The following is a 144179-nucleotide window of genomic DNA, read 5'->3' on the forward strand; positions in this document are numbered from 1 at the left end:
ATATTTGAAATCTCAGTGCCTGGAGGAAAATGGCATTCATTTTGCTGCACAGTCCTGAACATGATTTAGTTGTTGATCTAAAAAGTAAGAGAAAAAATGGAAAATAAAAATTGAGAGAGGGAGATGCAAAGATAGAGAAAGAGATAGAAAGCTATTCTACAGATAAAATACAAAACTCGGGAGGCAGGGAGATGGACAGAAAAGCTCCCCAGAGCATTTTTGGCTATTAGGAAAGCATTGCTGAAGCCATCCCTGACTTCACAGAGGGAAGTCTAGTACCTAGTAGAGGACACCAGACTGGCATCAACAGCCTGATGCTTGTTCCTGCTCTGCCACTTGTTAGCTCTGTGACTGCAGACTAGTCACTACCTCTCTCTGAACCTCAGTGGCCTTAATTCAAAAATGAGGACAATAAACATTCTCATCCCATAGAACTGTTGTAAGGATCAAATTAACTAATGGTGGTGAAAATGCTTTGAAAAGTGTGAGGGTAGACAAGAGAGTGCTGCATGGAAAAATGTGTGAAACACAGAGATCCAAAGATATGCTCTTTCTCAACACCCCCCTGAGCCCCGCACAGACTGCCCCATATCTTACCCTTCCTTTACCCAGTGAAATCTTTTCTTTCAGATCTCAGCTTAAGGTTGGGTCCTTGGGGAAGCCTTTTCTAACTCCTAGGTTGGTCTGAGCCCATTTGGCCCCTTCTATTTCTCCTACAGAGTGCTTACCTCTATTGTGTGATTACTTTCCTCACTAGAGTTTAAACTCTATAGTCAGGAGCTCTTCCTTCTGTGCTGTTGAATACCTAGCATCAAGTTAGGGGTCTGGCATAGAGCTGGTACTTAATGAATAATGAATGAATGAATGAATGAATGAATGGCTCTGCTATCCTCAGCTAATCAACTTCCTTGAAGTGCATTTTCTTTTTCTGCTAAGTGAGAATGAAGATATTGATGGTACTACAAGTAATAATGACGGCTCATTTGGAGCCTTTTGTGTGGATGATCTCATGTAGTTCTTGCAACCGTCTTTTTCTCACCCTCACTTTACAAATTTGGAAACAAATGCTTAGCAAAGTCAGGTAAACCTTGTCTAGGTCACATAGCCTGTAAGGGATAGATCCAGTAATTGAACCCAGATCAACCGTACACTAGAAACATGGTCTCACTATACATTCACATTGCCAGTTGTGGTACAATAATGTGCTCAGAACACTTTTTAGAGTTTTATAGAAAGTGGTAGAGGAAATTGTAAGGTGTGGGAAAGGTAGTGGTGATTGTGGTGATAGTGGTGATGGAGATGCAGGTGGAGGAGGTAAATGTGGTGATGGTGGAGGTCCAAGTTCTGATAGGAGATGAAAGTGGTGGCATTGGTAGTGGTGGAGGTAAGGGACATGATAGAGGTGGTAGTAATGGTAGTGGATGTGTTAGAGTTGATAGTGGTTGTGTTAATAATGGAGGTGATGGAAATGGTGGTGGTAATGGAGGAGATAGTAGTGGTGATGAAGACAGAAATAGAGACATATATGACATTGGAGGTGGTAGAGGTGGTAGTGGTAGAGGTGGTGGAGATGATGAAGATGATGGTGGTAATGGTGGAAGTGAAAGTGGAGATGGTGATGCAAGAGGAGGTAGTAGAATTTTTGATGATGATAAAAATGTTCTTTCCCAGCCTCTGAGTAATCTCTGTCCCTCAAGGTCAAAGGGCTGAGGTTACTCAGGGAGAAGGCAGGAGGAAGGAAAAAATTAGTGAGAGGAAAGGAAAGAGAATGAATTTTGAGTCACACTGTATAAATCTTAGATAGAATACGGGTGATATTTGGCACTGGTGATCACCCTGGGCTGAGGAATACATGCTAACATAAGGGTTCAAGCTATACCATGGTTCTCATCTTCCACTGGCCTGTTTCTCCTAAAAATCTATCCTGGACAGACAGAAGAAGTTGGGGCAGTAGAGGGCTAAGCCCAAACACTTCTCTGAGCCCAGCTAATTGGTGTGTCAACACAGAAGTTATCAAGGTATAGTAGCTGTGGTCCTTCAAGAAGCAGAGGCAAGATAGGATTACTATGTTAGGATTTTTTTAGTGGAAACATTTGTTAGAGAAAATGGGGTGGGGGCTGGAGAACTCTGAAGATCTGTTAGATAACAATGCAAGTCTAACCCCATGTGAAGGAGAGAGGGAAGGAAGGTTCTGTGGGAACATATAGCAGGGGTGTCAAACTCATTTTCACCAGGGGCCACATTAGCTTTGCAGTTGCCTTTGAGGGGCCAAAGTAATTTTAGGACTGCATAAATGTAACTACTCCTTAGCTGATAAAGAGTTGAAATTACATTAGGCCCTTTGAAGGCAACTTCAAGGTTGATGTGGCCCCTGGTGAAAATGAGTTTGACACCCCTGATCTAGACTATCACGCAGTCTTAGGAAGTCTTGGCAAGGCCATCAGGGAGCCCTCAAGCAGGAATTGAGCAGAAGAGGAGATCAGTGTCCCCCCAAAATGGTCCTAACAATGTCAGCTCAGTCATTGCTGAGAACAGCCCATGGCCTTGGCACAAACACAGCAATGGATTTCAGAGGGCAGAACCAGGGCCACAGGTCAAGGATGCCCTTACAGTGGGGGCTTGTGAGGTGCAATCTCATGGCTGCCTCATATTCCCTGTTTGCTCACCTCTCTCCCTGAACTTTCAGGTGGCTCTAGCCTAGTAAAGTCACTATGTGAGAATTTACCTTCTGGGTTGACTGAGAATTCTATGTCTTAGCCTAGTGTTTGGCTTGATTCCTTGCAAAACCAGCTCAGAGGTGTGACTTGTGTCAGGGTTTGCTTTCTGTTTCAGCATATTGAACAGAGAAGCCTTTTGCAAGATACAAACTATCCCAACTCCACAGAAATGTCTATTTTTCATGTGCTATTAGAGATCCTTTTTCAACATGGTCCTCTAGTAAAGAAACCTCCCACTTTCTTACAAGGGCAAGGATAGAGGAGAAGATCACTACCTTTACTTGCATATCAGTACCAAGGTCCTAACCATTTTTGCCTTGTTACTGGAATGAAGGGCACCTCCAATGCTTCTTCTCCAATCTGACTCCTTTTCACATCTTTAGACTTACTCTGGTACCAGTCTTTTTTGGACCATTTCCACAGCACTGAGAGATGATAGAGATATAGAGATAGAGATAGAGATAGAGATAGAGATGATAGAGATAGAGATAGATAGAGAGAAATTATGAGAGACAGAGCATGCCTGTGTAAAGGTGAGTCTCATATGAGTTGGTAAGAGCATGTCTTAGTGTGAAAAAATGTGGTGATAGAAAGAAGTGAGAAAGAGAAAAGAAAAATGTGTGTTTGGTTGTGGTGGGGAGAACAGATGGGGAGAACAATAAAGTTGTTATTCATACCCCCCCAGAGGGAAGCTACACTCTCAGGAGAAAGGAATGGAGGACAAAGGAAATGCAGGAAGATGCAGGAGGGACCTAGGTCAGGGTAGAACTGAGCCTATATGTTTCCTTTGTGATAGAAGGCCAGTTAGGCTAGGTTAATGCATTTGTGATTACTATATGTCCACTGCAAGCTTGGGCCCAACATCAGGCTCTCATACTTACCAGAAGCACCAGAGTCCTAAGGCCTCAGTCTATAAACCACATCTATGCTTTGCCTTTTACTCTGGGCACTGCCCAGTATAGAATACCCTTCTAGAACCCTTCCTGTAATTATAGTGACTCACCTAAGTCCTTTATAAACCCTACAGGTTAATCTCACTGGGTAACGCCATCCTTGTCTTCTACTTTCTCATCTTTGTGATTTTACTCACACTACTTTTCCCACTTTGGAATGTCCTCTTTAGCCCTCTCCACCCCATTCATCCTTATGTGGCAAATTGAGTGCCACCTCTTCCAGCAAGTCCTCCTAAATTCCCCCAAGGACAATAAATCACTCATCTCTCTATTCTCCAGGAACAATTTGCTTTTATCTTATTTAATTCTTCATTGATCTGCTGTGTGCATTCACTTTTTCTGATTATCAAGGCATGCTTATGCAGACAATTCAGGCACAAACAGAAAATCATCAACAACAACAACAACAACAACAAAAAAAAACAAGAGGGAAAGTGACCCATAATTCCCTTTCCTAGAAACAACTGCTGTTAAGATTTTGCCCTATTTCTTTCCAGTTGTGTGTCTAACATGGTTTCCTTGATGCATTTTTATCCTGCCTTTTTTCAGTTACCATTTGTTTGGTTACCCTAAAGCAGAACCTAAGATAGCACTTGGGTGAAGTTAGTTTATTTGGGAAGTGTGATGGCTGATTTTATGTGTCAACTTGACTGGGTCACAGTGCCCAGATATTTATTTGTTCAAACATTATTCAGATGTTTTTATGAGAGTGTTTTTTGTATGAAAAATTGTTTATATCAGTGGACTTTAAGTAAAAAAGATTATCCCTATAACATAGGTGGGTATCACCCAATTGGTTGAAGGCTTGAATAGAACAAACTGACCTCCTCTGAACAAGAATGCATTCTGCCAGCAAACAGCCTTTCAACTTGAACAACAAACATCAACTCTTCCCTAGAGTCTCCAGACTGACAGCCCACCCTGATGATTTTGGATGTGCCAGCATCCAAAATTGCATGAGCCAGTTCCTTAAAATAAATCACTCATATTTATATGTACAATACCTATTGGTTCTGTTTTTCTGGAGAACTGTGACTAATACAGGAGGCAATCCCAAGAAGCAGGTGTGAATGGGCAGGGAGCATGAGACAGGAAAGGAGGGAAGGTCAATATCAGAAAGAATTATGAGGGGCTTGCTGTGGGCAATGGCACCTTGATTCTACTAGGATATCTGGGAAATGCCTTGAAAACTTCCCACAGTTGTCTGTTCACATGAAGGGTGGGAGGTAAAATATTTATTCATCAGTTCTTGGACCCATCACCTAAGGGGTGCTCCTAAAGTCAATTAACAATCCTGTACTTCTGGGTTTCGCTTTCAGGCTGGTTGGGAGGATCCCCACTGCTTTGATAAAGGTTTTGGGGCTAACAATGGAAATACATGAAGCCCAATATCCCGGTGGAGATATTGTCAGAACTTCTACGAAAGTGTCCACTGCATTGTGGCTGAAACCAGAGAGGAAACAATGTAAAGTATCACATGAGTTTACTATTGTATCACATATATTGTCCTACATCATTAAAAATTATTTTAAATGATTACTTTTTATGGATGCATGATGCACCATTGTATGGATATGTCAGTTAGATTGTTTCTATTATTTTCATTTTATAAGGAATGCTTTGATGAACACTCTTTATATTAGTCTGCTAAGGCTGCCATAACAAAATACCATAGACTTTTTGGATTAAACACAGAAATGTATTGTCACAGTTCTGGAGGTCAAAAGTTCAAAATCAAGGTGCTGTCAGGTTTGTTTTTTTCTGAGGTCTCTCTCCTTGCCTTACAGATGGCCACCTCCTTCCTGTGTCCTCACATGGTCTTTTCTCTGTGTGTGCATGCTCCTGGTGTCTGTCTCTCTTTTATCATAAAGACACTAGTCATATTGAATTGGGGCATACCCTAAGGGTCTCATTTCATCTCCAAATACAGTCACATTCTGAGGTACTGAGGGTTAGGACTTCAACACAGGATTTGTGGGGGGGAGGACATAATGTGTTCATTAAACAACTGATCACACATTGTTGTATATTAGAATATTTCCCCATCAGACTTCAACCAGTTGTTTCTGTTTCTCCCACTGGATTGTAATCTATCTCAGAGCAGGAACTAGTGTGATTTAATCTAGTCTCCTCAGGCCCCAGCAATGAGCTGGTGTTGCATATCTTTATGGACATTAGCAATATTACCACTGACTGCTACTGATGTTGATTGAACAATTGCCACATAAAGACTCTTCATGTATTTTTTCTTTATGTCTAAAAAAGTGAACTTTATCTACCCATAATTAGTTGGTAGACTGCTGGCATTGACAATGTTTCTTCTTTACCCTCCTTCATTTTTAACAATTATCCTAACTATTTTTCCACATACACTGAGAACATCAAGGAGTGTTGTGATTTTTACAGAAACCACCAACATAATTCAAAAAATTCAAAAGGAGGTAAGTCTGTTATATTTACCTGCATTTTTACACTTCTTTTTATCCTTTTTTTTCCAATATTCCTTCTTTTTATTATTTTCTTCCTATTTATAGAACCTCTTTTCATCATTCTTTCAAGGTAGGTCTGCCGGTGATAAATTCTCTTAACTTTCCTTCAGAAAAATATTTATTCTGGATTTAAAATTCTGAATTGACAGTTCTTAAAAAATGTTGTGTCACCTTTCTGGCCTCCATGATTTCTGATAAGAAACCTGCTACCATTCAAATTGTTTTGTTTCTATAAGGAAGGTATCATTTTTCCTCACTCCATTCAAGATTCTCGCTTTGTCTTTTTCAGGATTGTGATGTGTCTTGGTATGTATTTATTTGAATTATCCTGCTTGGGGTTCACTCAGCTTCTTGAATATATAAATTTATACCTTTTGACAGATTTGGAAATTTTCAGTCATTATTTCTTTGAATCCTTTTTAGACTCACTCCTTTTTATTCCTCTTGGGGTATTAATAACAAATTTTTTAAAAAGATTTTATTTTTAGACAGAGGGAAAGGGAAGGAGAAAGAGGGAGAGAAACAGCAATGTGTGGTTGCCTCTCACATGCCCCCTACTGGGGGCCTGTCCCACAACCCAGGCATGTGCCTTGACTGGGAATTGAACCTGCAACCCTTTGATTCGCAGGCTGGTGCTCCATCCACTGAGCTATACCAACCAGGGCAATGACAAATTTTTAATAATCTTTCATTATAGTGATCTTTCTTTATAGTCTCACAGGTCCTTGAGGCTCTATTCATTTTTTTCCAGTCAATCTTCTGTTGTTCAGACTGAGTCAATTCTATTGTTCCGTCTTAAAGTTCTCTGATAATCTCCTATCATCTCCAATCTACCATTGAGTCCATCCAGAGAAATGTTCACCTCAGTTACTGCATTTTTCAGATAAAGTTTTTATTTAGTTTTTAAATATCTTTTATTTATTTACTAAGATTTTTATATTTTTGTTTCAAGCACGCTTACAATTAATTGCCAAAGCATTTTTATGACAGCTGCTTCAAAATTCTTGTCAGATAATTCCAACATATGATTTTCCCCAGTGTATGTATCTATGGTCTTTTCTCATTCAAATTAGGATTTTCCTGGTTCTTGGTATGACAAGTGATTTTTATTATGTTCTGGACATTTTAGGTATTGTATTAGGAGGCTCTGTATTTTATTTAAATCCTCTGTTATAGCAGGCCTTATCTGACACTCCTTGGTGGGTGAAGGGGATGCTGCCATATTATTGGCAGGTGGGATTGTAAGTCCAAGTTCTCCACTGAATTTCCTTTGACATTCTGGATGAGGGTGGAGAAAGGGACACCTTGTTGTTACAGAGCAACAAGGGGGGCCTCAAAGGGCAATATACTATTCCCCGAAAGAAAACCCCCAGGTTCATTATGTCCACCGCCAAAGGAAAGATATCTCTCAATGCCCAAGATTCAGTGAAAAGGAAAGGAATTTATTATTCATTCAAAATAACACAAACTAAAGTTCCCCACAAATGCACACAGTCCTCCCTGCACCCCCCCCATGGCAAAAGGGAACACTTCCAAAGCCTCATGGTCCTGACTCTCACCCAAGCCCAATGGTCCCAACCAAGACACCAAAGCTGCATGGTCCTAAACAGATGCGTGGTCCCCAAAAGAGAGACATCTGGTCCCAAAAGAGAGATGTTGAATGGCTGCATCACTGGGTTTAAATCCCAGCGCCATTCTTCTTCTGCAGCCCCATTTCCAGCTCCTCCCACAATTGGCTACAGCTGCCAGCATTCTGGGCAGGTGTGCCCTGTGGTGTGGAGTCAATTATCTCCAAGCTCTTCTGGATCCTATTACAAATCCCTATTTGGGGCTTCCCTCTTGGCTGCATCCTGTTACAAATCCCTCCTTTCAGATTTACACCCACTTTACAATCTTATAAAGGACAATGGATGAAAGTCTTTTCTTGTAACTACACCCTGCTGGACATGGATGTTGTCCTACTTACCCTTGGGTCAGGGGTACCCTGAAAAGGGGGGGGTGTGCCACATGGAGGGAGTCCTTCCTGTAAGGGGAAGGACCTTACAGAATCCTGGTCAGTTGGCTGTCACCAGGAAGTCGCAGGCTTGGTGTCCAAAGGCTGGCATTACTATACCATTGGCATCCTGGTCATACTCTGGAGGTGACAGATTTGGAAAGAGCTGGAAGGCACAATTAAATCATAACCACTAAATGACAAAGGCAGGGACTTAAGTAAAGAATGGCTTATCTAGAGGAAGGTGTGAAAGGCATGCTACACCTATCCAAAACCTTTGTGGCCCACTATACTTCACTTGGGCTGAGGGGTGTATATATAAATATATTAAGATTCCCCTCCTTTCAGATTACTGGGCCCTTTCTGTCCAAGCCATCAAGACAGAAAAGGGAAAATCAGTTCAAAGTGAAACTCACAGATTGTTCGAACCCTTCACCAACCCAACCACTTAGTTCAGCCAAACTGTTGAGTCTCAAAGGGCGATGCTGAAAATGGGATCCTTAAGTGAGGCCTGTATTACGAATAATCACTCAAGTAATGAGGTTCTAGGCATATGCCCTACAAAAACAGAAGAACATACAGGTTAATTTACACAAAAATTCCCAAGCCAGTCTCTGTGCCTGTGAGACTGTCTTTTGGGAAGATGTCTTGTTACATCTTGTTACAAGGCCCTTGCTACAATGACATTTAACAGTGGCAATTGGACAGGTCCTTTGTGCATGTAAATTGAAAAGCAAACTTTCAAGACAGTTGCGCCATTTCTGATGTTCAATACTGAGTATTGTGATTTTCCTCAAACCATAATGTTTCTTCCCAAGATCACCCTCACTGTTATTAAAGGGACTACTTTGAGTCCTGCTTTTAATTTTGACTGTTCATTTGCATAAACACACCAAGAGCAGCCTGGATCACTTATGATCTTTAAGTCCACTTTGCTGCAACTCACAGGGAACCTTTAGATTGACTTCTCGGTCCGCCCCTCAGGGCACAGAAGTAGAGCCACACATATGCCATCTGGCTTTGCCTGTACCAGTTTGTTTCACTCAAATCCTTGAGGGCTACAGGTTCCTTTTTGGCTATCTTTCAGGAAAGCAACCTTCATTCCTTCCCTGGAAAGACTGCCATGAACTGCACAACCAGCTAAAGCACCAGGCTTTTCTTGTGGGCTTACACTAGCTTCGCAAATCAATCCCAGTTCCCCAGGGCTTTCTGGTAACGACCAGAACCCATACATGCCTGCTTCAGGCGTGACATTCCAGTCAAAGTCCTGGTTAACAAAACCACTCTTAATGACTGGTCTTGTTGGTTTTATGCAAAGAAACCTTATGTCTTTACTCACTCCTTTAGAATGCCAAATTCTGGAGGGATCAGTTAGGGAGAAAAATACAAAGTGTGAATGAAGATCCTTTTCTTTCTGATATCCACCAGGCTTCTCAAAACTTTCCTACAGAGTATGAAGTTTCAACTTCCCTGGAATTCTCAATTTCCTTTTCAGAGCAGATACAGAGCAAAATCCAAAACACAGAGTTCTAGGACAATGCACAGGTATAGGCATTCTCTTGCACCAATGTCTCCATCAGTGCCTCACAGAGACATGCTCCTTCAGGCCTGGTCTTTTGGCAGAGGCATGCCCCTTTTGTCTCTGGCTGAAGCACTCATCAGCCCCAAATGACCCTTCCTGGGTCCCAAGTGGCAAAGGCATGCTCTCCAACTGGTTATAGTGACCTTTCCTAGGTCTTACAGGTGACCTTAAACAGGTCTTCAGATACAGGTTTCTGATCAAAAACAGAATCAGTGTTAGAAATTTGCTCCTTTCCTATGAAACCAGAAAACAAGTAGTTGAGGTTTCCTTTACTCCAGGTTTCACATCCTTTATACTAATTTTACTCATTCAGATTTAACCATCATTTTCTTTTAATCCTGGTTCCTTTCCCACACTGGGAAGGATCTATACTTAAACTCAGTACTTAAACTTAGTATGTGGCAGCCAAAAGTCCTTAGCTTTACAAACACTTTCATGACATGACAAACACTGTCACCCTGTACAAGGATTCATTGTCTCTTTCTGGAAGAGGAATTTCAAACCTTCCTCCGGAGTGCAGGTCCAACTTTCCCTTTCTGCCTCAGCAGCAGCAGTAGGGTCTTTGTCTCCCTTCAGCGGTGCCCGTTTTACCTGTGTGTGGTGAATCGAAGGCTTAATTCCCATCAGCTTCAGGGAGGAATGTGTTGTCATCAGGACATCGTAGGGGCCAGTCCATTGTTCTGACAACTGCTGTTCAGGGCCTTGGCTCTTCCAGGTCTTTAGTAGGATCTGGTCCCCTGGCTGGAATGGGTGCAGGGGCTCATCAGAGGGGTAGACAGACCTGCAATGAGCAAACTTGTGCAAAATGGTTAGTGTTTGCCCTAAATACTGTATATATTGCTTAATTTGTGCCTCATGTCCCAAATCCAGAGGGGGTGTACCTAAAACAGAAATATGGAGGGGTTTCCCATAAAGTATTTCAAAAGGGCTCAGCTTAAGCCCACTTCTGGGTGCCACCCTGATTTGGGGCAAAGCAATGGGGAGTGCCTGGTCCCATTTTAAATGTGTTTCCTGGCATATTTTTTGTCAAGGTCTTCTTTATGGTGTAATTCATTTTCTCAGCCTTTCCTGTGGACTGAGGTCTCCACAATGCATGCAATTTACATTGTTTCTGCAATGACTGTCCAACCTTCTGGGCCTATATGAGGGATTGGCATTCCTCCAGTTTAGTAAGTCTGAAGTAGAGAACAGAGTATGGGCCCAATAATAACCAGCTGGCTGGCCTTCCTCATTTATTCCGCCTATCAGGGATTGCCTCAAAGGGTATTGGCTGGCTATACCTTTGAAGGCTCCCTGGTTATAGGAGGTACCCTGGTGAGTTTTGGAGGGTGAGACACATTCCTCAGCAGGTAGAAGTAGAACAGTTGGCTTTAAAATCCCTGCTTCAGGGGAGGTCACAAAAGGAGATGGTACTGAGGTGTCTCCCACTGCCTGTGGAGGAGGAGGTACCATGGCAGTGGCAGTTCTCATCACCTGCGAGGCTGGAAGTGTAGAAACCTTCATCACCTGTGAGGGCAGCAGCCCCATGGAGGCCCCTCCCACCTGCGGAGGGTGGTGCCCCAAGGCTTCTCCCTGCAGAGGGGACCAGGCCCCTCCCACCTGCTGGTGGGGCTGTGGAGCAAAGCTGCCACCTGCCCACTGGGGGGGTGGGGTGCCCCAGGTGTTGGCAATGTGCTGGCCCATCCCACCTGTGAAGGTGGCGGGGCGACTCCAGCTTGGGGAGCCAGGGAGGCCTCAAAGGTGCTTCCCACCTGCTAGTGTGGCAGCAGGACTCCAGAGCTGACCCCAACCCACTGGGGGTAGGGTGCCATCAGTGCAGGGAATTCGAAGGCCCCACCCACCTGTGAAGGTGGCAGCAGAACACAAGCTGTGTCCACCTGTATAGATGGTGACGGCGCTTTGGCTCTGGTTTCAGGAGCCAAGGACACCCCTCCCACCTGTTGGTGGGGCTGATGAGCAGAGCCAATTTGCAGAGGGTATGAATCTGTGGTGGAAGTCTCCACCACAAAGAGCGGGGAGTCATGGTGGGCCTCACCTCTTGAGGAGGCAGCTGCACCACTGGAGTTCCCCCTGCCTGCGAGCCCCCATTCCCTGGGTTTAGAGCATTAATGAGGTGTATTTCCTCATTCTCTCTCTCTTCCTGTGTTATACTATCTGGGAGGGGTTCTGAGACCACTTTTCCCTTCTGGACCATTACAGTTGTCTCTGTCTCTGGCACAAAGCTATTGTGCAATATTATAAATGCATTAAGATAGTGTAACTCTTCCGATAGTTCACACAGCTGGCAATACTGTTTCAGTCTAGCAATGATGCAGTAACTCAAAGAACCACTCATGGGCCATTTCAGCTCATCACCCAAAACATAAGTAGGCCACACTGTACTACAATAGTAAATCATTAACTGCTCAATCAAGGGATCCTCGTGTGTCGACTTAGCACGGTAATTCTCCCAATCCCTTAAGGATCCTACCCAATGGGCTCCACTTAGGAACCAGCTCAGAACTACTCTTACAGTTCCAACAAAGCAAGCAAAAGTTCAGAGCAAAAAGAATACAGATGCCGTAAAGACCAGGTATTTCCAGATTCATTATCCAAAATTCCCACTCCATTATTCAAAAAAAAAAGCACTCAGAAACCAAGTTTTCAACCAAAACACTCTCACGTCTCTGCTCCCTCCCCGTTTCGTTTCCTTTTCACCTTTCCAGGCGTGATAGGCAGCCGATGCCCTCAGGAGGAGTGCAGAGAAATTCTCAAGACTGGGAAAACTCCAAAGCCTCACTCTCTCACACCTGAGGGGGTTGGTCTGCCACAGACAATTATGGTCCCTTCATGGTCGCCAAAAACTGTTATAGTACAAAAAGGGGGAGTCTCAAAGGGCAATATACTATTCCCCAAAAGGAACCCCAGGTTCATTATGTCCACCACCAAAGGAAAGATATCTCTCAATGCCCAAGATTCAGTAAAAAGGAAAGGAATTTATTATTCATTCAAAATAACACAAACTAAAGTTCCCCACAAATGCACACAGTCCTCCCTGCACCCTCCACATGGCAAAAGGGAACACTTCCAAAGCCTCGTGGTCCTGACTCTCACCCAAGCCCAATGGTCCCAACCAAGACACCAAAGCTGCATGGTCCTAAACAGACACATGGTCCCCCCAAAAGAGACATCCACTCCCAAAAGAGAAACATCCGGTCTCAAAAGAGACATGCCAAATGGCTGCCTCACTGGGTTTAAATCTCAGTGCCATTCTTCTTCTGCAGCCCCATTTCCAGCTCCTCCCACAATTGGCTACAGCTGCCAGCATTCTGGGCAGGTGTGCCCTGTGGTGTGGAGCCAATTATCTCCAAGCTCTCTGGATCCTATTACAAATCCCTATTTGGGGCTCCCCTCTTGGCTGCACCCTGTTATATTACTGTTGAGTGGGAGTATGAGTTCAGGCTCTCCATTGGGCCTCCCTGGCTGAATGGGGGAGGGATACCTCCTTCTGCTCTCCATGTGGCCTCCATGACATGGGTAGAAGTCTCCTTAGTGCTGGGAAGAATGAAGATACCAATTCCTTACATGAAGGGAGGTAACAAGTGACTTGTTATAGGCATTCGACTCAGGCCTTGATGATCAGGAGGGCATGAGGGTTACAGATTTTTTTCTCTGCTGTTTGTTTGGAGTGGGGCAGTTATTTTCTGTTGGGGCTTTTTAAAAAAACATACACCCAGGTACTAATGTTATCTCCACTTTATCTAGAACCCAGGCTTCTTAACTCCTGATGCACAGTAGACTCAATGATATCAGACACATCTCCATATGTTTCACATTTTCTTGATTGCCAATTAAACTCTGGCAAGACATAGCAACAAGATTTCAGCTTGTTATCAGATAGCTGAGAAGAGAGGTGGGAAATAACTAGTGGACTTCTTGTAAAAAAATGGGTTCAGGGTGGGCAGCAGGTGTTGTTTCAAATCAGGGAGGTTTTCCCCAGGTTTCTGGTACTAGTTTGGAGTTAGTAATTGCTCTGCTTTCCCATTCCCTCTCAAGGAGGGAATTAGAACCTCTCTCCTGTCCACCTTTTTGGACAATGTGGCTCTTATCTGCATTTCTCAGGAGAGAATTCTGGGTCACAACCTAGAAGGACAGAGATGGGCAGGCCATGACAGTATCAAGTCGAAACCAAACCAAAGCACCATAGGGATTACCAAGGACCGTATGTGTGGCAACAATTCTGGGCCCTTCTCTTGCTCCTTGTTCACACTGGTGGGCATGGTGGGAAATGGACAGGGCTCACCTATAACATTCACTGCCTCTTTAAGTTCTTGGAAGCACTTGCCCATGTCTTATCTCATTAAAAACTCAACATCTGTTACTCTTATTAGTCCCAATTTAGGCAGTTATAGGTCCAGAGAAGTGAAGTGGCTGGCTAAAAGTTTACAGCTCCTAAATGATTGTGAATTTTGCTCCCCATGATTGAGAAGTCCCTCAGGTGAAGGGCACTCTGTCTGATTCAGCTGAATCACCAGCATCTAGTTCAGTTCCTGGTACACAGGTGAAGGAGAATTTTCTTAACTGTTTCCCTCCTACCCTGGCTCAATTGTGGATGAGGTTAATGTTAGGGCTGGTACCCACTAGGCAGTCTCAATCTCACTCATGTGCACAAAACCAGGCCTGGGGTGTGGGTAGAAGGAAAATATGAGGGAGTGCCCACTATAATCAGCCCATTTGACTTTGGGGCCAGTTGACATCTGGCTTTCTATTGCAGAGGGCCCAGGGGATGGAGAGTCCAAGGCTTAGTATCAGACAAAAGGGACATGGTGGCATAGCAGTGCAGGTCCAAGGACAATGAGGGTAGTCTTTCTTCCTCCTTCCTAGTGTTTAGGAAATGTGCTTGTCCATGGAGCCTCAGTGGCAACCCCCCCTTCATACTCTACCCGATGTCCTTCCAGTGGGGCCGAACTGGTGACTTAATGCTATTTACAAGGGTTCAAGTACAGAGCTGAGTAGACATACCACATGGTACATTTTTTCAAACAAGCCAAGATTCTACATGTGCTGTTAAATAGAAATATTGCTATTGGATAAGATTCATAGTAAATTACTGCTTAGCCTGCTCAGGAAGCTGCTCAGGAGACTGGAGGAAGAGGATTCATCTGGCTCTTCCACAATGAGGCTCTTGGTAGCATCTAATGAGCCCAGCAAATTGTGCATGGCCGCATACACATGTGTATGTGGGTGCACGCACACTCACATGAAGCAATTCTCAGATATTTTTGCTTGTGACAAGGCAGAGGGGATCTATTTTGCAGCATTGAATAATGGCTCTGTAGTGATGGGGCTCATGGTGGCTTTGGTATGATGAGTGCTATAGTGCTGAGAGAATGGGCCACCTTCATTGAGTGGCCATTGAGGGTTGTTTTGAATGGAGCAGGCCCTGGAAGTGTTTTTCCTGATGACCAAAGCCTGCTAATCTGGTCTGAAGCCCCAGAGAAGACAGAGCCCTCATTCTCTCTTTGTGTTCCAGCTATTTGGGCCTGGACTCTAGAAACAGGGCCCAGGAGATTCTGGGGGCTAACCAGGCCATCAGGTCAGCATACAAGACTGAGACTATCCTCACACCTGGCTTACTCTGAAGCTCTGAGTTTGTCACTTTACAGGTTGGGATAAACTGGCCAGACCTACAGGCTTGTGGGTTCAGGGAGCCCCTAACTCTGAGAGCCTGTGTGATGAGAAGCCTAGGGTGGAGGGGAGCTGACTCTGTGATGACAGTAGGACTCTAGTGACCCAAGCCTGTGTCATTTCCATGTCTGTTTGCCTTTTCAATGTAGTGCCACTGTGTCCTGGGAGAGGTCTCCCCAGAGACATTATATGTGACCAAAATTCAGAACTGTTACTTTCTAAACCCTTAGACATTTTTAGATTTGGTGGCAAGGTATATTTACAAAAAAGAAAGTCTTCTACTTTATGAATCAAGTCATCTTTATGTTTCTTAATTCTCCTCAGAGAACAATGAGGATTTCTGTTTACCCAGGCCTGTGGAAGCTGGAGATTTTGCAATTCTTGCCTGGACTTTGAATACATAACCCCTTGGCCTGCCACGTTCTTTCAATGCTCAGTGAAGTCACCATTCACTGAGCACATACCATGTGCCAGAGCCTGCATGTAAATACAGGCACTCCTTGAACCTTTACAATAAATCTGCCAGGGTTTATTTGTTTCCTATAACACATAACAACAAACTAGGTGGCTTAAAATAACAGAAATCCATTCTCTCACAGTTTGGAGGCCAGGAGTTCAAAATCAGTATCACTGGGCTAAATCAAGGTGTTGACAGGGTTACACTCCCTCTAGAAGCTCCAGGGGAGAAATCTGTTCCTTGTGCCCCTTACAGCTTCTGGTGGCCCCAGGCATCCCTTGACTTGTGACCACATCACCCCCATATCTGCGTCCATGGACACATCATCTTATCTTCTCTGTGTGTCAAATCTCTCTCATAAAAACACTTGTGATTACATTTATGGCCCATCTGGATAATCCAGGATCATCTCTCCATCTCAAGATTCTAAAATTAATTGCATTTTGAGGCCATATAAAGAAACATTCAGAAGTTCTGAGGAATTGGGCCTGATACTACGGGCAACATCTTTTCACCTACTACATAGGACCTATTATTGCCTGTTTTCTAGGGGGATGAGTTAGGAAATGACTTATGGGAATGGCTTCTGAGAAGAGGCACAATGAAACTGGGAAAAGTTGGGCATTGCTGGGATGGAGGGACCCAGGTCAGGACAGGGGTACAGGGAGAGAATGCCCTGCTCTGGAATGAGGGTCCACATCAGATTCATCCCTGTGCCTCCCATCAAAGACCCCTGCCCAGGGCCTGACCCAGAACCAGATTTCAAAGTGACTTCGAAGAAGGCATGAAATGGAGGATGAACAGTGGATGCATGGATGGACCAAAGGATGACTACATGAACAAATAGAGAATAGATGAGTTCCACTGACATGCTTTGAGCCCCTCATCCTGTCTGTATGCATTTCCCTAGAATCAAGACTATTGCATTTCTCCCTGAAGTATCTTCTTTCCCCAAGCCAAGGTCACTCTTCCCCTCCGAGTCTCTTCAGCTTCTCTCACCTGCCTGGCAAAGGTGGACTTCAGATGCCAGTTGGGTAGTTGCCCTCCTCTCTTCATGTAGCCCCCAGATCAGCTTCACGGGCACTCTTGTCCCCTCCCCAGCAAGGCCTCTGTGATTTTTTGTGCAGAGAAGGCTGAAGACTTGGTGGGGAAGCCTCACTGAGCCTCTCTTGAATTTCCTACAGTATGGCTGCTATCCTGGCTGCAGATGAAGTCAGCCTTTTCTTCCCCCAGAGAGCATGTCCCAATCTCCACAGAGCCTTCATCACCTCCACTGAAATCCAAGCTCAATGACAACACTGTTATTGGAAGAAAGTCACTTTCTTTTTCTCAGATGCTCCATTCTATTTAGGCTCCTCCCCAAGTTAGCCAAATGAGCAGTGCTAATTTGTCACTTGTGAGAACAGAATCCAGTTCTGAAGTGATTTCTGTGTTTCAAGAGCCTCAAGCTCATGACAGTTACATCCTTCAGCCACACATAGGTAACCACTGCTGATCCCTCGGTGTTTGAGCCCGAGCACCTGTTGACTTCTGAAGGCAGACAGGTTTCTGGAGCAGCCCCTCTTAGTCTGTGCTTTATTTTTAAGCCATGTCTACAGAGAATAGCAATCTTGGGTGGTTGGTATAGTAGAAAGAACACAGGCTCCAGAGCAGGGGTATGAAACTCATTTTCACCGGAGACCACATAAGCCTCAAGGTTGTCTTCAAAGGGCCAAATGTAATTTTAGACAGTATAAATGTAACTAGTTCTTAACTAGGGGCAAGGATCTTGGCACTGCCTCTGGGTAGAAACAACGTTCCAGGCCAGATAAAACAAGGTGGAGGGCTGGATTTGGCTCACGGGCTTTGTGTTTGCCATCTGTGCTCTAGAGTCACACAGATAGGCACTTGACTCTCAGCTACCTCATGCTAGCTGTGTTTCTTTAAGAAATTTAGCCCCATAACCTCTCTGAGGCCCCATACCACACACATCTAAAAATGCGGGTATATAGACTATATTTTTAGGGATTATTTCTACAGTTTGAAAATGAAGGTGTAATCATCCTTACCTCGTAGGGTTACTGTGAAAACTGAATAAGTTAATGACTATTCTGGAATGCAGGGCCCTCCTCAGTCCTCCTCTGTGGGAGGTGATGTGGACAAGGCCAGAACTTGAACTCCAGGTCTTCCAAATGAGGAAGCAATGAGCTCTCCATGGCTTGGCCCATTAGGGAGAGCTTCAGAGATGGCTGTAGAGGACAAGCCCCAACACGTGTGAGCAGGCATGGGGAGGGAAGGTTTGGAGGGTGGGACAGGTGTATTCACAAGATGGGGCTGGGTCAGGGAGCAAATAGGCTGTTGAGAGGGACAAGGGCCCTCTCACCAAGGGAACCTCCTTTCCCTACAATCTGGTGAACTCTGCAGGTTGTAGCCAGGGACTACTCATTCCCTTCTCAGAACTCAGAAACCCCTCAAGACCACATAGGCATTGCATTAGTCAGGGATCTCCAGCGAAACAACTAATAGGAGTTTGTCTACCTCTCTATCTATCTATCTATTATCTATCTATCTATCTATCTATCTACCTACCTATCTAAAGAAATTAGCTCATGTGATTGTGAGGGCAGGTAAGCCTGAAATTTTAGGGCAGGCCAGCAGGCTGGACAACTCTCTCTCAGGAAAGAGTTGATGTTGCAGTCTTGGGAAAGGCTGGAAACTCAGGCAGAGTTTCTATATTACAGTCTGGAGGCCAAATTCCTTTCTCTTCATCATAACTCAGTCTTTGCTCTTAAGTCCTTCAACTCATTGGTTGAGGCCCACACAATATGGAGGAAACCCCTTTTTATTGAAATTCAATTAATTTAAAAGTTAATTGCATCTACAAAATGTTGGGCCAGACAAAAGTCCGTATTTTTTTTCTGTAAAATAAGAGACATACTTTTCATTTTCATCAGTAACTTTATTGATTTGGATATTTTAATATGTCAGCTATCCCCTGGATGGTTTAATATTGATCATTCTCAATTAATGTCTTGATTTGATTGTTATCAACTTCAACTGGTCTACCCAACTGTGGAGCATTGTCCAGCCAAGAAATCTCCAGCATGAATCTTCACAAACCACTTTTGACATATTTGATCAGTCACAGTACCTTCTCCGTACATGTACAAATCTTTTTTGTGTTTTAGTTGTGTTTTTATCTTTCTTGAAATAATAAAGCATAATATGCCAAAAATGTTTTCTTCCATCTTTAATATTAAAATGGCTATACAAAAATTCACTAATTTTGATGTTCTTTTTAACCCACACTGATATGACAGCTGTCACAATACAATGTAACAAAATTGTTTTGAATGACGTTAAAGGCAAGGAAGTGCTACTGTTACAGAACAAACAAGGGGGGCCTGGGACAATATACTATTACTGAAAGAAGCCCCCAGGTCCGTTATGTCCGCCGCCAGAAGAAAGATGTCTCTCAATGCCAGAGATTCATGAAAAGGAAAGGAAATGTTTATTTAATGCTATACTAACTTAAAGTAGTGACCTAATGTCTTTATCAAAAATCCTAAAGTCCCTTAAAGCACCCACAAACAGACACAGTCCTTCCTTCCTTCCCCCTTTGCCCAGTCCAGAGTACCGTATCTCAGGAAAGGAAATAGAAGTCCATGGCTCAGGCAGTCCTCTGGTTATTCCCAGTTAGTACTCCATCTCGACTGGGAGACCTCCCTGGGTTCCTGGCACCCTCAGTTGAGTCGCTGGGATCTCTGCTAAAACCAGGCGGTGGTTCCCCCTTCTAAAGCTGCGGGGTCCCCACTCTGGCAAAGGCACATGGTCCTCTCCCCCTGGGCCACGGGAGTCCCCATTCTGCCAGAGCCGCATGGTACTCCCTCTCAGAGCTGCTGGAGTCTCCAGTCTGTCAAGGCCGCATGGTTCTCTCCCTCAGGGCCGCGGGAGTCTTCACTCTGCTAAAGCTGTGTGGTTCTCTCTCTCAGGGCTGCGGAAGTCTATACTCTGTCAAGGCCGTGTGGTTCTCCCTCCTCAATAGCTGTGATCTTCTCTGCACTTTCACAGCCACATGGTTCTCCCCCTCAGGGCTGCCGTGTCTGGGTTTAAATCCCCACTCCAATCTTCCTCTGCAGTCCCATTTCCGACTCCTCCCATACTCGGCTTCACATGCCAGAACTCATATCCTTCTGGCTTTACTGGACTGCCATCATGAGTCTGGGCAGGTGTGACCCCATGTCCTGGAACCAATCTTCTGCGAGCTCCCACGCAGGCGCTGTAACTCGGGGGACCTGCCCCACAGTTACACCTTGGTGGGGTAGTTACTTCCATTCCCCTGGCTCAGAGGCAGGCCACAGCTATTTAACATATCTAAGCGACCAGCCAAAGGCTATAGATATGTTAAATTACCACACCAGAGGTTAGCTACAAGGCTGTTGCTATGCGAAACAGCTCTCCTAGGCCCTGCTCCATCTGTCCCTTCCCCCAACCCACACCTTGGGGGCGGGGGGTTTAGGACATCCTAAAATCTCCTGGACACCTTGAGTTCTGGACTCCATTTTAAATGCCCATTTGGGGTCCCCCCTCTTGGCTGCACCCTGTAACACTACTAGAACCATCTTATTGACAATATCAAACGAACTTTTAGGCCAAGCCAATACCTTCATGGCAACATCTATATTGGTGTTTGACTTAACATCTGAGCAGCCTGGCCTGGCCAAATTGATACATATTATTAACCATTATAGTCATTTTGACTTTGGCCACTCTGCAATATTCCCAGCTGCCCTCAACCTTTGTTGAGGGCCTGCTTTATAATCATAGAAGCAAATCCCAGGAGCCTGGGTGCTGTTCTGCTGAAGTGAGATTGTGAGAGTATCTTTGTTGCCTGCAAGTCACATCATCACAAGGTGGGTAGAATCTGAAGGCTGAATTCCTGTTCACACTATAAACTCCATCTTCTTGAGCATGCTCTTTCTAAATAGTGGAAGGTGGACACAGGGCAGTGAGCAAGGGAGTCAGGTTCTCACAGGCTCTCTAAATTTTTCCTCCTGGTGCTCTCCTTTCCCCTCTTAATCTGGTAGGCATTCTCCAATATTTCTTGGTCTCCTGCCCTTTTGTAGGTGTATGGTAGGATGTCAGATTCATCCATTCATTTTGATGCAGCTTATTATTGTAGACTGACTGTCAGTGTTTCAGCCATGTGATGTGACATTGCTTGGCTTCAAAATGTGTCAGCCTTAGGTCCCAGACCTAAGATATGAAGGGTTCCTTGTAAGAGGAGGCCAACTGGCATCCAGAACCTCCAGATTTTTAAAACTTTCTCTGCAGGTGCATGCCCCCTATGCAGTCCATATACACATACCACACACACAGACAACCTCACCAAATTCTGTAAAGAGTGTTTTGAGACCTTCAGAGTGTTTGGATTCAGATTCTGTGACAGGTAAAGATGGGTCCCACCTGAGTTCCAGCTGAAGGGTACATTCCATGGGGTGAGGGCTGAAATCCACCACAGAGGATCGTTGTCTTAATATACCAGGGCATGGCTAAATATTGAGTGTAAACAAAGAGTTATGGGTGTTTTTCACTGACTTGACAGCTGAGAATAGGTGAATCTTGTGTAAACTTTTATTTAACAAGGAAAGACTATAGAAATAACCAGGAAAGGCCCAAATGATGGTACAGTAGGCTACAAAATGTACCCCAAAGATATCCAAGTCATGTCATGATCCTGTAAGTATTACCTTATTGGCATAAAAGGTCTTTGTAGATAGATTTAAAAATCATGAGAGATTACCTGGATTATCCCAGTGGGCCCAAAATGCAGTCACAAATGTCCTTAGAAGAAGGAAGTAGAGGGAGATTTGCCACAGATGCATGGAGAAGGCAAAATAAAGATGGTGGTAGGGATTGGAGGGATGAAGCCACAATCCAAGGAACACCAGTAGCCACCAGAACCTGGAAGAGGCAAGGCACAGAATCTCCCCTAGAGCAGTAGTCCCCAGCCTTTTTGGTACCAGGGACCAGTTTTGTGGAAGAACATTTTTCCATGGACTGGGGGGTGGAGGATGGTTTTAGGATGATTCAAATGCATTACATTCAAGCTCACCTACTGCTGTGCAGCCTGGTTCCTAACAGGACCGGACTGGCACCGGTCTGTGGCCTGGAGGTTGGGAAACCATGCCCTAGAGCCTCTGGAGGTAGTGTGACCTTGACAACGTATGACATTGATTTCAGCCCAGTCATACTGATTTTGGACTTCTGGCCACTAGAATTGTAAGAGAATCAATTTCTGTGGTTTTAAGTCCCCCAGTTAATGATACTGTCTTAATGGTTGCCATAGAAAACTAACACAGGTGGGTTGAGGTGAGTGCCCTTTTCTGAAAAAAGGAGGAAAGATCGTGAACTGGCCATCTTGGAAGAGTCTGGAACCATCTTGATTAAGCTGCTCGATGATGGGATACTGAGGCCCAGAGAGGGGAAGGTCCTCAGAGAAGGTCTAACAGTGAGGCGGTGTCCAGCTGAGACCAACAACAGTCTGCTCTTTCCTGGATGGGTGGCAGTGTAATCTGCCCACTGCTTCTTCTAAAAAGACCTGACTTTCCACCTTCTCCACATTTTATCCTTTCCTCTCCCCAAGAACCTCCCTTTGCCTGTGGCTTCTACACCAACAGTCTTTATATAGCCTTGGTCCTCCTGGTCGCAGAGCCCCAGGGTCTTCTGGCCTCTGGTACAGATCTCCAGCTGCCCACGGGCAGGCCCACTTCCTCCCTCAGTTTCCAGACTCTGCATGACTCCAGGCTTCTGGGGTCCTCTGCCCAGCACTCATTGATCCCAAATTTGTTTTCTAGTGACTGTTGCTGTCTCACAGGCAATCTCATTTGCCACAAGAACACACTTAAATAACATTGTCATTGACACCAAATGTTTAAAAAATGGTTTCTGTCTCCAGCTTCAAGGAGTATGTGCTCCTTCTCCAGCCAGTGCTGGGACCAGCACCCCATTTTGTGGGCTGTAGTCTTTCTAGTAATGCTCAGCCCACATACTAAGTGAACAGACTGTAGGCTGGTTGGCTGGCTGGCACTCTCTATACCCCCTCACCACATGGCAGCCTACCTGGCTCACATACAGTTTGTCATGTACTGGGTGTTCAGCAGACAGTAGCCATTGAGGACCCTGGGATAGACCCAGTCAGCACGCTGCTTTACCTACATAGTGGGCTGGAGTGCCCCTGTGGCTGTCAACACACCGTCACTGTGCCAATCAGTCTTTCTATATCTATACCTTGGAAGAAATGGAAAGGGTGCTGCTACTCATTTAAAAATAAATGCCATTTCCTAAGAAAGATGCCAACTGTCCTGTTAAGGATCAGCATTCTGCCTCTCTGGATTTTAACCAGTAAATCTATAGAAAAATGAAGCTCAGACTCTGAATAATGAAAGTGACCCCCACCTTGCAAATGACTCTCACCAACCTACCCTGAAATCTTCAGATGAGGTTTCTAAATGTTCTGAAGACACACTGTCATCTGCTGCCAAGTGTCCTGAAGGAGGGCTCTGTGGGTGACAGAGCATCTGTCAGGAGATATACTCATTCATGTCTCCAGAGGATGATATTGGTCTCCTGAGGTGTTGCTTTCTGCCCTTTAGAATGTTAAGTTATGATTAAACCTCATGCTTAACTTTGCCTTGAAAATGAGTCAAAAGATGGAAGAACTTTACACCTTTTGGTAGCTCTGCAGCCATCAAGTGTTTCCTTGTGAAGAGTGCCCATCTGCTTCCAGATACTTCCACAGCACTTCTCACTGCTGAGGACTCATGGTACAACATTGCCTTGTCCAGGAAGCCTTTCTTGATTGCTTTAGAATTTGTTCAAATTCATTTTGATCCTTTAACAAATTATCCCTGCATGGAGTGTGTGTGTGTGTGTGTGTGTGTGTGTGTGTGTGTGTGTTGATTCTCCAGCATGCTTGAAGGGCAGAGACCAAAACCTGCTCCTCACTGCACCAGCCTGGGGTCTGGATTGCAGCAGGTATTCAGTAAGTGTTGGGAAAATGGACTTGACTGAGTGATAGAGTCACCTTTCTTAAGTTTAATCATGCCCAAATTAGACACAACTGCAACTCTCTTGGAATGTGGATGGTTTTGAGGTTAGGCCCTGTCTGGCTCCTAGCCTCTGCTTCCCCACTCTCACCACTTATAGGGCTCTGAAGGAGGGCCAGGTGGAGCTGGGCTGAAAAGGAAAAGCAGCATCTTCACATATGTCATTGCCAGCAGAGGAACCAAAGGTTAGCAAAAGCCCAGAAGCATGATGGGGCCAAAGTTCTTAAAGAGCCTTGGGTCATTGAGGGTAGCTGTCTCTGTACTGGGGGTGGGAACAGCAGGAAAGGAGGCTGGAGAAGGAAGTTGAGCTTGGCTGGATACCATTAGGAGATTTGACTTGATCTTGGGGGCAATGGGGAGCTGTGGAAGCATTATAAGCAGGGCTATGCCAAGGTCAGACTCAAGGGTTTAGACACTGTAGTTGAAGGATGGGAAGCACATTGGAAGGAGTAAGTGTGGGAGCAGGAAACTGGTAGGAAGCATTGTCTAGGCAAATAGTGGTGAAGACTAGACCAGGAACCATGGCATGGAGGTGGAGCCAAGGGGCCAGTCAAAGGTCTTCAGACTGCCACACATGGTTGTGTTCTGAATCATTGCTACTCCACAGTTGTATTGTGAGCTAAGGAGCTGAAGAGCTGGATCTCATTCTCATGAAATGTCCCATGTAGGAGAGTATGGGGGCCCAGGGCTCCAGGTTACACTGTGTTAGTACTTTGTTTAAAGACATTGCATCTCCAGGATTTCTTTTTCTCTTTGGCATTATAGGAAAACATTTAAAAATGTATTTCTTTATAAGCAATGTTCAGAGAGAATTTGTCCTATTTGTTTTCAAATTTTATTTTTCAATTATAGTTTATAGCCAATATTATTTTGTTTTAGTTTCAAGTGCACAGCATAGTGGTTAGACAATTATATACTTTACAAAGTGTTCCACCCAATATTTTAAGTACCAACCTGGCACCATACATAGTTATTACAATATTATTGACTTTACATCCCTGTGACTATTTTGTAACTACTAATTTGTAGTTAATCCCTTCACCTTTTTCACACCATCTGCCAAACCCCATACCCTTCTGGCAACCATCATCTGTTCTCTGTATCTATGAGTCTGTTTCTATTTGGTTTGTTCCTTTATTTTGTTCTTGAGATTACATATATAAATGAAATTATGTGGTAGTTGTCTTTTTTTGATTGACTTATTTCACTTAGCATAATACCCTCAAGGTCCATCCATGCTGTTGCAAATGGTAAAGTTTCATTCCTTTTTATGGCTGAGTAATACTCCATTGTATAAATGCACCACAGCATTTTTATCTACTCATCTATATTTCTAATTTTTATGTAAAGTGTGGTTTGAAGATGCCTGACTTACAACACTTTTGTTTGACTGCAAGCACCTTTTCAAAGCAAACTCCACAAAACTATTTCTAAATTCCACATGTTTATCTGCATAAAGTCTGCACAAGTGAATATCTTTACCTTTTTAAATAAGAAAGCTTTGACCCTGGCTGGTGTGGCTTGGTGGATTGAGTGCCCGCCTGCAAACCAAAGGGTGGCAGGTTTGATTCCCAGTCAGGGCACATGCCTGGGTTGTGGGCCAGGTCCCAAGTACGGGGCATGTGAGAGGCAGCCACACATTGATGTTTTTCTCCCTCTCTTTCTCCCCTCATTCCCCTTTGACTAAAAAGGAATTTAAAATCTTTTTAAAAAAGTTTTGATTTTCAAAAAGAAAATCAGACAATTCATTCATAAGGTGACCTTGTTTCCTTTGAAAGTTAAAAAAAATTCCAGGACCCCAACTCTGCATCTACTTTGGACTCTGTCTCATCAGAACAAGGCAACCAGTCTTATCTGTGCATGTGCACAGAACTCCCCAGAGAGGTGCAGCCAGTGATCAGAGGATGGGTGTCAGTCATGTCCTGCACTGCTTCTTAACCAGTCTACACCAGGCCAGGGCCAGGATCTAAAGGATTGGGACTTTTTGTAATCCATAAGGTCATCATTCTGGAGAATGTCAGAACTATAACCGGCCTTGGAGATAATCTAGACCAGGTCCCTCACAGTACCACTGGTACATTTAGGCCAAGAGTGGATGTGGACTTGACCATAGTTACAGTGTTCTGACAGTAGCAGAACATGACCTGGAAGTCAGCCTCCTCTTCCCAGCCCCAGAACTTGCTCTGCATCCTTGTTAGCCCCTGTCTCATCCCTCAAGGGTCATGTCTACTTGATATGGAGTCACTGTTGAAACTCTCTCTTCCAGAAGACTTTCTAGAACATTCATGATCCAAAGCAAATAGTCCATCTCTGTCTCAGCTCAAGCCCTGCCTGGCTGTGATGGCTGAAAGCAAAAGCTCTGTGCAGGACTGGCACTAGGGTGAGGTTAGTGAGGTATACTGGGTGCCAAATCTCTTAAGGCACCCACTCTTGGATGCTGACTCTGCACTTGTGCGACCCAGAGAAAAGGCCTCCTTAGATGTCTCATTCTCCTCACCCTACTTCTTATCATAGACACAAATTCCAGTGGTTTCTAGGTTTGTCTTGAGAGTTCCTCCAATGGACCTGGGGCCTCCTGATCCCATGGTTACATTTGGATGTGTTGTCTACTCTCCCACAGTTACATTTTCGCATCAAACACATTGACACCCATGATCTAATGAAGTACTACAGCCTTCTTTTAATGGTGGCAAGGCAGAGAATATTAGCAGCTTATTAGGGCAGCTGAAGTGTAAGCACCTTGTCTAAGGCCACACAGCCCAAACAGCTGTGAATTAAACCCCACTTTGACTCTGTCCTATTTCCTTGTCCTCTACCCCTCTTCTTTCCACATCTGCTGTTTGTACACATTGCCCACGGTCATTAGGCAAAGCCTCTTGAGCTTGATTCATGAATTTAAGTGGACTTAGACCACTGTTTCTCCTGCCTTGTAGGTCCCACACCAGCACCAGATAATTTTAAGCAAACAAAAAAGGTTATAAGGCTGAAATAATTGCTCTCATTTTGACTATCAGAGTCTTTTCAGATAACCGTGTGTAACCCAAGGAGGCTTCTGCCTGCTTCTATTGATTGGAATGGAATGAGCCCAGGTAATTGCCTCTTTTGTGTAAAGACCAATTTGTCCTGGGGAATGAGCATAGTTGATGTAATCAATTAAAACACTGAAAGCAATACAAAATATGCAGGAAATGGAAAAGAAATTGGAACCCTCTGCCCCACCTCACTTTTGAGATGCCTGAGTCCTGCCTGACCAGCTGACAACTTCTTTCATCTTTGGGCCTGACTCCAATTTGTCTAAAGGAAGCTAAAATGACAGGGTTCTTGTAGGCACAGAGCCCTAGCTCCCTAGCCAGCCCAGTCTCTCTTGCCAGGCCTGTTCAGGCCACAGGTGCAAGGGCTACTCTGGACAGGGAGCCTCAAGGAACATGGTGTATCTCCTGTGTCCAGCTCTGTGCTAGGTACAGGCTTAGAAAAGGGGTGGGGGATATGAGCCACAGAGCCACCAGGGGCCTCTTCTCAATTGGTTCCTTAGGGCAGAGGTGGATGCTTGTCAAGAGCTGAGGACCAGAACCCGAGAGGAGTACTGCTATGAAGCCATTCCACCAGCAAAACCTTGGGGGTCTAACTCTTGAGTTCTGTGCAGTATTTTGGTCCTTATTTGCCAGCCCTGTGCTCTTTCAAGCTGTGTGTCCTGGAAGCTTTGGTGTCCTGGCTGGCCAGAATGGTAATGATCCCTGCTGTGGGGCCGACTCACTGGCTTGCAGTTTTGTGTTTCTGGCTTGGTGCCTGCAGCTATGACATAGGCCAGGCTGCCTGGCCCCTGAGGTTCCTGCCTGCTGTAGCCCACTGTCTGTGGGGAGGCAGGTGCAGGCACAACACTGCAGGGAATGAGGCCCCCAACTGCCCAACTGAATAGCTCAGTACTCCTCTAAGCACCTGCTTTCAGGGAGGTCCAGGAAGTGGATGGGAGGGCATGACAGAGAATTTGAGAAGCAAGATGCAGCTCTTTCCACTTATTTCTAGCCCTGACCTCCAGCTAGGAGTCCTTTCTAATCCTTGTCAGGTGGGTCTTTGCTCAACTAGCAGAAGTGGAACAACAAACGCCCACCAGGCAGGAATACTGCCTGGGACTCAGGAATCAGAATTCACCACACCAGCCTGTGGAATTGCTGGTGATCTTCTTGAGACCACAAACTGACATGAAGTCTTAGCCATACTCTTGACAAGGTATGGCATCCAGAGATTGACAAAGCCTGGCCAGGAGATGGATGACCCCATCACTCTGTTAAGAGTGGAGGAGACTTAAATTCACCTGGGAGTTCGAGCTTTTTATCTAGGAGGCCAAGATTTCTAAATATGGTGTGTATTCCCAATTTACTTCTTAGTTTCTTGAGGGTATGGAGCCAGTCTTATTCTTGGCTTGGGTCTCAGAGTGTTCTGTCACTCTATCCCACCCAAATTTGGAAGTTCAGGGTCCAGGATGTCCAGGAGGATGAGATGGTAAGGGGATTCCAATCCCATTTGATCTCTGTAGTGATCTGGCTCTAGTATGGCTCACTCTTGAAAGAGTGTGGGGCAGACAGACCATATGGCAGACACCTATACCCCCTACATACTTTGGAGGCACTTCTGCCTGCCAATGGGAGCAAGTCATTTCAACAACTAAGACTTTTAGACTCCAGGACAAAGATGGCACATGGGTTTCTGTTTGTGTTCCAACATTGACAGACTGAAGTGGCTGAGTCCAGGCTCAGTGGGATGAACACTATGATTGATTAGCAACGTCTGCCAGCTATCAGGAAGGGGGTTATGGCATATGTTTAAAAGCTTTGCCATCCCTGTTCAGAGCAGGGGTGAGAGGGTGGTAACAGGGATGTGCAGGGAATGTCAAGGAGGGAAAGGAGGGAATGGCACATGTTTTACTTAAAAATTTCATTGGCTTTCTCAAGCCAGGTAACCTTGGCCCCCACTGCCATACTCAAGCCATATTCTTTCTGTGGTGAAGACAAATGGGAGACAGGTGTTTACCATCAATCTCTGCTTCCAAAAGTGCTAGATGGCTCTGTGTTTTCATCACTATGGTAGTATCAGCTCTGGGCCCCAAAGGCACAGTGACCCAAGCAAGAGGGCTGGCATTTTTCTCCAGGGAAGAAAACAATTACCACAAAAAGATTCCTCTTCCTGTATCCTCTTGTAGCCACTGTCTTCCATAGCATCTGAGGTCAAAATTATTTCTTAGAATTGAAAGAGGATCAATATCCCTTGAGAGTAACCAATGTTCTTCCTGATTAAAAGCTACTTTGTGGCTGCCACTGCTGGTCTCTAGCAGATTCTGCTGTGATCAGTCATGCTTGTGGCCTAGAAAACCCCAAAGGCCCTGGATCCCTTTAACTGACCAACCTGGCCTGAATGTATTGCATTCAATCAAGAGGGGATGTCTACAATGGGTGAAGGGGTGCTCTGGGAGCGGGGGCAAAGGAGTAATTGTTGAGACCAAAAGATATAAATTTTTTCCTTTTCTAACCAAACTCTTGGCCTCAAGAGTCTATTGAGGATTGCTAGTTAAACACAGTGGATTGAATACCTGCCTGCTCCCTCCCCAAACCTCACTCAAATGACCATAAAGGACTATTAAAAAGACCTATATCTATAGAGGCAAACAAGGGAAAGGAGGCAACTTTTAAGCGAGGAATATATCTGGGAATTGAGTGATGAGTGGTAGGTGAATTTACAGAGTGAAGAGAGTGGAAACTTAAACTTATGAGTGGGTGTCTGCCAGGAAGAAGTGAAGCAAATCAGAGGACAGAACTGGGAAGACTCAGGAATTGCAGGAACCCAGAGTATCAGTACTTTTTTCCTTTGTATTACTGAGTAGTATTCCATGGGGTAGATGTACCACAGTTTGTATGCATTTGCCTATTGACCAGATATGTGAATCACCATTGCCCCTCAGTGCTTCAGCTTCCCACTCTGTGGATCTAGATAATAATAGTGCTTGCCTCATAGGATTGTTGCAAGGATTGAATGAGTTAATATTTGGAAAGGTTTTAGAAGAGTACTATGCACACACTAAATGGTATATAGTGTTGGTTAAGTAGAATATAAATAAATGAGTTGAGGATTTTACCTTGGATTTGTAGAAGCAGCAAAAAATACTGGGTGTCCTAAGTAGCAGAAAAATGCCCAAGTTCTGTCTGAAAATCAGAAAGCTATATAAGCCCTTTCAAAAGAGCTGTGTTTTCTATTTAAGACAAATGGAGAGACACTTATAAACAGTACTTGGTTTTCAGTTATCCTTTGGTTTAGAAGCAGGAATGTTGTTGCCAGCTCTTGTCTTGCCTCCTAAGCATGGGATCCCTTTCTATGCTCTTGTGCCCAAAGCTACTCCTAACAGTGCAACATTAAAAGTCCACTGCTACTAGGGCTGACATTTCAAGCCCATCAGAACATCAACTTTAATTATATCAGGCCTTACAAAATGTCCAGAGCAAATGCTTACCTCAAGGGAAGTGGAGTGAGCTCATTGCTGAGCTATGCTGCAGCCCGTCCTTTGGGGTCCAAATTCCTTGATAAAATCTTCGTGTCTTATCAAGATACCAGAGGTGAAAATCTTGGCTCACTTGGATCCATAGTGTGAAGTGAAATGCAAGACTTGTTCAGTGTAACATCTGCAAATTCTAAACCAGTGTGACAGTGTATAAATCTCCAGGGAAGTCCAAGCAACCCAGGTGGTTACGTGAGGGTAGCACTTAAACCCACTCCTGCCAAGCAAGGAGGGTCAGCTTGTGCAGAGCGCTACTCCTTTTCCTGCCCAAACCCCTCCCTCAGACTGGAATTTAAACTGGGTATTAGCAAACTGATTTACACAGGAGAAAAACTGGGGCCAAATCTGGGCCAAAAGGTTTGTAGTGCAAATTGCATTTCTCTGTTAATTGTAGTCTGTTAATTACATTTGAAAAAAGGTAGAAAGAGAAAAGGTTCCCCAACCCCCACATTCTGAGGAAGCCCAATGCTCTGTGTGCAATGGCTCAGCAAGGCATATACAATTTCAAGATGTCAAGGCACACATTGAAACAGGCCTCTATATTTAGAGATAATGGAGTTTTTCTTTTTTAAGGCTTGATATAAACTTTGATTACATAGTATTTCTTTAATGTGTTGCTATTCAAGAAAACCCCGGAACAACAAGGCTTTCAACGCTTAGCTTTTCATTTGCATTTTTATTTGCATATTTTAATTTCCTTGACTAAAATTCCACACCTATAAGAGCTGTCACTGTGGGAGGGTAAATTTTCAGATAGATAATACCTTTTGGGGGAGGGTACCAGTTTAATTTAGTAATTCAAGACATTGGAGAAAGCATGTGGGTTTTGAGGAGTTTAGAGAGGTTCTATCCCTATGCCAGGCTGCCCAAGCCCTACATAGGTAAAGAATGGGGAACTTGCTGAAAAAAAACTTCAGTAGCCTTCAACTTCTCTCACTTGAAGTTTCTATTGTTAAACAGGTCATCACACAGGCTTCAGCTTATCAGACCTGGAAAGACAGGAATGCCCTGGCCCTCTATGGGGCATAAATAGATTGGACCACTGAACCAGGGACAGGCCAGAACCCAGGGCTTCTGGCTACCAATCCTTAACTTTTCCAACTGGACTGAACCACACTGCTTATATCCCTGGAAAAGAATCAGAGCCTTGGATCCTTGCTCCTGCTAAGGGAGGCCTATTTTTTTTTTCGGGTGTGAAACAAAGTGAGTCTAAAATCCACAGAACTAGAAAATCAAGATAGCCTTAATTTAATCTCCCAATGTAATGCTGTGCATCAGTATGGAAAACTTGTGGGACAAGATTTATCCTTTTCTAGAATATGTTCTCTATAGAAACATAGAAAATTTTTTACTGATTCTAGAGAGAGGGGAAAGGAGGAAGAAAGAGAGGGAGAGAAATATCAATGTGAGAGAAACATTGATCTGTTGCCTCTTGTATATACCCCGACTGGGGACTGAATCTGAAACCCAGACATGTGCTCTGACTGGGAATTGAACCGACAACCTTTAGGTTTGCAGGATGATGCCCAACCAACAGAGCCATACCAGACAGGGTAAAACAGAAATTTTGAGTGATTATGTTTTAGCTATATGTTTACAGTGGGGAGACCAATTTCAATGTAATTGCATTCCTGAGAATTCTGGAGTGTCAGATTTACTAAGAGTCCTATTTTTAAGGGCCTCTAGCTCTTCTGAGAAGAACCTCAAAACTGAGAGTTGTTACACTGGCATTTAGAAGTCTTGAGAACATGGCCAAGAGATGAGAGGATTAGGTAGAGTGGGCAGAAATGCTCTCTCAGCTAAGAGAGGGCTGAGGGCTCTGTGCTTGGTCTTGGGAAGTAGTAAGGAGGCCTAAGATGGTGTGACTATAATGATCTCTACTCTAAATCCTGGGGCACTCTGTTTATTCAATCAGTGAATATTTACTGAGCACTGCTTTATGTGCTAAGTTTAATGTAAGGTAGTAGAGTACAAAGGTGGCCAAAAATCCTGTTGCTCCTTACACATGGAGCTGACATCCTAGTAGGGAAGACTGGTAAGTTAACAAGCAATTATAATCAATCAAAAAGGCTTCATTACATGATTGTGGCTGTCATCACAAGCAGACCAAACTCCTGACACTGACTTTGGAGCCAAGTCTTTTAAATAATTATAAAATAAATTTAAATACATGAAAAGCAATTCCTAAAGACAAAAAGGAAAATGAAAGACAGACAGCAAAAGTAACATGAAACTGAATAGAAGAACTATTCCAAATGACTTTTAAAACAGTAATTAGACTGAGCATTCCTAATTGGATTTATCCTTGAGGAAAAAAAGAACTATAAAAGATTCTTAAACTGTTTTTAGAAATCACATTGTTATTGTTGGTGGTAGTGTTAGTTTTATTATTCTGAAACTGTCAGGCATTCATTGTAAGATAAATCACTTAAATGAGTGTGCTGGTTTCACTGGATGGAAAATATTAAATAAAAACCCTGTAGTCCTGAAGTTGAATTAGAAGTGTTAGAAAGAGTTTATAACTTACTTTATCTAAAAAAATATTTCCTACCTGTACATGTCTCTGAAAAGGCTTAGAAATATGTGGCAAACCCCCTTATGATGATACCACAGGTTCCCAGATCTCAATTCCTAAATACCAATTTGCCATGAAAAGGAGTCAGAACTGCTTGGAGAAAAACAAAGGAAGCTGTCAAGGACTACTAAGGTCATAGCAGAAGGACCCAGGAACCAACCTGTATAAAGCTTCCCACTGGCCAAAGATAAGAAAATTTGAGCCTCAACAAGGAGTACATCAAGTATGTTTAAATCTATGAGACCCTACTGATACCAAAAAGTTTTTTTTAACAGAAATTGGTCCCATTGATCCTGAGCTGTGGAGGATAGTAGGGGATCAATTATTTTTTTAATTAATTTTTTTTTATTGTTGTTCAAGTACAGTTGTCTCCATTTTCACCCCACCACAGGTCCCCGTCCTACCCATCCCTGGCCCCCACCCTCGTGAACCTACCTCTTTTGGCTTTGTCCATGTGTCCTTTATACATGTTCCTTGATGACCTTTCCCCTATTTTCCCCCGTTACCCCTCTCCCCCCTCACCTGTGGTTACTGTCAGTGTGTTCTCTATTTCAATGTTTCTGGTTATATTTTACTTGCTTTTTTGTTTTGTTGATTAGGTTCCACCTAAAGGTGAAATCATATGGTATTTGTCTTTCACCATTCAGCTTATTTCACTTAGCATAATGCACTCCAGTTCCATCCATGCTGTTGTGAAGGGTAGAAACTCTTTCTTTCTTTCTGCTGTGTACTGTTCCATCATGTAAATGCACTGCAGTTTTTTTTTTCTTTTGATCCACTCACTTACTGATGGGCATTTAGGTTGCTTCCAGCTCTTGGCCATTGTAAATTGTGCTGCTATGAACATTGAGGTGCATAGGTTCTTTTCAATTGGTGTTTCAGGATTCTTAGGGTATAATCCCTGCACTGGTATTGAAGGGTCAAAAGGCAGTTCCATTTTTACTTTTCTGAGGAAACTCCATACTGTTTTCCACAGCAGCTGTACCAGTCTGCATTCCCATCAACAGTACACTAGAGTTCCCTTGTCTCCACAGCCTCCCCAGGATTTGGTTTATGTTGATCAGTTTATGATGGCTATTCTGATTGGTGTGAAATGGCATTTCATTGTGGTTTTAATTTGCATCTCTCTGATGGCTAGTGATGCTGAGTATCCTTCCAGATGCATGTGGGCCCTCTGTATATCCTCCTTGGATAAGTGTCTGTTCAAGTCCTTTGCCCATTTTTTAATTGGTTTTTTTATCTTCCTGGAGTGGAGTTGTATGGGTTCTTTATATATGTTGGAGATCAAACCCTTGTCCGAGGTATCGTTGGCAAGTATATTTTCCCATATGGTTGGCTCCCTTTTCATTTTCCTGATGTTTTCTTTACCCATGCAGATGCTTTTTAATTTGGTGTAGTCCCATTTGTTTATTCTTTCCTTTATGCCCCTTGTGCTAGGGGACATATTGGTGAAAATTTTGCTGTGTGGAATATCTAAGATTTTCTTCCCCATGTCCTCCTCTAGGACTTTTATGGTGTCACAGACTTAACTTATAGTTAAGTCTTTTATCCACCTTGAATTTATTTTTGTGTATGGGGTAAGTTGGTGATTGAGTTTCATTTTTTTGCATGTTGCTGTCCAAATCTCCCAGCACCATTTATTGTAGAGGCTGTTTTTACTCCATTTTATGCTTCTGCCTCCTTTGCCAAATATTAATAGACTGTATTGACATGGGTAAGCTGTGTAGGATACTAGGTAATCATCTCTTTATTTTGAAAAACTTGTAAATAAAGGGAGAGAATGAAATATTTCTCCTGCCTTTCCTAGATGAACTGTACTTCAAAATAAACAAATAGTTGTTGAGGGGAAATTATTTTTATGGAAGTATTGCAGCTAATAAATGAAGAAGGAAGGGGAGAAGTAGAATATCACCATTCGGAAACCCCTGGTAAAATGATGGACACTGATACAATTCATTGGTCTTATTCCTATTTGTCTACATTTATTTGTATTCATTTGTGAGTATATGTGTGTATGTAGTTCTATACAATTCAAGTATATCACATTTATAGGTTAGTGTTTCCACCCTCACAGTTAAGATACTGAGCAATTCTGTCACAAGGATTCCTCATATCAGCACTCTCAATTCCCCCAACCACCAGTTCTCCCTCCTTCCCTGACCACTGTCCCCAACTTCTGGCAATCACCAATCTGTTTTCCATTTCTAAAATTTTGGCACTTCAGAAATGTTATATAAATGGAATCATACAATATATAACCTTTAGAGATTGACCTTTGCACTAAGCATAATGCTCCACTGTTGTGTTCAAATTATTGTATGTGTCAGTGGTTTATTTCTTTTTTTTTTAAGTCCTCAACTGAAGACATGCTTGTTGATTTTAGAGAGAGGGGAAGGGAGAGAGAAAGAGAGGGAGAGAAACATCAATGTGTGAGAGAGAAACATCCATTAGTTGCCTCTTGTATGTGCTCCCACTGAGGACCAAGCAAAAACCCACAAGGCATGTGCATTGACTGGGAATTGAACCTGCAGCCTTTCAGTTTATGGGTCGACACTCCAACCAACTGAGTAACCCAGTCAGGGTGAATGATTTGTTTGTTCTGATTTCTTAGTATTCCATGATATGGATGGAAGTAGCACAACTTGTTTAACCATTTGCATAGAAAGATATCTACTCTGATTTTAGTTTTGACTATTACAAATAAAGCTACTACGACCATTCAGAAACAGGTTTTCATTTTTCTGGAATAAATGCCCAGGGGTACAACTGTTCAGTCATATGATACCTGTATATGCAAACTATATATGGTTCCTAAAAAGTCTTTATCAGTTAGAGCTGCACACTAAATCTATATCTTTGGATTCCAGTGTGCTTTCCCTGCCTGCTGCTTCTCAGCCCATAGCAGCCAAACAGAATATCTACGAGTATGCCTGAAGGTTAAAGGGGTGTGGTTGAGGTAGATCTTTGGCCACAACAACTCACGGGAAACTTCTTGTGGCATTTAGTGTATCAACTGGCTTCACAAGCACCCAGCCCAGATGTGTCAGGCCTATGGACACAGATTCCATTTATGAGACTTGTTCAATGGCTGTCTGTGAGCCCAGGGTTACCAAGCTTCATTCTGGCCAGGGACATGCTGGGTAAATGCCAAGACAATGACAGAGTTCACACTCTCTGGTCTTTGCTCCCCTTTCATGTTAACTGGAAAGCCTCCACCATCTATAACGTAAGTGGGGACACTGCAAGCACAGTTGCTGGCTGGCTACTCTTCATTGTATGCAAGCTGTGGGCACTGAGAACTCATTCCTCAAACATTTCCTAAGAAGCCACTAGGTGCTTAGGAGTTCACCAGCTGAGGGCAGGGCTGAGGGAAACTGGGGGTTGCATAAGCACAACTTGGTTGGCTGGGGACACTCAGGGAAGGTACTGACCCTGGCCAGATGTTGAAGGAGGGGAGAAAAGTTGGCAGGGTTCAGGTATGTGCAGAGCATAGTGGGAGTGGGGAAAGCAAAGTAGAGCAAGGGGACAGCCCTTTCAAAGGCTTGGAGGACTAAATTGTGGCAGAAGAAGCAGTTGTTTTTGCCCAGAGTAGACAGTAGGTATATGAGAAAGGGAATGATGGCAGATGGAGAGAGGTAGGCGGGAGCCTAAATGGGGAAGACCTGCAGGGTTGGGTGAAGGGCTTTTAAGGGAAAAGTGACAGTTTGGAGTGAAAGTGGGGTTGGGGACAGCAATATCACCGGAGTAATCAAACAGTAGGATTATTTTCTACTCCAACCATCTTTCCTGATTACACTTTGATAACATCTGTTATCACTGTGCATTTCCAGACAAGCAATTTGAAACCCTGCCATGATTAATGAGTCCAACCAAGCCATGGGGTACAGAGTCCCAGTCACCTTGTCAAAGCGGATATTTCATACAAGATTGTGCCCAGATCTCAGAGCATATCATGCCTCCCTGGTATAGAGCTTCTCACTCATGGACAGAGGGACTGTGCCATTTTGGGCAGTTCCTGCAGTCCAGGTTACTGTTAGGTATTCCACATGAGGGCCTGGGCAAGAGCCCAGGGGTGGTGTACAAAGCCAAATGGTACACAATTAACTGTTAAGGTTCTTTTTGTCTGGTGATGACAAGTGGCACAGCCATCCAATCTCTTTCATACTAGGGCAACTGAAACAACTGACAAGTCACAATATTAAATCAGGCCAACTTTAGGTAGCTCATTTTATTGAGCATTTATTATAGGCCAGAACCTGAGCCAAAAGTTTATCTGTTGAAGTCTTCCCTCAAATCTTGTGGAGTAGTATTTATTATTGACCCCATTTTTCAGAACAGGAAACAAAGGCTCAGAGAAACAAAGTAATTTGCTCAAGTTCACACCTTGCTAGTAAAAAGTCAGGATAGGCTTCAAATCTAGAACTGGCTAACTTCAAAATCTATGACATCCCCAGTATAGCACACCATGGAGCCTACTTTTTCCTTCTTAACTTTGAATTTTGAAATAGTTATAGATTCATAGGAAATTACAAAGATACTAAAGATAAGTCATGTGGACCCTTCACTCAGTTTCCCTAAATCACTAAATTTGTTGAAACTACAGGACAATAACAAAACCAGAAAAGTGATACTGATACAACTCGTGTATAATTCTGTGTCACTGAACCAATGTGTAGACTCTAGTAACTACCACTGTAATCCAGATTCAGAACTATTTCATCTGACAAAGATCTTCTTTGTGTTACTCCTTTAGACACACACACACACACACAACCTGCCACCATCCCTAACTCCTGGCAATCACTAATCTGTTCTCCATCCCATAATTTATTAATTTTGAAAATTTTGTGTAAATAGATTTTTTTCACTCAATATATAATGCCCTTGAGATCCATCCAACTTGTTGCATGTATCATCACTTCATCTCTAGTTATGGTTGAACAGCATTCCATCATGTGGATGGGTTGCTGTTTGTTTAAATGTTTGCCCACTGAAGGATGGCTGGATTGTTTCCAGTTTGGGACTATTACAAATAAACCTGCTGTACATACCCATGTACAGATTTCTGTGTGTGTGTTAAATTGGCTTTCATTTTTCTGGGATAAATGTCCCTGAAGAACAATTGTTGAGTAATGTGGTAGTTGCATGCTTAGTTTTTTTACATATTGTTATTCCATTACAGTTGTCCCAATTTTTCCACCTTTGAACTCTTCTGCTCATCCCATACCCCTGCTCATACAGTAAATTCCCACACTGTGGTCAGTCCATATCAATGGGTCATTCATACATGGTTTTTTGAATAGCCCCGTCCTCTTCTTTCTACCATTACCCACCTCCACCCTCCCTTTTGATCTCTGTTAGTCTATTCCATGTTTCCATGCCTATGGTCCCATTTTGTTTGTTAGTTTATTTTGTCCATTAGATCCTTCTTATGAGTGAGATTATATGGTATTTGTCTTTCATTGACTGGCTTATTTCACTTAGCACAATGTTCTCAAGTTCCATCCATATTATTGCAAAAGGTAGGAGTTTCTCTTTTCTTTCTATTGCATAGTATTCCACTGTGTAAATGTACCACAGTTTTTTAATACACTCATTTACTGATGGACACTTAGGCTCTTTCCAGCTCTTGGCTATTGTAAATAGCACTGCTATGAACATAGGGGTGTGTAAGCTCTTTGAATTGATGATTCGGGATTATTCAGGTATATTCCTAACAGTGGAATTGCTGGGTCAAAAGGCAGTTTTATTCTTAGCTTTTTGAGGAAATTCCATACTGTTTTCCACAGTGGCTGCACCAGTCTACATTCCCACCAACAGTGCACTAGAATTCCCTTTTCTCCATATTCTTTCCAGCACTAATAAATCTGTTGATTTACTAATGATGGCCATTCTGACCAATGTGAAGTGATATCTCATTGTTGTTTTAATTTGCCTCTCTCTGATGACTAGTGATGTTGAGCATTTTTTCGTATGTCTCTGGCCCTCTGTATGTCCTCCTTAGAAAAGTATCTATTTAGGTCCTTTGCCTGTTTTTTAATTGGATTGTTTGTCTTCAAGGTGTTGAGTCGTGTGAGTTCTTTATATATTTTGGGGATCAAACACTTGTACAATATATCATTGGTAAATATGTTTTCCCATATGGTTGTGCAGAAGCTTTTTAATTTGATGTAGCCCCATTTGTTTATTTTTTTCCTTTATTTCCCTTGCCCTAGGAGATATATCAGCAAAAATATTGCTACATGGGATATCTGAAATTTTACTGCCTGTATTTTCTGCTAAGACTTTTATGATATTATGACTTATATTTAAGTATTTTATTCATCTTGAGTTTATTCTGGTGTATGCTATAAATTGGATGTCTAGTTTTATTTTTTTGCATGTACTGCTCCAGTTTTCCCAACACTGTTTATTGAAGAGGCAATTTTTACTCCATTGTATGCTTGTGCCACCTTTATCAAAAATTAATTGACCATAGAGACATGAGTTCATTTCTGGGCTATTCTGTGCTATTGAGCTATGTGTCTGTTCTTATGCCAGTACTAGACTGTTTTGATTATTGTGGCCTTGTAATATAGTTTGATATCAGATATTGTGATCCCTACTACTTTGTTCTTCTTTTTCACAGTTGCTGAGGTTGTTTGGGGTCTTCTTCTATTCCATAAAAATTTTTGAAATATTTGTTCTAGATCTGTGAAATATGCCATTGGTATTTTAATAGAAATTGCATTGAATCTATAGATTACTTTGGGTAATATGGTCATTTTAATGATGTTAATTATTCCAATCCATAAACAGGGTATATACTTCCATTTATTTATATTTCTCTTAATCTCTTTCTTCAACGTTCTATAATTTTTTTAAAGATTTTATTTATTTATTTTTAGATAGAGGGGATGGGAGAGAGAAAGAGAAGGAGAGAAACATCAATGTGTGGTTGTCTCTTGCACACCCCAGGCATGTGCCCTGACTGGGAATCGAACCCGTGACCCTTTGGTTCACAGGCCAGTGCTCAATCCACTGAGCACCATACTAGCCAGGGCCAATGTTCTATAATTTTTCAAGTACAAAGCTTTTACCTCCTTGGTTAAATTTATTCCTAGGTACATTATATTTCTTGTTGTTATAGTAAATGGAATTTTTTCCCTAGATTCTGTTTCTGATATTTTGTTGGTGGTGTACAACATTGCCATCAATTTCTGAATATTAACTTTGTATCCTGCTATTTTGCCAAATTCATTTATTAGGTCAAGTAGGTTTTTTTTTTTTTTTGGTGGAGACTATAGGATTTTTTATGCACACTATCATGTTACTGCAAATAATGACAGTTTTACCAATTTGGATGCCTTTTATTTATTTCTTTTTTTGTGTGTGTGTCTGATGGCTGTGGCTAAGATTTCCAGTACTATGTTGAGTAAGAGTGGTGAAAGTGGACATGCTTGCTTGTTCCTGATCTTAAGAGGACAGATTTTAGTTTTTGCTCATTGAGTATAATGTTGGCAGTAGGTTTCCTGTATATGGCTTTTGTTATTAGAAGTGTGCTCCCTCTACTCTCACTTTGCTGAGTGTTTTTTTTTTAATTATAAATGGGTGCTGGATTGTATCAAATGCTTTTTAAGCATCTGTTAATATGATCACATGATTTTTGCCCTTCATTTTGTTTCTGTAATGTATTACATTTATTGATTTGCAAATATTGTACCATATTGTATCCCTGGGGTGAATCCCACTTGATCATGATGTATTATCATTTTAATGTATCGCTGAAACCAGATTGCCAATATTTTGTTGAGTATTTTAGCATCTATGCTCATCAGAAATATTGGCCTGTAGTTTTCTTTTTTTTGTTGTGTCTTTATCTGGTTTTGGAATTAGGATAATACTGGTCTCATATAAAAAGTTTGGCAGTCTTCCTTCTTCTTGATTTTTTTTGGAATAGTTTAAGAAGGATAGGAGTTAGTTCTTCTTTAAATGTTTGGTAAAATTCACCTGTGAAGCCATCCAGTCTTGGGCTTTGTGTGCCAGGAATTTTTTGATTACTGCTTCAATTTCACTAGATGTTATTGGTGTATTCAGGTTTTCTTCTTCTTCTTGATTCAGCTTTGGAAGATTTGTATGCTTCTAGAAATTTATACATTCACCCAGGTAGTCAAATTTCTTGGCAGATAATGGTTCATAGTAATTTCTTACAATCTTTTGTATTTCTATGGTATGGATTGTAACTTCTCCTCTTTCATTTCTGATTTTATTTATTGCATCCTCTCTTTTTTTCTGGATAACTCTAGTTAAAGGTTTGTAAATTTTTTTTTTTATCTTTTCAGAAAAAAAAAAGGTCCTGGATTTATTGATCCTTTGGATTGTTCTTTTGGTCTCTATGTCATTTAATTCTGCTCTGATCTTGATTATTTCCTTCTGTCTACTTGCTCTGGGCTTTGTTTGTTGTTCTTCTAGTTCTTTTAGATGTAGGGTAAGGTTGTTTATTTGAGACTTTTCTATCTTCTTTTCATAGTTCTGTATTGCTATGAACTTCCCTCTTAGGACTGCTTTGACTGTGTCTCATAAGTTTTGTATGTTGTTTGTTTATTTCCATGTATTTCCAGATACTTTTTGATTTCTTCCTGAGTCTTGTTGTTAACCCATTCATTGTTTAATAATGTGTTATTCAGTCTCCATGAATGAATGTTTCTTATTTTTTTCTTTGAGGTTGATTTCTAGTTTTAAGCCATTGTAATACAAGAAGTTGCTTGATATGATTTCAATTCTCTTGAGTTTGTTGAGGCTTGTTTTGTGTCCTATCATGTGGTCTATCTTTGAGAATATTCCGTGTGCATTTCAAAAGAATGTATATTTTGCTTCTTGGGGGGGGTACTGTATATGTCAATTAAGTCTGTTTGATCCAGAGTGTCATTCAATGCCACTATAACCTTGCTGATTCTTTGTTTGGAAGATCTATCCATTGTTGACAGTTGGGTGTTAAAATCCCCTACCATGACTGTGTTGTGGTCAACATCTTTCTTGAACTTCTCCAGAATTTTCCTTATAGATTTAGATGCTCCTATATTGGGTGCATATATGTTTTCAAGGGTTATAGCTCCTTGTTGAACAACTCCCTTAAGTATTACATAGTGACCTTCTTTGTCTCTTGTTATAGTCTTTTTTGAAGTCTATTTGGTCTGATACAAGTATTGCTAACCCAGCTTTCTTTTTTTTTTCATGTTCATTTGGTTGGAATATTTTTTTCCATCCTTTCACTTTCAGCCTGTGTAGATCTTTTGTTTTGAGGTAGATCTCTTGTAGGGAGCTTATATGTGGGTAATGTTTTCACATCCATTCAGCTACCCTATGTCTTTTGATTGGAGAATTGAATCCATTTACTTTCAAGGTTATTTTTAAATATATTTTATTAATTTAGTTATTATAGTTGTCCCAGTTTTTCCCCTTTTGCCCACCTCTACCCAGTACCCCCATTCCCTCCAACATTCCCTTCCCTTACTTTATGTCCATGGTCCAGACATATAAGTTCTTTGACTACTCCATTTCCTATATCGTTCTCAGCATCATCCCTGTCTATTTTGTACCTACCAATTTGTACTTCTTAATCCCCATAACTTTCTCCCCATCCTCCCCCTTCTCACTCCCAACTGATAACTCTCAAAATGCTGTCCATATCTATGATTCTGTTCCTGTTCTGCTTGTTCGCTTAGTTTGTTTTTTAGATTCAGTTGTTGATACTTGTGCATTTTTTGCCATTTTAATGTTCATAGTTTTGATCTTCTTTTTCTTATATAATTCCCTTTAACATTTCATATAATAATGGCTTCATGATGATGAACCCCTTTAGTCTTACCTTGTTTGGGAAGTACTTTATTTGTCCTTCCATTCTAAATGATAGCTTTGCTGGATAGAGTGTTCTAAGTTTAGGTCCTTGCTTTCATCACTTTGAATACTTCTTGCCAGTCCATTTTCAGAAACCCACTGACACTCTTATAGGAACTCCTTTGTAGGTAACTCTCAGTTTTTGACATGGACACCAGCCCGCAGTGTCCATGGCATCATGGATGAGACATGAGACATTCACATGGACTACCTAATCCTGTGTGGAGGAAAAAGGACAGCATGGTTACCCTTTCAAGGGGAGGGTGCCTCAGAGCAGTCTGGCTACTCTCTCAAAGGAGAGTGCCCCAACCCTTCCTTCACAGGGTTTTTACTGGCTTTTCATTTGCACAGGAATACAGGTAAAGTTCATTAAATCATTGTCAGGCAGTAAGGATCTAATAGATAACATAAAGAACTTTGAGGAGCTATTCTGAGTCAGGGTCTGTTAGCTAAAGAGCTACAAAACTTTGGGAAGCAAACTCATTTCCTGCTTGGACCCTTATCATTTAATTAAGAGCATTCTTAGCAAAGCAGGTTTCACAGGGGTTTATGTATTCTTTCTCAGGCCTGATTACCCGGGGAACCTGCCCTTTCTAGCACAGGGCTTGCACTGCCCTCTGTCATTGTTTTAAGATTAAGTCAGGCAGGGGAAGTAAGGCAGCCAAGAGATAGGAGACTTCTCACAGGCAGAATGAGGACTCAGGCTTTGTCAAAGCTGAGGGGTGAGGGTCCATCACCCCCTTTCTCCATAGCCCCCAAGTCCTTCCCTGGGGCCTCCACATGATCATGCCTGCCTTAGGTCATTCCCCCCTTGGGGAATCTTACCCATCATTGGCTAACTGATCAAGCACTGGGGGCCACTTATGGAAAAAGGAGCAGAAGCGGCACTCCTGCTAGGGAGATAAGCTTTGTCTCCTTAGTGGCTTCTGGTCTGGAGGTTGCTCACTCAGCCTTAGCCATGGCGGTGGCGGGGGGGGGGGGCGGGCGGGCGGGGGTGTTATAGCTCCTGAAACCAAGCAGGGCAGCTCCCAACAAGTTTTTTTTCTTCCCACTTTTCAAGATTCTCTCTCTTTCTCTTTAACCTTTGGCATTTTAATCATGATGTGTCTTGGTGTGGTCCTCTTTGGGTCCAACTTGTTTGGGACTCTCTGTGCTCCCTGGACTTGTATGTCTATTTCCTTCATCAAATTAGGAAAGTTTTCATTCATTATCTTTTCAAATAAGTTTTAAACTTCTTGCTCATTCTTTTCTCCTGCTGGCACCCCTATGATTTGTATGTTGGTACATTTGGAGATATCCCAGAGGCTTCTTATTCTCTCCTCATATTTTTGAATTCTTTTTTCTTCTTGCTGTTCTGATTGAATGTTTTTTTTCTTCTTTTTGTTCCAAATTGTTGATTTGAATCTTGACTTCATCCCCACCACTGTTGGTCCCCTGTGGATTTTTCTTTATTTCACTTAATGCAACCATCATTTATGCCTGGGTCTTCTTAATGTTTTTTCAGTACCCAATGATTTCTTTGAGCATTCTGAAAACCAGTGTTTTAAACTCTACATTTCATAGGTTGCTTATCTCTATTTCATTTAGTTCTTTTCCTGCAGTTGTGTTCTGTTCTTTCATTTGGACCACATTTTTTGTCTCCTCAATTTGGCATCCTCCATGTGTTTGTTTCTGTGTATTAGGTAGACCTGCTTTGACTCCCTGTCTTAGTAGTATGGCCTATAGTAGAAAAGGTACTCATCTTTATGAACATGACTCTTTTAAATCCTTGAGTTTTGGACTTCCATACAGCTCAATTTTCTGATGGATCGGGCGATGTTTGTTTTGTAGTTTATTTGTAATTTTTGCAGTAGCTGTGTGTGGAGGGGAAGTGTGTCTACCTATGCCTCCATCTTTGCCAGAAGTCTCTTAATCTGCCCATAGCTAGCTGGGTAGTCTGGGCAGCGGCCCATCACATGCACCATGACACCAAGGCATTATTATTAATAGGTTCTTATTCATTGCTAATTTTTCCATACCTGTGTTTCTCTCTCTCTCTTTCTCCTCCTCCCCCTTCTCCTCCTCCTCCTCCTTCTTCTTCTCCTCCTCCTCCCCCTCCTCCTCCTCCTTTCTTCCATTCCTTCTAGCATCTCTTGCAGTGCTGGTTTTGTGGAGATGTACTCTTTTAGCCTTCTTTTGTGTTGAAAATTCCTTATTTCACCTTCCATTTTAATTGAGAGCCTTGCTGTGTTTGTTGCAGGCTTTTGCTTTTCATTACTTGGGATATTTCTTGCCATTCCCTTCTGGCTTGTAGTGTTTCTGTTGAGAAATCATCTGATAGCCTTATTGCAGCTCCCTTACATGTTATTAGCTGTTACTCCCTTCCTGCCTTTAAGATTCTCTCTTTGTCTTTAAATTTTACCATTTTAATTATGATATGTTATGGAGTGGGCCTCTTTGGGTTCATCTTGATTGGGACCCTTTGTGCTTCCTGAATTTGCATGACTTTTCCCCTCACCCAGTTATTGAAGTTTTCTCTCATTATTTTTTCAAACATGTTTTCTATCCCTTGCTAGTTTTCTTCTACTGCTGATATTCCTATGATGCAAGTGTTGTTACTTTTCATGTTGTCCTGAAGCTCCCTTAAACCATCTTCATTCTACTTGAGTCTTTTTTTGTTTTATTTCTCTGACTGGGTATTTTTTTCTACCTTGCCTTCCAGCTTGCTGATTCAGTCCTCTGATTCATCTAGCCTGCTTTTAATTCCTTATAGAGCATTCTTCATTTCAGATATTGTATTCTTCATTTCTTCCTCATTCTTATTCATAATTTCTATGTCCTTTTTCATGCTTCTGTAGTTACTTCTATGTTCCTTGTAGCTCCCATAAAGTCCCTTGTATTTCTCACTGAGTTCCTTGATCATCTTTATAACCATTATTTAGAATTCTATGTCTGATAGATTGGTTACCTCACTTTCAATTTGCTATTTTTTCCCTGGGGATTCCTCCTTTCCTTTTGATTAGGGGTTTCATGTCCCTATTTTAGATGAATCTGTTTGTTTGTTTCTGCATCTTGGATTGCTCTGCTTTGGCTGCCTGTCTTTGTTGGGTGGCCTTCTGTGGTAGGAGTTCTGTGGGTCTCAGTAGTGCAGTCTTTTTGATCTCCTTATCTGGATGCTTTAGGGATGCCCTTTATTCAGTTCATGTGGACTGTCTTATTGTACTTGGGCTTTGATTATTGATGGCTCATTTGTTGGTGGGTTCTCCCATCCATCTGGCTGATTAAGAGTCACAACTCCTGACACATCTTATATGCTGTTGTCAGGTGCTGATTTACAAAGCAGTACTACCCAAAAAACCAAACCCTCACCAGAAAAAAATATCCCTGTACCACATCAGCAATATCAACAGGAAATGAGCAAAGATTAACAAAAGTGGAAAGAGTTTAAGAATACCATAAGATTGGAAGAAAGAATGTGAGATGGCTAAAGGAGAGAAAAATGATTTTGAGAGGGAAGAGGGAGGAGAAATCGAGTAGAGAATAGAAACAAGGAGAAGAAAGGGAGAAAATAAAATTTAAAATATAATTAAAAAAGGGAAGGGCAATAAAAAATGGAGTAAGAAATGGGAAGAGTATAATATGAAGTTTGAAATAAAATTAAAAAATAGTGAACCAATAGGAACAGAATTAAAGAAACACCACAACAAGGTCAATAACAATGAGAGATGAGCAAAGATTCATAAAAGTAGAAAGAGAATAAGAATATTATAAGAAAGTGAAAAGAGAATATGAGATGTCTACAGTAAACAAAAATGATTTTGAGAGGATAGAGAGAAGAGAAATAATAAGAGTAAGGAATAGAATCCAGGCTAAGAAAGGGAAAACATAAAATTCCAAACTCAAATAAACAAAGGCAAGATGAAGGCAAAATGGAGTAAAACAGGGGGAGTAACTTATGAGATCTGAAATGAAAAAAAATGAACAAAAATACAATTGAAGAAAAACAGCAATAATTATAATAATATCTGTGCCAAACAAGCCACAATTAATAAAGGTAAAAAGAAAATATGAATATGATTAGAAAGGGAAAAATAATGTGAGCTGACTAAAGGGAGGACTAATGATTTTGAGAGGTTAGAGGGAGGAGAAATAGTAAGAGTAAGAAATAGGAACAAGGTGTAGAGAAGGGAAAATAAAATTTACAATGAAAATAAGAAAGGGCAGGAAGAAGGCAGAATGGAGTAAGACAAGGGAAGGGTACAATGTGAGATTTGAAATGAAAATAAAATTAAAAATATATAAATCTAAATAAAAAGAATGAAAAATAAAAGACAAAATACAGTGAACTGGTTGGAATACAATCGAGGAAAATGAAGAAATGTTAAAAGGCTATGCGAGAGAAAAAATATAATGCAAATTCTGAAGAAGAACAAGGTGGAATTTGCCTCAGCAGAGGTTGATGTTTGCCTTCTGTCTTCTCCTTCTGGATCCCCCTCTGGCTTTTTATCAGTTCAATGTCCAGGGGTGAGTCATCCAACACTTGCAGCACTGTATGTACCACCTTTGCCTGACTTTAGAGGGGGCTTCTATTGTGAGTGAGAGGGTGGGACACCTTTGTCTCCCCTGGGAGGCACTGTTCAGTCTTCTGGGAAAATTGTGGTTGTGTTCCCCTGCCCCTGTGCCACCTGTCTTGTTCTGTCCCAGCTTATTTCCAATAACGTATAGTTTCTGATGAACTAGCTGTCCACTTCAAGGAAGGGGCCAATCTGTGTAAGAGGGTCAGCAGTTTCCTACTTAGTACTGATGGCAGCTCTGTATGAGAGCCAAGTATGGGCAGGGTCCTGATTCTTCCTTGCTGCACTGATTTCTGATCTCCCTGCCTTGCTGGCCTTGGTGGAATTGTGCCGTAGGAACCAGTGTATTTTTGTTTCCCTGAGATAAGTTCAAAATGGGTCTTTCTGGAGATTCTGTTCCCTTTTTTTCCTGCAGATATGAATCCTACAGGGAGTTCTTGAGCCTGTCCTGACTGTTCTGCAGAACTTCTCCATTGGATATGGTGCTTGCAATTCTGCAGGATGTAGGGGCTGGGTATGCCCTTCCCTTTCCAGAGATTTGAATTCTGCCTGGCTGTAAATAATCTCAGGTGCTCAACTCTTGCCTGTCTAATTCTCAGCCCACTGCCCTCATAGTAAGCACAGTGCTGAACTCTCCATTTTGCATAGCCCTTGGCTTGCTAGCTGCGCTGGGCTGGGGCCAGAAATCCCTTTGCTGTGCAATTTTCTGATCTTCCTGCCTAGCTGTATTCAGTAGGATCAAACAGTGCTTTCAGTCTTGTCCTTTTGTTGTCAGGGCATCTATGCACGAGGTCCCTGCCCATCATGTTTCAGCTCCCCTTTTAAAAAGTCCCTCTGTGGCACACCCACTGCAGCACCAAGTCACTGTCTGGCTTTTTGTGCACACCACCTTTTCAAAAAGCCAGATGTCTCTCATGGTTACGGCTGGCTGCAGCCTGCCTCCACCCAACTCAGGTGCAGAAAAAGTCCCTTTCTCTTTCTGGCACTGTCCTGGTTGGTGTGTGGTGCTGCAGCTATGGACACGCTACTCACTGTGTGTATGTAGACTGGATCTCCCCAACATCACCCATCCTCCCCAGTCAGAGATCCTAAGGGTCTCTGGTCTTCCTGCTTGGGACTGGGGCTCCCTGCCCTGAGAGGGGAGGCAGCCACAAATCTGCAATTTCTGATTAGTCTGTCTGCAGCTACAGGCACCATACATGGGATATTTCCCCTTCAACTTATAAAATCTCCTTATCACCCATTGTGAAGCATCTTCTGTACTCCTTGGTTCAAAACTTCGTACCAGCTAAGATTCTGCTGATTGTTCAGGTTATTTGGTGGAAGATCAGCTGAGAATTTGAGTTGGGGGCAAGAACAAGTGGATGCAGCTTCTATCTACTTGGCTGTCATTTTTGAGATCCTGCATGTTTAGTTTTATAAGAAACTGCCAAACAGTTTTTTTTCTCCCAGAGGGGTTGTAGCATTTTGCATTCTCACCAATGTGTGAGTAATGTAGTTTCTCCATAGCCTCTCCAGCATTTGATGTTGTCACTATTTTTTATTCTATCCATTCATTAGGATGACTACACTATCAAGGTCTGCAGTAATATCTTATGGTGTTTTATAAAAAATATTTTATTTAGCCCTGGCTGGCATAGCTCAGTGGATTGAGCGCGGGCTGGGAACCAGTGTCCCAGGTTCGATTCCCAGCCAGGGTACATGCCTGGGTTGCGGGCCATAACCCCCAGCAACCGCACATGATGTTTCTCTCTTTCTCTCTCCCTCCCTCCCTCCCCTCTCTAGAAATAAATGGATAAAATCTTTTAAAAATTTATTTATTGAGAGAGGGAGAGAGAGGGAGAGAGGGAGAGAGGGAGAGAGAGAGAGAGAGAGAGAGAGAGAGAGAGAGAGAGAGAGAGAGAGAGAGAGAGAGAGACATGAATTTGTTGTTGCACTTATTTATGCATTTATTGTTTGATTCTTGTATGGGCCCTGACTGGAGATTGAACCCACAACTTTAGCATATCAAGATGACATTCTAACCAACTGAGCTACCTGGACAGGGCCTCTTATGGTGGTTTTAATTTTGCATTCCCTGATAGATAATGATACTGAGAATCTTTTCATGCACTTACTTATCATCTGTGGGTTATCTTCTGTGAAATGTCTTTTCATACCTTTTGACAATTTTCTTATGGAAGTGAGCTTTTTTTTACTGTTTGTATTTGAGAGATCTTTATGTATTCTAGATACAAGTTCTTTGTTAGATATATGGTTTGCAAATATTTTCTCCCAGTTTTTAATTTCTGTTCTTATCCTCTTAACAGGACCTTCAACAAAGGATTTCATTTTGATGCAGTTCAATTAATCTTTTTTTATTGTGGTTTTGGTATGAAAGCTAAGAATTCTTCAAGCCTTAGATTCCAAGAAATTTTTTTGTTCTCTTCAAAATTTTTTATATTTATATGCTTTACATTTACATCTGTGATCCATTTTGAGTTAATTTTTATATTATATGGTATGGAGATTAAATCTCGATTTATTTATTCTCCCTCCCTTCCTCTCCGCCCTCCCTCCCTCCCTCCTTCCCCCCTTCTTCCCCCCTCCCTCCCTCCCTCCCTCCCTTCCTTCCTTCCTTCCTTCCTTCCTTCCTTCCTTCCTTCCTTCCTTTCGATGGGTATCCACTTGCTCCAACACATTTTTTGAACAGACTGTCCTTCCTCCATTGAACTGCTTCTGCAACTTTGTCAAAAACTTGTTGGATGTATTTGTATGGGTCTATTTCTGGGTTCCCTGTTCTTTCCATTAATTTATGTCTATCCCTCTGCCTAAACCACACTGCCCTGATTACTGCAGTTTATACAATAGACCTTAATATTGAGCAGAGTGATTCCTTCTACTTTGTTTTTCTTTTTCAAAATTGCTTTAACTCTTTTAGTTCCTTTAGGTTTTCATGTAAATTTAAAGATGATATAATGTAGAGTTACAAAAAAAATCCTGTGGGGATTTTGATAATAATTGCATTTAACCTGTATATCTGTGGAGAGTACAAACAACTTTACCATTAATCTCTGAGCACTGTATGTCTTTCCATTTATTTAGAACTTGTGTTTCTGTCATCATCATTATGTAGTTTTTAGTATAAAAGCATTATACTTGTGTCATTAAACTTATAGAACTATTTCTTTTTTGGATTGTAAATTGTATTGTGTTTTTTGTTATAGTTCTTACATGCATGTTGCTATTATATAAAAATAAGATTGATTTTTGTGTGTTGAACTGGTATCCTGAAACACTGCTGAACTCGTTCACTACTAATTTTATAGATACCTTAGGATTTTTTTACATACTCATACAATCTGCAATAGAGGTAGTTTTATTTCTTCCTTTCTTATATATACATATGTTCGTGGTACCTCCTTTTCTTGCCTTATTGAGCTGGCTAGGACTTTGAGCACTATCTTGAATGAATTTGATTTGTTCTTGATCTTAAAGAGAAAATATTCACTCTTTTACTATTAAGTGTGATATTAGCAGTAGGTGTTTTGTATATGCTCTTTACTGAGTTGATAAAATTCCCCTCTGTCTTAGTCTGCTTGGGCTGCCATAACAGAATACCACAGGCTAGGAGGCTTAAACAGCAGACTTATTTTCTCACAGTCCTGCAGGCTATAAATCCAAGATTAAGGTGCCAACAAGGTTGGTGACTGGTGAGGGCTTTCTCTTTGGCTTGCAGATATCACCTTCTTATTGTGTCCTCACATAGACTTTCCTCTGGGCACATGCCAAATAGAGAAGGAGAGAGAGAGAGAGAGAGAGAGAGAGAGAGAGAGAGAGAGGAAGGGAAGGGGAGGGGAGGGGAGGGGAGGGGAGGGGAGGGGAGGGGAGGGGAGGGGAGGGGAGGGAAGGGAAGGGAAGGGAAGGGAAGGGAAGGGAAGGGAAGGGAAGGGAAGGGAAGGGAAGGGAAGGGAAGGGAAGAATCTGGTGTCACTGTTTTTATAAGGACACTAATCACACTATTAGATAAGGGTCCCACCCTTATGACCTTATTTAACCTTAATTATCTCTTTACAATCCCTTTCTCCAAATGTAGTAACATTGAGGGTTAGACCCTCAACATATCAATTTTAGGGGGACATAATTCAGTCCATAACACCCTGTGTTCCTAAGTTGCTGACAGTTATTTTTTTAATCATGAATGGCTGCTGGATTTTGCCACATGATTTTTTGTACTGATCATTGTCATTTTTTTCATTGTTTAGCCTGTTGATAAGATGGTTTACATTGATCACAAATATTGAACCAGCTTTGCATAGAGAATAAACCCAACTTAGTGATGGTATATATTTTTATGTATTGCAGAATTCTTTTGCTAATATATTTTTAGAGAATATTTGTATCCACATTCATGAGGGATATTGGTGTGTAGTTTTCTTGTTTGTACTGTCTCTGGCTGTGATACCAATGTAAGACTGGCTTCATAAAATGAGTTTGAAGTTTCTCTCCTCTTTTATTTTCTGGAAGACACTGTGTAAAATTGGTGTTAATACTTGAATCCTTTGGTAGAATGCACCAATTAAACCATCTGGGTTTGGAGATTTATTTCTTAGGGTTTTCTTTAAATTATGGATTTAATTTCTTTAATGGTCATATGGCTATTCATATTATCTTTTTCATGTTGGGTAACATTTGTTAGTTTGGTTTTTCAAAAACTTGATCCAATATATCTAAGTTGACAAATTTATGTATGAAGAATTATTATTCTTTTGGGTGAATGTGGCATCTGTAGTTATATCCCCTATTTCTTTTCTGATATTGGTAAATTGTGTCCTCTCTTTTTCTATATTAGTATTGCTGGATGTTTGTCAACCTCAGCAGTCTTTTCAGAAAACTGACTTTTTATTTCACTGATTTTGTCTTATTTTCTCTTTTCAATTTCATTAATTGCTATTATTTCTCCCTTATGATTTTTAGGTTTATTTTGCTCTTCTCTTTTAGGTTCCTTTTTGAAAATTATTTTATTTTATTTTTAGAGAGAGGAAAACATAAGGAGAAAGACAGGGAGAGAACCATAGATGTGAGAGAGAAACATCAATCAGTTGCCTCTCACATATCCTTGTCTGGGACCTGGTCTGCAACCCATGCATGTGTGCCGACCAGAATCAAACTGGCAACCCTTGGTTCCATGGGATGATGCTCAACCAACTGAGCCATGCCTGTCTGGGTTCTCCTAGGTTCTTAAAGTAGAAATTTAGACTATTTGTTTTAGACTATTCTTTTTCTCTAATATATACATTTGATGCCATAAATTTCCCTCTGAGTGCTGCTATAACTGTCTCACAAATTTTGATATGTTGTATTTGCTTTCTACTTTAATACCATTGTGGTCGCAGGATGCATTTCATATATTTTCAATTCTTTTAAATTTGTTTAATTTTGTTTTATAGCTCAGAATATAGTCTATCTTGGTGAACATAATGAAGACACTTGAAAAGGATGCATATTCTGCTGCTGTGATATGAAGTGTTCTATAACTGTCAAGTACTTCATGGTGAATGATGGTGTTGTTGAGTTCTTCTACATCCTCATTGATTTTCTGTCTAGTTTTTCCATCAATTATTGAGAGATGGCTGTTAAAATTTTCAACTATAATTATGGATTTGTCTATTTCTCTGATTCTATCAGTTTTTTTTTTCCACATATTTTGGAGTGCTATTGTTTGGTGTGTAAACATTTAATATTATAATGTCTTTTTGGTGGATTGACCCTTTTAATATTATATAATATTCCTCTTTCTCTCTCTCTCTCTCTCTCTCTCTTTCTCTGGTAAATTTCTTTGTCCTGAAGTCTACTTTATCTGATATTAATATAGTCATTCTTGGTTTTCTTTGATAAATGTTTATATGATGTTTTGCCGTCCTTTTATTTTTCAACATGCCTATATTGTTATATTAAAATAAATTTCTTGTAGACAACATATAGTTGGGTCATGTTTTTCAACCTACTCTGTTACTATCTGTCTTTTGAGAATTCCATTTTGGCCCTGACTGGCATGGCTCAGTGGGTTGGGACATCATCCTGCAAACTGAAAGGTCACTAGTTCAACTCTCAGCCAGGGCACATACCTGGGTTGCAGGCCAGATCCCCTGTTGGGGGTGTGCAAGAGGCAACCAACCAATGTTTCTCTCTTTCTCTTTCTCCCTCCCTTCCTTCTCTCTAAAGAGAAATAAATAAAAGCTTTAGAATTCTATTTTGATTTATCTATAATGGTCTTGAGAATATCTATTTGTATAGCTTTCTTAGTGGTTGTATTGCATTCTACTGGGGTTAACACTTTACCAGTTAAAGTAAAATGGAGAAGACTTACCTCCATTTATGTGTCTTTGCTTTCCCTCACTTTATAGTGTAATAGTCTTAAATATTTTATCTGTATATGTTTAGAATGTCATCAGACAATGTCATAACTTTTGCTTCAATCATCTAACATACTTTAGAAAATTTAAAAAATAATTTATTATTTTACTTTTATTGTTATTCTTTCTGCTGTTCTTCATTGCTGGCCTTCTAAGTTTTCTTTTTCTATCATTTATTTCTCATTTAGAGAACTTCCTTTAGCCATTTTTTAGGGTATTTGTGCTAGTGATATATTCTCTTAGTTTTCTTTCAACTGAGAATTTATTCATTTCACTTTCATTCCTTAATATTATTTTCTTTGAGTATGGGATTCTAGGTTGACATTTTTTTTATTTTAGCACTTGAAAAAATGTGCCACCTCCTTCTCACCTCCATAATTTCTGAAGACAAATACACTGTAATTCAAATCATTATCCTTTTCTGTGGACTGAATGTTTGTGTTCCCCCCACCCCATTTATCTGCTGAAATCATAATCCCCAATGTGATGGTATTTGGAGGTGCAGCCTTTGGAAGGCAATTGTGTCATGAGGTTAGAACCCTCATGAATAAGATTAGTGCCTTTATAAGAAGAGACATGATATAGATGATGTCTCCCTTCACCATGTGAGAACACAGCAAGAAGATAGCCATATGCAAAATGGGAACAGTGCTCTTACTAGAACCCAACCATGTTAGCACCCTGATCTCAGATTTCCTACCCACTAGAACTGTGAGAAATAAATTTCTGTTGTTTAAGCCACCCTGCCTTTAGTATTCTACTATAGTAACTTATGCATACAAAGACATAACTTTATAGGTAATTATTTATCTTTAGTTATTTTTTTAAAGATTTTTTAAATTTATTTTTAGAGGGAAAGGGAGGGAGAAAGAGAGGGAGAGAAACATCAATGTGTGGTTGCTCCTTGTGCACCCCCTACTGGGGACTTGGCCCACAATCCAGGCATGTGCCCTGACTGGGAATCGAACCGGTGACTCCTCGCTTCTCAGGTCCACACTGAATCCACTGAGCCACACCAGTCAGGGCAATCTTTAGTTATTTTTAAGATCCTTTTTTTTTTGCTTAGTTTTCTGAAATTTGACTTTAATATGTTGGCATGGATTTCTTTGAGTTCATCATGCTTACATTATGCTTAATTCCTTAAATCTATAGGTTTATGTGTTTCACCAAATTTGTTTTTTATGCATTATTCCTTCCAATACTTTCAGTTTCTCTCTCTCACTCTCCTTCCCCTTCTGAGACTTTGATTATATGAATGTTAGTTATTTTTATAGTTGCACATGTTTCTGAGTCTGTTCATTTGTTTAAACAAACAAAATTTGTTTCTATTGTTCAAATTAGGTAAATTTCTACTGCTCTATCTTCAAATTTACTGATATCTGTCCTCTGTCTCCTCCATTCTTCTGTTGAGCACATCTACTGAGGTTTTTATATCTGTTATTGTATTTAGCGGTTCTAAAAATTCATTCGTTTTTCTTTGGTCTTCTATTTCTTTACCGAGACTTCCTATTTTTAATTTGTTTCAAGAATTTCGTATTTGCTCATTGAAACATTTTTTACTATGGCTACCCTAAAATCTTTGTCATATAATTCCAACATCTTTGTTGTCTAAGTGTTGACATTTGTTAATTATATTTCCTCATTTAACTTATTATATATCTGATTTTAGGTATGATAAGTGATCTTTGACTATATCTCAGGCATTTTGGGTGTCATGTTGAGAAAGTTGGGATCTTATTTACTCTTCATCTCTGGAGGCAGTCACCATATTGAGGCATACTATGCAGGTCCAATGGTGGTGGATGCTCTGCTCCCCAATGGACCCTGATAATACCATACTTGACAAAGCAGAATGCCATGTTATACCAGCTTGCACTGGCTTGTTTCCAACAGGTAGGAGTGGAAGTTCATCTTCCTACTGGATCCCACAGACCCTACCATGTCTGGGACACTGTAGTGCCAACCAACACCACCATTCACTGTCTCATTCCACCTCTTTTTATTGGGTGAAGACATAAATTCTGCTCCCCACTTGATGTTGCTGACACAGCATGGAGGGAATTGTTTATCCTTTCTTTTGTGGCTGAAGGAGGGCAGGTAACATCAGAAATGTTTCTGTTCTGCTAGGTCATCTTTTCCAGAGTTTTTTGGCTAGAGGGAAAAGATTTCCCTTGGGTTGTTTTGTCTGTGCCTATTTAGAGTTCCAGGTTGAAAGTATCTAAAGCACCCTTTCTGATTATATGGGATGCAGTAAGGAAACCCAACAAACTTTGCCTTCATGTTATCCTTCAAATTCCAAGTTCCCTACATAGTTTCCTTTTTTTCTTTTCACATTTTGGAGCCTTCCTATGTTTGTTGTGTTATGTCAAGGGTCCATTGCTTGTCAGAGATAGGATCTTAGAGAAATAAGGCCATTCCCTCTTGGCCAGACTTTGAAGTCCTTACCTTTATTAAAGTAATGACAACAATAATAAGAACAACAAACTCATATTAAATGTTTATTATAGACCACATACTCTATCTTCTATAAGCTTTCTGTATATCATCTCATTCCATCTATAGAACAATGTTATGAAGAAGATATTAGCATTCCCATTTGACAGATGATAAAACTGAGTCTCAGGGTTGAAATGACTTGCCCTGGTCACAGAGCTAGTATATGACCCAGAGCTATCTGGCTTCAGACCTCTGTCAGTAACCTCAGTGATGACAGGTTTCTTAGATCTAAGAACAAGCAAAGTACAATTGGAACAGAGAAAAAGGTGAGATTAATAATTCTTAAGAGCAGCAGTCAGCAAAGGGAATGGGCACAAAAATTTATTTAGCATGTACTCCAGCTCAAACATTGTACTAATCAGTTTACATATCATGCCATCAAGGAAGGATTCGTAAAGAAGTTGGCCTTACAAGATAAGTGAGATTTATATGGGCATAAAAAGAAATGAAAGATATTACAGGTAGAAGGAACAACATAAGCCAAGTCAGATAGGCTGGAAAGCACATGGAGAACTGAGGGAATGGAGACCACCCTGGCTGGGGTAACTGAAACATGGGGAGGTGTAGTTGGAGAAGTGGGCAGGGTCACATTACAGATGGCCTTGATTGCAAGACATAGGTGCTTGAGTTGGGTACATCTGGACAATGGGAAGTAAGGATGAGTCCTGGTCAGATGCCAGGTCAAGACAGTCCGGTGGGCAGCCTCATGCCTATATTCTTGCCTGTTTCTTCTATGAAGTGCATTTTTGTTTAAACTGAAGAATTTATTTCTGAATATTAAGGCTTTGACTAAATCTGATAATTTCAGATTACTGAAAGAGAAAGCCCAAACATTGGGAAAGGCATGATTCCTAGAGACAGGAGTAGAGTAGAGAAAGGGACAGCAAGGCCATCTGGCAGGGAGGTGAGGGGGGGCTGGATATCCAGGTTAGTCAACTCAGAACCCAACCAAGAGTGAGCCAAGATCTGCACCACCTCATCCCCCGATCTTTCACATGCTGTTACTCCAAGGGAGAAGCAGAAGTTGCTTTCAAAGAACCTGAAGTTCCTGTCCCAGACAAAGGTTTTAGTTCAATCCAGAAAGAGTAACTCAGCTGCTCTCACCTCTGCCCAGAATCCTCTACCTTTATGGCTATGGGGCATATCTTCTCTCACAGAAATAATGGAGGTCTAGGAGCTGGATGGATTCAGCTGGGAAGTGTCCCCAGAGCCCAGCCAGTGTATGTAGAAGGGGCTCAAAAGATATTCCTTGAGTGACTTATTGGCTAATTGCCAATCCCATGCACAGCACATTTCTCCATCTTTTAAATTCTCCCCACAGCATGTCACACAGTGTTTCTAGTCCCACTTCACAGATAAGAAAGTCAAAGCTTCTCATCTGCAGGAAGGGGCTGGACTTGATGCAGCAGAGTCTCTCTGATTTTTGGCTTATGTTTCTACCTAACAAGACCTCCTGCCCATTTCAGTCTCTCCATTGGACACTTTACCTTTCCTGACCACAAAGCCCCTAGCCTCTGCTTTCTTGCCCTCCAACCCACCTTGGGAGAGATAGCCAGTTTTCATTGGTTCCTTACTTGGCAAAATTATATCCTCTTGGCTTCTCTATACCCAACATCTTTGCTGCTGCCTGAGCTGCTTGGTGCTATACTTGCTGGTGTCTTGGTTGATTCCTGTATTTCATCCATGGGAGGACCTCAACTGTAGCTCCTTACTGTTCCTCAGTATTAGGATGTTCTCATGCTGAGGTTTCTGTAGGCCTGCCCAGTCTGCAAACAGCCCCTGGAACCCATCCTATAGTTACCAGTGACCAGCTATGGTGTAGTGGAACAAGCCTTGTTTTTGGTACCAGACAGACTTGGGTATGAATTACAGCTTGGCATCTTGGTTAATCATTGTACTCAATTTCTCTGAGTGTGATTTTCAGAGAGGACCACAAACTGCGAAGCATTTAGGTACCTCTTGCTCTGAACCTCATTTCTTCCTGGAGCCATTAAGTAAAGAGAGCAGCTAATGGAAGAATCAGCTGTGGCCAGTGGGGCCTTGTATCACCACCACCTCCAGAAGTCACCTGAGAGACAAGATATGTGTCCAGCTAGTGTGATATTCCAGTGTGTGCTCATGACACAATGGAGTAAGTTGCTCAAATGATTAGACAGCAGCATGCATTATGTCCATTCATTTTCTATTTCAGGCACTGTGGGTGGTTTGCCCAGCAGAGTTCCTGATTACCCCTCAGATTCCCAGGGCAAAGGCACTGAGACACCTGGAGGGTTTGATAAGGGTAGGCAGGGGTAGAGAGAGAACAGGAGGAAGGGACTGCTGCCAGAAATCCTTTCTGGGAAGCAGAGCAAACTAAGAGAGGAGGTGGACAACAAGATGGGCTCTAGCAGCTCAGAGATGAGGTCTGCTATGGCCCCAGGCCTGGAGGGCAAGGTGAGTCCTGCTGTTGCCCCTCACCACCCCCAGCACAGAGCCTCACCAGACCTTCTGTGTAAGAAGAACCATCTTCTTCAGGAATCAAACAGGGAAAAAAAATCCCTCATTCTAAAAGAACAGCAGAGCACTGGCTGGTGTGGCTCAGTGGATTGAGTGCCGGCCCACGAACCAAAGGGTTGCCAGTTGATTCCCAGTCAGAGCACATGCCTGAGTTGCAGGCCAGGTTCCTGGTGGGTGGCGTGCAAGAGACAACCACACAATGATTTTTTGTCTCCCTCTCTTTCTCTCTCCCTTCCGCCTCTCTCTAAAAATAAATAAATAAAATCTTTTAAAAAAATAAAAGAACAGTAGAAATAAAATCTGAAAAGGAAAATATTTTAGCAGATCTGATATGGGTTGTTTGATCTGCTAGCTGATACCTCTAAACTAATTTCCAAACAAAGAGAACAAAGAACCAGCTGGGCCTCCAGGAGCACACATATTTTCTAACTAAAAAGTGCATGAGGTTGGATGAAAGTGAACAGATGCACAATCACAACATGATCCTCCATGAGCAAGGCAGAAGAGGCATAGGCTGACAGGGGTTGTGGGCAAGGAGGGAGGTCATTGTCAGTAATGCGTGTACCTGGCTCTTTGCCTCTAAGAACTGGTTATTTTCTAAATACTTCCTTCCCAATGTTTCTGGGTTCACACACACAAGCACCCCAATGAGGAGGGGCTGACACATAATGGCAGGGCAAATTGGGCAAGAGACCTGGCTGAAACATTTGAATACTTGGAAGTGAACTCTGGCTCTGCCATCCCTTCCCCTGTCCTGACTAGCTTTGTGTGACTTTGGTAGGACTATGGACCTCTGCACTGAACTCCCCACTTTCAATCTTTCAGGGCTTTGGTAAGGAGCAGAGGAATAGAAGCCAGTGACATACTGGAAGCTGAAAGGGCTGTGCCCCTGATATACAGGAGCTTCATGAATATTTATGGTTGCATAAGGTCAACCAGCAAAGTACTGCACAAGTCTACACAAAGCCAGTGCTGCTGTCTCTTTTCCTGTCCATTCAACCAACAGAAGAGCCATGTTACCTGCAGCATCTCCAGAGTTCCACTCCAACACTTCTGGTTTGGAAAGGCTTGCTCCTCCAGCTTGTCCTGCGCATTGCAGCCAAGGTGTGCCCCACCCACAGTACTGACCATCTTACTTCTCTGCTCTAAACCTTACCATGGGTTCCAATTGTCCTCAGAATAAATTTCAAGTCCCCTAGAATAACGTGCAAGGCCCTGCAGAATCTGGCCCTGCAACAACTTGTCCCCCATGGCCTGCCACCTGCTTCCCAAGCTACCCTAGTCATCTTTCTTTAGGATTTTTCTCATCTTTCCTACCACACTATTGGGATAATCTGTTCCTGTGGTCATCTCCCCCATTAGACTTTGAAGTTTGGTTACAGTGACTGACTTCATTTCTGCCTGGATCCCTCTTTGCTAGCATGGAGATAAAGTATTTAGAACAGCTTTGTGGAATGAATCTCAGGGACCATGTTTCTTGATGGACACAAATTGGACACAAAGCCCATTATAGCCCATGCCACCAAGAGCCTGCCATTTATACCACCTCCTCAAACTAAGGGACTCAGGACCTCATTGAGACACATGAAATTCGGATCCCTGAAACCTGGATTCTCTGGGCCTCTGAATGTCCCATAAGAGGCCTGCTATCATGTCCTGCAAGAAAGAGAAAACCTTGAATGCACCATAAGTGACTCCTTGTGGATATCCAGTTGTTATCCACACTGGGGTAGGAACCTCTACTAAGTGTTTGTTCACCAACACACTGGGTAGAGTGCTGTGTGCTGTTAACATTTCTGCCATCCTTCCCTTTCCCCTCTGGCTTTGGTCAGCATTGGTTAGTGAAAAATAGGTCCTTCTCCCAAGAGGGCTGGCACCTTTGGGCCACCATGGGACAGCCTCTGAGAGAAATCTCTCTTGCCTTGAGCATAAACCTCTTAAGGCTTGATTCCTGTCTGTATCCTCTTAGCCTGTAGGACCTAGCAGGTGCTGACCCTTTCAAATGCAGACTGACTCCAGTCGTTGAAACAAATTGCTATTAGTTACCCACCCAAAGTGAAGGAGATGCATTTGTCCAGGTGAAATACTTACCCTATTTGGGGGTACCATACAAAGACAGCCATATGGCAGCACATTCGACTCTGAGCCAAAAAGGCCAGGGAGACCGTCAGTCCAGCCTAGGCAGAACTATGCCTCTGTAGCTCTGCTTGAACACTGAGCCCTAGGCTTGGTTACAAATTGCTCTTAGACAAAGTCTTATGAAAAATCTTCTGAATTTGCTTTGAAATTCTTGGCAAGTGATCCACTGAGTATCTTAACTCTAAATATCCAGGTTAAAAAAAAATGCCTTTCTGTCTGAATTTGGGACCATTAAGGGGAAAAAAAAAAAAGTCCCTCTGAAGATAATTTTTTTCCGATGATGAAAACTCTGGAGTTCTACACATTTTGTTTTGTTTTATTTTTTTCTTTTTCAGTCTGGCTGCCAGTAAGCTCCTGGCTAAATTTTACATTTAGTCCCCAAATTTGTTTAATACTTAGAAGTATCGAATTTGTTTCTTCCCTTTTCCTCCATTTTTAAATTTTTCTCAGAGTTCCTATTTTAACATAGGACAATGCCCACCCTACCCTCCAAACCTTTATAGAGTCAGGATAAGATTATATAAATAATACTAAAACGTCTTTCTAAAACAATAATCATAATTCAGGTGTGCATTCACGGAGTGGGATTCTAGGGGGTCCCTTTAGAAGAGGTGGCTGGCTGAGCCACTGTGGAAGCCTGAAGCATTGGCAAAAAGACCAATATGCTCCCTCTTCCTTCTCACAATACAGTTGGGGAAACTGACCCCAAGAAAAAAGAGAAGACTTGTCCAAGGTCATGGCCCAAGGTGATGTCAGAATTAGAATGAATTTCTTCTGATTCAGTTGCCACTCTCATCACAGCCCACTTGCCTTCCAGTTTTCCAAATAGTAAAAAGGAGGCTTAGAAAAAGTAAGTAGCTGATTGTAACTTTCCTTAGCCACAGAGTCCTTGAGACCACAAATAATGTGCAAATTTTTGATAGAACCCTGTTATGGCACTGATGTGTGTGTTGCAAGTGGGAAAGGAAAGGATGTTTTCTATTCTATAGTGAACCATGCAATGGTGTAGGTGGGCACATGGTTTAAACTATGAAATAGCCAATGTAGCCTAGTGAAGTGTTTACAGAAGCCAAATATAAGCAGGACATTCTGGGAAACCATTAACAATAGATTTAGGGCCTTTAGCTTCAACCACTTGGGAGCCACTGCCTGAATCAGCCCTCCAGCATGGCTTGGTGCTAAATATAAGACATTCTAGGTTGTCCTATTCACTTCTGACTCGACAGCATCCCATATTTATCTCATCAGATAAAGTCAGCTATGCCAACACCCATCTATCCCAGGCAACAGACCTCAGCAATGTATCTAAACACTTCCTGGGATTCTAGCTGGGGCCCTGGCAAATGGAATTCATTTTCTCCCCACATTGTCCTTGTTCTAATACTCAGTTGGAAGAGTATTTATATCTCCTGAAGGATCCTGAGCAGAGGGAAAGATACCACCAAAACTGGGAGTGGACTTTGGCACTGGAAAATGGAGACTCTGTAGTTTACTCCATTATAATCTAGGAAAGAATATATTTCCAGTGATTAGCTGGGTCTATTTGTAGACTATGAGATCGGGACTGTGATATTTATAGAATACCATTGCATTTAACAGTAATAGTACAATTACATGTTTATGAAGTAATGGTTTTTGCATTTTTCCCTAGAATTCTCTGACAGGTCTGGACATTTTATATTTTAACAAGCAAGAACAGCAGCTATTTACTTAAGGGTGAACAGTAAAAATCATCTTCTCTGTAACTCCTTTTACTCCAAGAACCTGCAAATCCCCCAATTCATTCTGCTTTTACATATGAAATAAGATGATGTATAGAGAATAATATATCTATTTTTTTGTGGAACTTTGATTTCCTTCTTAAACAGTGCCTTTCATTGCTTGAGATTCTTACATCCCTGAATCTTCCTCCTTGTAATTTGACGTTGCCATGTTTCTCCTTTTTTCCATTATGATCTAAGCCCAGCTAAAAGGCCCACAGATGTGTTTGTTCACCATCCAAAATACTATAGTGGAAGTGTAAAGAGATCTTATGCACTGGAAAAGTTCCCCTTTGCCTAACTCATAATTTAAAACTTGGTGTGGCAATTGGGGGAAGTGGAAATTCTCTCTGGGTTATTGACCTCAGCAATGAACAGCATGATCAGTTGGGTGTCCCTGGAGCAGGTGCTAGAAATACTTTCTAAGGCCCAGTACTGAGTACTGACCCTCAAATCCCTTTATCATCTAATTCCAAGGTGGAAATTCTGCACACACAGATGACCATAACTTATAGCATCCTGGTAGTGAACACAGCCTTAGGTGCTGAAAGATGATAGGGTCAGTGATGTGCTGGTAGCATTTGTGAGTTTTTCTGGTATAAATACTCACATCATGGTTGATTTCAATCTACTAATATGATTTCAACTGTCAGCTGGCTCCATAATTTTTGAAAATCCCACGATCATCTTTGAGACCCAGTACAGACCAGCCCCAGCACACCACTGCCTGAGGCTAACGGATGAAATGAAAAATGCCCCAGGCTATGAAGCAGGAGTTCTGGGTCCAGGGCCAGTTCTATGGAACTGGATTCATTACATCATCCTTGTGAACTCACATTTCCTACCCTGAACCTTAATTTCCAGCTGTCAAATGGTGAAAATAAGCCTTGCCCTGCCTGCCTATAAAGCACTAGGATATCAGGAACCAATGGCAAAGGTAGTGCTAGAAAATGTGGGTACTCAGCACATGGGAGAGGCTCCTTTCCTTCTCCCATCTTCACTCTGGGTGCCCTCAACAGCACCCTGTGTCCTTTATTAAACTTGCCCACATCTACAGATGGCAAATTGTATCACTCTCTTGTCAGCCAAACACTTTTTTGGCATTTTCTGGGTGCCCTGACATTTAAAACATGGGTATTCTGAGAGATAACTGAAAGATGCTTGACCATGGAGGACTCAGACCTGACTGGAAGTTTGAAAGAGTTGTTTTGGATCATAGATGATGCTTCTGGAGGTGGAGGCAGGACTCAGGTGTTCAGCTTCCTTGGTCTTCTACCATGTCACCTTGAGCAGGGCACTATGCATCCCACATTCTCTCTTCTGGTAATTCACCAAATGATTCACTTGACATTTGCCCAGGAACTGATGTGAACATTTCAACAAATTACCCCCTCCTCACAGGAGAAGTAGGGGTTCAAAATGGCAAAGTCTTCTGAGTCAATGGAAGGGTCCTCTGACCCACAGGCCAAATGTTGTAAACACTTTCCATGAGTAGGCCTCTCTCTTTGTGGTACCTCATTGTTCGGTCCCCAAGTGAGAGCTGATGCAGATGTTGCAGGCTGCTTTGTACCCTACCACCTGCCTGTTCTCCTGGGCATGGGATATTGGCTATGAACATTTTTTCCCACAGGAGTTCCCATAGGCCCCTTACAGTTAGCAATGTCCCCTGATGCCTGCTTCTTCTCCAGTGCTCACCATCTCAGTAAATGGTTCCTGCTTCACCCTGTCACTCAAGTTAAATACCTGGGAGTCATCCTTGACTTCTCCTTTGCCCTCATTTCCCACAGTCAACCAGTCATCAAGTCTAGTCCATTCTACTCCTGCATGTCTGGGAGCTGTTTCTTTCTTCCCGGCCCCAATGCCACCACCATCTATGTAAACTCCTGACTGGTCTCCTGCAGTATCTCTCCCTCTGATTCATCCTCCACACTTCATGACATGACCTTTCTAAATTATGCATACAATCATGTTGCTCACTGGTCTGAAACTCTTCTACTCCCTGCTGCTTTTACTGCACCTGAGCAGTTTCATCCAGTCCCATGATTTCAATTAATATTTCCTCTGCTTATTGATGACCTCCCCCATTTTCTCTCCAGCTCTAAAGTTCTGCTCTAAGCCACTTCCCTGATGCTCTTTCCAGGGGAGTAATGGGTGCTTCCAGCCCTGTAACCTGACTGCTCTTGGGCAGATGCCCCTCTGGACCCCAAAATGGGGATCAAACTTACTTGAGGTCTAATCACAGCTCTTTCTCTTACCATCTGTACAACCTGGACTCATTAGCCACTCATAGCCTCAGCTTTATCCATAAAATAAACAGTTATTATTTTGGCACAGGATGAGTTTTGGTTTCAGAATAAATAATTAAAATTTCATAAAATTATATTAATATGCAATGATTAGACACCTACTCTGCTAGCCACTCTGTGGGCAATAATAATCATTAATACTGGTTGGGTGGCAGCTACTTTATGTGTTCTCATCAGTGCTAGGAGGGATATACTGTTTTTGTCTCATGTTATGTATGGAAAAGGAAAGCAACGCACCAAGAAGTGAGGTGACTTGCCCAAAATTAAACAGCAGGTAGAGGGTAGAGCCTCCATGCCACAGAAACTGTCTTTGCTTCCCATTAACCCCTTGTGGCTGGAGGAGGACCCAACTGGCTGCAGGTCACAAATAGTGTAACTACCCTGCCAGCTTAGGGAGGAAGGGCACATGGGCAGCATCTTTTTGACAAACACATCTGTAGCCCAATGGACTGAGCTATGCAATCCTTTTCAACACCCGGGAGAACTGAGGGCAAAGGACCAGACACATCTCAGGATGGCTCCTGGTCACTTCCTTCTCCTTTGGTCCCACATGTAGGATCAAATGGTGACCACCTTAGTCATATCTAAAAAGGCTGTCCACTCTTCCACATCCTCCTCCTGGCTGCTGCCTGGTAGATCCTATGTTCAATGTGGTGTTAATGATTAACATGCAGTGGTAGGATCTCAGAATTGCCGAGAGTCCTTTGTCCAAGAATGAACTGCATTGCAAAATCAGTGAAGACAGTTGCCAAGGTAACCCCCAAGTAATGTATCTAACCAGCTCTCTAAACACCAACCAAGGTCAGATAAAGCACTTGAATGCCACATGAACACACTCAGATAGCATCAAGCTTTGTAGCAAGACAGCAGAGAAGGAAGAAACCTTATTAGGAAGAAAAAAAAAGCACCCTATGTTTCATTTTGAAAAGTGTTAATTGGGAATACAGTAGGCTTGAATATGGGCCAAGTCTACCACTTGAGACATCTTCTGGCCAAAGAGGAAATCACTGTGGGCCATGTTAGGAGCTGCCAGTCTACTCACTTAGGATCAAAACAAAATGTATGCTTAGACTAAATTACCTGTGTAAATGAATGTTTTATTAATGCAAAGCTTTCATGTACATTTGAGCCTAACGGTGATTTTTTACTCCTTTTAGCGGTCCCTTATCTGTCTTTCCCATTGAAGTAATTACTCCTTCTCCAGCATTTCTGAATAGGTCTTTTAAATTTCTCAAAAGACCCTGAGAAGCCACTGAAATTGCGTTTTCTATTCCCTTACCCCATCGACCTTCATAGAGAATGACCAGGGTAAAAAGTCTACTTTGCAGACTTGATGTATAATGTCATTTTATTTCCTCCAGCTCCTATTTAAAAAAAGGTCCTGGGCAGGAGGTAAGGAGAGATAAGGTGAGACATGCAGTGGGTGTACACTCCCCTGTCTCCAGAGGATTTCAATAACAAGCCACAGTCATGTTACCCATCCCTGTCCTGGGCTAGCACTGGGAAAGAAAGAATAAAAGTGTTTGGCCTCAAAGACCATGCCTGAATCAAATCTCCAAGGCACTAGTCTCCACCTTTACTCTGACTGGGGCCCTCTCCAGAGTCCCTGGCCTGTTACAGCATTGGAGTGCCTGCCACACTCATTCATCTTGCTGTCTATTTCCCTATGTTCACCCAACCCATCATGGTGACCTCATGTCCCACAATTTTATCATGGCACTAGGCCCGCAATAGGATCTCAAGAAATGTTCCTGGGTTAAATGGCAACCTCCTTACAGAGCATATCCTAAGACCTGGTTCCCTTCTCTCTTGCCCTTAACACATCTCCTTCCGTTTGGCCCATCCCAGGAGACTGAGCCATCTGAACCACTAGCCATGGGAACAGTTGATGGGTATGATGATCAAACATTTTCTCTACAGAAGAGAAGCATTTTTCTTTTTTCACCCAAAGGTTCAACCAGCCTAGATTTGCCAAATTTATGTCTTGAATCCTTTTTTCCAAACATGGTTAACTTGAGGAACTTCATATGGGGGCTCTGAGAGATAAGCTCTCAACATTGATGGTTTCATCAAAAACTTATCAGCTCATGTCTGGATTTGAATCAGGCAAAATACTCATGCCACTCACAGTCCATGTTAGAAAGTCTTCCCAAATAAACTGAAATACACTAAGGAGGGAAAATTGTGCTTTATGAAAATATGAGCTGTAACTCTCGGACCTTTGAGCTACAACTTTCCATCTGTCTTGAATATGAGAAAGAAGGCCATAGGACACAGGAGAGACTCACTGAGGGTATACACCTTTAGTTTAAGAATTATCAGTAAATGCTTTAGAAGAAACCATCAGTTGTGTATATGGATGTTGGCACCAGGATTCTGTGCTGGAAAGGGACAGGAGTATAAGAATGAATGGGAAGTTTTGTGACTCCAAAAATATGTGCACATTCAAGGTACTGGGCAAATAATTTTAGAGGAGGCTGCCCTTTAACAAAGGTGGATATAATCAGATATTCAGATTTGGCCAGTGGGTTATATAATAGATGTGATGTATTTAACATGCACTGATCTAGGAACCATTGTTCTTACTTTTTTAGCCTCAGCATCAGTCTGACAGATTGCTAAGTGCTCGAAACTTTTGTAAAGGCAGATGCAGATGGAAGCCTTTCTGTCCTCCCAAGTTGCTCTCTGACAGGCAGGCAGTCTATTCTCCTAGAAGCTTCCAGATCAAGGGTTGAAAGGGTGGGTTTTTATGGAATCATTTTCAGAACAGGGAGAATCACAGTAGCCTTCTTTCAGAAAGGCTCCCAGAGGGAGGTTCACCTTAGTCACTGTGGCATGGCTGGGGATAGATGTGATAAGTCCCCCTACCTCTTAGCTCAGTGTCATTCTCTTCCAAGGGCTCCACAGCTTTTTTTCCTCCTCATCCAAAACCAAGCTTTGCAAGGGGACTGAGAGGCAGGAGAGAGGGGGTGAGCCCTGGGATGGGCTGATGTCATATTTCTTCTTTTATTTAAAAAATATTTTATTTCTTTATTTTTAGAGAGTGGAGAAAAGAGGGAAAAAGAAAGGTAGAGAAACATCAATGTAGGGGAGAAACTTCAATTGGTTGCCTCTTGCATGCCCCCAACTGGGGACCTGACCCACAACCCAGGCATGTGCCAAGACTGGCAATCCAACCAGAGACCTTTCAGTCTGTGGGAAAATGCCCAACCCACTGAGCCACACAAGTCAAGGCTGACACCTTACTTCTTAACCTTTCCTTTGCTGGTATCTGCCTCTTTCTCCTCCCATTATTGGACTTTATATATTAAAGGGCTCCACTTGGGAAACAACGTAAATGTCCATAGACAGATGGATACATAAACAAAATGTGGTCTATCTGTACAATGGAATGTTACTCAACGTTTAAAAAGAAGGAAATTCTGCAATAAGTTGCAACATGGATGAACATTGAAGACACTATGCTAAGTGAAATAAGCCAGCCACAAAAAGACAAATACTATATCAACACACTTGAATGAGGTATCTAGAATAGTCAAATTCATAAAATCAGAAAGTAGACATTCATATATGGAATATAAAACTGAAACTCATAGACACAGACAACAGTATGGTTGTTGCCAGAGGGAAAGGGACAGCAAGTCAAAGAGGGCAAAGGGAACCAAATATATGGTGACAAAAGATTTGACTTTGGGTGGTGGGTACACAATGCAATATACAAATCATGTATCATAGAAATGTATACTTGAGTTCCAGTGAAGATGGAGGCATTGGGAGAAATGCTGCACTTCCTTGCACAATCAATGGAAGGATAACAACCGATCTGAAAACAATAAACAACCAGAAGCGCCAGAAAATCAAACTCCATGGAACTCAGACAACCAAGAAGTTAAAGAAACATTCACCCAGATCAGTAGGAGAGGGAGAGATGGAAGATGGGCAGCCCAGTGGAGAGCACATGCAGCAAGGCGGCCAACTGGGCAGGTGAGGCAGGGCTGGCTGAATGAGAAACTAAAGACTCAAAGCCAGCTATAAACTATTGCATGGGTTGCCATGGTGAGAGAAACTCCCAGTGTCACATGTGAGAGTTCTTTGGAAAGTGGGGCTAGACTGGAGTGAGCAAGCAGTATTGTTCCCTCTCTGACACCTCCTCCACTGACAGCAAAACAATGCAGCAAAGAGGGTTGCTTTGCCCTGCCAAATACCTAAGGCTCTACCTTCTTACAACACACACAACAGGTATACCAAGACAAATAAATATGGCCCAATGAAAGAACAGATCAAAACTCCAGAAAAAGAGCTAAGCAATGAGGAGATAGTCAACCTATCTGATGCAGGGTTCAAAACACTGCTAGTTGGGATACTCACAGAACTGATTGAGCTCAGCCACAAAATGAAGAAAGAAATGAAGGCTACCCAAAGTGAAATAAATGAACATACACAGGGAATCAACAGTGAAGGGAAGGAACATAGGACTCAAGTCATGATTTGGAACAAAAGGAAGAAATAAACATCCAACTGGAAGAGAATGAAGAAACAATAATTCAAAAAGTGAGAGGCTTAGAAACCTCTGGGACCACTGTAAGCACTCTAACATCAGAACCATAGGGCTGCTAGAAGGAGAAAAGGAAGAGCAAGAAGTCAAAAACTTACTTGAACAAATAATTAAGGAAAACTTCCCCAATCTGGCTAAGGAAATCAACTTCCAGGAAGTCTAGGAAGCCCAGAATGTCCCAAAGAAACTGGACCCAAGGAGGAAAACACCAAGGCTCATCATCATTAAGTTACCCAAGATTAAAGATAAGGAAAAAATCTTAAAAGCAGCAGGAAGAAAGGAGAGAGTTAGCTACAAAGGAGTTCTCATAAAGCTATCAGCTGATTTCTCAAAAGAAATCTTACAGGCAATAAGGGGCTGGAAAGAAGTATTGCAAGTCATGAAAGTCAAGGACCTACATTCAGGATTACTCTATCCTGCAAAGCTTTCATTCAGAATGGAAGGGCAGACAAAGTGCTTCCCAGATAAGGTCAAATTAAAGGAACTCATCATCACCAAGCTCTTATTATATGAAATGTTAAAGGAAATTATCTAAGAAATGGAAGAAGATCAAAAACTATGAACAGTAAAATGACAACAAACTCACAACTATTAGCAAGTGAACCTAAAAAACAAAAACAAAAACAGAAACTAAGCAAACAACTAGAACAGGAATAGAACCAGAGAAATGGAGATCACATTGAGGGTTTTCAGTGGGAAGGCAGAGGGGAAGAATGGAGGGAAAGGTACAGGGAATAAGGAGCATAATTTGTAGGCACAAAATAGACAGAGGGAGGTTAAGAATAGTATAGGAAATGGAGAAGTGAAAGAACTTATATGCACAACCCATGGACATGAACTAAGGCATTGGGAATGCTGGAGCATGGAGGGATGGTGCAGGGAGGAGGTGGATTAAGGGAGTAAAAAATTGGGACAACTGTAATAGCATAATCAATAAAATATACTGAAAAAAAATAGAAATCTCCAGTACAAAACTTTGCAAACCACTCCTGACACATTTGATCAGTCACAGCACCTTCTCTATACACTGCACAAATCTATTTTTCCGTTTCAGTTGCATTTTTACCTTTCATGAAATAATAAAGTATAAGATGCTGAAAATGTTGTGTATTTTCTTCCATCTTCAATATTAAAATGGCTATACAAAATTCGCCTATTTTGATGTTTTTTCAAATGCATGCTGATACGACAGCTGTTAGAATACAATCTAACAATATTGTTCATTTTTAATATATTTTATTGATTATGCTATTACAGTTGTCCCATTTCCCCCCTTCATTCTCCTCTACCCTGCACACCACCTACCACCCACATTACCCCCTTTAGTTCCTGTCCATGTGTCATACATATAAGTTCTTTGGCTTCTACATTTCCCATACTATTCTTACCCTCCCTCTGTCAATTTCTACCTACCATCTATTCTACTTATTCTCTATACCTTTTTCCCCTCTCTCCCCTTCCCTGTTGATAACCCCCCGTGTGATCTCCATTTCTGTGGTTCTGTTCCTGTTCTAGTTGTTTGCTTAGTTTTTGTTTTGGGTGTGGTTGCTAATAATTGTGAATTTGCTGTCATTTTACTGTTCATAGTTTTTGATCTTCTTCCATTTTGTAGATAAGTCCCTTTAACATTTCATATAATAAGGGCTTGGTGATGATGAACTCCTTTCACTTGACCTCATCTGAGAAGCACTTTATCTGCCCTTCCATTCTAAGTGAAAGCTTTGCTGGATAGAACAATCTTGGATGTAGGTCCTTGCCTTTCATGACTTGGAATACTTTCCAGCCCCTTCTTGCCTATAAGGTCTCATTTGAGAACTCAGCTGACAGTCTTATGTGAACTCCTTTGTAGGTAATTTTCTCCTTTTTTTCTTGCTGCTTCTAGGATTCTCTCCTTCATTTTAATCTTTGGTAATGTAATTATGATGTGCCTTGGTGTGTTCCTCCTTGGGTCCAACTTCTTTGGGACTTTCTGAGCTTTCTGGACTTCCTGGAAGTCTACTTCCTTTGCCAGATTGAGGAAGCCCTCCTTTATTATTTGTTCAAGTAACTTTTCTAGTTGTTGCTCTTCCTCTTCTCCTTTTGGTACCCCCATAATTCAGAAGTTGGAATGTTTAAAGATGTCCCGAAGGCTCCTAAGACCCTCCTCATTTTTTTGAATTCTTGTTTCTTCATTCTTTTCTGGTTGGATGTTTCTTTCTTCCTTCTGGTCCACACTGTTGATTTGAGTCTCAGTTTCCTTCCCGTCACTATTGGTTCCCTGTACATTTTCCTTTATTTCACTTAGCGTAGCCTTCATTTTTTCATTTACTTTGTGATGAAATTCAACCAATTCTGTGAGCATCCTGATTACCAGTGTTTTGAACTGTGCATCTGATAGGTTGGCTACCTCTTTGTCGCTTAGTTGTATTTGCTGTGGAGCTTTGATCTGTTCTTTCATTTGGGCCATTTTTTTTGTCTTGATGCACTTGTTATGTAGTGAGAGGCAGAGCCTTAGTTATTCACCCAGGAGGGGTAACCGTGTCTCTGGGTTGTGACACTGTTTGTGGGGGAGGGGCCTGAGAAGGAACAATGGCACTTGTTCTGCTCTCTGCTGGCTTTCAATCACTTCCCCCACTTCCCACAAGCAAATTGGGCCTTTCTGGTGCTGATTCCCAGGTGGGCTGGCTTGTATACATTCTAGGACCTTGTGGGTCTCTCCAACGAACTCTCCTGTGAGGCTGGGAATTTCTCCTGCTGTCACCTCAATCCCCATGGGTTTATTTAATCAGTGGTTTGAGACTTTATTTCCCCACTCTGGAGCTCTGGGTTGCATGGTCTGTCTTGCTTCCCAGTTGTTCCTCCCAGTTTATCTGTGTGTGAATGTGGGACCGTTTGCTCCACCAGCCATCACAGTAGCCTTGCAGGTCAGCTGCAGCCTTGCCCACCCTGGTCCTCCATGGCCACTTTGCTGTGAGTCTTCTCCACACACCTATCTCCACCCCTTCTACTGGTCTGGATGAGTGTGTCTTCTTTAACTCCTTGGTTGCCAGACTTCCATACAGTTCCATTTTATGTCAGTTCTGGTTGTTTTTTATTTTTAAATTGTTGTCCTTTTGGTTGTGTGAAGAGGTTCAGTGTGTCTACCTACTCCATCTTGGCCAGAAGTCCACAATATTGTTTCAAATGAACTCAAAGACAGCTAAGCACTGCTAGAGCCATCTTACAGAAAAAAACGAACTAACTTTTTGGCCCACCCAATAAGTGAAAAATAAATCCCTGAGCCTCAGTAATTACTGAACCAAATACTCCAAGAAGAAGAAAAGGCAATGCTTTCTGTAGGTTAGTATTGTTATTGTATTTTGATTTTACAAATGAGGAAACAGAGACACAAGCAAGGGAATTAACTTGACAAGTTTTCCCACCCAAACAGACTCCTCAGAAGTTACTTGTAGAGTAAGGACTAGAATCCAGGACTTCATATCTGGGCTCTTTTTTCTATACCCACTGTTTCAGGACCATTAAACACTTCTGAACAAAATTGCAATGGCACCCTGACTAGTGTGGATCAGTGGACTGAGTGCTGGCCTACAACCCAACAGATTGCTTGTTTGATTCCCAGTCAGGACACATGCCTGGGTTGCAGGCCAAGTCCCCAGTTGAGGGCACATGAGAGGCAACCACACACTGATGGTTTTCTCCCTCTCTTTCTACCTCCCTTGCCCTCTCTCTAAAAATAAATGAGTAAAATCTTTTTTAAAAATTGCAATGACAAATAGAGGGGCTATTCCAAAAAAGCTGAAAGGAGCAATCCTGCTTCTTTCATGGTTTGTTGTGATCTAATCAGGTCTACTCCCTAGAGGATGGGATGGGAAAAGGTCATGATCCCAGTGCTCCTGTGGGGTGCATGGTGACAGGCTGTGCTCAGTTGGGCCATCCTTATATGTGGCTGTGTCCAAGGCACCTGAAGACTCACCGCTGCTATGATTAACAGGGGGAAGCAAAAAGATGTGGCCAGACTGGTTGGCTGGAATTGAGAGAACTTTCTATGTCTAGCTTGGCCTTTATTCCATACACACCAGAAATACGAGATGATCCATATGTGACATCACTCTGGCTGCCGACTATGAGGTTCTCATGCATATAAGTTCCACAACCTTTACCAACAGAACACAAGAAAATGCAGGGGACCTTGGGGATGAACATCCAAAGAGGACTCTTTAGAATAAGGCAATCTTGCTGTTGACTAAGCATGCTAGTTACTCACATGTTTCATAACCCCTTTGGTATTTTAAAACAGAAGGAAATAAGACAAGGAAATTGCAGTGTTTATGTCTCTTTTTGCCACATTTAACACCAGAATTAGCTGGGCCCCTTTGCCTCACCTTTGACTGCTTCTACAGAAGCCATTTCTCTCCTCCTTTCAATGCCCCCAATGCCTCTGGCACCCAGGAAACTCAGCTTCTCCTCTGACCTCAATCTTAAGTTCTCCTGGTTGGCCCTGGCATCTGGACATGTAGGTGGTGATCCCACCTACTGCAGCCTGCCCCAGTTTGGGCTGATTTTGGTTCCACCCTGATATCTCTGCTTCTCCCTTCCTGGGACTTCCACAGCAAAGAGTACCCTAAGCCTTCTTACCTTTTTGCCAGGACATGCATAGACATCCCAAAGGAATGGGTGGTTGCAGTCCAATTGGACCTCCCTATCCAGCCCAGAGTGAGAGGGGATCCCCAAGGTACCCGCCATCACCATTTAACCAAGGCAAATAAAGATCACTGATTTGCTATGTGAAGCAACTCAGGGACAGTCAAAAAAGGCAACAATTGAGTTTTGTATAAGTGATTTCACTGACCTTCAAAGTGAAAAATATTTGGCATCTCATCAGTTCATGAGGCTGAGACCTTCAGCCTCAAGGCATGTAGCCTTTCAGCTCAGTGTCCACACTGCAGGGTTGTCACACATGACGTGTACAAATCAGAGATGGTAAAAGCAAACTTTGAATTATTATCAGCAGGTACCACTGAACTGCAAACAAACCCATGAGATGTGTAGAGTCAACCCCTTATTTACAGCAACCCCAAACAGGAAGTGGAAGATTCTGATCTTCCAATTCAGTACACATCCTTAAATTAACATTGGTCACTTTAGAGTAGTGTCCCCTTGTTGGGGGCTGGGATAAGCCTGAAACAGGCTGATTCAATCAGACCTGAAGGCTGTGCCTGAATGCTGCGGTCAGGAGCCATAGAACTCCCCCCTCCTGGACATACAGGTGGCACACCAATCAGTGCCTCGATCACGCGCCTGCCATGCACCCCCCGGCCAATCGCAGGCTAGAGCATGCTTTGAAGCCACCTATCCACTGCACTTCCTTCACTGCCCTCCATTTTGAAATAAATTTGCAGCTTGATCAGAATCCTTTGTCTTGCTGCCGTTCTTTCGCGCCTCCTGTCCCATCCCTTTTCATCCGTTACAGGTATATCGGCGGACCCCGTTGACTGCCTCACGGGCCGAGGCATCCCCTTAATTGAGTAAAGTAAGGATGGCAAACAAGTGCTTTGCCTTGCTTGGAGAGGTACCCATTCGTCCACACTGTGGACCTTCTGGGATGAGACACGAAGCACTAGAAATGACCCAATGGCTGAATTCCTCTACAAAGACACTAATTATTCCAAAGTCAGAAGGAAGAAGACTTGTGGAAGTATGATGTGTCAGACACCTTTCAAAAAATGGCCCCTTGCTTGGTGGCACTGGACTACAAGCAACTCATTCTAACCCCTGCCCCCCGCAGTCAGACCAAGACCCCAAGCCAGTGGTCTCTAGTAGCTTCAATTTATCTAGTGTGCCCTGCTCCCTGCATTCTCACCAATCTCAACTCAACATCAAGTTCCATAAAAGAAACATTTACAATACAAATAAAATGAGTGCCTGAAAAGCCACATTACCCCAACACCTGACAAAAAGAACAACATTTGATTTTGGTCAAGGTTTTGCCTCATTATAGAGGAAGCACCATGAAAGCTGAGGATGAGACAGCAGTGTTGGGGGTAGAGACTGGCCCTCACAACAGAGCCCCCAGTGTTCTTCATACATACTGTAAGGCAGGAAAAATAATGTTCTCTCTATCCTTCTAGGTTCTTGGTGGAGAACTGCCCCCATAATAAAAGACAGATTAACACAAGAAAAACAAACAGGAATTATGAACATGAATACCTCCTATATACACAGGAGAGACCAGGGAAAATTAAGTAATTCCCCCAAATGGCCCAGGCCATCACCTTAAGTACCATCTCCAGTGAAAGACAAAAAAGATGTTGGTGGTGGGGAAAGCCAATACTGGGAGATTACCAGGAAAAGAGCAGTAAACAAGGGAATGGCTAATATGCAGATTTAGGTCCTGTGTTTTGCCTCAGTAAAAGCTTCTGGAGATAGTGACATCTTCACAAATGGTGATTTCCCTTGTAAATGTAAATGTCCCATGAAAAGGTAACTTCTCCTCAGTTTTCAGAGCCTCTCCTAAATCTGCTGTTTCTTAAAATTAACCAGTCTAAACTAATTCTTATACCAAAAAGGAATATTTCAGGATGGCAGATTTGGTTCTCCTTCAATGTCCTGTGCATTCTCAGGCTTTGGAGCCTAGGTGTCCCTGAGGAGGGGAAAAGACTCCTTCCCCAGGAGATGCTGTCCCAGAGCATCCTGATTCTAGATAACTGCAGCTGCCCAGGACATTGTGTTTCATGGCTGGACTGCCTCTGTCCTAGGGCCCTACCTTAGAGACACCAAAGCAGCCAGGCCTTCACCACAGACCTGGTAACTAATGGTGGGTTTGGACAAGGGTGGTGAGTGGGCAAGTTTTTTTCTAGATGTGGAGTTTCAAGTCAACAAGACTCAAACAACTGTCCCAGTTGGCAGAGGCCATCCACAGCCCTCCCCGTGCCTTTGTCTGAAACATGATCTAGCTTCTAATCTTAAAGGACCTAAGAACTTATAAAACAATCCCATCATTCTCAAGGGAGCAGCAATCATGGGAAAAACTGAGGCTAGGAATATTCCAAAACAGAGAACAGTTTGCCCAAGATCACACCAGTAGGAGGAAGAGAAGCCAGAGTTATACCCCAGCTTTCTGTCTCCCAAAGATATGGTCTTCCCTGCTCTCCTTAATGTATGACTTAGAGATGTTTAGCTTCATATTGGTCCTTGCAGTCCAAGGTGTCACATATCCTCACTCTTCAGAAAGAGAGAAGAGGCACTGGGTTATTTGGCCTTCTTATCTGAAGAAGTGACTGGAAGGTTAATGCTGATGACCAGTAAGAAGGAGTGGGCGCTAGGCTCCCTAGGTCCTTTCCACCCACCTCACTGCTCTGCACTTAGCCAAGCATTGGTTGAAATCCCAGCCCCTTATTTTCTAGTTATGTGACCAGATCTGAGGCTCAGTTCCCTCATGGGAAAAGCAGGTTTAATAGCTTATGCCTGGTTAGAATGGCTATGAGGCTCCGGAAGAAAGCATGTGAAATGATAGAAGAATGGTGAAGTCCTGTAGGTGTGTCTTATGGCATCCTGACTGTTAGGTGTGTCCTGAGCCCACAGCTGTGTGTGTGTTTCTGTGTGTGTGGCTTTTAGTGGAGTCCCTTCAGCTGAATTTGGAAGAGGGGTGTGGTAAAGTTTGCATGGGGTGCTGGGCAGGGAGCGGGCTGGAGAGCTCGAGAAAGGCTGAGAATGACCTCTTTTAATCTTCACCTTGTCAGAGCCTTGCTTCTTGGTCTTTGAGGTACAATTTGTTTGGGATTTTGCCTGCCTTTGCAAGTGTTTACTGAGTTCCTACTTTGCACTGGAATCCAGTGGGAAGTAAAGCAGACCTAGACTCTTCCTTCCCAGGACTTCCAGGCTTGGGGTTTCTGTGCTCTGCCTGCTACACACCATGCTGAGATTTGGGGGCCTCCCTGCTAGTCTAAAAATCATCAGGTCAGCCAGCAACTGTGCCCTCCCTTCAGTAGGCCCTCCATGCCTTGCTCTACATGCAACACATGCTTTACACAAGTCTCTGTAAGAGGTAAAGCACCCAGCCCTCCTTTTTAGGAGATGAGTGGCTAAGGAAAGTTTGTTATCAGCAACTGAATGCCTGCTCTTGGCAGTGTCCAGGCTGGGCACCAAATGTGGGCACCAAGATAGAAAACACAGAAAGCATGTATGCTTTGTTCACACCCATGTCTTGAACTAGTGGAGCAGATGGAGAGCAGACAGAAGTATGGATACAACAGAGGGCCCACCAGCAGTAGCACCAGTGGAGTGCCAGCAGAGCAGTGGCAGGGCTGAGGTGCAAGGTGTTCTGAAGTATGCAGGGTGGGAAGGGAACACAAGACAGTTTGGCCATGAGTTCCTACAAAATGCAAACAATTTGTTTTCTTTAACTCACTGACATTGAAGCCTGCTTTCCAATTTTTTTTTTTGCATGGGTTTTTCTACCACAGCCTGACTTTTCCCCTACCCAGCCTGACTTTTGAGGGTCCAGAACTGAGTCACCCTAAGATGTACCTCTGTAGTATGCAAATTGTTTTGAGCTAAAAGCAATTTTAGCTTCAGGCTCAGGAGAAAGTTCTGCTGCCTGCTCTTACCTGCCCAGAAGAATTTGAATTAGAAGCCCTTGCCCATAAGAGATTATCAGAAATAACCCTTTCCCCCACCTGTGTGGCAGGGCAAACTTTTATTTACTAAACATGTTATTATCACCCTGCAAAGACTCTTTGAATCTCCCAAAGTGAATTATCACATCCTTAGTTCAGGATGTCTTATATACCTCAATCCCTCTTTTTATCTCTAAACCTCTCCTGCATGTGGGGTATCTTATTCTCTCATGTATGTGGAGTTCACATACATATGTATATATTAAATTTGGTTATTTTCTCTTGCCTATCTGTCTCCAGTCTATTTGATTATTAGACCAGCCAGAAGAGCCTTGAAGATAGAGGAAATTTTGTTCCTTCCCCACACCAGAGTGCTTTGTCACTGCTCTCTCTCCAGCAGATTGGAAATGCAAACTTAAATAACAATAAGAATGTCCCACCACCTAGTTCACTGCCTTCCCTTCCCTTGAAAGGGCAACCCCTGGTCAAGGCAGGAAGACCTCACAGAGGTACAGGAGCAGCCCTCAGAGTCTCGGGGACTAACCTGGGCTGTACCCCAAAGTCACAAGGCAATTTCCTGGGCTGAACACTGTACCCATAAGAAAAGCTGAAAAATTTTCCCCTAGAAATCCAACTGCTTAGAGTGAAAGTAAGGAGTATCCACTCAAATTTACCTCCTGCCCATGCCTACTCCACACAGAAGCAGGGAGGAGCTGGCCCCTCACTTTGCTCTACACTGTGTTTGGAGATTGGGTGAAGGGGACAAATGCCAGGCACTTCACACACTCAGGCAAGTTTAGGCCAGAAAAATAGCCACATTCCTCTCCATTTCATTTACATTCCTTTGGGGGCCCATCTCCTCTGTGTCTCAATCTTGTGCTTTGAAGCACCGAATGTGCATTTCCCTGTTTTTGTTAATGGCCTGCAGGTTAATGGCCTTGCAGGTTTATGGCCTGGGGGATGAGGCAAAAGGCAAAAACTGCAGTCACAAGTAACAAAATGGACTTGGGGGAGGGGAAGGCCTATGGACTTTTGAGCCACTTTAGTGTGCCCTGCATTCAGTTCTCAGCCACTCTGCAATTGTCATTAACTCTGCTTCCCCAGTGGGACATCCGAAGCTCATGGAAATTCAGCACCTTGCCCACAGTTGCAGAGCTAGTAAGTGGCCAGAGATTGGAGTCTAACCCAGACTATTTCACTTCAAAAGCCCATGTTTCTTACACTGCTCTACCATATATCCCTAGGTGGATAATTCAAATATTCCCCATCAAACCTCCCCTGGGAGTCAGCACATATTTATCTCAAACCAAGTACACTAAGCAGCTACACTAGCCAGGTCAGGGACCAGGAGCAATATTAGACCAGGACTTCTTCATTGTTATCTTCCTGCACTAAAATATGAGCCACATGATAACAGGCATTTTTGCCAGATTTGTTCATTTTCACTCTCTACTGGTTAAAACTGTGCTGCCCCATCTGACAGGTGCTAGTCACATGTATCTATCTAAATCTAAATTAATTAAAATAAGTGAAATTAAATATTTAGTTCCCCAGTTTTAATAGCCACATTTCAAATGCTCAAGAGCCACATGGTGGTTACCCTAGAGGACAGTGCAGATATGGGACATACCCATCATCACAGAAGGTTCTATTAGACAGCACAACTCCAGAACAATGCTTGGTGCATAGTAGGCACTCAATAGAGCTCTTCTGAATGTGGACTGAATAAAAAGACTTTGAAAAATATGGCTTTGAAAAATAGTAACTGGGGGAAGCACCATTCCAGGTCAGAGGAACAGCATAATGAAAGCTTTATTGATTTCTACTTCTGATAATTCAGATCATTCTTGTCAATGAAAACAACTAGAAAAGCTGGATAAAAGGGTAAATTTATAGGTAAACATAAATGAGCACAGGTTTTATAAAACAATAAGAATGCTATTTATGGGAGCTGTAATGTATATATAGAATTAAAATGCACTTGTATATAGCATATAAATTGGAAAAGGAAAAGTAGAATTAAAGTATTTCAAGGTCCTTGCATTGTGTGGGAAAAGAGTAAAGGTACAAATTAACATTAGACTGTGTTATAATTCCTGGAGAAGTGCTTCTCTGTATGTAGTGTGGGGACACCCAGAGTCTCCAAGAACCTTTCAGACTCTGAGAGATTAAAATTATTTTCTTAATAATAATGAAATGTTAGCTGCCTTTTCTACTCTCCTCTTAAAAGGCTACGTGATGTGTGATACCACAACAGATTGAGTGCAGGAGAAGCTTTCTTCTATTAAGCTAGAAATTAAGGACTTTGCAAAATTGTAAAACAATATCACTTCTCATTACAATTGTTTAGAAAAATATAGTCCTTTTTATTAAACAAATGTTACTTGTGTTGACATGTAATGGCATGTTAGGGTTCTGCAGAGAAACAAACCAATAGGATCTATATCTATATCTATATCGATATCTATATCTATACCTATATCTATCTGTATCTGTCTGTGTATGCATATATGTACATAAACATGAGAGAGAGAGAGAGAGAGATTGATTGATTGATTTACTATAAGGAATTGGCTCACATGATTATGGAGGCCAGCAAATCCCAAGATCTTCAGTGTGAGTTGGCAATCTGGGGACACAAATGTAGTTCCAGTCTGAGTCTGAAGGTTTGAGAACCAGGAAAAATGATGGTGTGATTCTGTTACAGAACAAACAAGGGGGGGGGCCTGGGATGATATACTATTATTGAAAGAAGGCCCCGGGTCCGTTATGTCCGCCGCCTTAGGAAAGACGTCTCTTAATGCCAGAGATTCGTGAAAAGGAAAGGAAATGTTTATTTAATGCTATACTAACTTAAAGTAGTGACCTAATGTCTTTATCAAAAAATCCTAAAGTCCCTAAAAACACCCACAAACACACAGTCCTTCCTTTCTTCCCCCTTTGCCCAGTCCAGAGTACTGTATCTCAGGAAAGGAAATAGAAGCCCATGGCTCAGGCAGTCCTCTGGTTCTTCTCAGTTAGTAATCCCTCTTGACTGGAAGACCTCCCTGGGTTCCCGGCACCCTTGGCTGAGTCGCCAGGATCTCTGCTAAAACCAGGTGGTGGTTCCCCCTTCTAAAGCTGTAGGGGTCCCCACTCTGGCACAGGCACGTGGTCCTCTCTCCCAGGGCCACGGCAGTCTCCACTCTGTCAAGGCCGCGTGGTTCTCCCTCTCTCAGGGCTGCCGCATGGTTCTCCCTCTCTCAGGGCTGCGGGAGTCTCCACTCTGTCAAGGCCACGTGGTTCTCCCCCAATGGCTGCCGTGTCTGGGTTTAAATCCCCCATGCCAATCTTCTTCTGCAGCCCCATTTCGGACTCCTCCTACACTTGGGCACACTTGCCCTCAATCTGCTGTCTTCTCCAGCTTTTCTGGTCGCCATTGTGGGTCTGGGCAGGTGTCACCCCATGTCATGGAGCCAATCTTCTCCCAGCTCCCACGCAGGCACTGTAACTCAGGGGACCTGCCTCCCAGGTCCCATCTTGCGGGGGAGGTCCCTTTCCATCCCCCTGGCCTTGAGCATGGCCATAGTTATTTAGCATATCTAAGTGACCAGCCAAAGGCTATAGGTATGCTAAATGACCATGCCATGGATTAGCTGCAAAGCTGCCCTGCATGTTCTTGCTCTGTGTGCCCCTTCCCCTAACTCACACCTGTGGGGGAAGGGGTGAAGACACCTTAAAACCTGGACACCTTGAGTTCTGGACCCCATTTCAAATGCCTATTTGGGGTCCCCACTCTTGGCTGCACCCTGTAACAATTCTAGTCTGAAGGCCAGGAGGCTCAAACTGAAAAGATCTACCTTTCAAAAGGCACTGCTAAGAGAAGAAAAGACAAGTCACCACCTGAGAGAAAATATTTGGAAATCATTTATATCACAGGTGACAAACACAAGGCCCATGGGCCAAATCCAGCCCTCCACCTTGTTTTATCCAGCTAGCACCTTGTTTCTACCCCAAGACAGTGCCGAGCTCCTTGACCCTAGCTAAGGAGTAGTTACATTTATGCAGTCCTAAAATTACATTTGGCCCTTTGAAGGGAACCTAGAGGCTGATGTGGCCCCCAGTGAAAATGAGTTTGACACCCGTGATTTATATGATAAGGGATGTGTATCTCAAACATATAAAGAAGTCTTACAAATTCTTTTTCTCTTTCTTACCTTCTTTTAGATTTTTTAAAAATTATTCCATTCTCTCTTCTACACACTTCTCAATTGGTGGTTATAGCTGTATGTATTTTTACTAGTGGTTACCGATCTTCAGTTGAAGTTTGAAGCTAGGGAAAAGCCTTTGTTCCAGGTAACAGGCAGGCAGGAGGAATTCTCTTACTTGGGAGAGGGCCAGTCTTTTGTTTTATTCAGGTCTTCAATAGATTGGATTAGAGCAATCAACATTAGAGAGGGTATAACAGGGTGCAGCCAAGAGGGGGGGCCCAAATAGGAATTTGAAATGGGGTCCAGAACTCAAGGTGTTCAGGAAATATTAGGATGTCCTCACCCCCCCAGGTGTGGGTTGGGGGAAGAGACATATGGAGCGGGGCCATTGAGAGCTGTTTTGTATAGCAACAGCTTTGCAGCTAACCTCTGGTATGGTCATTTAACATTTCTATAACCTTTAACTGGTTTCATAGATATGTTAAATAGCTGTAGCCTGCTCTGAGCCATGGGAATGGAAGTAACTTCCCCACCAAGATGTAACTGGGGGGCAGGTACCCCCAAGTTACAGCACCTGCATGGAAGCTTGGAGATGATTGGCTCCATGACATGGGGCCAGGCCTGCCCAGACTCATGATGGCAGCCCAGTAAAGCTGGAAGGATATGAGAGTGCTGGCAGGTGTAACTGATTGTAGGAGGAGTCAGAAATGGGTCTGCAGAGAAGGACTGGCTTGGGGATTTAAACCCAGACGCGGCAGCCACTGGGGGGAGAACCACGTGGCTTTGGCAGAGTGGGGATCCCCGCAGCTTTAGAAGGGGGAACCACCACCAGGCTTTAGCAGAGATCCTGTTAACACAGCTGGTGGTGCCAGGAACCGAGGGAGGCCTGCCATCTGAGATGGATTACTGAGAAGAACTGAGGGCTGCCTGAGCCATGAACTTCTATTTCTTTTCCTGAGATACGGTACCCCAGACTGGGCAAAGGGGGGAAGGAAGAACTGTGTGTGTTTGTGGGTGTTTTAAGGGACTTTGGGATTTTGATGAAGACATTAGGCCACTACTTTAAGTTTGTATAGCATTAAATAAACATTTCCTTTCCTTTTCATGAATCTCTGGCATTGAGAGATGTCTTTCCTTTGGTGGCGGACATAACGAACCTGGGGGGTTCCTTTTGGGTAATAGTATATCATCCCAGGCCCCACCTTGTTGTTCTGTAACAAGGGCAAACTGCTTTACTCAGTCTACCAATTTAAATGTTTTCAAATCATTTTTTATTGTTGTTCAAATACAGTTATCTCCACTTTCCCACCATCACTTTCCTCTGCCCCACCCACCCCCACCTCCCACCCTCAATCCTTCCTACCTTTGGCTTTGTTCATGGATCCTTTATATATGTTCTTTGACAGCTGTCCCCTTCTTTCCCCCCTTATATCCCTCCCTCCTCCCCTCTGGTTACTGTCAGTTGGTTCTTTATTTCAATGTCTCTGGTTATATTTTGCTTGCTTATTTCTTTTGTTGATATTAACTCAATAAATGTTAATCTCATCCAAATTCACACTCACAGAAACACTCAGAATAATGTTCAACCAAATGCCTGGGCATTCAATGGCCTAGTGAAGTCGACATAAAATTTAACCATCATAGATGGATTTGTAAAAATAAATAGATAAATGTTTTTATTGTTTTATTTTTAAGGTGTTATTTATTTATTTTTAGGAAGGAAAAGGGAGGGATAGAGAAAGGGAGAGAAACATCAATGTGTGGTTGCCTCTTGTGTGCCCCCTACTGGGGACCTGGCCCTCAACCCAGACGTGTTTCCTGACTGGGAATTGAACCAGCAACCCTTTGGTTCACAGTCCTGCACTCAATCCACTGAGCCACACCAACCAGGGCCATAAATATTTTTATATGATCCCAGTTTTAATTTCTGGCATATTAAACATTAATAGATATGATGATCATAAGAATGTAGAGGGAATCCAGAGACCAAAATATTTGAGAATCTTTGTTCTAGGGTAACCACTATTATTGGGGATGGGCAGAGATTAATCCCCAACCCTGACATTTGCTTCCTTGTCCATCAGTCTCAGTCCTGGAGGCACAGCTTTATTTCCTGTGAACATGAGGCTTTGTCCCACCACTCTTGATGGCAAGATAGGAGGAGTGAGAAGTGTGTAGAAAACACCATCGTCCCCTAAAAGACACTCCCCAAGGTACCCCAGCCCAAGAGAGCTCTAATTGCCAGTGGATTATGATTGTACTAGAACAACCACCTTCAATTCTCTCTCTATATATGTATGTATATATACACAGGCAGCCAGAACCACATGGAGCATTTCAATCAAGCATATACACAGTTTGAAGGTTGATGTTTTCAAATGGGGGTAGTAATGTGATCATTTGCAATGATGCAGCGGGGTCACAAGTTTGTTACTAGCCTAGTAAATAATTGTACCAAATGTAGTAAGGGCAAAAAAGTAAGCATTCATAATGGCTGCCTTCCTCCAGCCTTTTGAATAATGTTAGGGGATTTTAGTTTTTATTTTTATTTATTGATGAGAGAGAAAAAGAGAAATACATCAATTTTTTTGTTCCACTTATTGGTTGACTATTGTATATGCCCTGACCTGGGATCAAACCCACAACCTTGGCATATCAACTATGCTCTAACCAACAGAGTTACCCTCCCAGGGTGTAAGGGGATTTTAAAGTGTCAGAGGAGCCCTGGAAAGTGTGGCTCAATGAAATGAGGACTGGCCTGCAAACCTAGAGGTTGCTGGCTTGACTCTTAGTCAGACCACATTGCTGGGTTGTGGGCTGGGTCCCCAGCTGGCGGCACATGAGAAGCAACCTATTGTTGTTTCTGTGCCTCTCTTTCTCCCTCCCTTCCCCTGTCTCTAAAAATAAATTAATGAAGTGTCATTGGAAAAATGGAAATGCTGCTGAGGTATAAAGGTTTTGGAGACAGAATTCAAAATAGAGCCAGCTCTTTAAGAACTTCCAGTTTATGCAGTAAAATTAAAGCAGATGGTACCTGAACAATCAGTTACTTGGGAGATGGAAGAGGCATAATGGGCACCACACCTGTCTACCAATGAGCTCTCCAGTAGACTTAGGAATATTTGCTTCTTTGAGCTTCATGCTTACTTTTCTAACATCATAATTCCCTTTGCAAACAATAAAAAGTCCTTACGTCTGCACAGAGCTCAGGGTTCCTAAAATATTTCTCCATCCATCCTTGTATCTGGCCCTCCCAACAACCGTGGGAGTTGGTAGTACAGCTCTTACTCACAGCTCTGTCTGTGGGTGGGGAAACTGGCATAGCCAGGTCCTATGACTAGCAAGAGGTCCCCATGAAGGGACTTGCACCCAGGGTTTCCTTCCCTTCTTGTCCCCTGTGATATTTCCCTACTATATACTTACAGTTAAAAGAATTCTACCTACAGGCAAAGTCCGTTGTTCCTTCATTAGAGAGAAAATTAATGGTGGCTGTAACCACTTAGCTCCTGTTCACACTAAAATGTGATCAACACATAAACTGAGACTCTCTCTGCATTTCCAGGGACAAGAATTAACAGAAGAGAGAGACCTGGGGTCTATCTAACTCTGTCTTCCTCAAGCCTCAGATGATAGGCAGGCAACCTAGATCTTTTTCAGCTCACTGAGGAAGCAAGCTCTTTACTGCCAGAGGACAGGTAGTTGCCCTGCAGCCAAGCCAGCTCTGGCAGCCCCAGCCAGCCCTGCCAGGGATGGCTGTTTTTCATCTAGACCCCAGGTCTTGGTTGGCCCCAAGTAGCTTTTATTCCCAATGAGAACGTGCAGTTTAGCAACCAGACTCGTTCTGGATTATGAGTGAGAAAACAGATATCAAATAAACTGCTAGCATGTGCCCAACTAAAATGTGTCTGGCAAAGGCTTAGCAACCATATGTACGGATGGTTGGGGACCCAGCAGGCTTTCCTGCCAGCTGAAATAGCCTGCAGAATTAATGCTTCTGGGTGAGATGAAATGCCAGGGGCCTGGGATAGATAAGTGGGGAAGGATTAGGTGGCTGAGGGGTGATGCAGAAGACCACCTGATATTTTTATGAGGAGTTTTAAAGCCCAGTTTAGCTGCAGCTCAGGTGGCAACTCCCCTGCCAGTCTTCTCTGATCATCCCCCTTTCCCCATACATGCACACACACAGAGGCACACTCCCACAGACACATGTGGTCTTGTACAAGGTGATATACATGCAGGCATATGACCCCAAAGGTACCTAGGTTTATAGGGACACACAGAGCCACGTGTACACTCACATGCACCAGCTCTGTTTTCTCACAACCTTGGCCCATAGCTGAATGACCTAGAACTGTCCATTCCCAGCACAAGTGTCCTAATTCCCTTAAGAGAAGGCCCAGGGAGAGGAGGGTCAGCACATATCTCCCAGGCTCCAGCTGCCACTCATTCAGCCCTCCCTCCTGGGTCCCCTTCTCCTCCCAAAGCCAGCCCCTGGTACCCAGTGTTTCCTAGCAACCTCTGCTCTCACTCCACACTATCCTTATGAGAGGCCTGCTCTGCTCTGGGGTCCCAGGCCTCTGGTGAAAAAGGTCTGTCCCAGGCAGAACCCTGCTCACAGGCCCAGCCTGGACCGAGCAGTCAGCTTTGTTCCACTGTTGCTGTCCTGACCCAGGAGGGGTCCCAAGAACTTCTGTTCATATTTGAGGCTAAGTGAATGGTATGTCCCACCCAAAAGATATTGGAGTCTTAACACTCAGTAACTGTGGATATGACTTCATTTGGAAATAGGGATTTTACAGAGGTAGTCAAGTTAAGGTGAGATCATTAGGCTAGGCCCTAATCCACTGACTGATGACCTAATACAAGGGGGAAATTTGAACACAGAGACAGATGCACATAGAGGGGAGACTATATGAAGACAGGAATAATACCATCATGTGTTAAGGAACATCTGAGGCTGCCAGAAGCTAGAGGAGAGGTCTACAGCAGATGCCTCCTCGAAGTCTGTTTTGATTTCAGACATCTAGCTCCCAGGTGGAGCTTGGCATGGGCCACCTTACCTGTGCTACCCCTAGTGAGTTGCCTTGAGGTGCTAGGCAGGGACCAGCTTCTACTGGCTCTGGACTGATAGCTCCATCCCTCTTTCTAGCTGGTGCAAATCATTCCTGAGGGACCTGCTTGACCTTCCCTATCACTCATTTGGTCTATGCAGTAAACTTCTGATGTCCATAAATGCAACACAACATCTTCCTCATCTTCTAACCCTTCAATTGCTACTCATGATCCTCAGATAAAGCCCAATCCCCTGCCATGGTCAGTGGAGCTTGCCTGGCGTGGCTCCTTCCCACTTGTACAGCCTCACCCAGTCATCTGCCTCAGGAATCTAGATGTCATTCTTTGCTCTTCCTTCCCTCTCCCTCATGCCAACCCATAACCAAGTCCTGGTCAGACTCTCTCCAGGAAACTCACCACTTGCAGCTCCACACATACTGCCACCCTCACCATTGGCCTATGCTTCTTCCACTGCCTGGATAGCCATACCAGCTTCTGCCCTGGCCTCTTCTCTTCCAAACTGTATGCCTCTCATTCTGCACAGGGATCCTCCACAAATCTGACCACACCCCTCCACTACTTCCAACTTCTGGTTGGCACCTGGTAATACTGAGCATAAAAGCCTAGCTCCTTAGCAAGGCCACAGGCTCTGTATCATCTCATCCCCATCACCCTCCCCAGAATGGTTTTCTGATTTCCTGCCACCTGCTATTATTGGTCCAGGAAAGCTCCCAGGACCCTCTGGAATGGTGGCATGGGTTCTTCTGGAAAAAGCACCACTGGCTTGACAGGTGAGCTGGGAAGCAAGGGAGCCACTGATCCCACTGTTTTCTTAGGAAAGGAGGGAGAGGCTCATCCAGCTGGTTGTCATCGCTAAGATTTCTAGGGCTGAGGTGAATAAGGAGCATGTATTATGCTGACTTCTCAGGACTGTCCTTAAGCCACAGATTTCTAGAAAGTGCTCGTTGTGCCTAGCAATAAAGATAGCTCGTGGAAGTGAATGAATGTGAGTGTGTACATACATGTTCATTATATATGTGTGCCTGGGTATGTGAGTGTGACTGTGTTAGGACATTTGGATATGTATGTACACTCTCCACACAAACATACATATTTTCTGTTTATTTGTGTTCATATATATGTACGTGTGTGTATGGGTATGTGTGTATGTGTGTACATATGTGTATGTGCTGTATATGCATTATACATGTGGATGCATATGCTTGTTTATGTACATGTAAATCTTTATGTGTGTGTTCATGTCTGGGATGGAAGTATGGGTTGATATACTGTTTATGTATGTGTGTATGCATATATAAATGTATGTATTGATATGTGTAGGCATGTGCATATATAGATAGATAGATATGTGTGGGTATGTATATAGTATAGATATCTATGGGTATGTGGATTTGTCTAAGTTTATTTGCACAGGTGTCAATGTGTGTGTATGTGTCTGTACGTATATGCATATGAGTACATGGGGTTATGTGGGTGTGCATATATGTGTTTGTATCTCAGTGTGCAGATGTGTGTTTGTATCTGGATGTATCTGCATGGGAGTAAGTGTGAGGAGGAGATGAAGCTATGTGTTTGGGTGTGTATATGTGTGTGAGGCAGATGTGTATTTGTGTATGAATTTGTGTCTGCATCAAATGCATCTTCATGAGTGTGGGTATGGAGTTTATAATTTGTGTGTGTTGGATGCAGATATGTATATGTGTTTGTTCATATATCAGTGTATTGGCATAGGTATTGAGGTTTGCACACATGTGTGGGAAAGTATGGATATGTATGTGTGTGTAGATTTATGTCTGTTATTTCTGACTGCATATATCTGTACAAGTGTGGATGTGGGGATGGCGTGGAGGGTGTGGGGTGTAGATATGTATGGGTATGTGGAGGTGTGTATATATCCAGGTCTATCTGCACAGGTATATGTATATATATTTGACTGGGTGTATGGAAGTTATGTATTTCAGTGCATGTATGTGGACATGTGTGTTGGGAGTGCAGTTGAGTGTATAGGTGTGTGTCCATACCTGGGTGTATCTACACAGTGGTGTGGGTGTGTGTATATTTACATGTATGTGTTTGAAACACAGGTGGGTATGTAGATCTATGTCTATATCCAGGTGTATCTGCATAGATGTAGATGTGAGGAAAGTATATCTGTGTGTGTGGAGGGTGTGTGTCTGTTTTGTGGTTGTGTAGTGATGGTGTCTGCTGAAGTGCTTTCCTTCCACAGCCCTCTAGGCCACTCATCACCCCTTTTTCTTTTTCCTAGCTTTCCAAATGTGTAAAATAGAAACAGCAACAGTTCCTATCTCACATTAAATTGGCTTTCCCAACATCAGATCTCTTCTGAGGGATCAAAGGAGAGCCCTTCCTCAGATTCCTGAGAGTGAAGACTCTGACTTATTTTCTGCTTATAAGATGATGCAAGCCAAGACAGGGAGACTATGGGCCTGAGTTCCCTGTTTTGGGTACCCTGATCCCTATCTCCCTTCTGCCCAATCTTCCCAGGACCCCCAAACTGGCTTTAAAACCATTAGGACAGTGACAGCTCCTCTGCCATTGACTTCTGTAATTAAGCATGTCAGAAGAAGCTGAGCAAAGATAAACCAAATACAGTGAAGCCCAAGGAACTGGGAGAGCTCTCTATCCCAAATCAATCCTAGATGTGTTTTTAATTGAGTTATAGACCTCGTGATTAAAGATTGTGAATTTCATTACTGTGACCATTTATCAAAGAGTGTACCTGCTGAACCCTTCTAATACACAGGGAAGAATACCTTTTTTGTTTTCATCAACACCAAGTACCCTGCTTGTAACTAGACTGATGGACTCATCAAGAATTGTCTCCCTTCCCAAGCTGCCACCCACTTAGTAATGACAAATCCATGGCCACCAACACACACTTGTCAATAGGCCATGGCAGATGTGTGGGAAACCTCTGACTCTGTTCACATGTTCCTCTAACCCCCAACCCCTAACCAGGCAGCTGCCCTGTTGCCAAAGTCCAGCCCAGGCCTCAGGAATCAGGATGCATAGAGCAGGGAGCCTAAGTAGTCTCAAAGGTTGGGCCTGGCCTGCCTTGAAACATGGTCTGTTTCAAATGTTGTCATGGACACAGCTGATGAGGCTATACCAATGAATGAGAATTGGAGGGGTAGAAGAAGGAGAGGGGTTATCATACTGAATGTTAGCAGTTGAAATACCACCTCATGGACTGTATCTGAGGTGAATAGGGAGAATGTAGTTTCTAAATGTCTGTCTGTGTATGTGTCCTTTATGTTTTTTAAGACTTTTTTAAGCATTATATACAGAAATATATTGAGATCATGTATGTACAGGGATTCTTTATATATTCTATATAGTTTTTAATATATATGTATATAAAATGAACATATATTACAAAGAACTATTCAGAATATACAATATATTTTAAAATTTCTACAAACCAATATGAAAGAGATGGACACTTCAATAAAAAATTTGGCAAAGGACCTAAATATATATATTGCAAATATTTTTTCTTCTCTCTGAAGATTACCTTTTCCCACTCAATGTTTTTGATAATCTAAAGTTTTAATTTTAATATTGTCTAATTTATTATATTTTAATATGGTTAATACATTTAGTGTTCCATTAGAGCTATCTTTGCTTACTATACACTCATGAAGATGTTCTTCTATGTAAAAAAAAAAAGTAAAACAATTTTTTTTTTTTACTTTTTTACCTTTTACACTTCACCTAGAATTGGTTTGGGTATATGACATGAGGTAGTAGTCATAGTGTATTTTTTCTATATGATAGTCAATTGATGCATAATAATTTATGGAAGAGACAATCTTTCATAAATCAGGTGATAACATACATGTGGGTCTGTTTCTGAACTCTTTATTCTGTTTTATTTTCAAGTTGATTTTTGACTGCCCTTGCACCAATTGTCTTATTATAGCATTCTTGATGTCTAGCAATGTGAAAAAACACATTTCTTAAGACTGGCTAGATTTTTATTGGGATTGTGTTGAATCCATGGATTAATGTGAAGAAAATTGATATATTTACAATATTTGGTCTTCTAGGCCATTAATAATGGCATATCCTTCTTTTTATTTAGACTCTCTTAACTCATCTCGATGTTTTCTTGTTTTCAGTGTAGAAGTTTTGCACATTTTTCATTCATTTCTGAAATTTATTTCTAAGTATTTGACGATTTTTGATATTAAAAATGGTATATTTTCTAATTTTACTTTCTATTTGTTTGTTGTTAATATATAAAAATGTAACAATTCTTATATATTGATTTTGTAACCTGCTCCTTTATTAATTCTAATAGTTTATATGTAGATTCTATTTATTATGTATCCAATTATGTAGTTTGCAAACAGCAAACTGATTTATTTTCGATAGAACTAGGTTAGATATCTGGTATAATGTGGAATAGAAGTAATGATAATGGGCAACTTTTTCTCATTCCCAATCTATGGAGAAAATTTTAATATTTTACTGTTCATTATGAGGGTTACTATAGTTTTTTGTAAGTTACTTTATCAGATTATAAAGTTTCCTTCTATTCTTAGTTTGCTAACAGATTTTTGTTTGTACGTGTGTGTGTTTTATCATGGATGGCTGTTGAATATTGTCAAGCTCTCTTCTGCATCTATTTAAATAATTGCATGATTTTCTCCTTTTCTCTGTTAATATGATTAATCACATTGATTAATTTTCTAATATTAACCCACTCATTACTGGAATAAATTTCAGTTGGTTGTTTGATGCAAACACTGGCCCACAGTGTCTGTGTCATTATGGATGAAATGTGACATTTACATGGACTACCAAGTCCAGTGGAGGAAAAGGGACAGCATGGCTTTTCTCTCAAGGGGAGCAAAAGCCACAGCCTCCACCATGACAGGCTTTTATTTCTCCCCTCTGCACATTACATGATGGTCCTCATTTACTATGCACCTGTTCACTTTAGGTAGTTACCTTTTACAGAAAACAAAGGAGCCAATGCTGCTAATCACATCACAGAAGAGGGATATTTGCAAATGAAAAGGCAAAAGTGGTTGAATGGGTTACATTCATCCTTGGAAGGTTTAGCATGGATTTTAGGAAGTTACTTTGCAGTAAATGTCCTCAATTCAGGGTGAGGGAGTTTTTTTAGCAAGGGTAAGACTCAAAGTGGCCCAGGCACATTGCAGGCCTGATTCCCTATGAGAGAACCTATCCATGGGCGTGGGTCCTGTGCATCTCCGAGTGGGAGCTGGGCCCACACCATGTAGAACGGTCTCATACAGTTGTTGAATTAGGTTGTGTTTCCCCAGAAGCAGACACTAAGTAAAGAATTGAAATACAAGAATGTGACTCCTAAAAACATCAGAAGGAATATGAGCATGAAGTGATCTCTCTCCACACATACACACACACATGAATGTGCAATAAGTATATGTAAATATATATCTATGGACATATATATGAATGGAGTTTAAATGGAGGATAGAGCTATATGTATATATTATATGTGTGTATATAAACAAACATATTAATAAATTATACACACACACTGGATTTAATCAGCTAACATTTTTTAATGATTTGTGAAACTATGTTCATGGCAGAACTTGGTCTATAATGTTCCTTTCTTGTAATATCTTGTCAGGTTTTGGAATCCAGGTTATTGTAACTGCATCAGAAAAGGAAGTGTTCACCTCTTTTCTATCCTTTGCAAGAACTTATATAACATTATCATTATTTCTTTCTTAAATATTAGGAAAAATTCTCAAAGAAATTTATCTGAATCTAGGGGGTCTTTTTGGGATGACTTTTAACTAATATTCAATTTGTTTAATAAACATTAGACTATTCAAGTTTTCAGATTCTTCTTCTGTCAGCTTTAGAAGTTTTATCTGTTTTGTTTTCTAAATACAAGAAAACAAGACTTCTAAGCACATGAGAGCATCAACCTTGAGATATCACATGAGATAAATGACCTGTGCAGAGATGTGGCTATTTTCCTGGCTTTGTAATGGGATGCAAAACATTAGGTTATATTTATGATAAGAATGGACTTATCAAGTCAAAGTAAAAAATAATCTGGAGGCAAGTGGTAATGCATTGACTCTAAAGCATGTCTGTGTTATCAACAGCCCTCCATGATTATGTAAATTGGAAATAGATTCACATTCACAAATGTGCCTCAGAGCACACATAGATCATTAGAAAAGCACTGAGGAAGCCAGTTGTAGAAGGCAATTATAACAAATCCACAAAAATAATGACTCTCAATTAATAGTTAATGATATATATATCAGGGACAGTGGAGAAATTGAGCCTCTTCTCTTCCACAGTGTGCTCTCCTTTCTCCCTTCAGCCAGTCCTCCTGCAGTGCTGAGCTCTATTGACCCACTACCAAGACTGGGAAATTGAAAACTGTGGGTCATGATGCCCATGACTGTGGGTCATAGACAAAAGTCTATGGCAAAGGAAGATTTAGCAGCTCCCTTCTCAACTTGCAAATGGGCTAGAAGAGCACCAGCAAGAATGCTCAAATGTCAAGCTTGTTTAAAATCTACAATTCTTAATGAATACTTGGCCACTGCCCTTTCATTACTAGCACAAACCCTCAGTAAGTATCCAAATCTAAGCCCCTCCTTTCTCATCTTTGGGTAATAATTCATAGAGAAAGTGCATGTCAATTCTGCAGCTCAGACAGTGTGATGTCTAGAACATATGGCACCAGTGCTATTAAAATTAAATGGAGTTTAACGGAAAGATCCATGGAGCATGGAGACAGCCCTTTTTAGCAATCTGTGCATACAGGTTATATGGTGGTGATGTGGAACAAAGCATTTAAGAGAATTACCTGGTGTGTGCAAATTTCAGACAATCTGGTGCCATGAGATATTCTGTGTAGGTGGATGTGTTTAAATAAGCTTCCACTCCTAGGATGCAGGAGCAATTCAGATCAGTGAGGTAAGATGTAACTGAAACCTCTCCTGGACAGACAGATTTGGGGAGAGGGCTGAGGTAAGGGTACTCAGCCTTTTCAAGAGCCTGCAGTTTAATGATGAGCTCTGTTCAATTTTAATACCTTTTATGGGGGGTCCCAAAGAGGGTCTTTCTGTAGTCTCCAACACAACTTCTGTTATTTTAAAGCCTACACCCTAGTTCTGTTGGACCACTGTCTTGTTGCATGGCCTAGGTGAGTTTCTCCCCCACATCATAATTCTTCAAGGTGGTAGTTGGGTAAATGCCCTTGTGGATGAAGAGCTAAACCCACTGGTGGTGCAAGTATTTGGTAGCTGGGGAAAGTATGTTACCATTGGTTCATTTAGGCCTTTGCCCCTGAGCAAAGTCACTGTAGCTTTTGACAAAAAAAAATGGGCTGGAAATTGATATTTGGGTCCTCAGAAGACCTGAATTGAAGTCCTGTTTCTGTCAATAAATCACTAGGTGACCTTGGGCAATTTCATGCCCCACACTGTGTCCCTGGATGTCCAGTGAGAGGGTGCTCAATTTCTAGGATAGCAATTCTGAAGCTTTATGGCTCAGGGCCCTGTTATGCTCTTAACAATTATCAAGGACCCCAAAGAGTGCTTGGTTATATAGGCTCTATCTATTGATATTTACAGTTTTAGGAATTTAAACTGAGAATATTTACAATACTTATTCATTTTAAAATAATAATAAAAACCCATTACATATTAACATAAATAACTATATTTCTAAAACAAATGATCAGTGAGAAGAGTTTTACATTTTCACAAATACTTTTAATGTTAGGCTTAATAGAAGGCAGGTAGGTGGATTCTTAAACCTGCTTCTGCATTCAATCTGTTGTGATGTCACATTCTAATGGGGTACAGACCATGGGCCCTTGAGGGCTGGGGAGCCCCACATCACCCCCAGATCCTGCAGGGCGGAATGAAGGGGCAGGAGAGGTGCCCACAGAATAGAAAGTATCACATTTAAGACACACTGCATAACAAAGGCAGGTTAACAGCCCATGCCTTCCTCAAAGGAAGATTTCAGAAGCTGCAGAATTGTGTGCATGACTGTGAGAATGTGCAGTGACTCACAACATAGCCAGGCAGGTGCCTCATACAGCACCTATGTGAAATATGGGGATGAGGGCAGATGCCCTCCCTGGATGACCATGTGGCCCTGGGAACTCTTGCCCTGACTAAAGATGGCAGCCAAAAGAGAGTTAAAGACACTGGGGACCTGACAAAAAAGTTGGACACTAATGCACCATAGGAAGAGTCAGATGTTAGATGATGCAGGAAGTTATACACCGAGCATTTAAAGTTGGAGCAGAAAGTCGGAAGGTCAGTCAACCACAAGGTATGTAGAAAGGTCTGCCAAGAAGTCCACCATGAGGTGAGGATGTCTGCCTGGAAGTCTGCCTGCAGAAGACAGCTGCAGAGTTGGCAGTGCAGTGGGGACCTGCCCGGACACCCAAACTTGTGAAAGATGCCTGAAGCTGAACTGTGACTGGGAATGCTGAGCTGCAGACTTCTGCTTTTCTAAAAAGTGGTACCTCTGAGTGATGTATTCTGAAACTACCCTGGTTTGGCAAAGGACGGCAGAACTATGTGTTTTGGGAGGTTTTTAAGGGAGAGGTACATAATGGCAAAAATCCACCATTATTCTAAATCTATATAACTTAAAAAATATATTATTTATTTATTTTTAGAGAGGGGAAGGGAGGGAGAAATAGAAGGAGAGAAACATCAATGTGTGGTCGCATCTCGTGCACCCCTACCAGAGACCTGGCCCGCAACTCAGACATGTGCCATACACTGGAAATCTAACTGATGACCCTCTGGTTCACAGGCCAGTGATCAATCCACTGAGCCACTCCAGCCAGGGCTAAATCTATATAACCTTTAATAAACAACCCCTTTACTTTTTAACCAAAATCTTGCCTTGGGAGTCACACTTCTTGGTGGTGTGCAGTTGAGCCCCATAACTGTTTCAGAACACCATTGGCTGGATCTGTGTTGTCTCCAGGAAATAAAATCACTGTGCAATTGTGAGAGAAGGAAATAAAAGACAAATGTACCTTGGCATTATTGTGAGAAAAGTTTTGATCTTGTGGGCCCCAAAAGGGGTCTTAGGGACCCTCATGGGTGCCTGGATCACCTTGTGTGAACCAATATTATAGAATCATCAGTATTATGTTTCCATATTACTACATTACTGAACTCTGCACCGCCTCCCCCCAATTCAGATCAATTTCTGGACCAGATATGCTGCTCCCAGCAAGTTGTCTATACATTTGTGCTTGATTTTTTTCTGGAAGAGGGCAGCATCCCCACATCCAGATCCTGAGAGAAGTGAGTTTTTTTATTACCAGATTCCATACCTGCATTAGGGATGGGCCACAGAGATGATTGTGTCCACCTACCAACTCAGGGTCTGTAACTTGTGCCAAGATGCCTTACATAGTTCATGAAGAAAAAAAAAAAAACAATAGAAACAATCTAACAAATATACAAAAAGCATATTTAAGTTTCTGTTTGAGAAACAAAATACCTAATTCATGCATCGAGGTAATTTGGCATGTTACATTGAGTGGACCTTTGAAATGGTGGAGCTGCTCTAGAGTAGAATTGAATTCAGAATGCATGCACAAGGAGAGTAAGCCGGTAATGCTTTAGCCAACACTGATGTGTGGCCTCCTGCATTTGGAGAAATAGAGAGTACTTCATCAAGTGCTAGACTATGATCCAAAGACTTAGGTTTGGGCAGGGGGCAGTGAGATGCTGGGTACAAGTATGTGTGCATCCTGGGAAACTTAATTCCCCCTGACTCCAAACCTCCATCTATAAAATGGAAGAGTGTCATTGAGCTGTCTCTATTTAGGGCTGTAGGGCACCCCAGAAGCAAAGCTAGCTGGAAAAGGCCTTGAGAAATGGTAGTATTCTCTGATGGTATCAAGGTTACCTAAGAAAGAGGCCACAAACCAAGACTGGAAAGCTGCCAGCCTGACTGTCTTGGGGAATAATAGCCAAGTTACCCCCACAGTTCTCCTCCCTCACCCCTGCTTCCCATGGATCCAGTCTCCATACTGGCATGATGAGGGTGTGACAAGGCCATGTTCAGAAAGGACCTTTCTGCTCTCAGTTTCTCACATGCTTAGCTGAAGCTCAACCTCCCACCCCCACCACTGAGGTAGTAGCAGATGTGACTTTCCTGGGTTTGGGTAGAGAGACAACTGATTTACTTTGGAAGCTTACTGGTAATCTCCATGGTCTTCGCCAAGCCCCAGGAACCAGCTGTGGCCTCGAGCCCAGGTGGTTTTGCCAATATTTTCATTTGGAGATTTGCTTTCCCTTGCCTATTTCTTATCAGCTTCTGAACAAAAACGATGACCTGCCTGCAATTGAGCTGGCCAACTGACATTGATAGTATGGCCTGATCCACCAAAGTGACTATGGAAAGCAACTGGCAGAGGGCTGGAATGGCAATTCCAAGGCTGCTTGTTCTAATCTTATGATGTCTTGCAGAGGAAGAAGTAAATGATGGTTCCTTCTAGAGGTAGCAAAAGGGTGACGAGAACAGACTGCTTTAACTGCTACTCAGAAAATAATCACTATGGGTTATTTCCTCTGTCCCAAGGACTGTGTTGAGAACTTTATACTGATAATCCTATTTACATACACATGGATCTCATTGGAACCACAACATAGCCAAGTGGGAACAGAAATATTAGGCAATTGAGATAATCACTAGCCTATGCCTGGGATCAAAGCCTGAATGGCTTCCACCCACCCAGGGACATTCCACCTTCCAGTGTCACTTACTGGGACAGGGTGTGAGGAGAGAGTCAGCTTAAGGACAAGCTCAACTTGGAGAGCACTTATCAAGGCATGCTGCAGGAGGGCCTTGGAGGCAGCGTTCCTGGGCTGTGGGTGGCTAAACTGAGGGGACCTTGGCTTCATACAAAGGGAAACAAGAACCAGCCCCAGTGGTGAGGTTTACACTCAGCAACCTACAAACTGCCATGACATCTACCATCTCCCTGGAACTTCCCATTAAGTGCAAGAGGTCAGCAGGGCAGAATCATCATTCCTTTTGTAAAACGAAGAAACTAAGTTTCAGATAGGTGTGGTGACTCAGTTTCCCAAAGACCCATACTTGAGGTGGGATGCTGAATACTGGCCCCCAAAGATATCCATGTCATAGTCTCTGGAACCTGTAAGTGTTATACTCCATAAGAGACTTTGCAGATGTGATTAAATGTAGGATCTTGAGAAGAAGAGATGATCCTGGATTTTCTGGATGGGCCCTAAATGCCACCACAAGTTTCCTTATAAGAGGGAGGTAGGGGGGATTTGACACAGACAAAAGAGAAGGCAGTGTGATGTTAGAAGCAGAGATTGGACTGATAAGTTAGAAGATGAAGGAAGGGTCCACAAGCCAAGGAATTCAGGTGTCAGTAGAAGCTGGAAAGAGCAAAGAAATGAATTCTCCCTTCAGAGTCTTTAATAGCAACCAGCTCTGTTGATAAATTGACTTTAGCCTTGTGAAACTGACTTGAGGCTTAAGCCCTCCAGAACTGTAACAAGACTAAATTTACATTCTTTTAAGCCATTAAATTAGTGGTCATTTTTTTACAGCAGCCATAGACAACTCATACAGGTGGCTAGTGGCAAAGCTGGGACAGAGGGCAGCCCTCTCATCACCCAGACGGAGGTAGAAGCCCTACTCTGCTCTTGGCAAAGTTTCCCCAGGGCCTGCATGGGTGGGAGTTGGGAGGTCAACACATCGTTCTCCCCCCTCCCATGACTGAGGGCTAGTCAGAGAATCTCTGGCCAGAAGGAATGTATATTGTTTTGGGAATGGATTGTAACTCCTTCCTTGTCTCCCTTTGGGAGAGGTTTCTTGTCCTGTGACTGATTTTTGACCTTTTCCCTCTGTACTACACACTGATGTAATATAGCTCTGGGCCACATGTAGGTTTGTGCAACCTGAACCCATGCTGCCTTTGTCTGGGATCCCTTATAACAAGCCTCAGACTGGAGGAGCACCAACCTGCCACCATTGGTGCACTCCCCTGTAATGTGAGTAATAAATGGCATGTTCACATTGGTTAGCCCATTAGATGGGGGGTTTTTTCCAGGATATCATGAAAACTTAAGCAGCTTGCTGCTTTGAAGCTCCTGTGCTACAGTTGGCATCACAAACAGGATGTTTTGGAAAATACCCCTGTCTGGTGGACTGCATTTGATAACATACTGGGTTGGGGAGTCCATGGGTAACCCTGGAATTAGCAGGGGAAATCCCAGAATAATGCACCAGTACTGGGGGGGATGGCCCCAGTCTTCCCACAGGCCTTTCAGAGGACCTTCTGTTGGGAACCACCCTGCCTGGTTTTAGAAGCTGTAACCCCCCTCCCCCCAACATGGTTAAGGCTGAGTGAGCACTACTAAGGAGACAAAGCGAATCTCCCTGGCAGGAGTGCCGCTTCTGCTCCTTTTACTTCATCCTGCCTGGCCTCCCAATGCTTGATGGGTTAGCCAATGATGGGTAAGATTCCCCAAGGGAGGAATGACCTGAGACAGGCATGATCATGGGGAGGCCCCAGGGAAGGACTTGGGGGCTGTGGAGAAAGGGGGTGATGGACCCTCACCCCTTGGTTTTGACATAGCCTGAGTCCTCATTCTGTCTGCAGGAAGTCTCCTAATCTCTAGGCTGCCTTACTTCCACTGCCTAATTTAAGCTTGAAACAATGACAGAGGGCATGCAGCCCTGTGATAGAGAGGGCGGGTTCCCCGACCCGATGATCAGGCCCAAAAAAGAATAATAAAATCCTGTGAAACCTGCTTTGTTAAGAATGGTCTCAATTAAATGATAAAGGTCCAAGCAAGAAGTGAGTTTGTTCCTCAAAGTTTTATGGCTTTTTAGCTATCTGATGCTGACTCAAAATAGGCCCTCAGAGTTCTTTGTATGTTATCTATTGTTTGATCCTTACTGGCTGATAATGATTAATGAGCTTTACCTGTATTCCTGTGCAAAAACAAACCCAATAAAAGCTCATTGAGGAACAGGCTCTTGGCCCTTCCCCTTTGAGAGATCAGCCACCTTTCCTCCCCAAGAAGATTGTGTCTTGCTAGACTTATTCTCATCTGTGGTGGTCAGGGGCCTTGTAGGCAAAGTCCCTCCCCCCACAACCTTCATTGGGGGAAAAGAAAGAATTAGCTGAAGCAAAGGTATGGCAGTTAGAGAGTGAACTTAAGTTAGAGAGAAAAATAAAGATATGGGATTCTAAGTCTAGTCCTAATCTCTTCTTGAAAGTTTGTCTTTGCTTTAGATTTTGTTTCCATTTTGGAAAGCAGCAGCTTAGGTTGCATTTCAGATTAATTACAATTGTTTTGCCAAAGGTCTACTATATGGGGTAAGATTTATGAAATATATTCACGAATTTGTCAGTCTAACGAATGCTAATTACTGCCCTGGCTGGTGTGGCTCAGAGGATTGAGAACTGGCTTGTGAACTAAGGGATTGCAGGGTCAATTCTGGGTTGGGGCACATACCTAGGTTTTGGGATGGGTCCCCAGTAGGTGGCATGCAAGGGGCAGTTGCACATTGATGTTTCTCTCCCTCCCTTCCCCCTTTCTAAAAATAAATAAATAAAAAATCTTTTAAAAAAAGAATGCTACTTACTTACATTTAAGTTGGAAAGAAATTGTGTGGCTTTAATATTAGAAGGCATAAGGCACGGGGATGCAATTTTGAAGGCCAAGGAATGAAAGTGCATTATTCTAAAGATGTTTATTTCTGAATGGATAACAAAATTTGTTAAAGTTGCATGAAGATTGTGATTAAATTTGTAAAGAAAAAACCTCTGTCAGGTTTCATTACCCTTTCCCCTACCTAATTTCTCTCTGGTGACATTCTCTGACTTGGGTGGGACCTAGAATTGTTTTTCATTACTATAATGTCTGGTCCTCTATCTGCAGCATTTATCTTTTGTCACCAGGTTTCTTTTTTTAAGTATATTTTCTTGATTTTGCTATTATAGTTTTCCCAATTTTTTCTCCCCTTTATCCCTACTCCACCCTGCAGCCCCCAACCCTCCAGCATTTCCCCCTGCCTTAGTTCATGTCCATGGGTTGTACATATAAGTTCTTTGAATTCTGTTTCCTATACCATTCTTCACTTCTCCCCATGTATTTTATGCCTACAAGTTATGCCTCTCATTCTCTGTACCTTCACCCCCCATTCTTCCCTGCCCCCTCCCCACTGAAAACCCTCCACGTGATCTCCATTTCTCTGGTTCTATACCTGTTCTAGTTTGCTTAGTTTTTGTTTTTAGGTTTAGTTGTTGATAGTTGTGAGTTAGTTGTCATTTTACTGCTCATAGTTTTTGATCTTCTTCCATTTCTTAGATCAGTACCTTTAACATTTCATATAATAAGGGCTTGGTGATGATAAGCTCCTTTAACTTGACCTTACCTGGGAAGCACTTTATCTGCCCTTGCATTCTAAATGAAAGCTTTGCTGGGTATAGTCTTTGTTGTAGGTCCTTGCTTTTCATGACTTTGAATAGTTCTTACCAGTCCCTTCTTGCCTGCAGTTTCTTTTGAGGAATCAGCTGATAGTCTTATGGGAACTCTTTTGTAGGTAACTCTCTTCTTTTCTTTTGCTCCTTTGAAAATCGTCTCTTTCTCTTTAAACTTTGGCATTTTAATTATGATGTATCTTGGTGTGTCCATCTTTGGGTTCAACTTGTTTGGGACTTTCTGAGCTTCATGGACTTATAGGTCTATTTCCTTTGCCAAACTGACAAAGTTTTCTTTCATTATTTTTTTAAATAGGTTTTCAATTTCTTTTTTTTTTAAGATTTTATTCATTTATTTTTAGAGGGGAAAGGAGGGAGAAAGAGAGGGAGGTAAACATCCATATGTGGTTGCCTGTCACCTGTCCCCAATTGGGGACCTGACCCTCACCCCAGGCATGTGCCCTGACTGGGAATCAAATTGGTGACCCTTTGGTTCACAGGCTGATATTCAATCCACTGAGACACACCAGCCAGAGCAGTTTTCAATGTCTTGCTCTTTCTCTTCTCCTTCTGGCACCACTATGAGTTGGATGTTGGTGTGTTTAAAGTTGTCCCATAGTTTCCAAAGCCTCTCCTTGTTTGTTTTGAATTCTTGTTTCTCCTTTCTATTCTGGGTGAATGTTTATTTCTTCCTTTTGTTCTATATCATTGGTTTGAGTCCCAGTTTCCTTCCCTTCACTGTTTGTTCCCTACATTTATTTTTTTCTTTATTTTGCTTTGTATAGCCTTCACCTCTTCATTTATTTTGTGGCCATACTCAATCCTTTCTCTGAGCATCCTGATTAGCAGTGTTTTGAACTCTGCATCTGATAGGTAGTCTGTCTCCTCATCACTTAGTTCTTTTCCTGGAGTTTTGATATGTTCTTTCATTTGGGCCATATTTCTGTGTCTCCTCAACTTGGCAGCCTCCCTGTGTATCTGTATTAGGTAGAGCTGCTTTGACTCCCTGTGTTGGTCACCTGTTATGTTGTAAGGGACAAAACCTTAGGTATTCACTAGAGCAGTGCAACACTCTTTGCTGCTTTGTGGTGCTGTATGTGGTATAGGGGTTGGAGAGTGAACAATGTCACTTCCCTGGCTCTTGCCCTGTTTCCAGTCACTTCCCCCACTTCCCATACGTGACTGATGCTCTTCTACCTGCTGCTCTGGTAATGAGTGGGTGGGTTTTCATATATTATCTGACCCTGTGGGCCCTTGAACAAGGCTCTTCTGAGAGACCAGTGGTTTCTTCAGGTGCCCTCATCCCCACTGAGTTTTTTTAGCCAGAGTTTATGAGCATTTATTTTTCTGGCACTGGAACCCTGGGCTGCACAGTCTATTGGAGCTTGGATTGCTCACTCCCCAGTTGTGCCCCCCCAGTTTTTATCTGCAGCATGTGAAGTTGGGGCCACCTGTTCCTCTGGCTTTTGCCACTGCTATTTCACCACTGCTGCCTCACTAGGCCACACCTCATCCTCCCTGCTCTGGCTTCCAGTCTTCACCCTTCCTACCTGTCTGGATGAATGTTTCTTCATTAAATTCTTGGTTGTTGGCTGCCCTGGATGGTGTGGTTCAGTGGATTGAGTGCTGGCCTGTGAACCAAAGAGTCACTGGCTCAATTCCCAGTCAGGGCACATGCCTGGGTTGTGGGCCAGGTCCCTAGTAGGGAGCATGTGAGAGGCAACCACATATGGATGTTTCTGTCTTTCTCCCTCCCTTCCCCTCTAAAAATAAATAAATAAAATCTTTTTAAAAATCCTTGGCTGCTGGACTTCCATACAGTTTGATTTTTCTGGCAGTTCTGGTTGTTTTTATTTTGTATTGGTTGTCATCCTTCTCGTGGTTGTGTGAGGAGATGAAGTCTGTCTACCTACACCGCTGTCTTGGCCGAAAGTCCTCAAATGGTCTTTTCGTGTTTAGTCTTCATGTGATACATGTTTGTCTGTGCATTACATATGGTGTGTTTTCTTCCTCTGGATGGCATAACTAGGGGGTAATATTTTATTGGCCTAAAGATATTAAGTACTTATATAACTTATACAGGATCCTGTGGTCTGGAAAAATTATTTGAGATGAAAACCAGTTTTAAGTTTAATTAATGTCTTTTGAAGTTTTTACTATAAAAAACGTGTTGTTTTACAAAAGTTTACATTATAACCTTTTGGTTAAGTTTATTTAAAAACCTTCCCCAAATTTAAATTTTAAGAGACCTTTTAACTGAGAAATGACTTTGAGTTATTCCAGTGGGTCCCTGGAATACCTCAAGAACTTGTTTTTCCTCTTCTATAAAATAAGTTTTTGAAGTAATTTAGCCTATTTAATATTCCTAAAATACATGGAACACTTTGTAAAATAAAGAAATATAAGTATGTTCTTTCTGTATACAAATGTTTTTTGTTATTAAAGTAGATTTTCTCTAAAAAAGTTATGATAAACTGTCATTTGTAATTTTAGTTATCTTAAAATGTTGCAGGAAAGCAAATTCCTTTGTCAACTGCATTATACTCAACTCTATAGCCATGTCATTTTAAGTATTGTCATTTATAAACGGTCATTGTTTTGCTCTAATGCATGTGCAAAAATATATTCTGTCTTGGGAGGGGTTCATGGAGAGGACTGTGATTTGTTCTGGATTGCATATTTCTGAGAACTAATTTTCAGATCATACCTTTGAACCTAGTGAATATTGCTGGAGCTCTGTAAAATGATTGGATTTATAGAGGTGCTTGCAGATGATCAAGATAAACAGAAATTAATTATGGAATATAATAAACTCAAGATAATAGTGGCTTTTATAGCTTTTTATTAAAAATATTGCTAATCATTGTTTTTTCAGACATAAGAAAACTTTCTGTCTCTTAAAGCACTTTGGTAAACTATACTTTCATAAACAATATTGAGGCATTTGTACTTTTCTCCCTACCTGATCCCTCTGGAATTTGGAAGCTCTTAATGAGTGAATATTATTCCTTCCATGACAATATGTTTGTTTGCATAAATCCAGTAAGAATCTGATTTCTTCATAACAGAATACATAAAGCCAGTTTTTAATTGTGATTGTATTAACCAAGACTTTGACTGGAACGTCATGCCTGAAGGAGGCATGCCTGAGTTCTGGTTGTTACCAGAAAGCCTTGAGGAACTAAGATTGACTTTTGAAGCCAATAAAAGCCCACTGGAGAAATGGCCTGGTACTGTGTTTGGTCATGTGGATCATAGCAGTCTTTCTAGGTAAGGAGTGAAGGTTGCTTTCCTGAAAGATGGTAAGGAGAAACCTTAAGACACAATGGAACCTTCGAGGACTTGAGGAATGTAGGCACTTACTGCAGGCAAAACCTGATGGCAGATGTGTGTGGACTGACTGAAGCTCAATCTGAAGGTTCCTTGTGTAAGTTCCAGCAAAGCAGTCTTAAAGAGCCTATATTATCTATTGTCATTCCTGTTGTGTTTATGCAAATAATCAAGCTGAATTGAAACTGGACAATGTAATAAATGAATTGGTCTTGATTTGGCTCTTTGATAAAAATGAGGATGAGTTTAGGGAGAAAACTATATTTCAATAAAATATATTATACACAATTATGGAAAGTAGAGTATAATTCTGTGAATTGTCAGTAAAATTTTATTTCTCACCTATGAAATAGAGTCTTGAATTTCTCCATTTTTCTTTTACACTAGTATTTCATTATTCCTTCATCTTTTGATTTGGAATTATTGAGAAGTGCTGACGCAGTATCAAGCTTACAGAATTTACCTGAGCACCTGATGATATCACCAGAGACATTTAAACTACAAAGAGGATCTATCAGATTGTCACTACTTAATTTCATTCCAGCAAAAGCCTTGCAATTGGAAGCCTTCTCATCTGACATTCTTATAGATTCAGAAACTGGCTTATGATTTGCTGTGTTTATTAACCTCTGTGTTCTTTCTGTTTTCATAGAATATATACTGTGACCTTGTTTACCTGTCAAATTCTTGGGGGTTGTCTGGCTGAATTATGTGGAAGCAACACCTTCCCCCCAATAGGTGGTACTGTTGGCTGCTGAGAACAACCACTCAGACTGTTGGGTCTGCACAGAGTTCTCAACCTTGGCTTCTACCAGCCTGCCATGGTGGATTCACCTTGCCAACAAGACATGCTGGTACTGGCTGCAAGGCTGGAAAACCCCCTCTTTAAACAGTCACATGAGAAGGTGTTTTCTATCATAAGAACAGACTAACTGCATCAAGCCATTGCTCACATATGCAGTTTTGGGATGGAGTGGGGTGGTTGTTAGCACTACAGGTACAATACAACAGCCTGTACCTCTATGTACTGAATGCAGAAATGGGACTACAAATGAAACCATGCAACTCATGGGGTGGATGCCAGCAACCCTGTGGAAGAGTATTATAGACTATTGGTGACATTCCCTCCTCCTGGGTTTCTTTGGCTTTTGTATTGTACGTTTAGTCTTAGGATGGAGTCTTTACTGTATCTGTGGTATATGGATGAAGTGTGCCAACATACTCACCACACAGGTCCCTCATCGGAAGAATTAGCATGAACAATGTGAGGTGGAAGAACAATGTTGGGGTAGAGTGAGGGGTCAATACAAATCCCTTCCCCGCCCCCATGACTGAGGGCTAGTCAGAGATGCTCTGGCCAGAAGGAATGTGCATTGTTTTGGGAATGGGTTGTAACTCACTCCTTACCCCCTTTTGGGAGTGGCTTCTTGTCCTGTGACTGCTTCTTGACCTTCTCCATCTGCACTACCCACTGATGTGATGTAGCTCCAGGCCACACATAGGTTTGTGCAACCTGGACCCATGTTGCCTTTGTCTGGGACTGAAACAGGGTGCAAAACAGGGGGTCCTCCCAAATAACAAAGAATATTCCCCACAGCCCATGGTTGGAAAGTGGGAAAAGGGGATGATACTGTGATTAAGATACTTTCCATAACAATGGCAAGTTGATAGCTAGTTGATAGCTGTGCTGCCACCCCAGGCAAAGGCATACCTGACTTTGGGAGCATTCAGGGACTCATGACATAGCCAGGGGAGGTGTAGGCCCACCCCAGATGTCCATTCATCATGGGAGACACTTGCCCCTACTAAAGATGCCAGCTGAAAGAAAGTAAAAGATATGGGGAACTGGCAAGGGTAGCACATTATAGGAGGGACCGGATACAAGGTCACATAGGAAACTCCAGGTCAGCATTTAAAATATGGGCGAGCTGAGAGAGCCAGAGGGAGATTCAGCCATGCTGTCTATAGTGAGGGAAGAGCTACGTCTGCTCCTCTCAGAAGGCAGCCATGAGGAAAGAGCAATGAAATAAGGAGAGTCAGCCATGCAGCCTGGGATAGTAAGGAAGGCGTCCATGCAGGCTGAGGAAAGGATATAAGGAAAGAGCTGATGGAGCTGTGTGGGGATCTCAAAAGCTGATGGAGCTATGCATGAACATGCTGAACCAAGCACAGAGTCGTGAGAGATGACTAGAATGCTGAGCTGTGACGAGGGAATGCTGACTTCTGCTTCTCTGAAGGACATATGGAGGGACCACTTTCTTGGGACGTGTGCCACCCCAGACCCCACCATGTTCCAGTGTAACACAACATATGCTTTCTTGGACTACTGCTTGGAGGCTGAGAACAATGTACCCCAGATCTTGAAGGAAAGAGCTGCTATAAGATGGTGACTCTGAAACCCACAAAGATGCCTTTTAGAGAGGATGGAGAACTATTTGTGCAGCCAACTTAAGAACAGATAAGGATATGGGGAACTTCTGGGCATGGTTTTAGCTTATAACCTGGCGGGAAGCAGGAGTACTCTCAGCTACCCACTATACCAACTGAGGCTGGAATCATGTAATTGAAAACCTGTTTCCCTGAACATTAATTATTGGGTCATACATCAAGGCACCACATTAGTGAGCTTCAGTTTGCTTGATTACAGGACCCCTTATAATGATCCTCAGCCTGGAAGAAGTACAGTCTCTCTTGTACCAACCTGCTGCTGTTGCTGCATTCCTCTGTAATGTGAGTAATAAACAGCATGTCCATGTTGACTGGTCCACTGGGTGTTTTCTTTTTAATATGAACACTTAAGAAGCTTACTGGTTTGGTGCTCCTGTGCTGTAGGAATGGAGGATGGGAAGACTTCAGGAGAGGATGATAATGGTTCAGGAACAGGAAGCTGCTGAGAGCCACCAGCTTGAAGCCTCTTGCTTGAGGCTTGTCATTTGACTTATCTGAACACTTGAAGGAAGGGACTAGAAGAACAGAGGCCATAGCCTGTCATTCCATTGCTGAGGATATGAGAATCCTGCTGATTGAGACTGCACTGATTACTTCTGGATTCTGTCACTGCCTCCTACACTGAATCCTAGGTGCCCCTGCCAACCTGAAGTGGCCTTTGTCAGATTCCAGGTTTCTCTGGCATTGAGGTAAGTACAGTTCAGGAGGGAGTTTGGGGCAGCACTTATCCTCTAGTGAGGATGAAAATCAACCATTCACCTTGGAGAAAGGAAACTGTTGGCAACTTTTGGGGGGCTCTTCCTTCCTTTGTGATCTCCACATCAGGCCAGAACAGAGCAGGAAGGAGTGAGTTCTACATTCTTCTCTCCTCAAGATTGTTTCTTGTGGTCATAGTAGGCAGCACTGGAAAGTATAATGGTTGACAACTTAGTGTTGCTTTGTGATGTGGAAATTAAAATTAGCAGGAAATGTTGTAATTCTTTCTCTTCTGTCTCCCTTTCTCTGTTCTTGCTCCTCTGTTGCTTTTTTGTTGTTGTTGTTGTTGTTATTTTAAGTCCTTTAGAATTTCTAGCTCTGAGAACAACTCTTCAATTGAGGTTTGGATTTCAGAACTTTTAAAAACCACTTTGAATCCTTAAGGTGTCTACAAGTTGTTGGGGGACAAAGATTGTTTCTCAATTTCGGCAATGATGGTATTTGGAAGGGATACAAATTCAGAGGCCTCCAGCCACCAGAACCACAAAGTTATATAGAGACTGCTCTCACTCCACTGTCACCTTCTACCTTCCCACTCCTCCCTCTCAAGAAAACCTGGTGCCTTTGTTTTGCAAGTTCCAGAGCCTGGACAAGTTTTTTGGCTAATATCTTCATATGATATACCTAATACTCATAGACACAGACAACAGAGAGAAGTGTGTGGGGGATGTGTGGAGGCCAACCAAAGTGGGGAATGGGGACATCTGTAATAGTGTCAACAATAAAACATTAATTGATTAATTAACTAAATAATGCGCTACTGGGGAAAAAAAAAGAAAAATTAGTTTTAATTTCAAGACGTTATTTCTGATGGGCATTTCCATGTCATTTCCTTAGGTCCCTACTATTCCAAACTAAGATCCAGTTAAATTTTGTGCAACTCAAGTTTTGCATTTTGGCAGTATGCTTTTCCCTAAATTTCACAATGCAGGGGAAATAGTTTACTTCCACTGAGAACTGATTAGAATGTAAATATCATGGAGCCTGCCAAACTAGTCTTTTAAATGTCTCATCATTTGGCATGCACACCCACTGAACATATTTCAGACATTCTGAGCACTTAGATGGTATGACAGGTAATTTTTAAAATGCCCCCTTTAATAGGGAGACAGGCCACCTCCCCTCCTTCCACATCTCCAGTAACTGTAAAAGGTACAATTTCTAAAGTACTTCCACAAACTTATTTTGTTTTCCCCATCACCATTATTCTGGACATTATCCAGGGCAATGTCCCTATTCTACTACATAGGTGAAGGACATCCCCAGGGCCTCCCAGTCTTCAGAGATTACTGTGTCAACCTTCCTTTGTTCTGTAAATGTGACCACTTAGGCCCTAAAGACAGAATAAGACAGGAAACTTGCTGATGGCTCAGCAGGACAGATACTCAGGCCTTGCCTGCCCCACTCCTCTAGCCCCCTCATTACCCCTCCCTTCCTGGGACTGAAGCATTAGGCCACTGTGTTTGTCTTCAAAACCAGGTGGCAGCCTGGGAAGCAGCTACATGTTCTCCTTTGTGAAACTGCCAGGGCATGGTAATGAAGGGGTGTGTGCTTGTGAGCTGGGAGAAAGATGGCTTGTGTCTTTGGCGATACAAAAAATCTTGGGGCTAGGAAGCAGGCCAAAAGTCAGTACAGACGGGCTGGCTTTACACAACAAACATGCTATGGATGAGTTGTGGGCAAATCACTGTTTTGTAAATTGAATCTTTGCCTGCCTCCCTCCCTTCCCTGCTCCAGAGCTCCATCTATTTCAGCCCCTGGGAGAACTTTTATAAAACAAAGGGTCTTTTTTTTTAATGCAAATCACCACTCTCTAATTAGCCTGCTTGGTGTCTTTAATTGCTTTAGGGGGCCATGCCCCTTTGTCACCAAGAGCACCTTTTAATTCTGTTTTGTACAAAACTGGGAAGGTGCCATGGTCAACTCAGACTTTGGTCAACTCAGACCTGATTGTTGCTGCCTTCAGTCCAGGAGAACTCCCACCTGGACCATGGAACAGACCCCCTTGGCCTGTCACCTCCCCTCCCCCAGCCTGTGGAGGTTTGTGTAGAGCAGTTAATCAGGAAGCTGGGAGTGCAGGTGGCATTCTGTACCACCTGGAGCTATCTTCCACAGAGTGACTGCATCCCTTGAGGTTGGAGAATAATACCAATTGCACAGTTCCTGGCCCCCCTCGGGAACCCACAACAGGAAATTAAAAGACATATACATGCCTGGAATAAAGGGCTCTCTTCTTGCAGCTAATCACCAACATTGGTCACTGGGTTGTCCCCTCCTCTCTTTAGTGAAAGATCATGTTCTTCTGTTCTGTTCCATCATTGCCAGCTCAGAAACATGTAAGTGGGGAGGGGGGTGTTGCTAAGCTCTGCATGGGCTCCCTCTCTCCTTTGAACTTTCTCCCCAGGCTCTGTTTTTCTCAGCACAAGGGCATTAGCTTTTCATATGTGGCACAGGAGACAGATCAGTTCCAGCCCCAAGACCATACAGGTGTGAGGAGTGGCCCACCATTTCTATGAATGCCTGTAACAAGGACCTTTGCAGGTTTTGAAAGCAACCACTTCCCTCTCTGCATATATTTCACGTCCACATCAGTTTCATAGCTGCTATTTTACCTCAGTGAAGTGGCCCGAAGTGACAGATTGTTATTAGGGCTCGAACCTAGGACTTTAGGTTCAGAACCAGTGTGAAGACCCTCTGTGTATCAGGGCCAACTGCCTCCTGCTGGTGTGTGTCTCTGGTGGGCAATATGAGAGCCCCTTGGCATCCTCTTAGGGAAGTCTGGGCAACAGCTAGCACAGGAGCAGGAGCTGAAAGATACCTCTGACTGCTGGGAGAAGCCTAGGGATCTTTACTTAACATTATGTCCCAGCAACAAATACTGGCCAGGTACACAGAAGATGCCTTTCAAAACCTGTTGAAAGCACCCTGGCTGGGTAGCTCAGTTGGTCAGAGCATCACCCTGATATGCCAAGGGTTTGATTCCTGGTCAGAGCACATACAGAAATCAACCAGTGAATGAATTAATAAGTGGAACAACAAATCGATGTTTCTCCCTGTCTCTCTCTCTCCTTCCTTTCTCTCTTTAAAATCAAAAAAAAAAAAAAAAAAAACTGAAGGAAGTGCCCCAGCTGGTGTGGCTCAGTGGATTGAGTACTGGCCTGCTAGCCAAAATGTCACTGGTTTGACTCCCAGTCAGGGCACAGGCCTGGTTTGCGGGCCAGGTTCCCAGTTGGGGGTGTGTGAGAGGCAACCAATTGATATATCCCTCACACATTGATGTTTCTCTCCCTCTTTTTCTCTTGATCTTCTCTTTTTTCTGAAAATAAACAAATAAAATCTGAAAAAAGAATACATTTGCTCTAAATTTAAAGAAAACAAAGACATTGAGAGAAGAGCCTGGATCTCCCCCAGGACCTCCTCTGGGAGCCTCCCTTTCCCCTGCCAGACTACTGATGGAATTGAGTCACCTAATCTCCAGAGACAAGTCTCTCTTGAGTTCTGGAAATTTGATATAAGATGTGGTCTTACCTCCAGTTATGGCTATTGGAATTTATCTTTTGGAGTGCCCTACAGGGGCCCAACCCAGAAAAAATGCATGTGGCATGGCTTGTGATCTTGGGGTTGATGGGAAATCCTAATATTCATACTGTATTATTTCAAATGGTGACCCTCAAAAGATGTTCATGTGGAACCTATGAATATGACATTATTTGAAAAAAGGTCTTTGCAGTTATAATAAAATTAAAGATCTGGAGATGAGCTATTCTGGATTATTCAGGTGGGCCCTAAATCTAGTGACAGGTGTCTGTATAAGAGAAAGGCAGGAGATTTGAAACACACAGCAGAGAAGGTGATATGAAGATGAAACACAGATTGGAGTGATATAGTCATAAGCCAAAGAATGCATGGGGCCATCAGAATCTGGAAGAGAAGAAAGAGGAAGAATTCTACTCTAGAGACATCCAAAGGAGTGTGGCCCTGCTGACACCTTGATTTCAGACTCTAGCCTCCAGAACTGTGAGAGGATAAATACGTACATACATACATACACACATACATACATACGTATATACATACATACATATTATAAATTTCCGCATAAATTTCTATTGTTTGAAGCCATTGAGTTTATAGTAATTTGTTATGGCAGCCACAAGAAACCAACACATATATCACAGCAACAATGCCAGTGAAAGGGAGAAGGAAGAAGGGAGAAGGAGAAGGAAGAAAAGAGAAGAAACCATAAGCAGCAGCAGCAAAGCTACCACTTACTAAGCATCTACCAAGAGCCAGGTAGGCACCCTCTTCAGGCTCTCAGAGCACAACCCCATTACTCCATTCCACAGTTGTACCATGGAAGAAAGCCCTTCCTTCAGCCTTCCTGCACAGGAAGAGATGGAGCCAAAGGTTGGAATCCCAGCAGTGAGACTGCAAGCCTCCCCCAAACCCTACCCCACAGGTGGGCATCACAGCAGGGCTGCTGGGAAACTTTGCCAGAAGTCTGCATAAACTACACACTTCCAATGCTAAAAGGAAAGATCATAGTTCTAAGAGAAACACAAAGAGCACAAGGTCTCTGAGAGTTTAAGAGAGAGACCTGGAGAAGGTAGCACTGGAGCTGGCCCTTCAGGGTTGGAACATGGGTACCCAGCTCAGCTGCCCCTCCTCAGTCCCTCTGCAAATACCATAGAGGTGGCCCTAGAGGAAAATGGAAGCCTAGTGCATAGTCAGTGCTCTGATGGATCCAGGCCCTGAGGTAGGCCTTCTGGACATCGTAGTGTTCCCTCCTGGTGCATGTGTCTCAGTAACGAACCAGAAAACTGGGCATGCCACTGAACCCCCTAATCTTTTTTTCTCTCCCCAGACTCTCAACAACCAATCCTGTCAATTCACTCCCTAAATGTTTGTCTCATGTTGATAGCTTCCCTGCCACTGAAGTCTAAGCCTTGGACCTATCTCAGGGACTGATGTGGCTGCTCCTTTCCCTTGTCCCCTCCTTGCACACAAGCATTTCTCCTGCTGGGACTCCCATGGGACAGGGAAGTATTACAAGGATGGTCCAGTTTGCATTACCTATACAGCTTAGTCTTAGTGATGACATGATGGAAGTTGGGAATGAGGCTACAGGGGTCAGAAGGGGAAGGAAGTGTTGCCTGTGACTGATGGATGAAGTAGGTTGTGCTATGATGTGGACCCTGGCTTGTGGGGTCCATGTCATTATAGATGAAATGAGACATTCACATGGATTACCGAATCCAGTGGAGAAAAAAGGACAGCATGGCTTTTCTCTCAAGGGGGGCAAAATCCTTGGCCCTTGCTCCAATGAGCTTTTATTGTCTTACTCAGCATGTTATAAGAAGGTCCTCATCAACTATGCACAGGCTCCCTTTAGGTGGTTACCTTATACAGAAAACAAAGGAGAGGATGCTGGTAATCACATCACAGAAGAAGGATATTTGCAAATGGAAAAGCAAAAGTAGTTGGACCCGTTACACTCATCCTTGGAAGGTTTAACATGGTTTTTAGGAAGTTGCTTTGCAATAAATGTCCTCAATTCAGGGTGAGGGAGTTTTAGCAAAAAGCAAGACTCATAGCAGCCTAGGTACATTGCAGGCCTGATTCCCCATGGGAGAACCTATCCGTGGGCGTGGGTCCTGTGCATCTCCCAGTGGGAGCTGGGCAGAGTGGCTGGCTGCCACTCAGGCCTCTGGTGGTTGGGAGCCAGGCTGCAAAGAGGCTTTGTGGAGCCACATGCTTTCTCACATGTTAATGCTGATGCTCACTGCTCTCCATGGGGACCTTCAATACAATTTTGCTTCTTTATTTCTTCCTGAAAAACCATCATTAAGTTGTTTTCATCTTATCAATCGCACTATCTTAAAAATGAGGACACACAGTATTTTGATGGTTGAGAACCTTGACTTTGGCTTTATGTGCTGTTCAGGACTTTTGGAACAGCTGATTATCTTAGCCTGCAATAGCTGAATAAAGTGACAGCTATTTTTAAATCTTTTTTATTAAAATCATTGCAGGAAAAATGATTTTTTATTACAAGTCCAGACTTCTGTAGTCTTAGCCCTTTGCTGTGTTTTTATAAAATAATGATTGAGAGGGGGAAATATTTGGGAGCTCAGCCATCACATCAGAGCACAGCACAACCCCACATTATAGCCTTAGTTTTTTCCTATCATGCTTATTTGCATGGCTAGCACCTCACTGGGGACCAAGCTGTGAGCTTCTGGAGGGCAGGGATTCTGTTCTTTACATGGCTGTATTCCAGCATTGGCTAGCACTTAGTAGGCCTGGCTCCCAGTACATGCTTCATAAAGATTTTTTTCTTTTTTACTGAGTAAGTAAATGAATAAGTTCATTGGGAACTCAGGCTCAGAGCAGGTCACAAGCTAGTAAAAGACAGAGCTGAGATAGGAACCCCCAGGCTGATGTCAGAGTTCATGCTTTGTCCCCTCCCCCATCATAATGATGGCAGGATGGAATTCTTGGGCTGACACTCCCATGGGAGCAAGTGTGAAGAGCCTGAGGGAGTGAGAAAAAATTGTGGACAAAGACAGCAAGTCTCTGTCTCTAGGTAGGATGATGGTTGGGTGGTTTGGTGCCTGGGGTGGGGGGGGGGCTATACTTACAAGGGCCAGTAAATCATGGAAGAGCTGAGGAAAGACTCCAGGGATGTTGTTTAGTTAGTGTTTGGGTATGATGTCTAGCTAGCTGTGGGCTTGGGGGTGAAGCTTACATTCCCAACAGCTAGATCTGGCCTTGGCTAATGCAAAGAAGAAGCAAGCAAGAAACATGAAGGGATGTGGGGAACATCTGCAAAGACTGAGGCAATCTGAACAGTAGCTACACTTATTTCAAGTATTGACAAAATGAATCCCAAGTCTCTATGGCCAGACAACTGCAGGCCTTCAAAGAGTAGGCAAAGGGGATGCCTGAGAGATTCTGGACTAGGGACATCCTGCAGGAAAGGGATAGCAGGAGAGGCCAAAGCAGGACTCAGAATCTTTAGATGCCATCTTCTATGCTGGGTGACTCTAGATCTCTTCGCTCCCAGCTGGTTTCCCTTCCCTCTTCCCGCCTTTTGGAATTGGTTAATTTCCTTGCCAACTGAGCAAGGAAGTAAACAACAATATGCACACATCTCTTCAATTCCATTTAACACAAATCCATTGTATTTCTTACCATGTGGAAGGTGTCAGGGACTCTAGGACAAATTCAACTCCATCCCCAGAGGGAAAAAGAGGCACCTGGTTAAGTAAGTTTGCCACCAGGCCAATAATAATCTTGACATGGATCCTGGAGAAGGGACTAGAGCAGAGAAAGTGTGTAATTTTCAGCTTTGCCAGGCTGAGAATGCTACTAGGGTTGGTGGGGTTTGAGCTAAGCCTGAACATGTGTAGAAAAGAATGCGAGATAAGGAAGAAATGAGCAGAAGACTGAGGGTAGAGGAGCACAGGGTATTCTGTGAGAAAGGGGCCAGGCTGAGATACAGATGTGTGTGGAGATGTGTGGGGGATAAGGAGAAGAGAGCTACGGAGGTAGGCTGAGTCCATGTGACCCTGAGTGCCACACTGAGCATTTCAGCAGCATATCACAGGCACCAGGCTTGGCATCAAAGGCTTGCCAGCAAGGGTGGAGCCAAGCTCCACCCTTTGGGAAAACACATCTGGTGGCTGAATGAAGGAATATACACATATCCTCTGTATGAAACATTTTTCTTCTTTCTTTCTTTTTTACTTTCGTTTTTTTTTTTTCTTTTTCTTTTTTGCCTGGGGTGTGGCTGGAAGAGACAAAAAACCAACTCAGAGGAAATGCACATTTCAGTCACAAAAAATTCAGGTGACATATGGATTGCTCATGCCACAACAGCTGTGTGGCAATAGGGCCTTGTCAGGCAGTAGCAGCAAGCTCTAGGAAGACTGAGTAGTGGAAACTGTGCTTCCCAATGCTTTTTTTTTACTTCTCACATCTTTATTTGAAAGGCACAGCTAAGCTCACCATTGATACAGCATTTTCACTTCTACGCAGAGTTTAAACAACTCAACACAACAAAAACTGACAGTCTAAAAGGTGTGGGTGTTCCTTTCTTTAAAAAAAAAACTTTTCAGTCTTTTTTAAAAAAATAACTCATCTCCTTTCTTAAAAGACAAGCTAGTATATTGGGAAAAAATAAAATAAATAAACAAAACGACTTGAGTACCTTCATCTTTATCCAGGAAAGAGAGAAGGGGAATCTTGTGTTGTTCATCCCCACCCTGCTCATCCTGACTGGGCCAATAAAGAGGATCATGTGGGCATGAGTATCTGGAACTAACAGAGGCAGATTGGTAGGAGGTAGAAAGAGAAGAGGATGCCCAGGGCAGGAAGGGGCAAGTAGCTTGGTGTTTGCATGCAGTGCCAAGGTGGGAAGCTGGTGTATGCCCTGAAGGGGTCCAGTAGGCAGATTGTCAGTTATATGTGTGCGAAATGGGGAAGTGCAGGGCATGTTAGACTTCTTGAGGTTTTTTTCCCCTCTGACCTGGCCTCTCATTTTCATCTCCAGGCCTTAGCTTCCCTTATCTGTGGTACAACCAGGTATTCACCCATTCAGACTGCAGGGGAGAGGAAGAGGAAAGCCAGGAACCAGAGAAAAACTGGGGAATGACACACAAGCAGGGCTAAAGCCACAGGAACTCCCATAAATGCTACCGGGAGTTTAGGCAATTCAGAGCTATATTGTCTTGCTGTGAATATTTCTCTGTGTGTGTGTGTCTTGTCTCCTTTTTGTCTCCCCCACCCTCCCCATCCTGGCCACCTGCTGTCAACCTCCTGGTGGTGCCTGTTCTTGCTTTCTTTGGAGAGGTAGGCCTGGGAACCCAGCACAGACAGCGAGAGGATGATGGTGCCTGTGGTGACTGCTGGCAGTGAAGGCTACTACAGTCCCACAGGTAGTGGGCTCAGGGGGAGGGCCAGAGCCTGCAGCTGGAACAGTTGGTGGATTTGGAACTGCTGCCAAATGATGGAGTTCAGCTCTGGAGCCATGACCTGCTTAGCTCTTTTGGTGGCTCCTGAGATTTGCTGCTGGCGCTCTTTGGAAAAGTAGGGGAGGACTTGGGCATGGATCCCATTCAGCCTCTTCACAATTTCAGCCTGCTTGTGCATCTCAATGTTCAAGCCACAGGACATCTCTAGTACATCACATAATGATGTTGTATCTCCAACTTCTCACTGGCCAGTTTGTCACATTTGAGCTTCAGGCTGTGGTACTGAGCATGCAGCAGATAAAACTTGTCTTTGATGTGGTCATAGGAGTCCAAGATGGTGAATTTTACTTGCTGCAGTAGGTGTGACCAGCCAGTATCAAGAGCCTGAATGCCTGCTTTGTGGAAACATTGTGTCAGTCACAGCAAGGGGGCTCTGTCTCTGCCTCAACTCCGGTGCCTCAGTCTTGTAGCCATGCCTTTGTCCAGGCTCGGATCTGAAGCTCTTGAGGCAGCCACTGTGGCAGCCACCACAGATTCCTGTGTCTGGTCTTCACCACTTCCTGGACCGCTTCCCAATGCTTTTAAATGCTCATAGTACAGTACAGTCAGTGGTTGCCTCCAAAGACATGCCCACCTGGAACTTGTGAATGTGTCCTTATTTCAAAAAGGGGTCTTTGTAGGTGTAATCAAGGTAAGGATTTCAAGAGCAGATCAGTCTGGATTATCCAAGTAGGCCCTAAACCCAATGATAAGTGTCCTAAGGAGAAAAATGCAAAGGAGAAGGTCATGTGAAGATGGAGGCAGAGATTGGAGTGACACAGCCAAAAGCCAAGGAGCACCTGGAGCTACCAGAAGCTGAAAGAGAGGAGGTAAGGAAGGATCCTCCCCTAGAGCCTTCAGAAGGATCATAGCCCTGCTGACACCTTGATTTCGACCCAGTGGTATTCACTGTCTTGAAAGCCATGCATGGTTCTGAAACTGGAAAAGACATTCGTTTTCATGCCTCCTGTCACATACTAAGCTGAATAAGCAGAAACAGGGATTGAATCTTTATGGGCGCTTTATTCAGATGGCTGGCAATCTGAGAAGACTGAGGGTTCACACACTAAAAAAAAAAAACAAAACTTAACATTTTCTTTCCAAGCCAGCCTTTTATAACAGGGAATAAACAAGGTGCTGTGAGGGGTTTTGAAATTCAGGGAAAATTAGGTGAAAGAAACTACAGCATTCTTGTCCTGGGCTATTAGCTGTTCTCAGGGATGGGTGGGGTGGTCGTCTGTCTCCCCCTGGAACACAATGGCCTCCACTTGTCCCCAGGCAGTAATCTTTAGCAGTGCCCCAGGAGGTCGGCTTTCTCTCCCAGGAGCCAGGATGGGCCTTATCTGTAGTCTCTGAAACAATAGCTTTAACACATGCATTATTTACTAAGCTTATAACTATTTATCTTAAACTAAAATTTTCCAACTCTTGAGTTACCTTATCAGTTCCCCATCTGCATCCCCTAGTATACTGTTCACTCTCAGAAATTAGGGGCCGTGTCTCAGTAGTTGCAGCCCCAGCATCCAACAAAGGCCAGGCATGTGCTGGGGACTCTGAGTGAGTGAATGAATGAGGGTAATATTCTGGGAATTCACTGATCCATGTATATACAAAGCAGAGCCTGTAGATGGATATGCCTTCTATATTCATATAGTTGTTTGTACTTTTGTGTTCCTTGATTGACAGATTATAAAAGTATCACTACTTGCTATTATGTGTAGTGTGCAAAACATTTTGATATTGGAACAGAAAAGTGACAATGGCAGATAAGGAAATGAGGCCCGGCCCTCATTTCCTCTTCTTTACTATCACAGCCTGTTTCTAAGCCAAACTGGAGAAGAACCAAGACACAGTCTTCTTCTAATGCAGCATCGACTCAACCTGGGTCCTAATCAGAGACCCTTCGCCAAGGCAGTGCATGAACGCAGGCCATGGTGGTGTTGGTGGCAACAGGGAATAGGAAGCAGTCATCCTGCAGACATTCGTCAGCAGGGGCTAGGGAGGAGCCTAGGCAACTAAGAAATGTCCAAGGAGTCTCCAGTCCCATCTGGCCACTTCCTCATCTTTAGTCCCCTGGTGACAAGGCTGGTCTGGGAGTGTGGGGGTAATCTAAATCAGATAAACCTGTTCCCCAGAGCTTTCTCCATATTCTGTCCAGAGGTGTCTTTGTTCTCTGCCCAAGGTGATAATTTGTAATTTGCTCATTAAGTCTTCCTTACATGTACAGTTCCCAGAAGAAATTCTGAGGACAAGCTTTTGAGAGCTGCATGAGTCCCTTACAGGTCCCCAAGCCAATGTTCTGGCTAAAGAGAAATGGCTTTGATAAATTGCCTTAAATAATCTGGCAAGTGAATATCTTTTATTTATTCATTAGGGATATTGCACCTAAATAGCTTCTTTGTTTCTTGGGATTTGTGTCACCAGCCAAGGCAAGACATGGGGACTGACAGGGCTGGGCCTTAGGAGAGAGGGAAGGGTAACACAGGTTGCCAAATTAAGATGTGTTTGCAAAGCCCAAAGATGCACCTGGACTCCCTGGTATTCTACAGCAGCCTTCCTCTGCCTCCAGTGCCCTCTCTTACCTTGGAGGTATCTAAGGTTTTTAAGCACAAGACTGAGGTCCTAAGGGATTTTCCTTGAGCCTCAGAGTCCAAAAGCCAAAGATCTGGAGTCAGGTTGATATCAGATCACCTCTCAGCTTCTTCATGCACCACCTGAGGGGCCTTAGTCAAGCCCTGTCCTGGCTTATCAGTCCATCAAGGCAGGGATGATGAGAAGAAAGGCAGCCTCACAAGGCGGTTGGCAGGAAGGTATGACAAGGAGAAGGGAGGCTTGGGACAGGCAGGTGCTGATTCTGCTGTGCCTGTGACCTGTGGCTGGAGTTGCTTGGTTGCTGGGCCCTCACCCAACTGTGCTGGATGGAAGGAATCACCTCAGGCAAATGCTTTGTGAAATGAAGGCTGAAGGAAGAAAGGTGCCCCTCTAAGGCACTAACAGTTTCCTAGGGCAGGAAAGCTCCTTTAACATATCTCTGCTTGGAATTGTATTCATTTTCTTGTTTCACAAGCTTCCTGTTCTCACCATGTATTTGCTGTGCAGACATATCTGATGAAAGAAAAAAAAAACTTCTATACAAATTAACAATATTTTCATTCAGTTTGTTTTATGAGTATGAAAGGTTTAAACTAAGTATCCAGATTACATGGATTAATCAGATGATTTTCTTTAAAAAAATAAGTTGCAGTTTGTAATATTCAGCAGGCTTAGATTTTCTGAAGCACAGCTAAAGATATGAACAGTAAGCTGATTCTATACATAGATTAGAACTATCAGATGCAAATGTTTTCCTTTGGCCATAAAGTGTGGGCTGGAGATGTTAATTGTGCTAAATCTGATCTTTAATCAGGCGCCAGGGCAGAATGGCCTGGGGGGCAGTTCGGAGCTTCCTTCCTTCCTTCCTTCCCAGTGTTATCAGTCTAGGTGGGACAAGCTGAGCAAGCAAGATCATTAAAATTGTCTGACTTTCCCAACCCCCACACCTCCAGGAATTGAAATGCGTATTGCTGGGTTACATTAGCAAGGCAAAGAGCTCTCCTGGGAGGGGTGCCAGGTTTGGGTTGCTTTTTTCCAGTTATGTTCCAAAAGCTAGTCTTGCTCCAGGAGGAACTCAGTTACATCTACAGAAGTCCTTAAACTATCTCCCATTAGCAAGCTGCAGAGACAGCAGCCAGTGCTCGTAAACTATGTGCAGGCTGTTGCACATTGTAAACATGCTTATTGATAAGCGTCCTCAAAATCACCATTGTAACAGACTAAATACAAGGGTGGGCAAGATACAAACAGGTTGCAATGGAAACAGCTTAACATTTGGAAGTTTCTAGTTTACTTTTAAAACAAACAAACTAGTTTTAGATCTTTGACTATGTCCCTAAGTCTGAGCTGGGCTGAAAGCATCCCCTCCCCAAACTCTGCTGCCCACCCCCAGCCTGACCCCTTGGTAGCCTTGCTCCCACCTGTCAGCCCTACTGGGAAGGCAGTGGCAAAATATGGGTAGATTTGAGCTGGAATGCCCACCCCCCCCCTCAAAGAGAATCATCCACTGCCCCTTCCTGCACCAACTCCACAGGAGCCTTTGAAGTCCAGAGACTGAGAGGCCTTGGTCTGGCAGCTGCATAAGAGGAACTGGGCTAGGGTGGTCTTCTCCCCAGGGATGCTTCCAGGGGCGGGGGGTGGGGGGGCTGGAGAGTGGAGAGTGGGAGAGTGGGATTTTAGGTCTGGGAATGCCACCTTCCTGTAGAGAGGGAAGGAATCCCCGCCTGGCTGTGGCTCCAGCCTGGTCATTTCACCATCTATAGCTGCTGAAGTAGGGGTGAAGAGGAATCCCAGTTTCTCCAGGTGTGAAATGCTTTTGTGATTTCCCAGCCACATTTTCACAGGCTTTTTCTGTTTTTTTTTGCTTATCTTGATCCTCACTACCAACAGCCCAATTAACATGACAGAACACAGACCCTGTAGAGCTGTCCCATAGCTGTTCTTCAGGCCTCTCAGGGCCACTCCCCAACCCCCAGCCTCCCAACCCTGGCAGTCTTTCTTGGAGAGGTCTGTGACTACTGATTATTTCTCACTTTCAAGGCTGGAAATGCACCAACTCTCTATCCAGGGATTCATGGCTGTCCTTGAGGGTTAAAATAAAAATAGCAGTTTCTGAGCATGCTAATAAATAGATGGAGCCAAGCAAACAATTTCTCCACTGGCCTCCCAGGCCCTCAGTGGACCTGTTGGGCCAGCTGCCTTGCTAATGTGCCCACCAGTTTCCCTGGGCATGCTCTTATTCTGCCAAGGCCAGAAGAGAGCTGGCAAAGTGGGCTAAAAATAACATGAATAAGAGCAGAAAATACCTAGTCACCACCCAAGCAATAGATGCTGTCTGCTCACAGATCAGCTGTCTGCCCCAAGAGCCCACACTTAGTGGTCCAAGAGGGGTTTTATCTCCCACTGAGGTATGCTCACACTGGTGTTGTCTTGGGGGCATGGAGGACAAGCTATAGACAGTACTCGATCATCCTGGTGGTGGGAGAGGACCCTGTCCCTTGAGCTGTGATAGGACTGAAGGGATAGGGACAGAAGGGTCCAAGGCTGGGATAGTCTCCCATCCCTGTGCAGCAGGTAGCTAGTGCTGACCCAGGTGGCCCAGGGGGCTGGTCAGTCCCTGAGAGCCTGTGGGTGGGACAGGAAGGGCTCTTCAGGTAAGCCAGACCCTAGACCCAAGCTGCTGAGAGATAGAGAGACTAGACCCACAGGATCACATACAAGGTCACATATAAGTCAGGGCCTACCTGGGGTGTCTGTGTGGTTGGTCATGACTCTCAGCAGGGCCTCTCTAGGTTCCCATAGGCTCTGGAGGACTCAGCAAGTGACATCAAATATCACCAGGAATAACAGGTCTAATGCAGGGCTGTCATGAGGTTTTGTTTTTGGGGACTCATGGCCTGCTCTGGCAATTCTGGTCACCTGCTGAGGTGAAATCCACTGGGCACATGATCCCCAAGAACACAGCTGCATCTCAGAAGCAGCTGCCCTGGCCTAGAGTTGGTCCTAAAGCTGGCTGACGGGGCATTTACAATGGGTGTCCAGGGAAGCCATGGGTGACCTTTTCCCTCCCTCCCTCCCTTTCTCCTTCCTTCCCAAGCTATCAGAGGGCTTGCTCCACCCCAAGCACAAAGGCACTGCCATTTGCAGGCCAGTGGCTTTCCCACTGTCCCCAGGTGCTGGTCTTCTTGGCAACGGATAGCAGGCCACATTGGTTGCTGGCCCACAGGCAGGTCCAAGCCTAGTGATGGCACTTACAGTGGTTTTTTTTATGTAACCAGCCACAGCTCTAGTGGTAGAATCCCATACTACCATATCACAGAGATAGCTCAACTATGTTCCCAACTATTACGGAGACACAACCTGCAGATCAGGCCTCTCCTCCCCACCAAGCCCTCACCTGGCCATCTGAGGGAAGACAGCAGGAAGCAGGAGCCACAGGACAGAGGACAGGCTTTAGAGAATGAGATCTCCATATGGTGAATCTAAAAATACAGGCACTAAGGCAGGAAGAGGCTGGCCTGGCAGGGGTCCCTGGGCCTCCCTACAGGCAGGCAGTGGGGCCCCAGGACTTCTCCAGGGCAGTGGAGGGACCTGAAACCCCAGACACAAGGCTCTAGTAGTCTGGAGAGGTTCAGTTGAACCTGAAACCTGGTGGCTACAGTGACAAAGGAGAGGCTGAGGGTAAGAGAGAGAGCCATCACTTCCTTAGGCTCCCAGCACAACCTCATGAGCCCTCCCTCTCTCCTGAGCACTAGAATGGTATATCAACAGCATGTTAGATGTATCCATCTGGCTATTCCTTAAGCTCCTCCAACCTACCATGGCCAGCCATGAACTTCAGCCTTTCCTGCCCCACCCGCAACAAAAGACCACTGAGATGATGCTTGAAAGAAATCTGCCAACCTCTGTCCCCTTCCCCTTCCTGGCTTCACCCCCAGGATGATCCATGGGCTCCTCAGCCTTATAGGGTTCTTCAGCTGGATATTTTGCCTTTCACCTCAGATCCAATCTCTGCTCCCCATCTAGCAGTGGCACCACCAGCACTAGCACCAGCACTGGTCTCCTTGTGGGTCTTGGCCTCCTTTCTCTCCTCCCAACCCCTCACATCTTATTCCCTCTACACTGAAGAGATGTTTTGAATTTCAATCTTTTTTAAAAAATTATTTTATTATTGTTCAATTACAGTTGTCTGCATTTACCCTCCACTACTCCCCTTTGAATTGCAATCTTAAACACATTGATTGGTTTTGCTGGGCCTCCCTGGTGTTGGTGTCTAGCTTGGACCACGCTACACACTTTTCAGGCAGTGGAATTCAAAGTATAGAAATAACAAATTAGAGCTCATTTGAGGTGTATATTTATTCTATTTATCATGACTACTTCTGGTGATTTCCTACTAATAGTGGTTTGACTGGCCATAGACCTTTTCCTTAAGCTTGTTCCTTTCTGCGGGCATAACTGCAGTGTCGGGAATAAGGCCTAATACCACTAACATACAATGCGCCCCACTCGCTTACACCCATAAAAGGTAGCCCAACTGAGCTTTTTGGAATGGGAACCTCCCTCTCAGCTGCCTGTGGAAACTGAGAACAGCGCCACATGACAAGTCTCAGTTTCTATGGAAACTGAGACTTGTTTATGACAAGAATGGTGCCATAATCCATTGGACCACAGCTGTGTCTTTCTTATTTGCTTTTTGGGAAGTAAAGTTTGTAAGGAACATAATCTTTGCTTTCTTTTTAGCTTATAGGACAGGTCTTCTTCACAATGCAGAAAGAAAAGATCAGGAACCAAACACCAGATCCTTATCTGTGAGAGGGCTGCTGTTCTGCATTCCTGAAAGAGCTAACATCTAGAAGCAAATAAGTCCTACTAGAAACAATAGGGTGATGCAAGCTCTATGGATTTCCAGTGCATTCCTTTTTAACTGCCTCAGTGCCAGCTGAATCACCAGCCCTGGGAAGTGAAATTGAACTCAAGGATTTCCCCACCTATCTGGAATGAAACTTTCACTTCTATAATTAGAATCCTAGAATGTCAAGGCTGCAAGGGCCTTTAGGATCAGCTGGCCCACCCCCATCACGGGACTCACAGCCCCAGGAACTGAGAGTTTCAGCTTGAGGTTTACCCTCTACTTTCCTCCCTGATAATGCTCTTTCTTCTATAGCTTTTGCTACTAGTTATTTTCACCACGTTTGTCTTTTCTCACAGATATAGTAGGTACTCACTATGTCCTTGGTAAAACTCTTCTGCAGTCTCCCAAGGTACAGGCCTTGGATTAGTTAGTCTTTTTAGTAAGTGAATGTCAAATTTGTTTCTCTAGAGACCCCAACACTTAGATGAGAACAAACAGCACCACCACCTGGCTTTGAATGCACCTGGCTTTGAATGTTCTGGTGATTTGGTCTCAACCTTATCTGGCACTTTTCTCACCTGGTGTTCTACGTTCTTCTATCACTGACAATTATGTTCCCTGAACACACCATTCCATCTCCCACCTGCCCAGCTCCAGCTGTTCCCTCAGATCAAGATGCTATTCAATTCTAGCTGTCTACCAAGACCCTTTTCTTTCGTCAAGACCCATCTTCAGGATTTTCTCCTCTGTGAAGAGTTTTCAAACAGAGCTCTGACAATGTTCTCCCTCCTTCCTCTACAATTTACTCATTTACATCACAGATATTTTCCCTGGTACCTGTCATGTGGCGCTGTTCTAGGCACAGGGGATATATCAGTGAACAAGACAGAAATACCTCTGCTCTCGCAAAGCTGATATTCTAGTGGGGGAAGAGAGGCAATAGAAGAGACAGCTAATTGATGGAGAATTTTAGAGATGAATTGAACTTTTCCTTCTGGACTCCCTGGATAGTCTTACCTCTGTGTTGCCCTATTTTTCTCTTCCCTGCGGTGTAGTTACTCTGTTTGCACTTCTGTTACATGATCACTAGGGAGCGAGCTCCATGAGAGTAGGACCAAGGCCTGTTCTGCTCTGCACCCCCCTCAGCACCAGAACTACAGAAAACAGTCAAGATAATGTTTGTGAAATGAGTTAGTAAATGAATAACAGAGTGAGTGGATGGATAAGTGAGTAAATGGGTATCAGGAATGAGTATCGAAGTTCAGAACACTTGTGTGTTTTGGCTTTTGAAACAAAGCTCCTGTGTTGGAAGGTTGGGTGGCTTGAGCATAGGATTTCTGGACCCAGGAGAAAAGTCAACATTGGCTCTCATACCACAGAACAAATGAGAGGTGGCTGCAAAAACTCAAGATCTGAATTTCATGGCCTGTGCCTCATGTGAGCCTCATTTGACTATGGACTGAGTCTCACAGGGGAAGATGTATCCAAGGGTCTAACCTTACTGACTCAACCCCTAATGTCCAGGACATAATCACACAACATCTTTGATTTCTTTGCAAACATCAATAGTACTCAAAATAAGAAATTTTTATATTTTCATATAGCAGAAAAAAAGAGTAAATTTGAATTCTCCCTATAATGCATTCTTTATTCAACATGTGCTGAAATTAACTGGTTATTATGTTGCCAAATTCCATTTAACTATTTGCCAAAGATCTTCATATAATTTATAACCCACTGAATTTTATCCTAAGTCTTAATTTTCTTTCATGTTTAAGTGATTATGGAAATGATATTATGACTTAAAATGTGAATGGGCTCTTATTTGTAAAAAAGTATATTTTATTGATTCTGCTATTACAGTTGTCCCAATTTTTCCCCTTAAGTTATTTGGCTTCTCCATTTCCTGAATGATTTGGCACTTATCAGCAGCAGTAGGTGATTGAAAAGAAGGTTGCTACATGTATTTAAATGTACTAGTCCAACAGAAAGAATAGCATTTACAAGTATTTACAAGAATTTGATGTACCCTTTAAGCATGCTTTATGGTTTTCCATTAATTAGCCTAGGTTTGGCTGTTTTGTTTCTTTTTTTCTCTGTTTTTCCTTTAGTTTGCTCACTATCTTTTTGTTGCTGTTGTTTTAATTTGCTTTTTAACCGTTGTAAAGGCAGTTGCTTGCTATCAAATTGTGTGTTTTAAGATGTCCTATGATCCAACTGGATTCAGACTGCAAAGCAGATCCAACCAATAATGCCCAAAGGGGCTCAAATGCAGCTCAAAGTCCTGCTTGAACTCTCAAAAGACCAAAGCCATAAGTGACATGTCACTGTTGAACAGCCTGACAGAGCAAATCTGTGTGTAGTCAGGATTACTCTAATTCTCTATAACATGAACTGAACTTTCAGAATTGAGTGGCAGAAAACATACTCCCCCAACTACTTTAAGAGACTCTTTCACCCTACTACAGTCAATCCAGGTACTGACTCTCTCAGTTTCTGGACTGGAAAGCTTGGAATCACTTTTCAGTCTCCAACACCATTTGTATTTCACTGACTCATAACAGAGTTTCATCAATTCAACTTTCTCTTGTGAACATCTCTTGGCTTTATTCCTTCCATTCTGTTTGTACCACTACGTCCTTTATCTAGGACCCTAACCCTAACCCCAATTTTTCTCAAAAGTGAAAAGCAGGTAAATAGGAGGTAGTCAGCTCTTATGGGCCTTCATTAAGAAAAATACTCTGTATCATTTCTAACCTATAAATCATGATTCAAGTTTTGCTGCCTGCTGTACTTTTCTATATTTTGCATCTAGTTTAAGGTAAGGGATCTGAACACATAAAATTGATAAAGGGCTTATCTTCCAAATAAATTTTTAAAAATATTTATTCATTGTGCTATTAAAGTAGTCCCAATTTTTTCCCTTTGCCCCCTGCCCTCCACTGGTAGCCCTCTTCCCTTGAGCAATCTGTTCCCTTAGTTCATGTCCATGGGTCATGCATATAAGTTTTTTGGCTTCTCCATTTTCTATACTATTATTAGATATTAACATTCCCCCTATCTATTTTGTACTTACCAATTATGCTTCTTAATCACTGCACCTTTTCCCCCTTTCTCCCCCTTCCCCCTCCCTGCTGATAACCCTCCAAGTGATCTCTACATCTATGATTCTGTTCCTGTTCTGTTTGTTTACTTTGTTTATTTGTTTGTTTTTTAGATTCAGTTGTTGATAGTTGTGAATTTGTTATTATAATGTTCATAGTTTTCATATTCTTCCTTTTCTTAAATAAGTCCCTTTAACATTTCATATAATAATGGCTTGGTAATGGTGAACTCCTTTAGCTTTACCTTGTCTGGGAAGCACTTTATCTGCCCTTCCATTTTAAATGATAGCTTTGCTGGATAAAGGAATCTAGGTTGCAAGTTCTTGTTTTTCATCACTTTGAATACTTCTTTCAGCTTTTTCGTGCCTACAGAGTTTCTTTTGAGAAATCAGCTAATAGTCTTCTGGGGACTCCTTTGTAGGTAACTCTCTGTTTCTCTCTTGCTGCTTTTGAGAGTCTCTCTTTCTCTTTAACCTTTGGCATTTTAATTATGATGTGTCTTGGTATTGCCATCTTTGGGTCCAAATTATTTGGGACTCTCTGAGCTTCCTGGACTTGTATGTCTATTTCCTTCACTAAATTGGGAAGTTTTCTTTTATTATGTTTTCAATTTCTTGCTCTTCCTTTTCTCCCTCTGGCATCTCTATGCTTTGGAGGTTGGTACATTTGGAGATGTCCCAGAGAGTCTTTATATTATCCTCTTATTTTTATTTTTTTTTCTTCTTTCTATTTGGTTGAATGCGTATTTCTTCCTTATGTTACACATTGTTGATTTGAATCCACCTTTCTTCTCTCCGCTGATGTTTCCCTGCAGATTTTTCTTTATTTCACTTAGTGTAACCTTCATTTCTTCCTTTATGTTAGTGCCATACTCAGTGAGTTCTTTGAGCATCCAGATTACCAGTATTTTGAACTTTGAATCTCATAGGTTGGTTATCTCCATTTTCTTTGGTTATTTTTTTTTGGGGGGGGTTGTTCTGTTCTTTCATTTGGGCCATATTTCTTTGTATCCTCAATTTAGCTGCCTTCCCTGTGTTTGTTTCTGTGTATTAGGTAGAGCTGCTTTTAGTCCCTGTCTTAGTAGTGTGGCCTATTGTAGAAATGGCATATATAAATTGTATGGGGTGGAATCTTAGGTAATTGCCAGGCAGGGCAACCTGCTTCACCACTTTGTGGTTCTGTGTAGAGGGAGGACTCAGAGAAGGGACAATGCCACTGCCTGGCTTCTCACTCTATTTCCAGTCACTTCACTCACTCCCTATATGTGACTGCTGCTCTTCCAGGTGTTGCCCTGATGCTGAGTCCCAGAGCAGGTGGATTTGCATACATTCTAAGACTGTATGGGTCCTTTAAGTGGAGCCTCCTGAAAATCAGGTGGTTTCTTCCTCATCCCCAAACCTCACTGGTTTTTACAGCTAGAAGCTACAAGGATTTACCTTCCTAGCCCTGGAACACTTGGCTGCACAGTCTAGCCTGGGGCTGAAATCACTGGCATCCCTAGGTCTCCCTTCTGATTTTTTGTTTTTGGATTGGTAATTTTATGTTTGTTATTCTGGGTCAATAACAATATAAAATATATTGATACCAATAAAAATAAATACTCATTAAGCACTTAGTACTGAAACTTGTAAGTACATCACATAGCCCATCTTATTCAATAATAGCAACAGAAAAATAAACTACATACAGCATAGTCATTTATGCACTATTAACTTACTAAAAATAAAAAAAAATTACTCAGCACATACTAAATGAAAGTGAAAAAGATGGTAATAACACAAATGTAAAAATTATCTGCCCTTACTCTACAAATGAAAAAAGAAACCCCGGCTGGTGTGGCTCAGTGGATTGAGTGCCGGCCTATGAACCAAAGGGTCACCAGTTCAATTCTCAATCTAGGGCACATGCCTGGGTTGTGGGCCAGGTCTCCAGCAGGGGGTGCATGAAAGACAGCAGGGGTTGTCTTTCCCTCTCCCTTCCCCTCTCTAAAAAATAAATAAATAAATAAAAATCTTAAAAAATAGAAGAAAAACACTACTTAAATATGTAGATCAGGACAAAATGCCAAATTTGACTTGCATTTGAGAGCGTACTGTATAGGTACTAAGTAGCATAAAAAAGAAAGAGAAAGTTAAATACATTAAAAATCCAGATAAAGTTCATAGTGGCAACTAATAACAGATTTTTTTATTGCATATGTAGAAAATTCAAAATAATCCAGAATGAATAAGACAGTTTAGCAAAGTTGACCATTTCCCAAGTCAGTTATATTTCTATAAAAAGCAAAAATATTAAAATGTAATTTTGGGTGGGGAAGAATTTTTCTTTTTTTATTGTTGTTCTTTTCCAGTTGTCCCAATTTTCCCGTTGCTTTCCATTATCCTACCTGTCACTGCTCCCACAGTCAATCCCCATCCTATTGTCCTTGTCAATGGGTCATTTATACTTCCTCTGTGACTAGACTGTTCCCATTATTTCCTCTCTTCTCTCCTTTCCCCCTCCCCTAGGGTCACTGTCAGTCTGTTTCTTGTTTCGATGCCTCAGTTCTAATTTGCTTATTTGTTTGTTTTGTTAATTAGGTTCCACTTACAGGTGACAGCACATGTTATTTGTATTTCACTGACTGGTATATTTCACTTAGTGCAATACTCTCCAGTTCCATCTATGCTGTTGTGAAAAGTAGGAGTTCCTTCTTTCTTTCTGCTGCATAGTATTGTGTAAATATACCACAGTTTTCTGATCCACTCATTCAATAGTGGGCAACTAGGCTGTTTCCAGCACTTGGCCATTGTAAATAATGCTGCTATTAATATAGGGGTGCATAGGTTCTTTTGAATTGGTGCTTCAAAATTCTTAGGGTATAATCTCAGCAGTGGAATTGCCAGGTGAAAAGTTGATTTCATTTTTACTTCTCTGAGGAAATCCCATACAGTTTTCCACAATGGTTGCATCAGTCTGCATTCCCAGCAACAGTGCACAAGGGTTCCCTTTTCTCCACAACTTCTCCAAAACTTGTTTTTTGTTGATTGGTTTACAATGGCCATTCTGATTGTTGTGAAGTGGTATCTCTCTGTGGTTTTAATTTTCATCTCTCTGATGGCTAGTGATGCTGAGCACCCTTTCATATGTCTCTGGGCCCACTGTATGCCCTCCTTGGATAAGTGTCTTTTCAGGTCCTTTGCCCATTTTTAATTGGATTGTTTGTCTTCCTGGTGCTGAGTTGTATAAGTTCTTTATATAATTGGAAGATAAAACCCTTGTTTGAAGTATCATTGGCAAATATGTTTTCCCATTCGGTTTGTTCCTTTTTCATTTTGATGATGTTTTCATTAGCTGAGCAGGAGCTTTTTAGTTTGATGTAGTCCCATTTGTTTATTTTTTTTCCTTCATGTCCCTTGCCCTAGGCAAAAACACTGCTGCATGTGATATCTGAAACTTTATTGCCTGTGTTTTCCCCTAGGACTTGTATGGTGTCATGACTTATATTTAAGTCTCTTATGCATTTTGAGATTATTCTGATGTATGGTGTAAGGTGTAAGTTGGTGGCCTAGTTTCATTTTTTTTACTTGTATCTGTCCAGAACTCCAAAACCTATTAATTGAGGAGATTACTTTTACTCCATTATATGCTCCTGTCCCCTTTGAAAAATATTAATTGACCATGGAGACACAGGTTTATTTTTGGGCTCTCTATTCTGTTTCATTGATCTATTTGTCTATTCTCCTACCAGACTCTTTTTATTACAGTGGCCTTGTAATATAACTTGGTATCATGTATTGTGATTTATCCCTCTTTGTTCTTCTTTCTCAAAACTGCTGCAGTTATTTGGGGTTGTTTATAGTTCCATATAAATTCCTTAAGTGTTTGTTCTATATTTGTGAAATATGTCATTGGTACTTTAATAGGGATTGCGTGGAATCTATAAATGGATTTGGGTAGTATGGACATTTTGATAATGTTAATTCTTCTAATCCAAGAGCATGGTAGCTTCCATTTGTTTGTGTTTTCCTTAATTTCTTTCTTCAGTGTTGTGTAGTTTTCTGAGTATAGGTGTTTTACCTCTTAGTTAAGTTTATTCCTAGGTATTTTATTTTACTTGTTGCTATATCAAATGGGATATTTTTTTCCTGATTTCTGTTTCCAATACTTCCTTGTTGGTGTACAAAAAGGCCTTTGATTTCTGAATATTGACTTTGTATCCTCTGTGTTGCCAAATTCACTTATTAGAACAAATAGTTTTTTTTTTTTTTTTTTTGTGGAGTCTATAGGGTTTTCTGTGTACACTATCATGTCATCTGCAAAATTTGAGATATGAAATACAAAAATAGTGAAGAGAAAGAGATAAAACTGAAGAAATGCAACAACAACAATCATATCCAGAATCAACAAGGAAAGGTTGATAAAGATGGAGAGAGAATAAGGGTATTTAAGTATAGGAAAAAGAATGTGAGGTGACTAATGACAAGAAAAATAGTTTTGAGAGGCTGGAGGGGGCGGCAATAGTAAGAGTGCAGAATAGAAACAAGTCATGTCAAGAGAGAAAATAAAATTTAAAACAAAAATAAGAAGAGGAGGTAAGAAGGTAAAATGGAGTAAGAGAAGGGAGGAGCACAATATAAGATTTGAAATAAGCAATAATATTAAAACTTGTGAGGTAATAAGCACAAACTGGAAGGAAAATGTTAAAAAGTTATGCGGGAGAGAAAATAATGCAAATCATGAAGACGACCACTGTGGAATTCATCTGAGTAGAATCTAGTGTTTACCACTGTCTCTCTGGATCCGCCTCTGGTTATGTCAGATGGTGTCCCAGTCTGGCCATATGCTGCTTGTTCAAGGCTGCAGACAATCCACAGTCTGTTGCTGTTTCCTTCAGATTTGGCTGGACCCTATTATTTTACTCTACCAGGTTTCCATCAGCCCTAGGCCCAGGAGTGGTTCTTTTAATGACTCAAGAGGACTGTCATTACCTTTTACCTTCCTCCAGAGGGGTCTCTGGTGTGATCGAGTGGGTGGTAACCCTGGGTCTCTCCGGTGGGGCACTATTCAGTATTCAAAGAATATGGTGGGAGTGTTTCCCCATCCCCTCACCACAAGCCTTGGTCTGTCCCAGATTCTTTCCAATAATGTATGGTTTCTGGTGAATTTGCTGACTGTTTTCTGTGTGGGGCCAATCTTCTGTGTGAGGGTCAACTCTTTCCTACTGCTCTATCTAGCAGCTCTGTCTAGATGCTGAGGCTGGTTAGAGCCCCAAACCCATTTGTTGCACCTGTCTTTAATCTCTCTGCTCTACTAGGTTTAGTGCAGGGGGTGTCAAACTTATTTTCACCAGGGGCCACATCAGCCTCGCAGTTGCCTTCAAAGGGCTGAATACAATTTCAACTCCTTAACAGTTAAGGAGTAGTTACATTTATACAGTCCTGAAATTATTCTGGCCCCTTGAAGCCAACTTTTGAAAATCTCCCCAGAGATTTTCAGCTTCATGCAGTCCTGCTCCTACCATGCTGTTTCTGGAGCCAGCACCTCTCCAGCTGTCTCTCTTCTCCACTTGTGCTCATGGCTCCTGCACTGATCTGCAGCTGCAACAATTCTGTGGAGCCAAAAGTGCCGGTTTGGGCTACAGTAGAGCACTTGCTCTGCTTGAAGAGCCCGAGCCACCTGTTCCTGGTTGCCCTGTAGGTAGGCAAGCTCTTGTCCCATCCTGTGTACTCCCCATACTCTCATCTGTGTGCATGCTCACTCACTCATGCTCTCTCTCTCCATTGGATTTTCAAGTTGATTACTCTCCCTCCTGATTTTATCCATCACATATATACCACACTGTGTCTCTGCACCTCTCCACCCGTCTCTGAGACTCTGCCCCTCCTACCCATTTGGATGAATGTGGCTTCTTTAAATCCTTGGTTTTTGGGCTGCCATATGGCTTGATTTTCTGACAGTCCTGGGTGTTATTTGTTTTGAGATATAGTTGTAATTTTTTCTGTGGTTGTGTAAGGAAGCCAAGAGTGTCTACTTACGTCTCCACCTTAACTGGAAGTCCCCCAAATACATTTTTAAAAGTCCTACAAGTTATTAACAGAAAGAGAGACAACTCAATACAAAACTTGGAAAAAGACTTAATAGGTGATTTACAGGCTAGGAAATACAAATGGCTAATAAATGTATGAAGTGTAGCTTGATTTCTAACAATGAGAGAGATACATGTGAACACTACAATGAAATCCACTACTTACCTACCAGAATGGTTAAAATTAACAAGTGTTTGTGAGAATCTGGAGCCCCTGAAACATTCATACACTGCTGGTTGGGGGTATACAATGGGTCAGGCACTTGGGAAAAGTTTGTATTATCTAGTAAAGTTGAAGATAGCCACACGCAATGACCAGCAATTCCACTTCTAATTATATATGCTAGGGAAATGGGAACATGTATGCATTAGGGCAAATGGACAACAACATTCACAGTATCCATCACCTGCAACCACCCAATTATTCATTGAATTAGAATGGGTAAATAGAGTGTGGTGTATTCATATAAAAGTGAACTATGAAAAGGAATATTGAGGAATCTTAAAAGCACAATATTAAGTGAAAGAGGTTGAATAAAAATGAATGTAGAGAAGGCCTCGATTTTCTTAGAGAATATCTAATAATCCTGAACAAAATGTAAGTAGAAATATGGGTGGTAAAGGCTATTCTGATGAGGTTTCATATGGAAATGAAGGACATATTATTGGAAATTGAAGAAAAGGTGATCCTTTTTATAAAATTGCCCAGAGGTTGGCTGAATTGTATTTATGTTCTAGTGTTTTGTGGAAGGTAGGACTTGCAAGTGATGAAATTGAGTATCTAGCTGATGTAATTTCTAAGTGTTGAAGGTATGGCATAGTTCCTCCCAACTGCTTATAGTAAAATGTGAGGAGAGATGACTTACTTAAATATGAAATTGCTAAACAAAAAGGAAGCAAAACTTGAAGATTTGGAAAATCATCAGTCCATCCATGGTATAGAAAATGAGAACAATAAAAGTGGGGCCAAGCAACCCTTAGATAAAGAGATTAGTATGGATGTAAAGTATGGACTTAATCGACTATCTCAACAAAGGCTAGGAATAGAGATAGAATTATACTAACAGAAACTGCCAACTAGGACTAAAGGAGAAAATGAGGTAAAATGAAGGAAGAATGTTGGACTTCTTAGACTCTACAGAAGTGGATTATAATGCTATTCAGCTACAAATACTATTCTTCAAAACAAGGGATCTGGCAGTTGATTTGGAGAACATTAGGGAAGCCCAACCAGCACAGGCTCAGAATGTAGGAGGGATGGATATGGCTGTATTCTACCTAGGTTTTAAAGTATAGGGCAACCAAGCCTTGGAACCCCATCCTAGGAGAACCTCTGTGGAGGCAGAGCCCAGACAGAGAGGTATAGCAGGCCTGAAAGGTAGAGCATTAAGCTAAAGATTACAGTACACCTGAGTCTTATGGTTTATTGTTGTTTGACTTGTTAGATTTGGGACTCACTTGGGATCCATTTACTCCTTCCTTCTTTCCTATGAATCTCTTTTGAAATGGGATTGTCTATCTTGTGCCAGTCCTACCAGTGTCTTATGTAAACACAAAGAACTTGTTGGGTTTCCCAGGCTCATGGCTTGAAAAGAAGTTGCCTTAGGGTGAAATGTGCCTTGAGTCTCACTGGTAGGTGATTTAGATGTAGATAAAATTTGGTGGGACTTTGGACTTAGACTTTACAGTTGATGCTGGAATGAGTTAAGACTTTGGGGGTTATTGAGTAAAATGAATGTATTTTGCATATGAGAAGGACATGAATTTCAGGGGAGGGAGCAGAAGCAGAGTGTTATAGACTGACTATGTGCATCTTCCAAAAATCATATGGTAAAATCTTAACCTCCAAGGTTGATGGTATTAGGAGGTGTGGCCTTTGGGAGGCGATTAGGTCATGAGGGTGGGGTCCTCATAGATGAGATTAATGTCTTTTTAAAAGAGACCCCACAGAGCTTCCTTATTCCTTTTACCATGTGAAAACACAGCTAGAGTATTGCCATCTATGAATGTCACCGGATACCAAATTTGTTGGTGCCTTGATCTTGGACTTCCTAGCTTCTAGAACTGTGAAATACAAATTTTTACTGTTTAAGCCATTCATTCTATGGTATTTTTGTTATAATAGCCCACATGGACTAAAACGGTGCACTTGGATACAGTGGTACTGGGTACTTGTTGTTAATTTATTCTGGAACTTTTGACAAGTACTGAAACTGACAAGTACTGAATGAAGCATTTTCTCTTGCTGGGTGGCATCATGACTCATACAAGTTCTAGTAAGTGTGATGAGTCCAAAACTTAATAAAAAAGAAGTAGAAAGCCTGAACAGACCAATAACAGCAGATGAAATTGAAGCAGTAATCAAAAAATGCTGACACACAAAAGTCTGGGTCCGGATGGTTTCATAGGAGAATTCTATAAAGCATTTAAGAAAGAGCTAACCTCTATCCTTCACAGACTATTCTAAAAAATCTAGAATGAAGAAAGACTCCCAAACTCTTTTTTAGAAGCCAGCATCATCCTAATCTCAACACCAGATAAAGACAGAACAAAGAAAGAAAATTTCAGGCCAATATCACTGATGAACATAGACTGTAAAATCCTCAACAAAATGTTGGCAAACCGCATCCAACAATACATTAAAAAGATCATACACCATGACCAAATGGGATTCATCCCAGGGATGCAAGGATGTTTCAATATTCGCAAATCAGTAAATGTAATATCACATAAACAAAAGCAAAGACAAAAATCACGATGATATCAATAGATGCAGAAGAAACATTTGATAAAATACAGTATCCATTTATGATAAAAACACTCAGCAAAGTGGGAACAGAGGGAGCATTCCTCAACATAATAAAGGCCATATATGAGATATCTACAGCCAACATCATACTCAATGGGCAAAAACTAAAATCTTTTCCACGAAGATGAGGAACAGGACAAGGTTGTCCACTTTCACCACTTCTATTCAATATAGTATTGGAAGTTTTAGCCACAGTGATCAGACAAGAAAAGGAAATAAAAGGCATACAAATTGGAAAGGAGGAAACAAAACTGTCATTGTTTGCAGATGACATAATAGTGTACATAGAAAATCCCATAGACTCCACCAAAAAACTGCTTGACCTAATAAACAAATTTGGCAAAAGAGCGGGATACAAAGTCAACATCCTGAAATCAAAGGCATTTTTGTATACCAACAATGAAACATAAGAAGCAGAAATCAAGAAAAAAATCCCATTCGATACAGCAAAAAGAAAAATAAAATACCTAGGAATAAATCTAACCAAGGAGGTAAAAGACCTGTATGCAGAAAACTACACCACACTGAAGAAAGAAATCAAGGAAGACACAAAGAACTGGAAACATATACCATGTTCATGGATTGGAAGAATTAACATCATTAAAATGTCCATATTACCTAAAGCAATTTACAGATTCAATACAATACCTATTAAAGTACCAATGGTATATTTCACAGACATAGAACAAACACTTCAAAAATTTATATAGAACCATAAACGACCTGGAATAGCTACTGCAATTTTGGGAAAGAAAAGCAAAGTAGGAGGGATCACAATACCTGATACCAAACTGTATTACAAGTCCACTGTAATCAAAACAGCCTGGTACTGGCATAAAAACAGGCACATGAACCAATGGAACAGAAAAGAGAGCCTAGAAATAAACCCAAGTCTCTATGGTCAATTAATATTTGACAAAGGGGGCAGCAACACAAAATGGAGCAAAAACAACCTCTTCAACAAATGGTGTTGGGAGAACTGGACAGATATGTGCAAAAATATGAAACTTGACCACCAACTTACACCCTACACAAAAATAAATTCAAGGTGGATAAAAACCTTAAACATAAGCCATGACACTATTAAAGTCCTAGAGGAGAACATAGGTAGAAAAATCTCAGGTATTTTACATAGCAACATTTTTACTTATATGTCCCCCAGAGCAAGGGACATAAAGGAAAGAATAACCAAATGAGATCTCATCCAAATAAAAAGATTCTGCACACCTAAAGAAAGCAGTATTAAAATAAAAAGAGATCCAACTGTATGGAAAAACATCTTTGCCAATGATACCTCAGACAAGGGTTTAATCTCCAAAATATATAAAGGACTTACATGACTCCACTGTAAGACAAGCAACCCAATTAAAAAATGGACCAAGGACTTGAAAAGACACTTCTTCAAGGAGGATATACAGAGGATCCAGAGACACATGAAAAGATACTCAATATTGCTAGCTATCAGAGAGATGGAAATTAAAACCACAATGAGCTACCACTTCACACCAGTCAGAATGTCCATTTAAAGAAAGCAACAAACAGCAAATGTTGGAGAGGTTGTGGAGAAAAAGGGACCCTAGTGCACTGTTGGTGGGAATGCAGACTGGTACAACCACTATGGAAAACAGTATGGAATTTTCTCAGACAACTAAAAATGGATCTGCCTTTTGACCCAGCAATTCCACTGCTAGGATTATATCCTAAGAACCCTGAAGCACCAATCCAAAAGAACCTATACACCCCAATCTTCATAGCAGCACAATTTACAATAGCCAAGTGTTGGAAGAAACCTAGGTGTTCATCAATAAATGAATGGATCAAAATGAATGGTACATTTACACAATGGAATTCTATGCACTAGAAAGAAAGAAGGAGCTCCTACCCTTTGCGACAGCATGGATGCAAGTGGAAAGCATTATGCTAAGTGAAATAAGCCAAGCGGTGAAAAACAAATACCATATGATCTCACCTTTAACAGGAACCTAAACAACAAAACAAAGAAATGAGCAAAATATCACCAAAGACACTGAAATAGAGAACAGACTGAAAGTGTTCAGAGGGGAGAGGGGAGGGAATTTCAGGGAAAGTTCATGGGAAAAGGGGAAGAGTTTACAGGTAGAAGCATAAAGGACACATGGATAAAAAACTAGGGGCGGATGGAAATGGCAGGGAGGAGGGGAGGGCTGGGTGGGTGGGCTGGGATGTGAGTAAAAGATAGAAAATTGTACTGCATCAACAATTAAAATATAATTTAAAAACTAAAAAATAAATTATATTTTATTGATTATGCTATTGCAGTTGTCCCAATTTCTCCTCCTTTATCCCCCCTTCACCCTGTACCCCCCAATCCTCCAGCATTCTGTCCCCTCAGACCATGTCTATGGGTTGTACATTTAAGTTCTTTGAATTCTCTGTTTCTTATACCATTCTTAACCTCTCCCTGTCTATTTTTATGCCTACGAATTATGCTTCTTATTTCCTGTACCTTTTCTCCCATTCCTCCCCTCTCCCTCTCCCTCCCCACTGAACCCTCCATGTGATATCCATGTCTCTGAGTCTGTTCCTTTTCTAATTGTTTGCTTAGTTTTTGTTTGTATTTTCTTTAGGTTTGGTTGTTGGTAGTTGTGAGTTTGTTGTCATTTTACTGTTCATAGTTTTGATCTTCTTCAATTTCTTACATAAGTCCCTTTAACATTTCATATAATAAGGACTTGGTGATGATGAACTCCTTTAACTTGACCTTATCTGGGAAGCACTTTATCTACCCTTCCATTGTAAATGATAGCTTTGCTTGATAGAGTAATCTTGGATATAGATCCTTGCTTTTCATGACTGCAATTACTTCATTCCAGTCTTTCTTGCCTGCAAGGGTTTTATTTTTGAGAAATCCACTGATAGTCTTATGGGCACTCCTTTGTAGGTAACTCTCTCCTTTCCTCTTGCTGCTTTTAAGATTCTCTCCTTACCTTTAATCTTGGGTAACTTAATGATCACGTGCCTTGGTGGGTTCCTTTTTGGGTCGAACATCTTTGGGACTCCCTGGGCTTCCTAGACTTCCTGGAAGTCTATTTCCTTAGCCAGACTGGGGAAGTTTTCCTTCATTGTTTGTTTAAATAATTTTTCAATATCTTGTTCTTGTTCTTCTCCTGGCACCACTAAAATTTGTATATTGGAACTTTTAAAGTTGTCCCAGCATTTCCCAAGCCTCTCTTCCCTTTTTCAAATTCTTGTTTCTTCATTCTGTTTTGGTTGGATGTTTATTTCTTCCTTTTGTTCCAAATCATTGATTTGAGTCATGGTTTCCGTCCTGTCACTGTTGGTTCCCTGAATGTTTTGCTTAATTACACTTTGGACATTTTCCATTTGTCTGTTCATTTTTTGACCAAGCTCAGTCAGTTCTGTGAGCATTTTGATTACCAGGGTTTTGAACTGTTCAACAGATAGATTGGCTATCTCCTTGTCGCTTAGCTCTTTTTCTGGAGTTTTGCTCTGTTCTTTCATTTGGGCCATATTTCTTTGTCTCAACAAATCTGTTAAGTTTCAAGGGGGCGGGGCCTCAGGTATTCACCAGGGTAGGGTGACCCTCTTTGCTGCGTTGTGGTACTTTCTGTGGGGGAGGAGTCATATAAGGAACAATGCAGCTCGCTTCCTTGGGCTCTAGCTCCATTTTCCAAGGAACTCTCATGTGAAACTGGGAGTTCCTCTCACCATGGCAACCCCTTCCCCACCATAGTCCATAGTCAGCTCTGAGTCTCAGTTTCCCATTCAGCCAGCCCTGTCTGAGCAGTCCACCTCCTTGCTTCAGGTTCTCTCTGTATGTCCTTTTACCCCATCTCATTCCTACCAGTCTGGTTGACTGTTTCTTTATTTCCTTGGTTGTTGGAGTTCCATGCATTTTGATTTTCTGGCACTTTTGGTTGTTTATTGTTTTTAGATTGGTTGTCATCTTCCTTTTGGTTGTGTGAGGAAGTGAAGGGTTTCTACCTACGCCTCCATCTTGGCTGGAACCCTGAAACCCATTTTAGAGACCAAAAGTTGAGGTGCCAGGCTGGAGGGGAATGGGGAAGTCAGAAGGAGTGAATGGAATAAAGCAGAAGGGACTAGTAGGGGAAAGGGTTGAGGAAGAGGCCCTCAGGGTTTCCCTGTATTCTCATAATTTGCCCTTCTATAACCACCTTCTTTTGGTAGTTTAATAAACTTGGAAGAAAAACACAGAAGATGCAAAAGTTAACATTTTCATTAACACTTTTCAGGAAAAGAGCCTATTCATGGCTCTAATTTGTTCTCTAAGTGATTTTCACCTCCCCCAGGCCAACAACGGGGTCCATTAAATAGGAACATATTTTGTATGTTTCCTGCTGTTGAATTGAATGAGGATTACCCATCTGGAAGTATCTTGGAAGTCATAGGAATTGTAGCCCTTCCCACGTTACCAAAGGAAGTGAGCCAGAGCACGGCTTAGTCCTCTGAGAGAAAACTGCTTCCTGGCTCTAGGGCAGAGAGACCTCAGGGGCTATTGGCTCAGTTTGATGGGCCTGGAGGTGCAACATTGTTGTTAGTAGCATCATTTTACATACAAGGAAATAATGGCTTAGAGGGTTGAAGTAGGGAGAAGAAGCCAGGCAGTGTGATTCCAAAGAGTCTCGACTTTGTTACTTATTAGCTGTGTGGACATGAGCAGATGACTTCACTATTCAGAGCTGCCCATTCCTTGTGCCATGGAAGGGAACCAGCATGGACTATAGATATACTAGGTGCCAGGTCTTTTCATATACTGTTTCCTTGAACCCTAGTGGTATGAAATCATGGAGAGACCAGGACGAGTAGGTTTCAAGAGCCTGGAAGTGCTGGAAGGTAGCATGTGGTACATAGACAATGAATTGCTCAGAACTGGCAGGAAGCCTCAGCATCCTTTAGTCCAGCTTTCCACCTGTTGCTTCTGCATCTCAACTGGCATTCCTGTTGTTCTCCACCCACCTTTTAAAATTGTGGTTAATTTGTGTGTGTGTGTGATGAAATTTTCCATTTAACATTTTAAGAGTACAATTTAGTAGAATTAGTTACATTAATAAAGTTATTCAACAATCATCACTGTCTTGTCATCACCCCCTAAAGAAACCCTATAACATCATCCAGTAACTTCCCATTCCCTCTTCCCTTAGCCCCTGGCAAACATTAATCTGCTTTCTGTCTCAATGGATTTGCCTCTTCTGGATATTTCATCTAAATGGAATCATATACTTTGTGGTCTTTTGTGACTGGCCTCTTTCCATTTACATGATATTTTCACAGTTCATATTCATTGTTGCATATACCTTTACTTCATTCTTTTAAAAGTCTGAATAAAATTCCATTATGTGGACTTGCTGCATTTTATTTATCCATTCACCAGTTGATGGGCATTTGGGTTTTTTTCTACTTTTTGGCTATTATGAATAATGCTGCTATGAGCATTAGTTATTTGAACACCTGTTGCATTACAGGAGTAGGAATTGCTGTGCCATATGGCAACTTTCTGTTTAACATTTTGAGGAAAAATTAAACTGTCTTCCACAGAGGCTGTACCATTTTATATACCCACAAGCAATGTATGAGATCCCAACTTTTCTACTTTCTCACCAACACTTACTTTCTGTTTTTTTTTTTTTTTTGTTCTAGTGGGTTTAAGATGGTATCTCATTGTGTGTGTGTGTTTTAAAAAATTTATTTATTTTCAAAGAGGGAGCAGAAAAGGAGAAAGAGAAGGAGAGAAACATTGACATTGGAGAGAAACATCGACATTGGAGAGAAACATCAACTGATTGACTCTCTCACACCTCCAACCAGGGACTTGTCATGCAACCCAGGCATGTGTTCTGACTGGGAATCAAACCAGCAATCTTTTGGTTCACAAGCTGGTGCCTAATCCACCAAGCCACACCAGACAGGGCTCATGTGTTTTTTAAAAGTCCTCACCCAGGGATATTTTTATTGATTTTTGAGAGAGAAGAAGGGAGAGAGAGTGAGAGAAACATCTGTGTGAGAGAGAAACATTGATCTGTTGCCCCCTATATGCATCCTGACCAGGGATCAAACCCACAACCTAGGTATGTGTCCTGACCTCGTATTGAACCTTCAACCTTTTGCTGTATGGGATGACACTCAAACCAACTGAGCCATTTGGCCAGGGCTCATTGTGGTTTTGATTTGCATTTCTCCAGTAATTGATGATGTTGAACATCTTTTCATATGGTTTTTGGTCCTCCCCATTGTTCTTAAGGTAAAATAAAGCATCCCTATTAGGACCTCAAAGAACCTGCATCACCTGCATCTTCCCTGTTGCAGCCTTCCTGTGCCCCACTGCATGTCCCTCTGGTCCTGCACTTCCACTCTGGGTGCCAGCCTCACCAGCCTCCCTCTTCCTCATGTGCTGCAGAGCCTGCACACACAAAGCTCTCTCTGCCTGCAATGCCCTTGTCCCCTGGCCTACTTACTCATCGTCCTCCATTTGTCCGACTGCCCATCAGATTAGATGGACTCCTGTCTATATGTGCAAAGGCCCTCACTTATTCACTGCCCCTTGATGCACCTCATCCGAGTAATGAGCATCCTGCTCCTTGCAATTTCCTGACAGTATGTCACTGCCATTACTTGGGATCCTAGCTGAGTCCTGGGAAAACAGTATGTTTGAATCCAAAGCAGCAGACAGAAGACTGGATGAAAGGACTAAAGATGTGCAGGTTTCATGCCAAGAGACAGTAGCCCTGTCCAAGGGGCCCAGACCATTTGGTCTCAGACAGCAGCACATATGAGGCATCCCCAGACTTCTGTTGATATCTTTGAAGTTTATCATTGTCATCTGGGGTCTATTATGAATCTTGACCTCAAGGCAGGATGGATGTTGTCAGCAAGTGACTTGTGGATGTAGCTCCCCAGCCTTGACAGCCAGCTGTGCCTGATGACAGAGGGGAAAGAACCCCACTGTGGGAGCCAAGAACCAGAGTGCCAGTCCCAGTCTGTGGTGACCATGCAATCCAGGGCCCTGTCCTCCCCAATCTGCTTAATACATCAGAACCAACTATAGAGTACTTTTAAAAATGCAGCTGGCTCTTCATCTCCACATGGAGATTCTGATTTTGTAGTTCTAGCATGGGGCCCAGGAAATATGCATTTTATTCAGCAATCCCAGTGTCCCTGATGCTCAGCCTGGCTTGAAAACTGCATGAAC

The 144179-nt window shown here is 42.4% G+C and overlaps 1 pseudogene; it reads right to left on the reverse strand.

Moving 5' to 3' along the window:
* Positions 1-10187: 10187 nt before the first annotated feature.
* LOC114505742 lies at positions 10188-117915 on the reverse strand (annotated as a pseudogene).
* Positions 117916-144179: the final 26264 nt, after the last annotated feature.

Source organism: Phyllostomus discolor, chromosome X (genome assembly GCF_004126475.2).
Source record: "Phyllostomus discolor isolate MPI-MPIP mPhyDis1 chromosome X, mPhyDis1.pri.v3, whole genome shotgun sequence".
Classification (NCBI taxonomy): domain Eukaryota; kingdom Metazoa; phylum Chordata; class Mammalia; order Chiroptera; family Phyllostomidae; genus Phyllostomus; species Phyllostomus discolor.